General features: G+C 41.4%; 2 protein-coding genes across 11 annotated transcripts; one reads left to right on the top strand and one right to left on the bottom strand.

Annotated features, from left to right (window-relative positions):
* The first annotated feature begins 16,161 nt into the window (after positions 1–16,161).
* cnih1 (cornichon family member 1) lies at positions 16,162–42,481 on the top strand. Its single transcript, XM_078562633.1, has 5 exons — positions 16,162–16,320; positions 16,927–16,995; positions 25,082–25,194; positions 37,074–37,217; positions 41,505–42,481. The coding sequence occupies exons 1-5, from the start codon at positions 16,240–16,242 to the stop codon at positions 41,530–41,532; spliced, it is 435 nt and encodes a 144-aa protein (XP_078418759.1). The 5' UTR covers positions 16,162–16,239; the 3' UTR covers positions 41,533–42,481.
* Positions 42,482–42,628: 147 nt separating this feature from the next.
* Positions 42,629–80,812, bottom strand: cdkn3 (cyclin dependent kinase inhibitor 3). 10 transcript variants are annotated; one of them, XM_078562624.1, is made up of 9 exons: positions 80,724–80,812; positions 80,063–80,109; positions 70,816–70,898; positions 59,380–59,435; positions 56,341–56,385; positions 55,654–55,876; positions 48,364–48,395; positions 48,109–48,212; positions 42,629–43,823 (listed from the first exon to the last, which is right to left on the bottom strand). In XM_078562624.1, the coding sequence occupies exons 3-9, from the start codon at positions 70,887–70,889 to the stop codon at positions 43,734–43,736; spliced, it is 624 nt and encodes a 207-aa protein (XP_078418750.1). In that variant the 5' UTR covers positions 70,890–70,898; positions 80,063–80,109; positions 80,724–80,812; the 3' UTR covers positions 42,629–43,733. The 10 variants fall into 10 exon arrangements, with proteins under 10 accessions (XP_078418750.1, XP_078418753.1, XP_078418749.1 ...); XM_078562627.1 differs by having other exon boundaries at positions 80,063–80,106; positions 80,724–80,756; XM_078562623.1 differs by lacking the exon at positions 80,724–80,812 and adding an exon at positions 80,269–80,717.
* Positions 80,813–115,714: the final 34,902 nt, after the last annotated feature.

Below are 115,714 nucleotides of genomic sequence, written 5' to 3'. Positions count from 1 at the left end.
ACAAAACAGGAGATGGAAGTAGATAGTCTTGGTGATGGAGTATGTGTGTTTGGAAGCACATCTCCAGGTCAAATAGGATGACAAAGTTGTGAACAGTCTGGGTCAGTATTAGACTGTGACCAGACAGGGAGGTACACAGACTGTGTTGGGACTGAGGAGAGTGGCTTCAGTCTTCCCAATATTTTGTTGGTGGAAATTTCTACTCACACATCTAGACAGTGGAAGGTTCAATAAGCTGGTGGTGAGATAGAGCTGGATGTTGTCAGTATACACGTGGAAACTGATTGTTTTTAGATGATGTCACTGAAGACATTATGTTGCAGAAATAGGAGTAAGCCAAGGATATATCATTGGGGACTGCAGATAATCCTTAATCTCCATGATCACCCATTTCAGCCCCATGTCTTAGTTCATCTGTTGTGAAACACTCTTCCATGCCTTTGTTACCTCTAGACTTGTCGTCTTGTTGAAATACTCTCTTGACTGGTCTCATGTCTTCCACCCTCCATAAACCTGAACTCACCCAAAACTCTGCTGTCCATACTCAATTCACACCAAGTCCCATTCACTGCTCACTCCTGTGCTTGCTGAGTTACATTGACTCCTGTTTGACAAACCTCAATTTTAAAGTTTTCACCTGTGCTTTTAAAACTTCACCATAGCTTTGCCCCTCAATGTCTCTGTAACCTCCTCTAACCCTACAGCTATCTCCTAGATTTTAATTGCTCTGCCATCGGCTATATGTTCAGCTGCCTGGATCCTAATCTCTGGAATTCCCTCCCTAAAATTCTCAATTATCCTTTTCTCCTTTAAGTTGCTCCAAAAAATCTACCTCTTTGATCATGTTTCTGTGTCACTTTTAATACCTCCTTATGTGGCTTAATATTTGATAACATTTCAGTGAAGTGCCTTGGGATATTTTATTGCATGAAATGCACTATATAATTCAAGGTGTGTATTCATATACAGTATCATTCTTAGATAAAAGTAGTTTGTGACATTCTTTTCGTTGGGCATTAGGGCTGAGACATACAAAGGGCAGAATTTTATGGCCCCGTTTTGGCGGGGGCAGGGCCGTAAAATGCGGCAAGACATTCTAAACCTCATTGGATTCAGCGGGAACGTAAAATCCCACTGCCATAAAATTTCGCCCAAAGAGTCACATATTGCAGCAGTTCAATTATCAAAATGGTTTTTAGGAAGTATAAAATGTGTCATCTGTGGCAAAGAATGGATAGACAAAAAGATTGAACTATTGTTATGACTGAGCAGTTGGTAAAGCTGAGTTATTTTAAAAAATCCCAGAGGGAAAATTTAAACAACTGTCATAACCTATAATTTTAAGTGTTATGTTTGAGATGCAACTCTAAATTCAGGAATCATACTGCCAGTTCTCAAGAGGTTTTATATCAAGCTAAATGAAACATTTTGTTAATTTACACAAGTTAAATATATACACATGGCTACAAATTGCTACAATCATAACTTTTAACAAATTCACAAACTAATCTCCATTAAGGCAACAGCAACCCATAGACTTAACCAAACACCAGGCAAAGCATTTTCACCTTACGAATTCAAAATGAGGTTCTTTTCACTTTGGTTCCTGTGGAGACAGTTGGAGGCTTACAGCTGCTTTTGATATCACATTGCCTCTACTCTACACACACAAAACTGCTGAAGTTATACCTAGCACTGCTCATTGAATGTAAATTCTCATTGTATCACCAGCCTCTTCTAAGAATAAAACCCCTTTCAAAGTGCCAATTTTATTAGCAATATAAACATATTGCTTGGTCTCTTCTCGCTAGGTGCCAGAATTCACCCCACTTCTTGAATACGCTATTCAAAAAATGCAAATGCACTCTACCTCTCTGTTTACATCTCAAAACTAGTACACATCAAAGCACCCAGACTAATTGGTTTTAATCCAATTAAGACACACCCACAGACTAAAGCTCTATTTTGAAAGAAAAATATTTTCCAATAATATTATATACATTAATAGCTTCATGACACTGTTCTTACCCATAATTAATGATCAATTTAAAGGGCGCGGTTGGGGGAGCTGGACTATATATTTTAGGTCCCCTACCAGTCACAACAAAGGCACAGAAAATTTCTATCTGATGATGGTAGATTATACAATGCCACTGGACTCAAGTCCACATAAGCAGACATTGTCGCCAATATACTGTTGTAAGTATTTTGTGTGTTGGTTTTCCAGAGGAGATTCTGTCTGATACATTCTTTGTCCCAGTTAATCACAGAATTATGGGAGCAGTGACTCAAATGAGTAGGAAGAGAGGCTTAATGACATGCTGAAGCAGATGTTGTGGGAACAAGTTGGTGCATGTTTTTGTGCCTCTACAGGGAACTGGTGGGTTTTTGCCTTTTCACTTGCTGCACAGGCATTAAATATGTGATCCTTTAATAATGATCAAAAAGACATATTGGCTAAATACCTTGAGGAGAAGAGTGTAGTGGAGAATGTGCCCCAGAGAGATCCTGAGCACTCTTATCAGTTGTAGGCAGGATTATTTTGGAGGAGGGGCAGAGTTGTTTGGCTATGAGTGTGCGAGACTAAACAAAATTACTTCAAATAGGAATTGCACATTAGGTTCAACTACTAATATTATTACTTCCATTAATCTCACAGTTCAAACAAAGCCAATGAAAAGGCAAAGCTGTTATTTTGGCTGAAGGCTCTACAGGAAATTAGATTTGCAAGAACAATTAATTGGTTTACATTCTAGGGTGGCTAAATTGCACAATTAATGATAGGGTTGATCAGCAGACACTTCTTGGGTGGAAACTTTAATTTTATTTACAATGTACTTATCAGCAATTATATGTGTGCTTTCAACTCCAACTCTAACACTACACTGACTGCTGAGGTAGCCCGTGCTATTCTCCTATTGGTTACTACAGATCATGTGATCATCCTTAAAAAGTATTATTCTTAAAGGTACATTGCACACTAAATAAAACCATAATTACTACATTCCCCCCCTTTAACTCGGCTATACATATTACATTTACAAGTACATATTTTTCAAGACAACATAATATTTACACCGGGTAAGAAATTTACAAGTTCAGTCTTTCAGGTGGTTTCCTGGTACATGTGGAACATTGCAGCTCCACAACTTCAGATTCTTTGTCAGGAACCTCCTTTTTTGGAGTTACCTGACCATCAGGTGCTTCGGTGGGCACTTACAGTTCTTTATCCTCAACTGTTTTAGGAACATCAAACATGTCAGTCCTGGGTTGAGTATCTTTAACAGGAAAGGTAAACCCGATCATGATAACTGGTGGAACTAAATCTTGGTGATTTGTCTCTCTCTCTTCCTTAAATGGTTCACATGTTTACAGATGATCTGGCCTTCCACCTCCATGTGGTGAGATAGAGGTCCAGTCACCACACTTATTTCACCCGGTAACCGTTTTGGTTCTTCCCTGAAGTTTTTCACATATACTGGCTCTCCCACAGCAAATTTCCTCCCGTGACTATGCCAGTTGTGTCTGGTTTGCTGGCTTCCCTGACTCTTTTCCAGCTTCCCCTCTAAATTCGGCATTATTAAGCTCAATCTGGTCCTGAGACGGCATTTCAACAATAACTCCACAGGTGTGGTGCCTGTTGTGTGAGGGATGGTCCTAAAATGAAAAAAAAGCTTGGTTGCCAAGGAATTACCAGTTAGCTTTTTCATGCCTGTCTTGAATGTTTGAACCGCCCTTTCGGCCAGTCCGTTTGAGGAAGGGTGGTATGGTGCAGCTTTCACATGAGTGATACTGTTGAGGCTGATAAACTATTGAAACTCAGCACTTGTAAATGCTGCACTGTTATTAGAAATGACTACTTCTGGTAGTCCGTGAATGGCAAAACTCTGACATAGTTTCTCAATTGTAGCGGCTGATGTTGGTGAGTTCATCCCACATATGTCGAACCATTTTGAATGGGCATTGACAATGAGCAGGAACATTGTTCCCAGGAAAGGTCCAATGCATAACTGCACCCCGGGTTTACCTGGCCACTCCCATGTGTGTAATGGAGCTGTTATGGGCAACTTTTGCAGTTGCTGACATTGCACACAGTGCTTTACTAAACTCTATTTTGCCATCCATCCCAGGCCACCATAGATAGCTGCATCCTATGTCTTGATTCAGAAAATTCCTGGATGGGCACTGTGTAGTTTATTTAAAAGTCCCTTTAGAGGAACCACCACTCATGCTTCCCACAATAAGATACCATCCTGGCTGGTGATTTCATGTCTTCTGTTGAAGTATGGCTTAATCTCATCAGATATGGGCTCCTGTGACCAACCATGTAGCACTTGATCTCATACTTGAGATAGGACTGGGTCCCGACTTGTCCAGTCTCTGATCTGTCAAGCACATACCGAGGAGTCTAAGAAATTTAACAGTAAAACAAGTTCACGTGGAACTGGGACATGCTCATCATTTTCTTCTAAGGCAAACAACTAAGGGCATCGGCGTTTGTGATTTGATTGCCAGGCCTATGTACAAAGGTGTATTCGGATGCTGCCAGAATTAAGGTCCATCGTTGTATTCTTGCTGAGGCTATGGGTGGTATAGCCTTGTCCTCACGAAACAGTCCTAGCAATGGTTTGTGGTCTGAAACGATTGTAAAATGGCGACCATGTACATACTGGTGAAATTTCTTGACGCCAAAGATGATGGCAGGCCTTCTTTTCCTATCTGCCAGTATCCCTTTTCCACTGTGGTGAGTGTTCTTGATACTTAACCTATTGGCCATTCCATGCCATTGTCCATCTGATGAGAGAGCACTGCTCCCACTCTGTAGGGAGATGCATCACATGTCAGCACCAATTCTTTTGTTTGGTCATAATGCACTCATAGATTAATTGGACAAGTGCAACAATTGTTTCACCTTTATGAAAGCTTCTTTTTGGGGCGCATCCCAAGACCAACATTGGCTCTTTTTGAGTAGAGAATGCAGGGGGGGCCAGCACTGTAGACAAATTGGGTAAGAACCATCCATAATTGCTGATCATTCCTCGGAATGATTTGAGCTCTGAGGTGTTCTTTGGCGCAGGTGCCTCACTTATGGCTTTCACTTTCTCCTCAACCAGGTGGAGGACCTATTAGTATTTCTGTATCTTCTTACTATGTGCCTTCTTCTTTCTAGCACAAATTTTAATCTCGGCCTTCTTTTTGACTTCACTGTTGGCCAGACTTCTTTCAGATGCAAGCTCAACTTGTCTGAGCTCATTATCATTTCATTATCTGTCTGCTTCTCAGGAAATACTGTGACTTTTGCTTCTAAAACCTCTTTGGCTTCATTTAGCTGATTCTTCAGCTCTTTGCTAGACAGCTAGCTTCACTGAGCTGGCACTGCCTTGGAGTTTATCTGTACTGCTGTCTCCTGGCTGTATCCAGCTATACACAACTCCCAGGGCTTCTTGTGAACCCTCTCTGATTACCAGGACTTCCCCTGAGCCCTCTTCACATTTTTTCTGTTGTGATTGCATTCTACTGTTTGAGACAGTCTTCATTTCTTCATGTTGCTGAATGGTGACACATTCCTTTCGCATTTGATCTTGAAGGATAATCAACTGTTCTTTCAACTGTTTAATTTATTGTTGCCCTCCCTCTGGGGTCTCCTGTTGCCCTTGGCGGAGTTGCCTTCTCTCTGGGGTCTCTTTTTTCCTTTCACAGAGTTGCCCTTTCTCTGGACTCTCTTGCTCCCTTCGGCAGAGTTGGCCACTCTCTGGGATCTCTTCTAATTTTCTGTCCAGTCATTTTTCTTGTACTTACCACTTTAAATGTATTGCTGCTTTAAGAGCAGTCACTTTTTTGGGGGGGCTGTCTCTACAGCTGTCGGCTTTTCTGTGCTGTGTTTCTCGTCCTTTTCCAGTTTTGGTGGGATCCCTACAATCATGTGCCTTTTCTCTTTTAACTTCTTAAAACTTCGTTACTGTTCAGAAAAAACACAGCGGCGATTTTCTTCTCCCTTTTCTGGACGATTCTGAAGGGTTTTTTAAAATTTAAAACTGCAGCACTGCTTTCTGCTCTGATTGCCCTTTTGTTAATCTTGCAAGTGGTATGCCAGCTTCTCTGACCTACTGAGTCTGTGGGGCTGCCGCCTATTTTACAATATCAGTATAGATTCTCCTTTTTTTTTGTTTTGCTCACCCACCTTGTGGATTCTCACTCAGGGGTCTTGCAATTTTGGTATTATTTTTTAAATGTCGGGAGTGTTCTGGGAGATTTCTCAGCCATTTGGATCAAGGCCTGTTTTTTCTTTAACTTAAAGGGGCAGCATACCTGGTGAGTATATCTTCCTTTCTTTTTAGTTATCTTAAACCTCACAATCGTCAGGTGAGGCACAGTGCCAGATCTGATCCCATCATTGTCCCAGTTTGTTGTAGGGTGGTCAAGTTGCACAATTAATGATAGAGTTGATCAGCAGACACTTCTTGGGTGGAAACTTTAAGTTTATTTACAATATACTCAGCAGCATCTATACGTGTGCTTTCAATTCCAACTCTAACTCTACACTGACTGCTGAGGCAGTCCACACTACTCTCCTATTGGTTACCACAGATCATGTGATCTTCCTTAACAAGTATAATTCTTAAAGGTACATTGCACACTAAATAAAACTATAATTACTACTGTTTATATTAGTCAAAGTGTGGAACTGTCAAGCTCAAGAAGAACATCCCATCCACTCACTGTGTTCCATCAAGCATTCTGAGGCACATTCCTTTGAAAGGAGTGGACTGATTTAAACTGAATATTGGGAAAACTGAAGCCATTGTCTTCTGTTCTCGCTACAAACTCAGTTCCCTAGCCATCAATTCCACCCCTCTGGCTCGTAAATGTCTGAGGGCAGACTGTTCACAACTTTGGTGTCATATTTGACCCCGAGATGAGCTTCAGGCCACACACCTGAGCCATCGCTAAGACCATCTATTTTAACCTCTGTAACATCACCTTACTCTGCTCATCTACCAATGAAGCCCACATCCATGCCATTATTACCTCTAAACTTGACTATTCCAATACACTCCTGGCTGGCCTCCACGTTCTCTCCATAAACTTGAGGCTATGCCTGTATTCTAACTCACATCATGTCCTGTTTATCCGTCACTACTGACTGTAGTAATTATAGTTCTGATAAACGTAGGACTGTGGCTTTAAGAATAATCCTGTATTGTAAGATCACATGATCTGTGTAAACCAATGAGCTAGCAGCGCGGGGAACCTCTAGGAGGAGAATTATTCTTTAGTTATAGATGCAACGTGTAGTTGCTGCTGCTGTCTTGTAAATAAAGCTAAATGTGTCCATTAAGAAAAGTTGCCTGGAAAATCAACTCTATAACAAACTGATGATGAGGATCAATCAGATCTGGTGCTGTACCTCACCCAGCGATTGTGAATATCTAGGATAATTAAAAAGAAAGGAAGATATACTCATCTGAGATGCCCCAGTTTGGCAGAATCGATGCCTTTGAACCAGCTACAGATGACTGGACTCAATACATAGAACGTCTTGCGTTCTTCTTTCAAGCCAATGAGATCATGGGGGAGGAAAAGACGAGAGCAATTCTCCTGAGTATTTGTGGGAACAAAACCTACAGTTTAATTTGAAGCTTGATGGTCCCCAGTGCCCCAGATTCAAAGACTTTCAGTGAATTAGTAGACATCATTAAGGCACATTTTCAACCCAAGCCCTCTGTCACAATGCAGAGGTTCAGGTTCAATTCATGGATTAGAGCCCCGGGAGAGATCATTGCTACCTATGTGACAAAATTAAAACAACTAACGAATATTGTGATTTCGGTGAAACCCTGAATGACATGCTCAGGGATCGTTCAGTGTGTGGCATGAAGGAGGATGCTATTGAGTGATGATTTCTGGCTGAAGTGAATCTTGATTTTAAGAAAGCATTAGAAATAGTGCTTGCAATGGAAAGCACTGTAAGGGATTCAGAAGCAATTCAAGGGGTGCAAAATGGTGCCGTTTTCCTAGTTGGGCAGGAACAGTCAACTGAATTGGCAAAAAGCCAGGACTCCGTTGCGAAGCAGGAAACAACCCCCACTAGCTGAAAGTTGAGAGGAAACAGCTTAGCAGCAAAGTCAAAAACTAATTTTTATTGACATGGAAACAAACATACTCCTAACAATTGGCAATTTAAAAAAGTAGAGTGTTATTTTTGTCACAGAAGTGGTCACCTATTGAAACATTGCAAAGCGAGATTTAAACAGGCTTCCAGTCAACAATCGAAGTCCAATGAAATCTATAGTGTAGAAGAGCCAGAAACAATCAATTCCGACATTTATTCATTATTCAACATGAAAGTTGGGAAAACAGAGCCAATTATTGTCACAGTGCAAGTGGATGGTAAACCATTAAAAATGGAAGTAGACACGGGTGCTTCTTCCACTGTAATAGGAGAACACACTTTCAGATATTTAAATAAAGGTGATCAACAATTACATTTGAAACAAACATCTGCCAAGTTGAAAACGTACACAGGCGAAGAAATCCAGGTAAAAGGTATCACCAGAGTAACTGTCCATTATAGACACCAAATGGTACAACTACTTGTGATGGTATTAGAAGGCAGAGGACCAAGCCTTCTAGGTCAAAATTGGTTGAGGGAAATTAACCTTAATTGGCCAGTGAGATTTCAAAACGAAGCAGGAAGAGTTCCTGAGTTGGAAAAGGAACAAGGCAACGTACTTCAGAAAGAGCCTAGAGAGCCCAAAGGCCGCAACTGGATGAAAAAGGTGTGTGTAGCCATTCAGCAGCCTGAAGAAATAGAGACTGTCTTAAACAATGACATGGAAAAACAGCAGAAGAAACCCAAGGAGACTCTGCTGAATGACAGAATTCAATATGAAGTGAATGAGCTTCGCAAAGAAAAGGAAAACCTGTTGAAAAACCTTCACTCACTACAAGGATCCCTCAGGTCAAAGTTTGTGCCTCTGGAAAATTATGAAGGGAAACAGGAAGAATTTAACGTCACTCTGAGCAAACTGAAGAACTATTTGGCAGAGAAGATGCAACAATGTACGAGGTACCAGGAGGAAGCTAACAGATACAAGAAGGAGACAGAAGAGCTAAAGAATCAGTTGAATGAAGCTAAAGAGGCTTAGAAAGCAAAAGGAATAGAACTTTCCAAGATGTGAATAGATAATGAAGTCATAGGTAGCTCAACTACTAAACTAAGACAAGTTGAGATTGCATCTGTGAAAAGTCAGTGAAGTCAAAAAGAAGGCCAAGTCTAAACTCTGTGGCAGAAAGAAGGAGACAAAAAGGAGAAGATTCCGAAAAGACAATAAAAGGTGGGAATGAAAAAGTTAACAGGTGAATCGTTGGAAACTAAACTTGCTCATTTCCTATTTCACTACAGAATAACCCCCCCACACTACGACGTGAACAACTTATGAAGACAGAAATGGAGAAGAAATGTCTTCTTACAGTATTACATATTAAACATGTACTGGAGAACTTCAAACAGAAGCATGTTCAGAATGACTTCAGAGATGGCGTTAATGGTGCATTTATTATTACTTGGAAGGAAATCAGCCTCCTTAAGGACTTCTGCAAATTTGTTTGCCCTGAAAGGGATGAAAGAATGCCCCTTGAAGATCAAATATAATTAGTGTCAAATCAAATGTTGGACCTGTTAGAAGGAGCTGATAAAATGGTAGCTGGTAGAACCTATAAACACTTGAAGGAGGCAATAAGCAAATTATTGAACTGTGCCTACTTTGATATTATTCCAGTCCCTCACGATGGGTTGCTGGATGATGATGCTGAAGATAAAATCAAAGAAGTGCAAGTCACTTCCAAGGCCTTATCTGGAAAGGATTCTGGATGCTGTAGACAAATATGAAGAAGCAATTCATAATCTGGAATTTGCCAAAGAGATGCAGAAAACCTTTGTTACACTCAACCAAGAGCTGCTAAAAGCACAAAAGAAAACACTATGACAGGAGCAACACCTGAAGAATTACTGAAGAGGTGCCGTCTTCGAACAAGACTAAGCCTGATACTTCCCAATGCAGAGGGGAAGGTGGAGAAAAGTCAAGGGAGCCAAAAAGCGACTCATGATTTGCATAGTCATTGGTGATAATTTACTGTTGGAGAAGCAATATACGTAAAGAAATTGGTGGAGAACGGAAGTGGTTACTTGGTAAAGTAAGCTTTGTGTCCAGACCATTGTCGTACCGTGTGAAAGTGGAGAGCCGGATCACCTGTAAGCATGTGGATCATTTAAGAAAAAGGGAGATACCCCAACAAAATGATGTTCCACCTGTAACCATGGCTGAAGCTGTGGTTCCTATGAAAGTTGCTCAACCAAGGACAGACATGCTCGATGTCTTTGTTGGAGTGGAAGACACTGAAGTGCATGTGCCTAATGAAGTACCTGATGTTAATGCAGTTCCTGAGAATGAGGTTCCTGCCAAAGAATTGGAAGTCATGGAGCTACGATGTTCCAACGGGTCAGGAAACCACCTGAAAGACTGAACTTGTAATTTCATGATCTCTGTAAATATTGTAATGTCATGAGATAAATATCCTTGTAAATACAATATGTACAGAAAAGTTAAAGGGGGAGGAATGTAGTAATTATAGTTCTGATAAACGTAGGACTGTGGCTTTAAGAAATAGTCCTGTGTTGTAAGATCACACAATCTGTGTGTAAACCAATGAGCTAGCAGCATGGGGAGCCTCTAGGAGGAGAGTTCTTTTTTAGTTATTGAGTTTGATGAACACATGTAGTTGCTGCTGCTGTCTTGTAAATAAAGTTAAATGTGTCCACTAAGAAAAGTTGCCTGGAAAATCAACTGTATAACATCGACAATGGCTCCCGGTTAAGCAACACCTCAAATTTTACACTTCTGATCCTTTCTTTCAAATCTCTCGATGCTTCACCTCTCCCTATCTCTATAATCACCCCTAATCCCATAGCTGGCCATGATCCTGCATTCCTTTAACTCTGGCCTTTTGAGCATCTGTTATTTTGTGTCCGAGCTTTCAGCTGCCTGCGTCCTAAGCTCTGGAATTTCATCCCTAAATCTCTCTGCCTCTCTACCTCCCTCTCTCCTCCTTTAAGATGTTCCTTAAAACTAACATCTTTGACCAAGCATTTTGTGATCTCCCCTAAAATCTATTTATTATGTGACAATAAATTTAAAATAAATAAATATTATTCTTTAACTCTTCTGTGAAGCATCTTGGGCACTTAATTACTTGTAAGCTGCTATATAAATACAAGTGGTTGATTTGAAAAAAATCTGAGCCTTTGGAGGGGTCATTTGTTTGATTCAGCTGTTTGAACACTACCCACCCCCCCCAGCCCCCGCCCTGCTCCCCACAACATCCATCACCCTTCTGTACGCATAAGCAGAATGCGGTTAGAAAAATCTGGAACATATGTGGAGCTGCCAGAAATATTGGTACAAGTGCAGTGCCTGGACCCAAGAACACTGAGTTAGTCAGAGTATGTTGGTTTCACTGCTAGTAAAGTGGACCATGCTCCAGGTTCACTGGGAATGTCGGAGGTCCCATCTGCCTTCTCGTGTGGAGGTAAAAGCTCCCATAGCACTATTTCAAAGAAGAACTATCCCCAATGTCCTGGCTAATAGCCATCCCTCAATCAACATCATAAAAAACAGATTACCTGGTCATTATCACATTGCTGTTTGTGGGAGCTTGCTGTGTGCAAATTAGCTGCCGCTCTTCCTACATTACAACAGTGACCACACTTCAAAAGTACTTCATTGGCTGTAAAGCGCTTTGAGACATCCAGTGGTCATTAAAAGTGCTATAAGTGCCAAAAAGTGCAAGTCTTTCTTTCCTTCTTAAATGATTCAAAATGTTCAACAAAAATACACTCCATAAAAAAAAATCCTTCCATGGCTTCCTAGAGAAGTAAGGATAGTATTAGATTGAATGAAAAGGTTTATAATGTTGCAAAGAATTGCAGTGAGCCTATTTGAGAACACCAGGGGCAGAATATTGCTATCAGCGTGCGGGGGCGGGCCAGACACGCTGACGTGTAAAATGATGCGTGATGATGTTGGGCGTGCGTCCCGACGCATCACGTGTCTTTGCGATATTTCGTTCTGCAGGTGTGCGGAGGCAGCTGTGTGCCCACTGACCTGTCAACGGTTTATTCAGGCCATTAAGAAAGTAATTAAAGTTGCTAATAACGCTGCCCACCCAACCTTAAGGTTGGCGGGCAGGCGTAGAGCCCAACCAACCTTTGCATTTTTCAGGAAACCTCATCCATGGGCGGGATGAGGTTTCCTGAAGGTTTTATAAAATAATTAAATGAGTTTTGCAAATTCACAAACATGTCACATGAGGGGTCATGTTTAAATAATTTTTTACTTTATTTATAAAAAAGCTTTATTATCAACTTAATCCCCCGAGGCAGCTCCGTGCCTCAGGGAGATTGCTGCACTCTTTCGAGAACATGCGTGAAAGAGCGCAGGCTCCGACTCTCCCTCCTTCCCCCCGCCTCCACAGGTAGCGCTGAGTGCTACCGCCCGCGTAAAATGGCAGTGCACAGCCGATCGCAGGTGGCGATCGGCTCTGCGCCCGCCTGCACCCGCTCTCCAACAGCCTGCCCACCATAGCAGAAATTCAGCCCGGGGAGTCATAAGAGCTCATTGTGTGGAACTGGAGTCACATATAGGCCAGACTTGTTAGGATATTAGCGAACCATTCAGATTTTTATAGCAGTATTCATGGTCATTTTATGATGTGAGTTATTTTCATTCTTTGTGCAACTCACCATGCATAATTACTTTCCTTGAGAACAGAGGTCGAAAACTCTGTAACAGGTCTTCAGCTTGCTGTCTCTGTTTGGGTGGTTACTAGGGAGCTATAAGAACCTGAGGACTGGGAGAGCAAAGTGAATAACCTCACATTTTCCCACATTATACTCCATCTGTCACCATGTTGCCTGCTCACTTAACCTGTCTATCTCTCTTTGCATCCTCTTTGCATCCTCCTCACAGTTTACATTCCCATCTAGTTTTGTATTGTCTGCAAATTTTGTTACATTACTGTCAGTCTCTTTGGTTAAGTCATTAATAGAGGTTGTAAATAGCTGATATCCCAGCACTGATTCTTGCAATAATCCAGTAGTTACAGCTTGCTAACTTGAAAATTCACCATTTCCCCACTCTCTGCATTCTTATTTTTTATGTCATTAAGTTCTTATAGCTTCCTAGTAATCACCTAAACAGAGACAGCAAGCTACAGAGCTGTTACAGAGTTTTCAACCACTGTTGTCAGGGAAAGTAATTATGCATGGTGAGTTATGCAAAGAATGGAAACAACTCGCATCATAAAATGACCATGAATACTACCATGTTGTTATAAAAACCCAAATGGCTCACTAATATCCTACCCAGTCTGGCCTACATGTGAGTCTAGTTCCACACACTCTGAACTCCTATGATACTTAATGTCCTCACAGGAACTAAGAATGTACAACAAATACTGCTACAGTTGCCCACATCCCAAGAACAAATAATGAAAAATTAGGTAGCACAATGTCTATTCCCATACAGCATGGAGAAACATGTAGACCAAGCATCCAAAAAATAGCTGGATATGTTTTTGCAGGTGGAAGACAACTTGCTGGGGAAAAAATAGCTGGATATGTTTTTGCAGGTGGAAGACAACTTGCTGGGGATAGTGCTGCCTGTCCTGTGCTCTCCTTGTGATTGTTCAATGTCCTAGTGTGGTTGGAAAGGAATTTCCTAAATTCACCTAAGGTTTTTCCCAGGTGTCTGGAGCATGTATGGATGGGGGAGGGAAGTGGACAGGATGAGTTCAATGGTGTGAGCAGATTTGAACAAATGGAATGAGGCTTGGTGGGTCAGGTGGTCTTTTCCATTACTTCTTTGCATTTTCTTATGTTTGTAAGTGCAGGGGGAGGTAGAGTTAGGGGTTATTTTCCTTGAGGCCCAGAGTTTCACATATGATTTTCATTCCAAAGGAAGATTAAATGAACTAGTTTTGGTTCATTGCCATGATCGGATAAATAGCCTCCTTCTGTGCTGTGAACATAAGGATGTGAGAAATAGGAGAAGGCATGGGCCATATTGCCCCGCAGCCTTGCTCCACCATTCATTAAGATCATGGATGAACTTCTACATCAACTCCATATTCCCATCCTATCCCCATATCCTTTGATTCCCTTAGTGCCAAAAATCTACCCATCTCAGTCTTGAATATAAAAACAAAAAACTACTGCGGATGCTGGAAATCCAAAACAAAAACAGAATTACCTGGAAAAACTCAGCAGGTCTGGCAGCATCGGCGGAGAATAAAAGAGTTGACGTTTCGAGTCCTCATGACCCTTCAACAGAACTAAGTAAAAATAGGAGAGGGGTGAAATATAAGCTGATTTAAGGTGGTGGGGGAGGGGGGGGGTGGTTGGGGGGAGAGAAGTTGGGGGGGAGGGTGGTTGTAGGGACAAGCAAGCAGTGATAGGAGCAGATAATCAAAAGATGTCACAGATAAAGGAACAAAGAGGTGTTGAAGGTGGTGATATTATCTAAGAGAATGTGCTAATTAAGAATGGATGGCAGGACACACAAGGTACAGCTCTAGTGGGGGTGGGGTGGAAAGACTGACAGGGCATTACAGGTATAGATTTAAAAATAATGGAAATAGGTGGGAAAAGAAAAATCTATATAAATTATTGGAAAAAACATAAGGTAGGGGGAAGAAACAGAGAGGGGGTGGGGATGGACGAGGGAGTTCAAGATCTAAAGTTGTTGAATTCAATATTCAGCCCGGAAGGCTGTAAAGTGCCTAGTCGGAAGATGAGGTGCTGTTCCTCTTGAATATACTCATTGACTGAGCATTTACAACTCTGGGTAGAGAATTCCAAAGGTCCTCTGTGTGAAGAAATTTCTGCTCAACTCAGTCTGGAATAGCTGACCTCATCCTGAGATTATGACCCCTTGTTCTAGATTCTTCAGCTTTTCCTCTCAGCATTCTACCCTCTCAAGCCCTCTAAGAATTTATATATTTCAATGAGATCACCTCATTATTTTAAACTCCAGAAAATAATTGCCCATTCTATTCAATCTTTCCTTAAGGGGCAATCCTGATCCCAGAAATCAATTTAGTGGACCTTTGTTGTATCCTTTCTATAGCAAGTTTAAACGTCCTTAAGTAAGGAGACCAACACTGTATACAGAACTCCAGGCATGCTCTCATCAAAGCCCTATATAATTGCAACAAGATTTCCTTACTCTTGTACTTTAGTCCTCTTGCTGTAAATGCTAACATGCCATTGCCTTCCTAATTGTTTTCTGTATCTGCAAGTTAACTTTCTGTGATTTGTGTACCAGGATTCCCAAATCCCTCTGCATACCAACATTTACCAGTCTATCACATTTCAAAAAATACTTTCTGGAAACTGACATGATCATTGTATATGGTAGATAATAGTAGATAACTTGGGACATGAAAATTGGTCACTTTAGGATTACTGAAGGATTTTTGGCAATTTGGAATTCTACTTAAGCATCAGATGGCATCTTTAGGAAGGAAGAGAAACATGTTTCATGAGACAACGTAATTAATCTTCTTTCAAACTCTGATGAAAGGTCATTGATCTGAAATGTTAATTTTGTTTCTCTCTCTACACCTGCTGTCAGGCTGAATAGTTGCAGCTTTATCTGTTTTCATTGCTATTAAATCACTCTTGTTATTCCATGATCAAACTATGGAAAATATTCTTTTAAAATTAAACTTGTAAGTTTTTTTGCACATCTTTTTCCCTATTTCTCTTTTTGTTGTGAACCTTTCCCTGACTGGCCTCTGCCAGTTGCTGTGGGTAAATTTAACTTTAAAGTTACCCGCATTAAATAAATAAAAGGTCCACTGGAAACATTTCATGACTGGCAATTTCTTTTGCCTTGTTATCAGGGAAAAGCACCAAGTGACAGTGCAAAAGTGTCATTTTGCGGGCGAGAAGGAGCCTACCAGGCGAGCGTGCAGCCAGCTGGGGAGAAAGGTAGTTAGCGACCTGGAAAGTTAGCTTTTTTGCTCTCTCCACAAATGCTACCTCAGCAGTTGAACAATTGCAGCATTTTCTGTTTTTATTTCAGATTTCCAGCTCATGTATGTGGGTGGGGCTACCGCGTCATGACGTGCTGACATCAGCACGCTGGCTGCCTGGCTGCCTGTCTGCCCTGATCCAAGATGGCGTTTACATTCGCGGCCTTTTGTTACATGTTGGCGCTTCTCCTTACCGCCGCACTCATATTCTTTGCCATTTGGCATGTGAGTATCACATTATTTCCGCTTTTATAACTGACCATATTTTTAAAAAATGGCCCATTCTTTTCCAAACGCGATTCCTTCTGGCTGGGTGTGGGAGGCTGACGGTGGATTTGCCTGTCGGTCCTGCTTGTTTGCGGCTGTTGTCAGGCCCGGGGGCTGGGTGGGGGGGAGAATGAATGTCCCAGAGATTCCCCAAACCAAGGCACCCATTTCCCGCTTTCTCAATGCATTCTCATTCAGACTATCTTGTTTAAAGCGATCCTAGTTTCTGACGCCGCCGCCTTTCTTGGCTGGAGCTGAGTGTATTCAGAGATTTGGCACGATTATTGCCACAGTCAATGTAAATGAGTTTTAATATTCCGATTAATTCCGTACCCTATCCTCGGCTTTGCTAAATGTAAGACTAGTTGTTGCAGCTTTTTGATGTATGCGACGGGAATGTAATTCATAGTTTTGCATTTAAAAGCCTTATCAAAAATAGTGGTGTACAATAAATTACATTAGATTCACCTTTATTTGGTCGAATCGTCTAGATTAACCAACGGTTTGTGAGATTTCAAACGAGGGAAGACGTAATTATGTTAAACCGTTGATACTCTTTTCCAGATTATAGCATTTGATGAATTGAAGACTGACTACAAGAATCCTATAGACCAATGTAATACACTCAATCCTGTAAGTTAATGTGAGGTGATTTTGAATATTTATAAATAGTTTATTTTGCTTTTTATCTAAACGTTCCGTTTTCTCTACCTAGCGAAGTTGTTTTCCTTTGAGTCTATTGATTCACGCTTGCTTCACCTTTGTATTCTGACTGTTATTAATCTACAGTGATCTTGTCAGCTGTCCTACTAACATTCTTTCAATCTGCTTTTGTCATTTTTTTCGGCACAAAGACAGTTGTAAAGGTCAAAAAGATTAAAAGAGTCAAAATGGCATTAAAGGTTCGTACTAATTTCTAGTTAAAATGCCTTTTATTTTAAAACCTTTTTCTTGGGGTCATATGTGAACGTCTTTCAGATCATAATTGACAATACAGAAGTAAAATCAAATTATTTGCAAAAATAATTGTTTTATCGCTAATGAATTTAATCGCTATGGGGATATTGCAATTAAATTTTAACTTGTGTGCTATGCTGACTTGGGCTGATAGTCCCAAATTATTGCTTGTATAATGTAACCTGAATGCATTTTGACATTGATAAATGCAGAAAGGAGTTAAACTTATCAAATTAATTTGTAAGCTGCAAGCTCAACCTTTGTAAATTTTAAGAGTAAAACAAATCCATTGGAATTACTAAAGATGCACAAATGAAAATGCTGAAGATGCTGCTTAACTGAAAGACTATTGTAAATGACCCAGCTCAGCATCATCAAACATAACACATTGAATTATTGTTGGCAATCAATATTCATCTTAATATTGAGATTTTGGTGGGCATTCTTTCATGCAAAGATACATTGAGAAGGCACATTAGTTAATTATGGAACTGCCATGCATATAGTTTTAAATCCTATATGCTAGCAAAATAAATCTTATATGCTAGCAAAATGTCAATCTTTTAATTTGTACTTTATTAGCTAAAACGCTTGTTCACCAGATCATAAGATAATTATGGGTAACAGGGGCCAACTGGCAATCTTCATTTATCCACCCAGAACGACAATCAATTTCCCCTCTCCTCCCCACAACCGTGGCATGCAGTTGTTTCTTACATGAATCACGAGTTTTTGCCTCCCCTACTATATCTGGAGGTTCATTCCCATCCATTCCATCAGCTACATTTGACTCTTACCAGCTTGAACCCATGTCCCCTGGACCTGCTCTTGCTGTTTAATTTGAAATAATTTTCCAGATAAACCACCTCTATGCCATTTAATATCTTGCATATCTCTAGAATATTACCCTGTACCATCTTAGGTATTCAGAATCATGAAGGGTCTGGACAGAGTAGATAGGGAGAAATTTGCCACTCATGAAAGGATCAAGAATGAGAGGGCACAATTTTAAAGTAATTATTAAAAGAAGCAATATTGATATGAGAAAAAACACTTTCATGCAGTAAGTGGTTAGGGTCTGGAATGCTCTGCCTGAGAGTGTGGTGGAGGCAGATTCAATTGAAGCATTCAATAGGGAATTAGACTCTTATTTGAAAAGAAAGAATGTGCAAGGCTGTGGGGAGAATGGAATTAGGTGTGTTGCTCATTCAGTGAGTCTGTGCAGACACAATGGGCCAAATGGCTTCCTCCTGCATTGTACCAATTCTGTGATTCTTTCAAAGTGGAAATGTGCAAGTTTCTGCATTATTCAGACCTCAAACTAGGGATCACTGCCTCCTGTGCATGAATATCTACCATGTGTCTCAATTTCTAGAACTGGGACCTGTACTCCAGGTATGGTGTAAGTAGAGTACTACAGAGTTCAAGCATGACTTCCCCTGATTTGTACCCTTATTATTCCAGCAATATAATTCAGCATTCTGTTGGCTTTGTTGATTGCTGCTCTGCAGTGGTTAGACTTATTAAACTTTGAGTCTACTAAGACACCTCTACCAACCTCATTCTTTTCTATTTTTCATCATCTCTGGAGTATGTCCATTTTTCCTTCCTATGTTCAGCAAAATAACTAGGATTTGCATTTATACTGCTTGTCTGAATAAATTTCTTCTGTCATTATTCTGCCCAATTAGGTATTTGTCAAACACATTTTTAAATTTCTGAGCCCCCTCATCCAAATCCACTGCCCTCTTAGTTTGTTGACATGCAAATTTGACCAGTTTATATTGGGTTTCTGAACCCAAATCATTAACGTAGGTTAGAAGTTGAATTTTTCAATGGAATATTTGTCAGCATTTTATTTTAAATTTGTTGCAATGTCGAGTACTTGTAAGATTTTATATGTTAAATTAAGTGGGGGGAAACAATTAGAATTTTCTGTGACTATGTATCACCTAATGGTGAACACATAAATATCTATTCTGAAATCATTTCACTGTGAACCATTAACTAATAAAGCAAATGGCTGCACTGTTGCACACTGCTGCATATTTTTGAATGGCATCTTACTGCCGTAAGTGTGTCAAACATTTTTTAAAGGATTTTAATTGAGATATGTATCCGGTACAGTTATTTAACATTTCAGGATTGTAGATTTGAATAGTTTTTTTTGTGGAGTACCTCCTACTTGGTTTTTTTTTTCTCCGATACCCTTTTCTTTTAATCAAAGTTAAACCTCAACTTGCATTTCAACTGTTCATCGAGCAAAGAAGGGTATTCAGTTCAACTTGTGGCTATCACTGGATCCAGACTATCCACAAGGAATTGTGCTTGAATAAATGGGAAAGGGATCTTTTGATGAGAGTTTTCTCCCATAAGTAGCTCAGGAGCTAGGATCACCTATGATCTGTTCAAGCCCGATTTTTCTAATTGGAATCCAATGGTGTTTTGTAACCTGTACGATTTGTGAGTTCATACTTCAACATTGCAGTTTGAGAATTTGAATTCCATTTGGAAAAAAAAGTGAATAAAAAGCTGGTGACAGTAAAAGTGACCATGAAGCTGTCAGAATGTCATAAAACCTGTCTGGTTCACTGCTGTCCTTACCTGGTCTGGCCTATATGTGTCTCCCAGTCACACGTTTGTCTTTTAAATATTCTCTGAAGTGCCTAGGCAAACCACTCCGTTGTATTGAACTGCTACCTTGAGGCAACTCGCGATGGACAATAAATTCTGCCTTACCCAGCAAAATCCACAACCTGTAAATGAATTAAATGTTCAGTTTCTGTTACCTTGGCAAAATGTATATCTTGTCATGATGGTATCGTTCTATTTTTCGTCCAATATTTTTTCTTTAATACTTCCCTTCCTAAAGAAAGCGACTCAGACTTTGTTTCATGGTTGAAGTAGTTCATTTCAGTATCTCATCCAAAGCAGTTATTCATGTATGTGTGCATACAATTAACATCAGTGGATTTGACAGTTGAGGTCATTACAGCTGAGCCTGATCCAGACTTCATATGGTTTGTTTTAATGAAATTCCAGGAGGTTTGTATTTGCCGTTTTTCTTTCTCTCTTTGAAGCCTGATATAGTACTTTCGCTTTTACCTTGGCTAAGAAATATAAGCTAAATAGTCCATGGATTGATCCTGGATGAGCTTACTGGTTTGTTTGACAGTGTCGTGCTGTACAGTGCATTCACTCACTGAAGCACTGCTTGCATCTTTCTGCCTTTCTATGTTGAGAGACAGGTGTTTGACATGGATTTGTAATTTTATGCAGTAATTCATTGAGTTGTATTGCAGAGAATTTTGAGCAGGGAAACAGGCCTTTTGGTTTGTGCTGGTGCTTATGCTGCAGACGAGCTTCCTCTCAAAGCTCTTCATTTAACTCTGTCGGCATATCCTTCTATTCCTTTTTCCCACTCACGTACTTACCTAGCTATCCCTTAAATGCTATTCGCGTCAATTACAGCATGTAGCAGTGAATTCCACAGTCTCAGCATTCTGTGTATAGAAGTTTTTTCCTGAATTCTTAGATTTATTAGTGATTATCTTATATTTAGGGCCTCTAGTTTTGGTCTCTGCCACAAATGGAAACATCTTCCCTATGCCTACTCTATCAAACCCATTCATAATTTTAAACATCTCATTCAGGTCACCCCTCAGCCTCCTGTGTCAGCTGGGCTCCGTTGGGAGCAGTCTTGCTTTTGAGTCAGTGGGTTCTGAGTTCAGGTCCCATTGCAGGACTTCACAAAAATCAAGGCTGACATCTGATGCAGTACTGAGGAAGTACTTCACAGTCAGAGGTGCTGTCTTTCAGACAGACTAACCTGAGACCTTTCTGCCCTCGTGAGTGGACCTATTCCATGGCATTATTTTGAAAAGAAGGGGAGTTCTCCCTGGTGGCCTGGCCAATATTTATCCCTCAACCAACATCACAAAAACAGATTATTTTATCATTGTCATATTGCTGTTTGTGGGAGCTTGCTGTGCACAAATTGGCAGCCACATTTTCTACAACAGTGGTTACACCTCAAAGTACATAATTTACTGTAAAGTGCTTTGAGCTGTCTGGTGGTTGTGAAAAGCGCTATATAAATGCAAGATTTTTTCGAGAGAAAAAGACTGTTCAGACTTTCTGGGTAAGTATAACATCACAGTTCTTGTAGATCACACACACAAGGAGGAAAGCTGTTGGGAGTCACTCTACTCCATTAGCTGATACTCAGCAGTAACACTGAAGAACTGGAGAGATGGAGGCGGATGAATTTTCAAAATTGTAAAAAAAAAAATTGTATCCCCAATTTGGCTCAAACTGCTTGCAACCTAGGCTGTGCCACCCCTACTAGTTGAAAGGCAGGCGGGAAAGCAATGAAATTGGCAAACGTTTTAAGATAAACTTATCTAAAGCAAACTTGTATCTAGAAATGGGACTGATAATATGATATGGTTGAACCATTAGATTTCCTGACAAATAGCTCCATTTGATCTTGTAATTCAAATAGGACAAAGAAAGCTATGAGATATGGGTGTTGCTGGCTAAACCAGCCAGTATTGCCCTTCCCTAATTACCCTAAAGATGGTAGTGAGCCACTTGCAACTGATCAAAGCAACAGGGTGTAGCATCTGCATAGATGAGGACCAGTGGGCATTTGTGAAAGTAGCAGTCAGAAAACTGTTGAACTAAATTCATTTCACCAACTTTCTGCAAAATATTTCTTAAAACCATTTACATAAAGGTAAAAATATTGTTTGACCTCTTGAGTGTACTTATGCAAATTGGGTCTGGTAGTATACTGGGCTAGTAATAAACAGATCCTGTCATAGTTAATAGTAAAATTGAATTCAATAAATCTGGCAATTTGTGAGCTATCACCAGAAAAATGACCATGAAATCTTGTAGGTTTAAATACTCAATTGGTTAATCTGTCCTTCATTGAAGAGAAATTGCCATCTCTATCTCCTCTTCCAGACTGCTGGTGACTCCAGTCCCACATTATGTAACAAAGTCTTAATACACTCAGTAATATGGATGGGTAATAAATACCACCTTTACAGTGTCTCCCATATCGTAAAAATAGATGGGAAGAAATTTCATTAATTTATGTTTTTTGTCCGCTATAAGCTTCCACTGTTTAAAATATTAAAGCAATGTTTATCATTGTGCTCTACTTTCCACATGGTGGAACCTATATTATCTGCTAATTTCCATTATTCTGGTTTGGAGATGTCCATAGAACCATGGAAAAGTTACAGCACAGAAGGAGGCCATTTGGCCCATCGTGTCCATGCCAGCCTCAGGGCACCCAGGTGCCCTTTTTAATCCCACCTTCCTGCACCCGGCCCATAGCCCTGCAGTTTATAGCATTTAAGGTCCAAATCCAGGTACTTTTTAAAAGAGTTTAGAGTTTCTGCATCTACCACCAACTTGGACAGCGAATTCCAGACACCCACTACCCTCTGCATAAAAAAGTTCTTCCTCACGTCCCCCCTACACCTTCTGCCACTTATCTTGAATCCATGTCCCCTGGTTCTAGAATTCTCCACCAAGGGAAACAATTTTATCCTGCCCACTCTATCTATTCCCCTCATAATTTTGTACACCTCAATCAAGTCACCTCTCAGCCTATTTTGTTCTAAAGAAAATAACTCCAACCTATCCAATCTCTCCTCATAGCTACACTTTACTAACCCTGGCAATATTCTTGTAAGTCTCCTCTGCACTCTCTCCACAGCTATTACGTCCTTCCTGTAATGTGGTGACCAGAACTGCACACAATACTTCAGTTGTGGCCTCACCAGTATTTTATACAATTCCAAGATTATATCCTTTTATATTCTATACCTCTGCCAGTGAAGGAGAGCATTCCATATGCCTTTTTTACAACCTTGTTTACTTGAACTGCTGCCTTCAGGGACCTGTGTACTTGTACGCCAAGATCTCTCACTTCATCTACCCCTCTTAGTATATTCCCATTTATTGTGTAATCCCTGTAACTGTTTGACCTCCCTCCTGTTATGTCTAATCAAAATTCTACTGTGCTGTGCTTGCCCTCAAACCAAATTTTGAAAAAAGGGGTAGTGTGTCTGGAAGTAACCATTTCATTCTGCAAATTGTAACCTTCATTGGCCTATGCTCAAGACTATCATGAACTCAAAGACTGCTCTGTTAATACGAGTGCAGGGCAATAAATCAGAACATTGTTATATGATATGTATTGTTACGGTGAGGCAGTCTTAATAGTTCCTATTGAAGGTGACTTCATATCAAAAATCTTCCTTAAATTGACAATTACACTCGGGTACTCTAATAAAGGTGACTGAAAAGTGGAATGATTAACACAGGTGCACTAAGAGTGCTATACTGGGTAGAGGCTAAAGCATACTGTTGGGCAGAGTAAAGGGAACTTTGCTTTTTAGCTGGCCAACTGTATCTGACTTAGGAATGATTGATATTGAAATAAGACAAAATTGCAAAATAATTCCACTTGCCAGCATTGACATCCTTCATGTTGATAAGTACAAAATTCACCTCCAAATATTTGAAGGAGAAAAATGTATTCTACGTTTAAAAAAAAACCAAACATTTCTTCACTTTTCTGGACTTTCCTCTTCCATCCTGTTTTTATATTAACTTTTGCTTTTGATCTTTTCAAGTTTTTTTTTAAAAACAGAAGCACTTGACTTTTTGTTCCCGAGCCTAAAAATTCTGCCAATTGAGTCTTGGAAGTCTGAAGATTGACATGATTTCAGGCCAGTCAGCTCTTGACACTTCTTTTCTAGTGTCAGATTTAAAGTGGGACCACTTGAGTTGTTGTTTTTATCACAGTTGTGCCTGGATGAAACCTAGGGCTCTAAGGATTAAAGCTCATTAAGAACTCGCTGCAATATTAAAGACTGCATTCATCTTAAACATTTTAGAAAATAACAACAGAATTTCCAATTGCCATAAACTTGCATGTTGTGTGGCTGCGACATATCTTGCTTTACCCCAAACTGCTGTCCCTGTTTATGCTTTGTAACAGCTATGTAATTTGTATGAGATTTTGTTAGAACGGTTCTGCTCCACGTACTGCTCCCATTGTTCTGACATGCCTGCCTCTCATCAGATGTGCAACTTGGGACAGGGCATGCAAATACTTCAGAATATTTTTGAGTTAATTTTTACATTTTTAGTTGAAAGAAACAGTTCTGTTTACTTCCTTAGATTCAGTGCAGCTCTTTGGTTTGTATCAGATGTGATTCAATTTGTTTTCCCATTTTATAAGTAGTGCTGGGAAGTTACACATTTTACAATGAACTTTTAGAATGGGATAAAGCTCTTCCACTTCCTGTGAGTTTTGAGTATATCAATTTGGTGCTGATTAGCGCTGGATTATGGTTAGTATAACGGACTTGCATCCATTAGGAAGTGGATTAACATTGTTCAAATGTTTACTTGGAACTCTTGGAACCAACAGACAGAGGGAACTTTCATTCCATTGGACTGGCTGGATTTGAACCAGGTCTCCAGAGATAAAAAGCAGTGTTTTCAAATGCTGTGTTATAAAGTCCCACATGTGGAACTTTCGAGAATATGTTCTTTTGTATCCAAAGTGTCGAACCCTGTTGCATATTTATTGTTTTGATGACGCTGAAACATTGGCCCTATGGGATACCTATTAATTTTTAAAAAAATCCAATAGGCGATTTTTCTTTTGCCATGGTATACAGGTAAAAGCAAATCTTGTAAAACATACTCATTTTAAGGTTTTTTTTTTCAGCTGGTACTTCCTGAGTACCTCATCCATGCCTTCTTCTGTGTCATGTTCCTCTGTGCAACAGAGTGGCTTACACTCGGTGTCAATATGCCATTGCTGGGCTACCATATCTGGAGGTAAGTAGCTATTGTCTGACATTTTCTGCTGAATGTATTTTATGTTTTGTCTCGAATAGATAATTGAATTTATTGTGTTAAATATACAGCACACTCTAGTGGTTTATTTGCAGCTTTTTTGTACTTTGTATTCCAGCTCTACATTGTGTGTTTTTGCTGAAGCCTAGCACACAATCTCTCCTCCTTATAAAGCACATTCGCTTGGTAGTACAGAACTTGAACATTGCTGAAAAGAGAGGCATTTTTCTAGAGCGCTTCGCCTTACACTCGTCAGGACAAATGCAAGAATACCAAATTTTAAATAATCACATCACATTATGCTACAGGAGAAAAGGGTGCTGATTGGTTGGCAAATTGACTCTGGCTGAGGTGTTGCCATGGAGAAAGCAATGGAGGACCGTAGCCTCCCCAAGCACCCGGGTAATTTAAACAAGGTGCAAGGTTTGAAAATATTCCTTTTTTTTTGCAAACAGTGGGTCCCTGCATATATTTTGTTAGAACAGTATATCACTTCTAGCAAGCATAAATGAGCCGCATTACAAGCTCAACTATTTATCTTAAATTGGTCACTAATGTAGATATTAACACACTCAGGATTGTTCAACAAATGCTGCCCAATTGCAGAATCACATCTAATAGTCGACATTTTGTTTTGAGCTTGCAAGGTGAGCAAGTAGCTAGGGCCCTATTTACAAGATTTCTGATAAGGCCAATCTTATAGCACAAGGAGCTGTATGAATCCCAACGTGTATAATGACCGGGGAAGGTATGGCTCTACGTGCTGTAAGATTGGCCTTATCAACAATCCTATAAATAGGGCCCTAGCTATTTGTTCACCTTGTAAGATTAACGCAGAAATAGAGCGTATCATACGAACATACGTATTTACGAACATACAAAATAGGAGCAGAAGTAGGCCATTTGGCCCCTCGAGCCTAAGATCATGGCTGATCTGTTTGTATTTCTAATTCCACATTCCCATCTACCCCCGATAATCTTTGATTCCCTTGCCTAACAAGAATCTATCTACCTCTGTCTTAAAGATATTCAATGACCCCACTCCCACCATCTTCCGAGGCTGAGAGTTCCAAAGTTGCACAACTCTCTTGAGAGAATTTTTTTCCTCGTCTCTGAGATAAAAAGGAGACCCTAATTTTAAAACAGTGCCCCTAGTTCTGGACTTGCCCACACGAGGAAGCATCATTTCCGTGCCCACCTTGTCAAGACTGTTCAGGGCCTTCAATCAAGTCACCCCTCACTCTTCTAAACTCCAGTGGAAACAAGCCTAGTCTGCCCAACCTATCCTCATAAGACAACCCACTCAGGACCCAGAGACTTGTCAGCCCACAGCTCCATCAGTTTGCTTAGTACCGCTTCCCTAGTGATTGTAATTTCACCAAGTTCCCCTCTCCCCTCCATCTCTTGATTTATGGCTATTATTGAAATGTTTTTTGTATCCTCTGTAATAAAGACAGAAGCAAAATATTTGTTCATTTCATCTGCCATTTCCTTATGATCTACTATTAGCTCCTCATTCTCCGTCTGTAGAGGACCAACATTCACTTTACTTACTCTTCTCCTTTTTAAATACCTGAAGAAGCTCTTTCTATCCGTTTTTACACTTCTAGCTAGCTTCCTCTCTCACTCTAATTTCTTTCTCCTGATTAGCCTATCATCAGTGATAGGGAAAATGCTAGAGTCTATTATAAAGGATGTGATAACAGGACACTTAGAAAATATCAATGGGATTAGACAAAGTCAGCATGGATTTATGAAAGGGAAATCATGTTTGACAAACCTACTGGCTTTTTTTTTCAGGATGTAACTAACAGAATAGATAAGGGAGAACCAATGGATGTGGTATATTTGGATTTTCAGAAAGCTTTTGATAAAGTTCCACGTAAGAGGTTAGTGTGCAAAATTAAAGCACATGGGATTGAGGGTAATATATTGGAATGGATTGAGAATTGGTTAGCAGACAGGAAACAGAGTAGGAATAAATGGGTCTTTTTTGGATGGCAGGCGGTGATTAGTGGGGTACAACAGGGGTCAGTGCTTGGGCCCCAGCCATTCACAATATATATATCAATGATTTAGATGAGGAAATCAAATGTAATATTTCCAAGTTTGCTGACATCACAAAACGAGGTGGGAATGTGAGTGGTGAGGAGGATTTTAAGAGGCTTCAGGGCGATTTAGACAAGTTGAGTGAGTGGGCAAATACATGGCAGATGCAGTATAACATGGATAAGTGTGAATTTATTCACTTTGGTAGGAAAAACGGAATGGCAGAGTGTTGTTTAAATTGTGAAAGATTGGGAAATGTTGATGTACAAAGGGACCTGGATATCTTTGTACAGCAGTCACTGAAAGCAAGTGTGCAGGTGCAGCAAGCAGTTAAGAAGGCAAAAATGGTATGTTGGCCTTCATTGCGAGACGACTTGAGAATAAGAGTAAGGATGTCTTATTGCAGCTGTACAAAGCCTTGGTGAGACCATACCTGGAGTATTTTGTGGTTTTGGTTTCCTTACTGAAGAAAGGATATACTTGCCATAGAGGGAGCGCAGCAAAGGTTCACCAAACTGATTACTGGGATTGCAGGATTGTCGTTTGAGGAGAGTTTGGGCCGACTAGGCCTGTAATCACTGGAGTTTAGAAGAATGAGAGGGAATCTCATTGAAACGTATAAAATTCTGACAGGGTTGGACAGACTAGATGCAGGGATGATGTTTCCTCTGGCCGGGGTAGGTGGGGGGGGTCTAGAACAAGCGGCCACAATCTCAGGATACTGGGTAGGCCATTGAGATGAGGAGAAACTTCTTCACTCGAGGGTGGTGAACCTGTGGAATTCTGTACCATAGAAGGCTGTGGAGGCCAAGTCATTGAATATATTTATTATTATTATTATTATTATTATTATTATTATTATTATTATTAGTCATGATCATATTGAATGGCTGAGCAGGCTTGAAGGGCCAAATGACCTACTCCTATTTTTCTGTTTCTATTACAAAATATCAAGTCTCATGTAACCTCCCTGGCTGGTTCCTGAACGCGCTGCTCTAAAAAACTATGTCAAACATTCTCTGAACTCTTCATCCAGGCTACCACTGCCAATCTGATTTTTCCAGTTTATATGTAGATTAAAATCATCCATGATTATTGTTGTCTCTTTATCCTAAGCACCCAAAATGTCTTCTTGTACACTTTGTCCTACGTTGTGGTTAGGGGGGTCTATAGACCAGGCCCACTAGTGACTTCCTTCCCCTACTATTCCTCATCTCCACCCAAACCGATTCTACATCCTGATCTCCTGAACCAAGGTGATCTCTAACTATTGCGCCAATGTCATCTTTGATTAACAGTGCTACCCCTCCACCTTTACCTAGCTTCTTGTTCTTCTTGAATGTTATAAAGCTCTCAATATGCAGGGTCCAATCCTTGTCATCCTGCAGTCACATCTCTGAAATGGCTATCAGATCATATTTATTTACTTCAGTGTGCACTATCAATTCATTTACTTATGAATGTGATGCGCATTCAGATACAGAGCCTTTAGTTTTGCCTTTTTGTTATCTTTGTAACATCTAGTCTTGACTGTCGCTACATTCTTAAACTTTTTCCCTCTTTCCCTTCCTGCCGTTCTCTGACCTCATTTCCCATATTACTTTTTTGCTCTCCTGCTTTGACTCTACCTCATGATTTGCAACATCTACCCAAGCTTGACTCCTCACCCCCTCCTTGTTTAGTTTAAAGCCCTCTCTACTTCCCTAGTTAAGCAGCTCGCTGGTTCCAGCACGGTTTTGGTGTAAACAGTCCCAACAGTACAGCCCCCACTTTTCCCAGTACTGATGCCAGTGCCCCACGAACCGGAATGCACTTCTCCCACACCGGTCTTTGAGCCACGCATTCATCTCTCTAATCTTATTTGCTCTATGTCAATTTGCACATGGCTAAGGTAATAATCCAAAGATTATTACCTTTAAATTTCTTTTTCTTGATTTGGTGCCTAGCTTCTCATACTGACTATGCAGAACCTCGTTCCTAGTTCTACCAATGTCATTGGTGCCTACATGGACCACGACAACTGGATCCTCCCGCTCCCATTGCAAGTTCCCCTCCAGCCCTGAGCAGATCCTGAACCCTGGCACTGGGCAGGTAACACAGCCGCCTGGACTGTTGCTCTTTGCTGCTGAGAACAATGTCTAGCCCCTTCACTATACTGTCCCCTACTACCACTATATTCCTGTTTGCTCCCCCCCACTCGAATGGCTTTCTGTACCATGGTACCATGGCCAGCCTGCTCATCCACCTTGCTGATCTCACCTTCGTCCACACAAGTTTTGAGCACCTCAAGCCTGTTTGACAATTGCAAAGTCTGAGGCTCCTCAACTCCTGTCTGCTTGGTCTCTTTACCTGCCTCACTCAGCCACATCCTCCTGTGCCTCACTGCTGTGCAAAACAGATGACCCTATTCTAAGAGGTGTGACCGTCTGCTGAGATGAAGTGCCCAGGTATTTCTCCCTCTCCCTTATGTTGCGCAGTGTCTGCAGTTTGGCTTCCAGATCAGTGATCCTGATCCGGAATTCCTCTAGCTGCTTACACTTTCTGCAGGTGTATTTGTCCTGGATCGCCTTGGCGTTCAAAATTCCCGCATTCCACAACTGCAACATAACACCTGAACTGCCATTGTTATGTATCTTATTTAGTTAATTTAATTACTCTTAATTAATTTAGTATAATTCCTATGTATACTACAATTTTCTGTGCTTGCTAGTACCACCCCAAAATGAAACTAAAGGTTAGATGATTCTTAATTGCACTAGTATGTGTTTTAGGTATTTATTTTAATAATTTTATTTTAACAATTTTATTTTAACTATTTTATTTCATAATCTAGCCTACAGCACAATGGCTGTCCTGATCAGATCATTGTTTGCTGTGTTTCGCACAAACACAAATGGGCCAAAGGCTACCACTTTCAGACCTGAAAAGTGCCTGGCCACCTCAAAATTACCCCGGAAAGGCAAAGTGTTTCAAAAATTTGAGCAACAGGTTAAGGAAGCTATTTTATGCTGCTACTATGCCGTGGCAACATGAGTGGCATTTTCCACTAACAGGATGCTGCTGTCAGTCTAAAAAGATACTTAACTCCTACACAATTGAGCAATGTCTTGTATGAATTTCAGTGCCAGTGCAATGCCAGGTATATAGGCCATACATCCCAATGATTGGCTGATCGAATCAAACAGCATGTTCCTTTGGTTGTTCTTAATAGGCAGAGTACAGACTGTACTCAGCTAGCCAGCGCCTGCAAAGCCCAAAGCAAACATCTGCTGTTAGATGTGACTCTGTGATTGGGCAGCACTTGTTGAACAATCTTGAGTGCGCTAATAGCTACACTAAACAACCAATTTATGATGATCAGTCAAGCTTGTAACATGGCTCATTTACACTTGCTAGAAGCGACATACATCCATATGCAGGGACCCGTTCTCTCTAAACAAAAGGAGAATGTTCAGGCCTTGAACCTTTTTTGATTACATGGGAGCTTGGAGAGCCTATAGTTCCCTGATGCTTTCTCCATGGTAATGTCCTGGCCAATCAGAGTTAGCTTGCCAACCAATCAGCACCCTTTTCTCCTGTAGCATAAATTGTGAGCATTTAAAGTTTGCTATTCTTGAGTTTGTCCTGATGAGTGAAGCTGAAAAGCTTTGGCAACATGTTTCTCTTTTCAGCAATATACAAGCACATTGGAGCACTGAAATTCTGAAAACTTGGATAAGGGATTGAGAGACACCAGAGTGAGTAAAATTTGCTTTATGACGATTTGATAATTTAGCTTATTCTGCTTTTAATACCAAATTACTTGGAATTTGAATTTAATCTTGCAACTATTCCTCCAAATCTATAATTAAAATTGCAGTGAATATGCAAAACCTGGGGGAAGAGTGCATAATAAATTTCATCAGTTGAGATTGTTTCAAATTGAACATTTCCTGATTAGCACACCTGACATACTTAATATTGCCAAAACATTTGATTAGACTGAAAAGTTACAATAGACTTATTGGACTTGATTTTTGATCTGGGCTTGGAACCCTGAAGTCTAAATAATTTGAGTTTTGACCCTGCAAACAATCGTCGAATGTAAATGCCCTAATTGGGCTGGAGATGAACTGGTATCCAACTGCTGGTGTTGAGCGTTACAAGTCGTTGGGAGCTGCCAGCAGAGCATGAAAGGCAAAGACAGGTAGACAGCAGCCATGATGGGGCCTTCTGCAGATGAGACAAGGCAGTACCTTGGAGGGCTAGCAGCCTGACCATGCACAAAAATGACCAAAATGGCCAACTAAACGGTATTGTGCCTGATCTGGGGCAGGATCCACCAGTTTCCCAAAACATTCCAGGATAAAAGTATCCATTAATTTTTTCCCGCATTGAACCCAGCAGCTGTGTACTAACATGCACCAGACTGTTCAGTTTTGGTGATTTAAAAATTTAAAATTGCCTTCTTGCCCTCCCTGGCCCATTAACAAACTCCTCAAGGAGTTAATTGGAAGTGAGCGAATTCCCCCACTCCTCCCCACCCGTTCTCACTTTGAAAATTCCAGTGTGTTCCAGAGGCGTCAGGATACTGAAATGGCATCCAGGAGCATTATTTTCAAAGCGCACCCACTCATGTTCTGGCCCCCACAGGCAATTGAAAATCCTGACCCTTATGTCAATGGTACCTAGAATAGAAATAGAAGCTAACAATTGGAATGATAAATAGGAAATAATATAACCGGCTGACTTCTATTTGAAGCAATAGTGTAATACACTAAATGCATTGAAGAGGACAGCAGATTGTACATGCAGTTCTTAAATTGTACATTTGGACTTAGCGAAATGTTGTAGCCAATTAGTACAAAACACAGTCCAAAACACCAACAAATTGAATGAAAAGTTGATCTAATTTTGTTGATGTTGGTTGAGCAATGGATGTTGACTTGGATATCAGGAAAACTCATGGCTCTTCTGATAGTATAATGGAATCTACAATGTTCATCTAAACTGACAGATCAACTTATGTTTAATATCTCATCTATACAACATCTTTAGCACTAAAGTGCTGGCCTAGATTATGTGCTCATTTAAATATAGGGTTACTGATGCCAATGTCGTGCATAATTGTGCTCATACCGTTTAAATATACAGTATCTGCTGCACTTTACTTGTGCATACCAAAATGTAACAGGTGTATCACAGTTCAAAAGCTTATTGCATTACCTGTACAGTATACTGTTTCAAGAAACATTTAAATGGAGGGCAGATTTTTAAAAAAATATCTGTTCAAAAATACATTCGTGTTTTATGAAATTTTCAATGAAGTATAGAAAAGAGATAGATACCTGGTTATTTCTTGTTGTTTTAGTTGGTCTTGAGATAATCTAGATTTTTTTTGATATCAATCTAGAGAGACTTCTAACAATAATTAGCATTTAAATTCATTGTCGGACCAGACCCTTCCTAAACAGGGGTACCTGATCCATGGCCTTTAAAAATACAGGCCAGATTGGCATCTAAAATTATACCATGCTTCAGACTCTGGACTACCATAAATAAAACCGTGGGTGTTCAGTTAGTATATATTTGGTGAAAATGCCCTACATGTTCTTTGATAATAGCATTTAAAATTGATTTATACTTGATTTCCTTTCTCTGCTCCCTCCCAAAAATAGGCGGGCTCACAATGTATACGTCTTGGATAACTTCTATCATAAATACTATCTTAATTTTAAAATGTTGCTTTATTAAGTGAAATCTAACTATTAAGTATTGAAGAAGTGAAATAGATGGCCCAAAGTAAAGTTTATATTCCTGGCATTTATAGCGAAGCATCAGTGTCAAATTAAAGAAGCACTAAAGTAAGAATCAGATAAGTATTTGGCTGATAACAGTTGATGTCTATTTTGAAATGGGTAAATTAAGACCATCAATACATACAATATGTAGTAATTTGAGCCTCGTATTTTTGAACAGATTTTTTAAAAATCTGTTCTCCATTTAAATGTTTCTTGAAACAGTATACTGTACAGGTAATGCAATAAGCTTTTGAACTGTGATACACCTGTAACATTTTGGTATGCATTTTTAATGACATAACGTTATAGGTCCACTGCATAGCATAACTTTTAGCTATTCAGGACACCAGGAGCATGTAAAAGACAACTCCAGTGAATCTTGCTTCAGTATTATTCCTTTGTTGTTCAAAGAAACTTGCTTGGTTATCCAAATCTGTGATTGGTACAAATGGTGGACTATCAGAAAAGATCAAACATGGGTATACAGCAACATTTGCAAAGAAATGTTCAAAGCCACCGATGCACAACCAGTAAGATTGTTGGGAGGGTAGTGTACACAACCAACTTGACGAACTTTATTTAAAAAATGGCTTGCTGAACTACCTAAAATGACAGGTGACAATCTTTGGGTTTGTGAAATTTGAGCATTGAAGAAGAATAGGCCATTTCTCCCATCAAGGCTGATCCTGCTACAGACCTTCTGCAACCTACTTTATAATAAATTACACCCAATTTATTTAATTTCCCATGGGAAATGACCTGCATAAATATTTATCCCCAAAGACTCGAGCAAATTCCAGAATATCTGCTAATTCCTACACTTGCAATATTCAGCTTTGGCTGGGTGGCTGTTTCTAGTGCAGCAGTGTAGGAATCATTATATTCTGTGGAGTACAATTGTCCTGCTAATTTGAAGTCCTTTTTTCTGATAAGGTTTTAGAATTATCCAATAATTGGAATTGAGCAATGTAAATAACACAGTGGGAATTTAGTGCTTAAAACATGAACTCAAGAATTTGAAGTACAAGGTGTTTATTCTTTTTGTTCTGTACATATCTAAATCTTTTCCTGCCCTCTATAGCATGGTTGGAGGATTCAGGGAGACTAATTATTTGCAGGGGACTGGGTCAAAATTCTGTGCCTATTGCAAGACAAGTAACCTGTTCTTGGTTTTCATATGTATGCTTCTCAGCATCTTGAAAACAGAACCATGACTTACGAACATACCACTTACAAACATGGAGCAGGAGTAGGCCATTCAGCCCCTTGAGCCTGCTCAATCTTTTTAATAAGGTCCTGGCTGATCTGATAGTAACCTGAAATCTGCATCCCACCTACCGCTGATAACCTATCATCCTCTTGCTTACCAAGAATCTATCCACCTCTGCCTTAAAAATATTCAAAGACTCGGCTTCTGCCACCTTTTCAGGAAGAGAGCTCCAAAGACGCACAACCTTCTGAGTGAAAAAATTTTGCCTCATCTCTGTTTTAAATGGGCGTCCCCTTATTTTTAAACAGTGACCCCTAGTTCTAGATTCTGCCACAAGATGAAACAGCCTCTCCACATCCACCCTGTCAAGACCCCTCAAGAGTTCGTAAGTTTCAATAATGTCTCTTACTCTTCTAAACTCCAGTGGATACAAGCCAAGTCTGTCCAACCTTTCCTCATAAGACAACCCACCCATTCCAGGCATTAATCTGGTAAACCTTCTCTGAACTGCTTCCAATACTTCTCCCTTTTTAAAATTATGCTTACATATAAGAATATACAAGGAAGTCCCTTAGAGTTGAGAAGAGTGAGAGATAATCTCTTTGAAACATACAAAGTTTTTAAGGGGCTTGACAGGGTAGATACTGGGAGGATGTTTCTCCCAGCTGGGGAGTTTAGAACTAGGATTCAAAGTCTCAATAAGGAGTTTGCCATTTGGGACTGAGATGATGAGAAATTTCTTCATTTAGACGGTTGTGAATCTTTGGAATTTTGTAGCCTAGAGGGCTCCAGATGCTCAGTTGTTGAGTATATTCAAGACACAGATCAATAGACTTTTGGATACTAAGCAAATCCACAGATATGGGGATAGTGCAGGATGGTGGAGTTGAGGTAGATCTTATTGAATGACAGCAAGCTCGAAGGGCTGAATGGCCTACTTCTCTTATTTCTTATGTTCTAAAAAATGTGACAAAGCTTGACTTTGTGATGATAATTTAAGATAATATAATATATATGAAACCAAAGACCAGGAAATCATCTTTGGTCTTCTGAACTCTCTCATATTTGATGAATCATGATTCATCAAAGTTGGCAATATTTTAATGTAAGAAAGGCCCCAAAGCATTTTACAGATAGCTGCCTTTGAAGGTGGAACAAAGGAACATAGTTGAGCCATTCGGCCTCCAAGCCTATCCCACCATTTAATTAGATCGCGGCTAATCTGTCACAATTCCGTTTACCTTTACTTGCGAATGAAATTTTTTTCTGTCAATCTCAGTTCTAAATTTCAATTGACTTATGAGTCCACAGTCTATTGCAGGAAAAAGCCCACTTTTCCATTACCCATTGTGTGGAAAAAGTGCTTTCTAATTCCATTTCTGAATGGTCTAGCTCTAATTTCAAATGTGCCCACTTGATTCTCCCATTTAAAGAAACAGGTTATTTGTAGCTACTGTATTGAAAATGTTATCATTTTAAACATTTCCATAAGATCATCCGTCCACTTCTGAATTCAAGGTAATACAACCCTGGATTGCTTCATTTCTCCTAATATTCTAGTGATTAATGTATAGCCAGTGTAAGGCTAGGTTCTGTGAATTTCTTCCCATGAACTGATGAAGATGAATAAGTGTCCTGGTCTGAAAACAAAATGCTGGTCAGGCAGCATTTGTGGAGAGAGAAACTGAATTAATGTTTCAGGAAGGTGACCTTGCATCGAACTGGGAAATGTTAGAAATATTAGCAAGTGAAAGGGAGGAAGGTGGGAAAAACAACAAAAGGGAAGGTCTGTGATAGGGTAGAAGGCATGCAAGATTAAATTACAAACCAGTTGGTGGTGCAAGACCAAAAGCAATAGTAATAGGACAAGGAAAGAAACAAAAGGTGTCCAGAGGAGGTGTGAATGACAGAATGCTGAACAGTTGCAGTCCAAAACGAAAAACCAGAGAAAAACGAGAGTAAAATAAAAACTTGCAAAGAAAAGGAGAACAAAATGGAGACAGAGGTTATGGTCTTAAATTGTTGAACCTGTTGTTGAGTCTGGGGATCTTGCAGCCCAAATTCTTTTGTCATTTAATCTCTTGTATCTTTCACCCTATCACAGACCTTACCTTTTTGCTCTTTTTCTCACACCCCCACCCCATGCCACCCCTTTCACTTGCTTTAGGCCTGATAACGTTTCTAACTTTTTCCCAGTTCTGATTAAAGATCATGGACCTGAAATGTCAGCTGTACTTTCCTCTGAGATGCTGCCCTACCTGCTGAGCATTTCCTACATTTTCAGTTTTTTTCATATTTACAGCATCTATGGTATTTTGCTTTTGTGTAAGAGTTATGATCTATTTGTTTATTCCAGGCTATAATTAAGGCCAAATATAGTAATACTCTTGAGATCAGCCTGATTGTTTCATGAAAACATGTAATCTGAGGCACTGTCTGTAAAAGGGTACTATTATGTGTTTGATAAACGGTGTTCTGAAAAAGTAAATTTCCATTATTGTCTGAATAGTTTTGCATTGCCAAAGCCAAATTACATCCAAAGCATTTACTTTTTCCAATTTTATTGGATTTACCTATCAAGGTGCTTTAAGTTGGTGCAATGACATATCATAAATTTGATATGTAGTTCACAAAACTACTTTTTATGGGTCTCGATGTTCCTTATTTTATACCAAGCCATTGTTTTATAAATGGTCTGGAAACGGTCTGTGCTCCATTCTTAGCTTATTCATATGTTGATCACTGCATTTCATAGAGAAATTGTGACTCTTATATCAATTGATAGTGTATCCCTTTTTAATCAAAATAAAATCTTTTTGCAGGTACATGACTAGACCAATAATGAGCGTTCCAGGTCTCTATGATCCAACCACTATTATGAATGCTGATATACTAGCATACTGTCAGAAGGAAGGGTGGTGCAAACTAGCATTTTACCTGTTGTCGTTTTTTTACTATCTATATGGGTAAGTTGATATAAAAATGAATTATGTTTTTAGAAATGTTTTCTCAATTTTACCAGTGAGATTTGTGTGCTCTAAGTTTATAATGACTTATGTGATTTTGAAGTATAAAACTTAGGTATTAGGTTTCTTGTTCTCAGGCAAGAAAATAATTTTCTCTTGAGAAACAGGTGAAAAAGTAAAACTGTCGCTGCAGATTAAAGACTAAGAGATGATGGGATAAAATGAGAAATGAAGGTTGGGTAATGCCTGTGGAAGGAGGAAGAGAAAATGCAGGAAGTTAATGGAGTTTCTTCGTTTTAAGATCCCAGGAAATGATGAGCTGTGGTAGGAGACTGTGCAGTTTTTAAAAAATTCATTTAAGGGATGTGGGCTTTGCTGGCTAGGCCAGCATTTATTGTCTATCTCTAATTGCCCTTGAGAAGGTGGTGGTGAGCTGCCTTCTTGAACCGCTGCAGTCCATGTGTAGCTACACCCACAGTGCTGTTAGGGAGGGAGTTCCAGTACTTTGACCCAGTGACAGTGAAAGAACGGCGATACATTTCCAAGTCAGGATGGTAAGTGGCTTGGAGGGGAACTTTCCATATATCTGCTGCCCTTGTCCTTCTAGATGGTAGTGGTCATGGGTTTGGAAGGTGCTGTCTAAGGAGCCTTGGTGAGTTTCTGCAGTGCATCTTGTAGATGGTATACACGGCTGCTCCTGTGCGTCGGTGTTGGAGAGAGTAAATGTTTGTGAATGGGGTGCCAATCAAGTGGGCTGCTTTGTCTGGATGGTGTTGGGCTTATTGAGTGTTGTTGGAGCTGCACTCATCCAGGCAAGTGGAGAGTATTCCATCACGAGAGAAAAAGTACTAGGAAAACTAATGGGACTAAGGGCTGACAAGTCCCCTGGTCCTAATGGTCTGCATCCTAGTGTCTTTAAAAGAAGTGACTGTAGAGGTAGTGGATGCATTGGTTGTAATCTTCCAAAATTCCCTAGATTGTGGAAAGGTTTCAGCAGATTGGAAAACCACAAATGTAATACCTCTGTTCAAGAGACAAGGGAGACAGAAAGCAAGAAACTATGAGTCAGTCAGCCTAACATTTGTCATTGGGAAAATGTTAGAATCCATTGTAAAGGAAATAGTAGCAGGACATTTAGGAAATTATAATTCAATCAGGAATGGTTTTATGAAAGGGAAATCATGTTTGACAGATTTATGAACGTTCTTTGAGGTTGTAATAAGCAGGGTGGACAAAGGGGAACAAGTAGATGCAGTGTATTTGGGATTCCAAAAGGCATTCGATAAGGTGCCATAAAAGGTTATTACATGAGATAAGAGCTCAAGATTTTGGGGTGATATATAAGCATGGATAGAGAATTAGCTAATTAACAGGAATCAGAGAGTCGGGATAAATGGATTATTTTCAGTTGGCAAACTGTAACTGGAGTGCAACAGGGATTAGTGCTGGGGCCTTGACTATTTACAATCTATTTTAATGACTTGGATGAAGGGACTGAGTATATTGTAGCCAAATTTGCTTACGACACAAAGATAGGTAGGAAAACGAGTTGGAAGGAGGATACAGAGTCTGCAAAGGGACATGGATAGGTTAAGTGAGTGGGCAAAAATTTGGCAGATGGGGTATAACGTGGGAAATGGCAGGAAGATTGGAAAAGCAAAATCTTATTCAAATGGAGAGATGCTGCAGTACAGAGAAATCTGGGTGTCCTTGTACAGTGTCCTCGATTAACGTTGCCTCACCTAACGTTATTAATAAAATAGTGTCAGTATATCCGTTTAATGTTGCCAGTTTCACTTTAAGCCCAACGCAAACTGAAGGAACAGCACCTCATCTTCCGACTAGGTACTTTACAGCCTTCCGGGCTGAATATTGACTTCAACAACTTTAGATCTTAAACTCCCTCCCCCATCCCCACCCCCATTTCCGTTTCTTCCCCCTCCCTTTTGTTTTTCCAATAATTTATATAGATTTTTCTTTTCCCACCTATTTCCATTATTTTTAAATCTATAACTATAATACCCTGTCAGTCTTTCCATCCCACCCCCACTAGAGCTGTACCTTGAGTGTCCTGCCATCCATTTTTAATTAGCACATTCTCTTAGATAATGTCACCACCTTTAACACCTCTCTGTTCCTTTGTCTGTAACATCTTTTGATTATCTGCTCCTATCACTGCTTGCTTGTCCCTACAACCACCTCCCCCCCCCCCCCCCCCCCCCCACCTTAAATTTCACCCCTCTCCTAACTTCGCTCAGTTCTGCTGAAGGGTCCTGAGGACTCGAAATGTCAACTCTTTTCTCCGCCGATGCTGCCAGACCTGTTGAGTTTTTCCAGGTAATTCTGTTTTTGTTTCACTTTAACATCGTTTGCCCCAAACTTCCTCTCTGCATCCAGCCTGCTGACAAAACTTTCCCCCCAGCGTTTTGGCTCTTGTCATCAGTGCCTCTTCCCCCTGCTCCTGGGCCTTGCCCACCGCCCTGGGGCTCTGTTCTTCTCTTGGCTGCTTGCTCCGTTGCCGCCTCCACTTCTGCCTTCGCTGGTGCTGAGCAGCTACTGAAATCTTGGGATCCATCTAGTGAGAAAAGTTGGTCAGTGCAGGAAGTTCTGGGACTTCAGCTGATAACAGCACTGACCATCCTCTGCTGCTAGATGGAGCCTGGTCACTATAAAAGCACTCAGTACAGGTATCTGTGTGGCTAGTGCTTTTTTTAATATTGGGTACTGTACTGTATTTCTTTTATATTTAGTGATGTAAGTTATCTAAGCTAGGAATGTACAGTGCTGCACATATAAGGTACAGTATTTCAACTTGTACATCCTTTTTTTCTGGGTGAGAAATGTCAGAAGGAACCTAACTTTGGCATTGGCTCTTATGAGAACCTATGAGTGAGTTAGTCATTTCACTTACTCGTGATTTTCAGGAACACAACCACAACTTTAATTGAGGACTTACTGTACATGAATCTCAAAGTTAGTGTGCAGGTACAGCAAGTAATTAGGAAGGCAAATGGAATATTGGCCTTTATGGCAAGAGGGATGGAGTGCAAAAGTAGGGAAGCCTTGTTACAATGGACAGGCATTGGTGAGACCATACCTAGAGTGCTGTGTACAGTTTTGGTCTCCTTTATTTAAGGGATATACTTTCATTGGAGGCAATTCAGAGAAAGTTCACTAGATTGAGTCTGGGGACGAAGAGGTTGTCCTATGAGGAAAGGTTGAGCTGGTTGGCCTATATTCATTGGAGTTTAGAAGAATGAGAGGTGGCTTGACAGGGTCGATGCTGAGAGGATATTTCCCTTCGTGAAATTTAGAACTGGGGGAACAATTTCAAAATAAGGGATCGCCAATTTAAGACAGAAATGAGGGGGAATTTCTTCGTGGAGAGTTGTTAATCTTTGGAATTCAATGAATGTATTCAAGGTTGAGTTAGATTTTTGATCTTCATGGGAGTCGAAGGTTATGGGGATAGGCAGGTAGGAAAGTGGAGTTAAGGCCACAATCAGATTAGTCTTGATCTTATTGAATGGCAGAGCAGGCTCTAGGGTCCAAATAGCTTACTCATTTTTTATGTTCTTATCCGGGTGAGTGGTAAGTATTCATCACATTCCTGACTTGAACCTTTTAGATGGTAGAGAGATTTTGAAGGGCAGTTTCCCTGAAGAACAGAGTTGGTGCTGAGCCCCAGGGTACTACAGAGTTGATGGAAATAGATGCACTGTCAAGTGTAGCACATAGCAATGTCGGTTAATTTAGATATCCTTGAACATGACCTGTGGAAGATTCATTTAGTTGCTTGTTTAGAAGTGCATAATTCCAGGCTCATTTACGGCTTTAAAAATGTGATAAATTCCTCAAAAGAAGGTACAAGAGTAGAGTTGCAGAAGTAAATAACAGACTTAAATATCATCATTAGAACCTGAAGAAGATAAGACTATATAAATAATCTGGGTTTGGGTACAACTCAGGATGATAAACCAGGTTCTATACATTAAACAATAAATTTATAAGGACTGTAGGTCTGTAGATGGAAGGATTAGAGGGTTACCTTATGATGAATAGAGGTAAATACCTAAGAGGAGGGAAGAATAGACCAGGAATAAATGACTAAAGAGACAGCTTGAGGACAATAGGAGGGATACCATTTGTCGTGGAGCACAGAAAACGGAGGTTACTAAATTACCCACAGCAGTTGATTTGGTTTGTTAATTTTGAAATCAAATCTTTGTTTTATTTCATTTTGACAGGTTTAGCGTATTGGATCTTTTTAACAATTTTGTTTTGCAGAATGATCTATGTGCTGGTGAGTTCTTAAAATAACAGTTGAGAGATCCAGTGAAGTCGTTTACTCCATGCAAGAAACAAAAGGATAGTGGTGGTTTTTGAACAAATTGGGCTCATCCACAGAACTTGTAGTTCACCAGATATGACTTGCTTATATGCATACAAATAAAATGCTTTCCCTCAATTTTCATGGACATTTTGCCTCCAGAGTTTATAGTTTTCTGCCTGTAGAAGAAATGATTTTTGCAAATTGCGTTGACCCAAAACTCAGAAGAATTACGTTTGTATTTTATGTATGAAAATCACTAATTACCAATTATGTTTTAAACATAACATTGAAATTGCACTCCTATTTGATGCTATTTACAAATAACTTGCAGGTATATTATGTAAAACAAATTATGTTACTAGGCTCAAATGCGTTGTGTCCAGTTTTAAAAAAACTAAAGGATGAATCCAGATTCTTTGGCCCCCTGAACATCAATTTGTTTGTTTAGCAAATTTAGTTTTTTTTTCACATTGTGTAAAGAGAATTTGTTTTAAAACAGCTTGTTGTACTCTTGAGAGAAATGATGGATATAATCTGTGCTAGTCATCCTTTACAGAATATGCAAATTAAAGTTCTTTTACACAAATGGATCCCTTTCCCATGCGAAGTCACATTTATTTTAAGTAAAACTTTGTTTTTGTTGGGAAACATTTGTTGGGAAACATTTAGCTCTGGTAATGGTGCCAAAGTAATCCATGTTGATTTGACCTACACATTTATATGGTTCTACTATACTTTTACTACACAACAAATTATAGCATTTGTTCTGATTATGTTTAAGGTTCAAACAACAAACTCCATTTTTGGAATAGTTAATTTGGTTTGTAATAATATTGTTCACTAGATGTGGTGTGTTACAGCTGTATGTTTATTTTTCTGTACAAATTCCAGCAAATAAAAGGCTTGAATATAAATTAACAAATGTTAAAAATTGTGTGCTGAAGAATGCAACATTTATGTTTAGGTGAACCATGGGCAATGGTACTGGCACATAAAGGCTTAGTTAATATACAAGGAACTTTGTGTTGTGTTTATAATATCACAAATATCCCTGTTAGCAAATAGAGACTGACACTAAGAATGGACAATATAGCATTTTAATGCAAAGGTACAACTGTAAATGAAAAAAAAACTGATTAAAGACTGTTTACCAACCAGTTTCTGTATGCCATAGTACTGTATATTCTGTAAGGATAGGGTTTAATATTAATGGACTCCAGTTTTATACTTTTAAGACAGGCCTATTCAAAACATTCAATAACAACTCAATTGTACATTTTTGTACTCCATGTTCCTGAGGTTGCCCTGTTTTCTCACTGGTGAACCTTACGGCGAAGTTGAAGTTTTATGCAATCAAATAATCTTGTAAGTGTGACAGATCAGTCTTAGTATACTGGTATACTTTATATTTCTGAATTATATCAAATATGGTTCCTTACCTCTGAAGTGACACCCAATTCAAAATAGCAAGGAAGAACCTCTTGTACATTTAAGCATAACCATTTCTCAGCACTTTAGTTGTCTAAATAGGTCATCAAAAAAAGTATGATAACATAGGTTTGGATATAATATTCTAGTAATTGATTTTTTTGGGAAAAGACTCATACTTGGAGAAATGCTGAAAGAGATATGATTTTTATTGTTGTATTCTAAAGCTGTGTCAAGTGATTTTTATTCCACTGGCTAAGTTTAGCCTGGGTTACAAATGTTGCCTATATGTTGACATAACTGATTGCTCTTGATATTATGTTCTGATTAATCATCACCTAAAACACATGATTTAATCATTTATTCCTGTCTTGTTTGTGGGATCCTGCTGTGCAAACCAGCTGCTGTGTTTCCTACATTAAAACACTGACTGTAGTTCAGTATACTTTGGGACATTCTGAAAGATGCCCTAGTGTTTCAATACAAAACTACACCAATGAACAAAAGACCTAAACTAACAAGTTAAAATGGTCTAATACAAAAGCAAAATTCTGCAGATGCTGGAAAATTGAAATAAATCAGAAAATGCAGGAAACACCCAGTAGATCTGGCACACCCATTGGGAGTGAAACAGTTAATGTTTCAGGTTGCTGACATTTTGTCAGAACCCTTCTGTTGAGATTGGACAATTGTAAAATTTATATATACAATCAATTTACAAAATTACAATATACAGCCTGAAATTTCTGCAATTTTTATCTTGACACTGATCGGGCTGCAACATCATCTTTTGTTGCCAGGTATGTTGCCACATTATCCCGAAAATCATGCAAGTAGTTGTATTGCTGTAAGACAAAGAAAATAATTACAAAACTGTTGTTCATGTTCCAGTTTTCCTAAATACATTATTTCCTGAATTAATGAACTAGATTGTCATATGCTTCTCTCTCTCTCTCTCCAACAAGCCCTGATTTAAATCCACATATGCTCTTGCCAGGATCAGACTCTGCTGTGAGGCTATTACAGATGATTAGCCTACCAAAACCAACAAACAAAAAAAATGGCCACTTTGTCAAGGTACTGAAGGGCAACAGTGAAACCATACCCCAACATTTGTGGTGCTTTATTTTTATTATTTGCTCATGTGATATGAGGATCACAGGTACAACCAGCATTTATTGTCAATTCCTAATTGCACTTAAGTTGGTGGTGAGGCACCTACTTGAACCACTGCAGCTCATGTAGTGTAGGTACATCTGTGGTGCATTTGGGAAGGGAGTTCCTGGATTTTGACCCAGTGAAGGAATGGCAATTATAGTTCCAAGTCAGGAAAGCACGCAACTTGGGAGGGGAATATGCATCTGCTGCCCATGTTCTTTTAGGTGGTAGAGGTCATGTGTTGTGGCCCTTTTTCCTCACTGCATTGACATAAGAATCTTAGATGGAAGCTGTTTCTGTAACTCTGGCATCTTTAAAAGGCTGCTGAGATTTGTGTGTTTTTGGAACCCCTCTGCATTGCACTTCTGATTCGCCATCTCTTCATTTACTACGCTGTGGAGGAGTTTCCTGGACGTATCCTATTACTGCAGTTGGGGTAAGTTACACCTGTTTGTATTCAGTGCAGCGGTTCTCAGAAGCAGTTGCTTAAGGCAGAATAGATGAGTTTCTACCAGAGAACTTATAACTCCTTTAATGTCAGGTACTCAATAGGGATGGAATTCCCTATGGGTATGATTTCTTGTGCTTCTATGTGCCATCTGTCAGGGCTATAGGAAGTGATTGGCTTCTCATGCTGCACTGAAGGGTCATGGGATAGAGTTGGCTCTTGGCGGGAGGGTGTTCCTGGGCATCCTGGTCATGCCTGCTACACTGCATTGGCATGGCATAGCATATGCTGCTGCATTAGTAGAGTGGTCAATAACCAGGGGCATAGATCTAAGGTAAGAGGTAGAAGACTAAGAGGGGAGCTGAGGACATATTTTTTCACCCAGAGGGTGGTGGGAATCAGAAACTCTTGTAATATTTAAGAAGTAATTAGATATTCGCTTGCGTTGCCGTAGCCTCCAGGGCTATGCTGAGGAATGGCTGTGATGCAGTTGTGACTTCTTTAAAGCATCGTATGTCATAACCTTTCTCTGACACATGAATTGCAAGAGAATAATGCTTACCCAATCTTGGGTGGCTAGGTCATCCTTTTCATGTGTCACCTGCTGCAGTGATAGGTCTTGTAGACTCAGATGTTTACAGCACAGAAGGAGGCCATTTGGCCCATTGTGTCTATGCCAGTCAACAAAGATTTGACTACACTAATCCCATTTTCCAGCACTTGGCCCATAGCCCTGGAGGCTACAGCAACGCAAGTGAATATCTAAATACTTCTTTAATATTACGAGAGTTTCTGACTCAACCACCCTTTCAGGCAGTGAATTCTAGACTCCCACCACCCTTTGGGTGAAAAGATGTGTCCTCAACTCCCCTCTTAGTCTTCTACCTCTTACTTTAAATCTATGCCCCCTGGTTATTGACCCCTCTGCTAATGGAAAAAGTGCCTTCCTATCCACCCTATCTATCAGGTCCTTTGCTGGTCCTCTCAACCTTTGCTGCTCCAAGGAAAACAACCCCAGCCTGTCCAATCTTCATAGCTCAGACCCTCCAGCCCAGGCAGCATCCTGGTAAATCTCCTCTGCACCCTCCAGTACAATTACATCCTTCCCATAATGTGACCAGAACTGCACCCACTACTCCAGTTGTGGCCTAACCAGCATTTTATACAGTTCCAGCATAACCTCCCTGCTCTTGCTTTTATTAGCTATGGCATAGAATACAAGTATCCCATATGCCGCCTTAATCACCTTTATCTACCTGTCCTGTTACCTTCAGGGATATGTTCACCAAGGTCCCTCTGATTTTCAGTACTTTCCAGGGTCCTGCCATTCATAGTGTAATCCCTTGCCTTGTTAGCCCTCAATGTGCATTAACTCACATTTTTCTGGGTTGAATTCCATTTGCCACTGCTCTGTCCACCTGACCAGTCCGTTGATATCCTCCTACAGTGTACGGCTATCCTCCTCACTATTTACCACCCTACCAATTTCTGTGTCATCCACGAACTTCTTGATCATACCTCCTACATTTAAGTCCAAATCACACCACACACAGCAAGGGCCCCAGCACTAACACCACTAGACACACTTCCAGTCACAGGAACATCCCTTTACCATCACCCTCTGCTTCCTGCCCCTCAACCAATTTTGGATCCAACGTGCTACTTTGCCTTGGGCCCCATGGGCTCTTACTTTCTTGACCAGTCTGCCATGGGGGAACCTTATCAAAAGCCTTGCTAAAGTCCGTGTAGACCACACCAAATGCATTACCCTCATCAACACTCCTGGTTACCTCAAAATATTTGATCAAATTTGTCAAACATGACCTTCCCTTGACAAACCCATGCTGACTATCCCTGATTAATCCATGTCTCTCCAAGTGCAGATATAATCTGTCCCTCAGAATTCTTTCTAGTAACTTCCCCACAAGCCAGGTTGAACAGACTGGCCTGTAATTTCTGGTCTATCCCTTTTTTAATAATGGGACAATGTTAGCAGTCCCCTGGCACTTCACCTGTGGCCAGAAAAGATTTGAAAATTACTGCCAGGGCCCAGGTCTGCAGTAAGGGAGGGTAGAAGGCTAGAATAGATGAGCATTACCCCTTCAGGATTGAGACAGAAATAGATGGATAGTTGTAGAATACTGATGCTTCATAGGGATGTCACGATAACATTGCAGGCATATGCCAGTTATCTGCTGCCAGCAAGATGCTACCAACCTTACTAACCCTATCAAGAGCTATATGCCTTCCCAGTGTTCTCAAAGGGGGTGAAGATCCACGCCACAACCTTTTACAGAGGCCTACTTTTTGTGGGCATTATGTGCCAATTCCTCCAAAGAGGGAGAGAGCAGCCGGCATTTAAAGAGCTGTGGTGTGGGAGAGGTGGAGTAATAGATGTGGGGTTGTGCGAGTGGAAGGAGGGGATTTGGGGTTGTGCAAGGCAGTTATGTATAGCCAGGATAGGGATTGGAAAATACCATTAAGCAAAGAGCACTGTGAAGGGTTTGTTGAAGACAAATTGCTCTAAGATGACAGTATGCTGGTGCTCAGATTAGGCAAGGAAGAAAAGGGAGGTATGTGCAGTATACTGCCATGCCTGCCCTGCTGAGAATGTAGAGCTTCTTGCAGCAGTGGTGTGAGGGAATTGGCAGTCATTTACAGCGCCACCTTCCTTCAGGGAGCAGGCATCATAATTCTGAAAAACTTTATGGCACTCAAATGCAGGAGATTTCTTGTCCTGACTTCAATGTCTCTCAGGAAGCTTTGGAGACTTGAATGAGTGATGCATGATCTTCTCGGACTTCAGTACTATATACCCTGCTGCTCTCTGGGCGTAGAATACACTTGATTATTCATAGTGCCATAATAAATACCAGCAAGATATGCACTGCTGCTCTCTAGGCATAGAACACACTTGATTATTCATAGTGTCATAATAAATACCAGCAAGATGTGCACTAAAGTCATTTCAGAGAAATTAAAAGATCCAATTTGGGATTTTTACCCTGCCGGCAGCTCCCCTGAAAAGGTGATAGAAGAACTGAGGGGGGAGAAAAAAAATGAGGAAGACCAGAGTAGGCAGGGTAAGAATTGTGGACTTGCATTAGCCCTCAGCAATACTGTAGAACTCTTGCCTTCTTGTAGAGCTGCGATGAGCAAGTTTAAAATAAGCCTGGCTTTTTGATTAAACTGCAGCAATTACCAAAACCTGAGAGAAGCAGGCTCAATGCTAATTTTTTCTAAGATCCTTAAACAGGTATTAGGCCCTTCATTAGCAAATGCAAGGTATCTAATATCTGTTTAAGACAACAGCCTGAAACACCTGAAAATAGTCTGAGGCTAATCTGGTGTCAGATGAATTTTAGCCATTGTTGGGGTGGAGGGCATTTTAGCTGTTTCCTGTGTGGAAAATGGTAGTGAGGACCAATTTCTACTCCCATCATTTTAGGAAAGGAGGGCTGAAAAGTGGTCTAAAAGAAAATAAAGCACAAATGAACAGTTTCTGAGACATAGTTCAACTCTACCTTCACAGTTTGTATTGCTGCAGCTCCTCTTAGTTCACGAAGGTGGCCAATTGCTTCTTCTGGCAGCATAGTATCAGACAGCTGAAGTAGAAGACATGCTGCAACTAGGAGACACAATTTAGGAAGGAAATACATTCAAACTTTTACTAATCTGATTAAATGACACTTCAGAGCTGAAGAAGCATTCTTCAATTTTTCCTTACTTTGGGTAATACAAAAAGTAGAAGAACTGAGGAAATAAAATTCTGCACTTACTTAGACATGAACGCCCAAGGCCTCCATAACATCTGCAAAGGTAATTAGAAAGTGCTTCAAGAAAATGGGTCAGATTCTGATTTAAAAGTTATTTATGCACTGTATCAATATCAAAGATTATTCTTGGCATAAAGCATGCTAATCAGTTTGTCAGGATTAAGCAACTATCAAGAACATGCCTACAGCTCTAATTCTTGGGTACATGGATGATCCCAACTCTAATATTGGGAATTGAGTTATTAGGACTGCAGATTCATGCTCAACTTTCTCCTTAATATTACCTGACTTTGGGGTGAGATTCTGCCCCCTGTGGGTGGAAAATAGGATGGTTAAATTCTGATTTATGCAGGAAGTTCCTGTCCAAAAGAGTCAGAATATATTTTGAGATGGTGATTCATATCACATTTTATATCATCCCCATATAAAAACAGGCATCTGTTTTTGTTGGGCAGTAAGGGAAAGGTAGGAATAAATGCAATTGACCCAGCTGCCTAATATGGAAGGATTCACAGAAAAGTTTTTTTCACAGAACCAGAAGCGTTAACTCTTCTCTCTCCACAGATGCTGACTGACCTGCTGAGCATTTCCAACATTTTTCTGTTTGAATTTCAGATTGCAGCACCATTATATTTTGCTTTTGTTTTCTTATTTCACAGATGATTTGTTGTTTCTTGCTGCTTTTTAAAAATTCATTCATGGGATGTGGGAATTGCTGGTTGGGCCAGCATTTATTTCTCATCTCCAACTGCCCTTGAGAAGGTGGTAGTGAGCTGCCTTCTCGAACCACTGCAGTCCATGTAGTGTAGGAACAACCAGAGTGCTGTTAGGGAGGGAATTCCAGGATTTTGACCCAGCGACAGTGAGGGAATGACGATACATTTCCAAGTCAGGATTATGAGTGGCTTGGACGGGAACTTCCATCTATCTGCTGCCCTTTTCCTTCTAGATGGTAGTGGTTGTGGTTTTGGAAGGTGCTGTCCAAGGAGGCTTGGTGAGTTCCTGCAATGCATCTTGTAGATGGTACACACTGCTGCTGCTGTGCGTTGGTGGTGGAAGGAGTGAATATTTGTGGATGGGGTGCCAATCAAGTGGGCTGCTTCGTCCTGGGTGGTGTCAAGCTTCTTGAGTGTTGTGGGAGCTTCAATCAACCAGGCAAGTGGGGAGTATTCCATCACACTCCTGACTTGTGCCTTGTAGATGCTGGATAGGCTTTGGGGAGTAAAGAGGCAAGTTACTTGCTGCAGGATTCCTAGCCTCTGACCTGGTCTTGTAGCCACAGTATTTATATGACTAATCCAGTTCAGTTTCTGGTCAATGGTAATCCCCAGGATATTGATAGTGGGGGATTCAGAGATGGCAATGCCATTGAATGTCAAGGGTTAGATTCTCTCTTGTTGTAGATGGTCATTGCCTGACACTTGGGTGGCATGAATATTAGTTGCCACTTCTCAGACCATGCCTGGATATTGTCCAGGCCTTGCTACATTTGAACATGGACTGTTTCAGTATCTGAGGAGTCACAAATGGCACTGAACATTGTGCAATTGTTAGCGAACATCCCCACTTCTGACCTTATGATGAAAGGAAGGTCATTGATGAAGCAGCTGAAGATGGTTGGGCCTAGGACACTAGCCTGAGGAACTCCTGCAGTGATGTCCTGAAACTGAGGCGATTGACCTCCAACAACCACAACCATCTTTTGTGCTAGGTATGACTCCAACCAGGAGTTTTCCCCCCCGATTCCCATTGACTGCTGTTTTGCTAGGGCATCTTGATGCCACACATGGTCAAATGCTGTCTTGCTGTCAAGGGTAATCACTCTCACTTCACCTCGGGAGTTCAGCTCTTTTGTCCATGTTTGAACCAAAACTATAATCAGGTCAGGAGCCCAAACTGAGTGTCAGTAAGCAGGTTATTGCTAAACAAGTGCCACAAGATAGCACTGTTGATGACCCCTTCCATCACTTTACTGATAATGGAGAGTAGATTGATGGGGTGGCAATTGGCCAGGTTTGACTTGTCCTGCTTTGTGTGTATAGGACATACCTGGGCAATTTTCCACATAGCTGGGTAGATGCCAGTGTTGTAGCTGTACTGCAACAGCTTGGCTAGGAGCGCAGCAAGTTCTGGAGCATAAGTCTTCAGTACTATTGTTGGAACATTGTTAGGGCCCATAGCCTTTTCAGTATCCAGTGCCTTCAGCCGTTTAATATCAAATGGAATGAATTGCATTGGCTGAAGACTGGCATCTGTGATGCTGGGGACCTCTGAAGGAGGCTGAGATGGATCATCCACTTGGCACTTCTGGCTGAAGATTCAGCCTTATCTTTTGCACTGATGTGCTAGCGTCCCCCAACATTGAAGATGGGAATATTTGTGGAGCCGGCTCCTCCAGTGAGTTTATAAATTGTCCACCACTATTCACAACTGGATGTGGTAGGACTGTAGAGCTTAGATCTGATCCGTTGGTTTCTGGAATCACTTAGCTCTGTCTATCACTTGCTGCTTATGCTGTTTTGTATGCAAGTAGTCCTGTGTTGTAGATTCACCAGGTTGACACCTCGATTTTAGATATGCCTGGTGCTGCTCCTGGCATGTCCCCCTGCACTTTTCATTGATTTAGAGTTGTTCCCTGGCTTGGTGGTAATGGTAGATTGAGGGATATGCAAAGCCATGAGGGTACAGATTGTGGTTGAGTACAATTCTGCTGCTGCTGATGGCCCACAGCACCTCTTGATTGCCCTGTTTTGAGCTGCTAGGTCTCTTTGAAATCTATCCCATTTAGCACGGTGGTAGTGCCACACAACACGATGGAGGATGTCCTCAATGTGAAGACGGGACTTCGTCTCCACAAGGACTGTGTGGTGGTCACTCCTACTGATACTGTGATGGACAGATGTATCTGTGGCAGGCAGGTTGGTGAGGACGAGGTCAAGTCTGTTTTTCCCTTTTGTTGGTTCCGTCACCACCTGCTGGAGACCCAATCTAGCAGCTATGTCTTTTAGGACTCAGCCAGCTTGGTCTATCGAGATGCAACCGAGTCACTCTTGGTGATGGACATTGAAGTCCCCCAGCCAGAGTACATTCTGTACCCTTGCCACACTCAGTGCTTCCTTCAAGTGGTGTTCAACATGGAGGAGGAGTACTGATTCATCAGCTGAGCACTACTAAGTGCTTCACCATTAATCCTCGTGCCCTCTGTCATGGGCCTCAAAGGTTTCATCCCACATCATTTAAGTGGTCTCAATGGGTTTTCCATTTGGAACGTTCTTGCTTCAAGAGAATGAACAGCAGCAGCAAGGAGGACAGACGGGTTAACCAGCATGGCACCAATGCAGCGACACTGACTCCAAACTATATAGACCGCACCGCTCCTATTTCCAGCTGTCTCAGAAGCAGTACATTGCACAGAAATATTCATCAAAAGGTAACAAAAACATTCACTATAATGATTTCTTAACTAGTGCAAACAGAGACCCCATGTAACTTATTTGTTCCTAATCTAGTTCTCCTACAAGAAACATTCTTCAATATTAAAGGCTAGCGAGTGGCATGGGCACTTCTCTCAAATGAGCATATGCATCCAGTTTATGAGAAGTGGAGGTACATTGTCCTTTTCAATGAGGTGTCCTTGAAGACTAGCTGTCACCCTTGTTGCAGGAAATAGGAGTTGACAGTGGTTTTGAGCAAAGATGTTGAAGGAGTGCAGATATTTCAGATATGCGGATACTTGTACATAAGTGACACCCAGATGCTGACAGAGAAAGAGTATGATTGTTTCTTTACTCACCTTCTTACCCATCAGTGGTAATGGATGTGAACTGGCAACAGAACATTGACATACCTTGGACACACTTGGGAGTTAACTGAACCTTGAACCATTGCCGTACTGTGACATAGCTTTTGAGACAGTGAACGTTGCAATGACTAACTGATAAACAAATACCTAAAAAAAGAGACTGGTCTACATTTCAGGTCCAATTACTTAGCCCCATCCAGACTTTATCTACTCAGACAGAGATAGGACCTTCTTCGGTCAGAGGCACTTCCACTCCTCTCTGAATATGTACATCCTGCAGCAGACCACCATCACCATCCCTGGGTATGTCCTGTCCCACCAGCAGGACAGACCCAGCAGAGGTGGAGGCACAGTGGGAAACAGTTGGGAGGGAGTTCTCCTGGGAGTCCCAAACATTGACTCCGGACCCCATGAAGTCTCATGGCATCAGGTCAAACATGAGCAAGGAAACCTCCTTCTGATTACCATGTGCTGCCCTCCCTCAGCTGGTGAATCAGTCTTCCTCCAGTGAACACCACTTGGAGGAAGCACTGAGGGTGGCAAGGATGCAGAATGTACTCTGGGTGGGAGACTTCAGTGTCCATCACCAAGAGCGGCTTGGTAGCACCACTACTGACCAAGCTGGCCGAGTCCTCACCTACCTGCCTGCCGCAGATGCATCTGACCATGACAGTGTTGGTAGGAATGATCACCGCATAGTCACTGTGGAGGCAAAGTCCTACGTTCACATTGAGGATACTCTCCATCGTGTTATGTGGCACTACCACTGTGCTAATTGGGATAGATTTTGAACATATCTACCAACTCAAGACTGGGCATCCATGAGGTGCTGTGGGCCATCAGTAGCGGCAGAATTGTATACAACCAAAATCTGTAACCTCATGACCTGGCATATCCCCCACTCTACCATTACCATCAAGCCAGGGGATCAACCCTGGTTCAAGAGGAGTGCAGGAGGGCATGCCAGGAGCAGCACCAGGCATATCTAAAAATAAGGTGTCAACTTTGTGAAGCTATAACACAAGACTACTTGCGTACCAAACAGCATAAGCAGCAAGTTATAGACAGAGCTACGCGATCCCACAACCAACGGATCAGATCTAAGCTCTGCAGTCCTGCCACATCCAGTTGTGAATGGTGGTGGACAATTAAACAACTCACTGGAGGAGGAGGCTCCACAAATATCCCCATCCTCAATGATGGAGGAGCCCAGCACATCAGTGCAAAAGATTAGGCTGAAACATTTGCTACAATCTTTAGCCAGAAGTGCCGAGTGGATGATCCATTTTGGCCTAATCCGGAGCTCCCCAGCATCACAGATACCAGTCTTCAGCCAATTTGATTCACTCCAGATGATAACAAGAAATGGCTGAAGGCTATGGGTCCTGACAGTATTCCAGCAATAGTACTGAAGACTTGTGCTCCAGAACTTGCTGCGCCCCTAGCCAAGCTGTTCCAGTACAACTATAACACTGGCATCTACCCAGCTATGTGGAAAATTGCCCAGGTATGTCCTGTACACAAAAAGGACAAATCTAACCCAGCCAATCACTGCCCCATCAGTCTACTCTCCATCATCAGTAAAGTAATGGAAGGGGTCATCAACAGTGCTATCAAGTGGCACTTGCTTAGCAATAACCTGTTCACTAACACCCAGTTTGGGTTCTGCCAGGGCCACTCAGACCCTGACCTCATTACAACCCTGGTTCAAACATAGACAAAAAAGCTGAACTCCTGAGGTGAGGCGAGAGTGATTGCCCTCGACATCAAGGCTGCATTTGACCGAGTGTGGCATCAAGGAGCCCTAGCAAAACGGCAGTCAATGGGAATCAGGGGGAAAACTCTCCACTGGTTGGAGCCTTACTTAGCACAAATGAAGATGGCTGTGGTTACTGGAGGTCAGTCATCTCAGCTCCAGGACATCACTGCAACAGTTCCTCAGGATAGTGTCCTCAGCCCAACCATCTTCAGCTGCTTCATCAATGACCTTCCCTCCATCATAAGGTTAGAAGTGGGGATGTTTGCTGATGATTGCACAATGTTCAGCAGCATTCGTGTCTCCTCAGACACTGAAGCAGTCCATGTCCAAATGCAACAAGACCTGGACAATATCCAGGCTTGGGCTGACAAGCAGCAAGTAACATTCACGCCACACAAATGTCAGGCAATGACCATCTCCAACAGGAGAGAATCCAACCATCGCCCTTTCATGTTCAATGGCATTACCATCACTGAATCCCCCACTATCAACATCCTGGGGTTACCATTGACCAGGTACGGAACTGGGCTAGCCATATAAATACTGTGGCTGCAAGAGCAGGTCAGAGGCTAGGAATCGTGCGACGAGTAATCCACTTCCTGACTCCCGAACGCCTGTCCACCATCTACAAGGCACAAGTCAGGAATGTGATGGAATACTCCCCACTTGCCTGGACGAGTGCAGCTTCCACAGCACAAGGAGCTCGATACCATCCAGGACAAAGCAGCCCGCTTGATTGGCACCACATCCAGAAACATTCACTCCCTCCACCACTGTCGCACAGTAGCAGCAGTGTGTACCATCTAAAAGAAGCATTGCAGGAATTCACCTAGGCTTCTTCGACAGCACCTTCCAAACCCATGGCCACTACCATCTCGAAGGACAAGGGCAGCAGATACATGGGAACACACCATCTCCATTTTTGCCTCCAAGTCACTCACCATCCTGACTTGGAAATATCTCCACATTCCTTCACTGTCACTGGGTCAAAATCCTGGCACTCCCTCTCTAACAGCACTGTGGGTGTACCTGCACAACATGGACTGTAGCGGTTCAAGAAGGAAGCTCACCACCACCTTCTCAAGAGCAATAAATGCTGGCCCAGCCAGCAAAGCCCACATCCCGTGAATGAAAAATGTGTAATTCTCCCTTCCATCCAAAACTAGTGCCAGTTTCATCAAACAAGTGGTCATTCAAATTCTGCAGCAGTGTGCCATTTTTCACCTCCAGGCAGACAAACTCCCAATCAGAGGCATAACACCACAGGAGCTCCCCAGAATAGTCTAGGCTGACACTGGAAACTTTGGGGTTAGTGATTGTGCAGTTGTGGATGCAAGTCCTTTCTCACTTCAACATTAATGCAAGGGTAAAACAACAATTTATACTGTAGAGGCAATGCCTCTACAATCAGAGTCCACTTGCCAAGCAATCAGCACTCTCTTCACATACAGTGTAAATTGTTGTTTTCCCCTTTTGTTGGTATTCTTGCAAAGTGTCTTGAAGGAGGCAAGACAAAAAGCTTCAACATGTCTCTTTTTTTTCAGCAATACTCAAGCTCTGTACTACCAAACCACTATACAATATTAGTATCAGAAAGAAAAATCTGGCTCAAGCACTTACTGTACTTATTTTTTTTTTACTGAGACACACAGTTACATGCATTTGCAATTGATTTGCCATAGAAGACTATGTTTTATACAAGTTCACAATTAACAGCTGTAATGTCACCTACTGGATAAGGATCGTTTTCTCATTTTCCAAGCAGATTCTCAACTCTTCCAGAATTTTCCAACAGCTAGCAATATCTGGAACACTTCCATCAGGAAAAGGGTAATGATACACCCCGAATCCCTGTTGCTGGTATGATTCAAGCAAGCCTGGAACCCTGTATTTCACCATCTCTCCTTTGGTACAGAACACAAATATATCTTGTATGTTGTGGCTCTTGAGTTCTTCTGTCAATAATTGAAGAAGATGGATACTATAAATTATATGCCCTACTAACTCTATATAAGCTATACATTATTGCAAGACCTATTGCTTCATCTAAAATATAAATAGCAATATAAACCGATGAAAGAATGCTGCAGTCTGGTGGAGCTCTATTGTGTTGATGTGCATTGTATCTGCTACTCCCCACAAAGGCAAGTTTCTTATTTCAGCACCCATTGTTGGCTGAAAAAACAAAATCAAATAGGAGTTATTCTCCTTCACCATCAAACACTAGGTTACAAGCAGCATTAGAAGTTGCAAGCAAATCTGCACCGAGACAGAAAAAAAGTCCCTGGATAAAATATGAAGAAAATGGTGAAGTATAGCTCCAAATGCAAAAAAGTCAGGATAATAGTATTATTATCCAAAACGATACCTTCCTTGAACCCACAGACACATGACATAGGTATATATAAATATGCATTACCTAAATCTTTTTGAAGATTTCTTCTTACATCTTTAAATTTACAACCTGTTTAAATAAAGTGGCATTTAATAATTTGTGTGAATTTAAGATTATTTAAGTGGAAGCAATATTATAACATAGGACAAACCAATGACTGTGCATAATTATTTTCCTTCAAGCAAGTTAGACCAAAGAAAAAGCCATGAAATTAGTTAAGGCCTGTCCTAAAGAAAATAACGACAATGTCATTCTTGAAACACTCTTACTTGATTACTAATAATTCCATCTACTATAATGTAGCATTATATTTTCACATTGAAAACTTGTTAAACTGTTATATTTCTTCCAACAGCCAATGCAACTAGCTTATTGCCTCTTCTGTTGCATGCTGCACTTTGTAACCATGAGGCTGAAAACCTTTTCTTGACCACAACCGAAACAGTGAGTTTCCTGTTAAATTATTGGATTGTGTAGCTGGACTGAAGCTTTGGGAGACTGCCAGGCAAGATGTTGCGTGAGTGCGCGATGACTTCAGGGCACTCGCCCGACATTATCTCGCGCTATGTTGCGGCTGGATGGGTCAGGCTCGTGCCCGCCTGCGGGATGTAAAGTCCTGGCCATGGAGTAAATGATTTACTCTATTAAATTAAATATTTTCCTGGGACTTTTATGCTGTTCCACTGTTACTCTCACCAGTTAGAAGGTAATTATAATATCATATCCATTAAATTCAATGTTCATTATTTTCCTGCATTTTAGGCCAGATTTCATGCTGCCTCCACTTAGATGTAAAAAGAATGGTGCTGGTGCCCTGATTTATTGCTCCATATGAAAAATGGACAGCCAAAATCAATTTACATTTCCTACTATTATTTATCATTTAATCAGAGGTGTTTTGCTCTAATGTTGCGATTGTGACTATCCTGTGAAGAGGCAAGGCGTTTAGACTTGGAGACATGGCCGTAGCATGTGTGTTAACAGTGGATAGACTGTGAGTCTCCAGTGTCCCAGAAAAGTGTTGAGAATGTCAGATTGTAAACAACTGTGCTTTAAACTGTCCACTTAGTTCCATAATAGAAGAGAGTTGGAGTCTAAAGAATAGATAATCAGCATTTCTACCTGGATACAAGGCCCATGTACTTCACATTGCCATGGTGATGGGCCTTGAAATGGAAAAGGCACAGAGGAAGCCATTGTGATATCAGGTTACAGGCTTTCCTAAAATATCACTGAATATCATAGACAGGTTAGTTTGCCAGGGTGTGAGAGAGAGAGAGAGAGAGAGAGAACCTGGAGGCTGAAAGTCTCCATGGTTCACTATACAGGAATGTGGGTGGGAGCTTAGACTCTGATTGGAAGGCCAAATTCATGAACAATTAAAAAGAGGCTGAAAAATTTGCTTAGCTTTAGCTAGAAGGAAAAGTCTCCAGGAAAATTTGCATTGTGAAAGACAGTTTTGGAGTTAAACATATCCAGACTGGAAAAGGAAAAGATTGGAACTAAGCCCTCAGGAGCTAAGAATAATTTTGGACTGGTCTCAGGAGAATTGATTATCTACTTAAAGGATAGTGTAACATATACCTGATAGTGGGTTTTTTCAGTTGTGATAAGAGTTCTGTTCTATAGTTTAAAGTACAAGTCGCCTACAATAATAGTGTTTAGTCAGTGGTGTTTTTAGTCTGTTTGTTACAGTAAACATCTAAAAATGTGAAATCTTGTCGTGTCATCTTTTCAACTATTTATTAACCGGAAGTTTGAATTTCTTTTTAAAAGTTATCGGTCTCTACTGGGATTGCAACACCTGGGAACATTTCACCTACCTCAAAATACAAAAAGGCGGCAGCTTTTAACTCCTTTGATTATTTAGTGGATCATTTTGTTTAATGTTTCTGTCATGGGCACCTGAATATTTTAGTAGGACCTCAAGTGTTTAATATGGAGCACAATTGTAGATTAAGCACAACTTCTTAAATAAACTTTGGACAGAAAGAATTTACATTTATAATGTCTTTTACAACCTCAGGACACTTCCCAGCCATGGATACTTGTAAAATGTAACTATTGTAATGCAGCAGCTAATTTGCCTACACCAAAATCCCACAAATGGATCATGACAAGATAATCTGCTTTACAGATATTGGTTGAAGGATAAATATTGGCTAGGATACCAGGGAGAACTTCAACAAATACTGCCATGGATTCTTTTATGCCTTACTGAGAGAACAGTTTAGGCCTTGGTTTAAGATATCATTTGAAATTTGGCATGTCTGGCAGTGCTTTGGAATGTCAACCTGGATTATGTGCTCAGGTCTCTGGAGTGGCACTTGAACCCACAACCTTCTGACTCGGAAGAAGCCTTCCACATTCCTGTAGTTCCAGATGACAAACATGTTGCCATTTCAGCTTAGACTGGTGCCGAGTGCCTGTTCGCTGCTATGCTTGTTACGGCATATCTTAATTGGAAAAGCAGCAAAACATGGGGCAAGTTAACAAAAGTGAGATTAGCATTCTAGACGGTGAGATTTAGATTGTATGTTGCCAGAAAATCTGGGAAAATATCTCACAATTCAATTAAAGAAAGACTACATTACTGAGCTGCTTCATTTGAAATACGTCTATTTGACAAACTGATGCAGCCTCTTCTACTAAATTGCCACAGGCTGTTTAGACAAATCCTTCAAAACACCCAGTGGAACACACCTTCTCTGGCATAGCGTTTCTCACTTTCTTTCCTTCTACAGAAAAAGAAAGTCATACGTAGATTCTTAGCTAACTCTCCACACAGCCCAATGTTAAGATGTTTACTAATGCCATCTGAATATCCAGCACTACTTGCAGCCACTAGCGGTGAAACTGGGTGGTAAATGTTGTTGATGAATTTATTTAATGAATATGATAGTAAAGGAGCTCCTCTTAAGAATTTTTCCCATGTAGAAGAGAAATTCTAGGAGATTATGGATGTTTCATCGCAAACTGAAATACGGGAACATTACTACAAACTCATTAATACTTGGGAGTTAAATTTCCATAATTTCATGGGGAGAAACAAAAATAGCTTACCTGGCAATGCACAGATTCCAAGGGACTGGTGGCAGTTCGCCACAGATAAAGCCAACCTATTAAATATATAGCAAAATATTTCTACCTATATTTTAGCAAGTTAATTATGCCCAAACTAAACAAGCACGTCTAAAATCAAGCATGCATGTTAATATTCAGAATAAGATAATGGATCATTGCAATCAGTGTAATGAAGTTTGGATCGGCCTTCGATATTAATTTTGGGTTATTGTTGCCATTTCTTTCCCATAAGTGGGCCTCACTATTAGAAGTTACTCTCATTACTCAATATCTAAACGCACAATAGCATAACTCAGGGATCGCTACTATGCCATTATACAAACTGGATATCACCTTCACTTGCGCCCCACATATGTTCCTCTAAATTTTCTGAAAAGGTGGACTGATTAACATGTTAGCGGGATGAAGCCAGGTATGAATCATTAATTCTACAATCTATAGATGAACAGATGTACTAACAATTTTAGTAATTACATCTTAACTTCAGTCCCTCATAAACAATAAAAATACACTATGTTGATTCTTTTAGCGGACTACAAAATATTCATTTTCTTGGACAGTCTATTTTTTTGCCCAAAATTGGCTATTTAAACAGAAGTTGGCTTTCTTCTTGAAGGGAATTTGCTTCCTCTGTGTCTCACCTTTTATGCAAATAGCTCTGAATTTTGTTCCCCAATTCCAGAGGAACACTATGTGGCTCATTTTCTGTTCCCCTTTGTTCTCCAAGGATTGGTTAGTAGAGCTGCTAATTGAATTGGTTACTGCCCACAAGGGTGGAGGGCTGACCAGACCACCTCATGCTCTATAGGTCTGACTTCAGTTCTCTCCAACCCTGCATAAATGTCTACTAGAAACAACTGAAATAAGATATTGAATCCTCTATTGTCTCAGGTTGTGTAACAGTGTCAATGGCTATTCATTACATCTTGGGTAAGTTTGTAAACATACTGATGATCCCTTCTTTTTTTCCAGGAACTCCAGTTAGTATATCCAAAATCTTTTTCTTTTGTGAAATGGTTGAAAATGCACAAACCACCACCCCCCCCACCCCACAACCCCCCCATCCCCTGCCTCAAACAATCACAGCACAGGGTCGTCAACAGGTTTGATGGAGAGGCTGAGCTGGGTTATCAACAAACAAAAAAGGCTTTCTAAGTTAATATTGTGTAATGCAGAGGCCAGAGAGACTTGGAAAATTCATATGGACATAAGTAAGCATGGCGACTCTTGAGAGTTCCTCTGTTCCTTATATTAGAGGATGGTGGCATAGTGGTAATGTTACTGGACTAGTAATCCAGAGGTCCAGGCTACTGCTTTGGGGACACTTGTTCAAATCCTACCATCTGGAATTGAAAACTAGTCTTGGTAACGGTGACCAAATTATCAGATTGCTGTAAAAGCCCATTTGGTTCACTAATGCCCTTTAGGGAAGGAAATCTGCCAGCCTTACCCGGTCTGGCCTACATGTGACTCCAGACACACAACAACATGGTGACTCTTAACTGCCCTCTGGGATGGGAAGCCACTGTTACCAAAGATCTACAGAAAAGTTGAAAAGGAATAAAACCAGTTGGACCACCCAGCATCGACCTCAGCTCTGGAATGACAATGGCACACCATATCCAGTCAACCTGGCAAAGTCCACCTTTCTAACATTTGGAGTCTTGTGCCAAATTTGGGAGAACTGTCTTATAGATTAATCAAGCAACAGCATGACATGGTCATACTCATCAGATCATCCCTTACAGCCAATGTCCCAGACTTCTCCATCACTAGAGGTGGCGGTACAGTGGTATACAGTTGGGAATGGATGGCCCTGGAAGTCCACAACATTGGCTCTGGATCCCACGAAGTCTCATGGCACCAAGTCGAACACAGGCAAGGAAATCTGCCAATTGCCACCTACCGCCCTCCCTCAGCTGATGAATCAGTATTCCATGTTGAACACCACTTGGAAAATGCACTGAGGGTAGAAATAGTATAGAATGTATTCAGGGTGAGGGACTTCAATGTCCATCACCAAGAGTGGCTTGGTAGTATCACTATTGATTGAGCTGGCCCAGTCCTGAAGGAGACATTTGCCAGACTGCGCCTGAGGCAGGTGGTGAGAAAATCAACAAGTGGGGAAAACCTACTTGACCTCGTCCTCACCAATCTGCCTGTCACAGATGCATCTGTTCCATGACAGTATTGGTAGGAGTGATCATTCTTGTCTTTGTGGAAACAAATTCCCATCTTCACATTGAGGATACAACACGATGGAGTATATAGCACTACCACCGTGCTAAATGGGATAGATTGAGAAAAGATCCATGAGGCGCTGAGGGCAGTCAGCAGTAGAATTGTACTGAAACATGATCTGTAACCTCATGGCCTAGCAGATTTCTCACTCTGCTCATTACCATCAAGTTAGGGGGTTCAACCCTGGTTCAAAGAAGAGTGCTGGAGAACATGCCAGGAGCAGCAGCAGGCATACCTAAAAATGAAGTGCCAAACTGGTGAAGCTACAACACAGGACAACTTGCATGCCAAACAGTGGATGCAGCAAGTGATAGACAGAGCTAAGTGATCTCACAACCAACAGATCAGATCTAAGCTCTGCAGTCCTGCCACATCCAGTTGTGAATGGTGGTGGACAATTAAACAACTAAACAGGAGGAGGAGGTTCCACAAAAATCCCCATCCTCAATCATGGGGCTCCATCGTCTGTTTCCCTTCCTTATGGCCATTTCTTGCGTGCGTAGGGTCAGCTGCTGTGTGTTCTAACATTGCTGTTGAGCCAGATTGTAGCCCTGCATGGCTTTCCACAGTGCGGGCAAGGATGGGTTGCCTAATTTTGTTGGCACTTCCTGATCTTTATAATTTGCTTTTTGTCCTTAGCTGTCTGTATTCTTTGCAGATCAAAGGAAACAACACCACTATATAAGATCACTCTCCAGTTAGTTCTTTCTTGTTCATTTTTCTCCCTATCCGTGGTGGACATTCCACATTTCCTGAGGATTGCCTTTGGGAAGTCCTTAAACCTTAACCTTGGCCTACCTTGCAGGCAGCGTGCAAGTTTGTGAATACATGACTGCATAATGGATTCTGTCAGTTTATGTTCATTCCATCTGAGCTGGGCTCAGAGGATGAATGCATCAATTCCAGACTTTTCTGCTCTTAGAAGTACCTCAGTGTTGGGTACTTCACCCTCCCATCTGATGCCCATGATGCTTTGAACGCACGTGGAAATGCATGTGGAGCCTATCCAACTGCTTAATATGTCTCGAGTAGGTTGTCCATGTCTCACAGGCATATAGGAGGGTAGGAATTACCACAGCTTTGTACACGGCAAGTTTTGTTGTAAGTTTGATACCTCATTTCCTCCACAGTCTGTTGCGTAAACGGGCAAATGCAGAGCTTGCTCTGGCAATTCTGTTTGCCACCTCACTGTCAATGCAGGCATTTCTGGTGATTGTGCTTCCAAGATATGTAAAGTTATCCACAACCTTCAGGATTGTGTCATTGATAGTTATAGTAGGTGGGGTATAGTCAGAGTTGTGGTGGTGGTTGGTGGAGTATCTGTCTTCCTTAAGCTGAAGGCCAACTCATATTTGCCAGCCGCTTTGGAAAAACAGTCCATGATCCTTTGAGGGCCATGCACAGTGTGGCACGAGGGCACAGTCATAAGTAAACAGCAATTCTCCTATCATCATTTCAGATACTTTAGTTGGATTTCAGTCATCTCAAATTAAAGGGATTGCCATCTGTTCTGAATTGGATGAATATTCCATCAATATTTTAATCAAATTCCCCAGAAAGCACGGCAGCAAAGAATATACTGAAGAGTACAGGGGCCAGGACACATCCCTGCTTCACACCACTAGTTATGTCAAAGAGGTCGGTGTATTCATCACAGTCAGTGATTCTGGCTGTCATTCAATCATGAAACTGCTGTATCAGATTTACAACTCTATCAGGATGTCCAAGTTTGGCTAAGACTTTCCACAAGGCCTCTCTATTACTGTGTCAAAGACCTTTATCAGGTCAACAACAACACAACAGAATCTCACCTGTTGTTCACAGCGTTTCCCTTGTATTTGCCAAAGGGTGAAGATCAAAGCCTCAGTCTTTTCTGAATGCACTTTGACTTTCTGGCAGTACATGTTTTGCCACGTGGCCGACTAGTCTATTGAGTAGGTCTTTGCTAGAATCTTACAAGCAGTGAGACTCCTCACACTGTCACAGACAGATTTTTGTTTTCCTTTGTACATGTGAACAATCATGGCATCCTTGAACTCCTGAGTAATGGTTTGTGGATCCCACATTCTGCAGTACAATTGTGTTGAGTTTGATGGCTAGCTGGGGTCCCCCAGTTTTATAAATTTCTCCTGGAATCCTGCCTGAGCCTGAAGCATTCCTTGAGTGCTGGGATCTGATGGCTTTATCAACCTCCAGAACAGAAAGTTTGATATCAAGTTTTCACATTTCAGCCAGTCTGGAAGTTTGTCTATGGCAGCCCCATTTATAGTGGATGGGCAGTTAAGCACACTCCAAAATTGCTCAGCCCAGCACACTTGGATAACTGTTCTATCCATCAGGAGAGATTCCATCCGCACTCGGTGAATAGCTGCATGAGTGAGGACCATACATAGTCTTCAGGGCTTTATAGAAATTCTTCATGACGTGCTGATCAGGATAGACTTGAAGCCCTCAGCTTGTGTGGCCTACCATAATTAATGCCCATCTCCATGGAGCTTATCATTTCTAAATAAAAATTCAATAATTAAAAATACTTTTTGGCTCCTTTTGGGGCTGGGGTTGATGGGAACAGTCTCCGATTTGGCAACTCTGCAATAGCAAGACGCTGGGAGAGGGTGGAGTTCAACTCCATGAAAATATTACTTGGGTAAAAAATCGACCTCCTACTTTTTGGCTAAAAAATTTAGTCTTAGAAAATTGACCTTTACACGAATTTGTACGGAACTAAAGGAGTGCATTTCAGGATATAATGGGAGGTGTGTGAGGGAGGCGGTAAGGTTTGCACACAAGAAACACCTGCGTTAGTGAATGGATTGCACTTGGCTAGCCCCACTCGGTCTTGCACATTGTTCCCAGTCACTTGACAAATCAGTATGACTGGAGATGTGGTTAACTGCAGTGGATGATCTGCAGCACCTCGAACGTCTGTGCCGATGAACGTTACAGCTGTTCACACAGCTGTGCTGCGATGCTTTCAGTACCGGTGAGGGAATACCATTTCCTCTGCTACATTCGTCAAGGCAGCTTTTTTGTGCACTTGTAAAAGGATGAATGGATAGGCATTCTCCCTTACATGTGGACACCAGCCCACATGCTACCTTCACCTGGTTTTGGCTTGAATACTGACACAGTTACACAGAATACTTGCTACATGGAGCCACAGGTGAGAGCAGGATGAGAGTTGCAGACCAGGTGTAATTATCCATCCAGCTATGAAATAAGAAACAAAAACAAAAATACCTGGAAAAACTCAGCAGGTCTGGCAGCATCTGCGGAGAGGAGCACAGTTAACGTTTCGAGTCCGAATGACCCTTCAACAGAACTAAGTAAAAATAGAAGAGAGATGAAATATAAGCTGGTTTAAGGGGGGGCGGGGGGTGGTGGTGAGACAAGAAGAGCTGGATAAAGGGCCAGTGATAGGTGGAGATAACCAAAAGATGTCACAGACAAAAGGACAAAGAGGTGTTGAAGGTGGTGATATTATCTAAAGGAATGTGCTAATTAAGGGTAGAAAGCAGGACGAGCAAGGTACAAATAGCCCTAGTGGGAGTGGGGTGGGGGGAAGGGATCGAAATAGGCTAAAAGGTAGAGATAAAACAATGGATGGAAATACACTTAAAAATAATGGAAGTAGGTGGGAAAAGAAAAATCTATATAAATTATTGTAAAAAACAAAAAGGGGGAAAATCAGAAAGGGGGTGGGGATGGAGGAGAGAGTTCATGATCTAAAATTGTTGAACTCAATATTCAGTCCGGAAGGTTGTAAAGTGCCTTGTCGGAAGATGAGGTGCTGTTCCTCCAGTTTGCATTGAGCTTCACTGGAACAATGCAGCAGGCCAAGGATGGACATGTGGGCATGAGAGCAGGGTGGAGCGTTGAAATGGCAAGCGACAGGGAGGTCTGGGTAATACTTGCGGACAGACCGTAGGTGTTCTGCAAAGCGGTCACCCAGTCTGCGTTTGTTCTCTCCAATGTAGAGGAAACCGCATTGGGAGCAACGAATGCAGTAGACTAAGTTGAGGGAAGTGCAAGTGAAATGCTGCTTCACTTGAAAGGAGTGTTTGGGCCCTTGGACGGTGAGGAGAGGGGAAGTAAAGGGGCAGGTGTTGCACCTTCTACGGTTGCATGGGAAGGTGCCGTGGGAGGGGGTTGAGGTGTAGGGGGTGATGGAGGAGGGGACTAGGGTGTCCCGGAGGGAATGATCCCTGCGGAACGCCGCCAGGGGGGGTGAAGGGAAGATGTGTTTGGTGGTGGCAACATGCTAGAGTTGGCGGAAATGGTGGAGGATGATCCTTTGAATGCGGAGGCTGGTGGGGTGATAAGTGAGGACACGGGGGACCCTATCATGTTTCTGGGAGGGAGAAGGAGGTGTGAGGGAGGATGCGTGGGAGATGGGCCGGACACGGTTGAGGGCCCTGTCAACCATCGTGGGTGGAAAACCTCGGTTAAGGAAGAAGGAGGACATGTCAGAGGAACTGTTTTTGAAGGTAGCATCATCAGAACAGATGCGACGGAAGCGAAGGAATTGAGAGAATGGGATGGAGTCCTTACAGGAAGCGGGGTGTGAGGAGCTGTAGTCGAGGTAGCTGTGGGAGTCGGTAGGCTTGTAATGGATATTGGTGGACAGTCTATCACCAGAAATTGAGACAGAGAGGTCAAGGAAGGGAAGGGAAGTGTCAGAGATGGACCATGTGAAAATGATGGAGGGGTGGAAATTGGAAGCAAAATTAATAAATTTTTCCAGGTCCAGACGAGAGCATGAAGCAGCACCGAAGTATTAATCGATGTACCGGAGAAAGAGTTGTGGGAGGGGGCCGGAGTAGGACTGGAACAAGGAATGTTCCACACACCCCTTAAAGAGACAGGCACAGCTGGGGCCCAAGCGGGTACCCATAGCCACACCTTTTATTTGGAGGAAGTGAGAGGAGTTTAAGGAGAAATTGTTCAGTGTGAGAACAAGTTCAGCCAGACGGAGGAGAGTAATATATGTGACTGACTCCTGCAAAAGGAATTATCTTCGACACACACCCCCCAACACATCAGTGCAAAAGACAAAGCTGAAGCATTCAAAACCATCTTCAGCCAAAAGTGCCGGCTGGATATTCCACATCTGCCACTTCCTGAGGTCCTGAACATCATGGATGCCAGTCTTCAGCCAACTTGATTCACCGCAAGTGAAATCAAGAAATGGCTGAAGGCACTGGATACTGGAACAACATCCTGGCCGTAGTATCAAAGGCTTGTGCTCCAGAACTAGCCATGCCCCTAGCCAAGCTGTTCCAGTACAGCTACAACACTGGCATCTACTTGACAACGTAGAAAATTGCCCAGGTATATCCAGTCCACAAAAGGCAGGACATATTCAACCCGGCCAATTACCATCCAGTCAGTTTACTCTCAATCATCAGCAAAGTGACGGAAGGTGTCATCAACAGTGCTATCAAGTGGCACTTACACAACAATAACCTGCTCACTGATGATCAGTTTTGGTCCTGGCAGGACCATTCGGCTCCTCACCTTATTACAACCTTGGTCCAAGCATGGACAAAAGAATGCAATTCCAGAAGTGAGTGTAACTACCCTTGATATAAGTATTTGACTGAGTGTTGCATCAACTGGCAAAACTTAAGTCAATGGGAATCAGTGGGAAAACTCTCCACTGGATGGAGTCATACCTAGCACAAAGGAAGATGGTTGTAGTTGGAGGTCATTCAATGGTCCCACGACATCGCTGCAGGAATTTCTCAGGGTAGTGTCCTAGGCCCAACCATCTTCAGCTGCTTCAATGATTTTCTGTCCATCATAAGGTCAGAAGTGGGGATGTTGCAGGTTCAGTGCCATTTGTGACTCCTCAGAAATGGAAGGAATCTCTACCCATAAGCAGCAAGACCTGGACAACATTTTGGCTTGGGCTGATAAGTGGCAAGTAACATTCGCAATACACAAGTGCCAGGTAATGACCATCTCCAAAAAGAGAAAGAAAAGACTTGCATTTATATAGCGTTTTATTGACCACCGGATGTCTTAAAGTGCTTTACAGCCAATGAAGTACTTTTTAAAGTGTATCCACTGTTATAATGTAGGATATGGGGCAGTTAATTTGTGCTCAGCAAATTCCCACAAACTACAATGTGATAAGGACCAGATAAACTGTTTTTTGTGGCGTTGGTTGAGGAATAAGTATTGTCTAGGGTAACTCCCCTGCTCTTCTTTGAAATAGTGCCATGGGATCTTTTACACAGACAAGCTGGCAGATGGGGGCTTGGTTTAACGTCTCTTCTGAAATATGGCACCTCCGACTGTGCAGCAAACCTTTGGTACTGCACTGGAGTGTCAGCCTTGCTGTGCTCAAACCCTGGAGTAAGGCTTGAATCTGGAACCTTGTGATTCCGAAGTGAATGTGCTAAGAGAGAATCTAATCATCACTGATCATGAACATCAACTGCACATCACCATCCTGGGGGTTACCATTGACCAGAAACTGAATTGGACCAACCATATAAATACTTTGGCTACAAGAGCAGGTCAGAGGCTGGGAATTCTGCAGCGAGTAACTCACCTCCTCACCTCCCAAAGCCTGTCCAACATTTACGAGGCACATGTCAGGAGTGTGATGGGTGCAGCTCCAACAACACAAGAAACTCAAAAACATCCAGGGCAAAGCAGACTGCTTATTTGGCACCCCATCCACCACCTTACACATTCACTCCCTTCACCAATGCAAAGTGACAGTAGTGTATACCATATGCAAGATGCACTGCAGCAAACCTCCTTTGACAGCACCAACCAAACCCACAACATCTACCACCTAGAAAAAAAAAGGTCAACAGATACATGGGAACACCACCACCTGCAAGTTCCCCTCCAGGTTACACACCATCCTGACTTGGAACTATGCTGTATTCCTTCACTGTTGCTGGGTCAAAATCCTGGAATCCTTTCTTAACAGTACAGTGAGTGTACCTACATCAGATGGACTGCAGCAGTTCAAGAAGGCAGCTCACCACTACTTTCTAAATGACAATTAGGGAAGGGCAACAAATTCCGGCCTTACCAGCAACTCTCACATCCCATGAACAAATAAAAAAAACATTCCTTGGAAGTATACAAAAGAAATAAGTGTGATAGAAAAGGATGACATAATTTGAACAAAAGAAATGGTGGCTGCATCATTTTTATCACATGTTAAACTCCTATTCACGCTTTAATTGCCAGAAGACTTGATAGCTCCAATACTCTGTTGCTAGCCATCCACAGATGCAACTTGTCCAAAATGTAGCTGTTTGCATCCTGTTCCACATTGTCCTGTTTCCCCATTACCCCTTGATTCCTGTAACTGCTTGCATCTAATTAAAATTCTTGTCTTCAAATTACACAATCCTCCCTATCTCTACCGCCTCCTCCAACTTTGCAAGAAACCTTTCAAGATAAAGCAGCAAGTAAATTAACTTGGCAAGAATTAAATTAAGATGCCAATTAGGAATCAGTAAGGGCTTAACAAGGCACAATTTCTAAACAGTTGTCCACCCTAATCAGTGAGCCGAGTTGGTCATGCAAAGTCCAGGGAAGGATGCCAGGTTGGCAATACTGTCCTTGAATCCTCCTCCGCAATGGGCATTTGCAAGTAATCCCAGTGGAAGAAAACTCTCACACTGAAAACGGTGCAGGCAGGATCCATGGCAGTAAAGGTAGGTTACATAACCTGCACAGCATGTTGCTGCAAGTATGAAATCCGACTAGTTTTGAGTTTATTTCTCGGGAGAGCTGGTCGTGTAATGCAATTAAAATTCTCAAACAAGAAACCAGCAGCAAAATAAAGGAAATACAATCGATTTCATATAAATATATATAATAAGGTGCAAATAAGGTGCAACGTAAGAGAGCTATCATGAAGATTGAGGTGCATTTTAATGCAACTTGTCTACAGGGACGACTAAGGGACAGAAAGTAAAAAGTAGGGTTTACGAGTTGTTTTTCAGTTGGTGGGAGGTGAGTGGTAGTGTGCCCCAGGGAACTGTGCGACAGCCTCTTTTGTTTTCCATTAATATAAATGATTTGGATATAGGCGCAAGAGGGACGTGAGTGTTTTTTGATGATACTAAATTGTGAAGAAGAATGTAAGAGATTGCAGAAAGTATTGGGCTGAGCGATGGAAGATGCATTAGATTTTTGGAAAAAAAAGCTTAAGGCAAGTGTAATACATGAAGTAAATGAAAAATAGTGAAGAACGGAGGAACAATGGCATCCATGGGTACAGGTAAATAGATCTTGAAAGTTGCAAGGGCGGGTAGAAAGAGCGTGAAAAGGCAAATGAATTCTGAATTTTATATTTAGGAGTATTGGATGTAAAAGGAAAGTGATACTGAATGTGTACAAGATATTGGTTAGACCAAAGTTGCATTCTATCTTAGCATCTCATTTTAGCAAGAGTTTTAGAGCCATTGAAGGATAGTGAAGATTCATAAGATTTAAGAAGAAAAGCTTAAAATGGGATTTTTTCCACTCGAACATTAAATGCTTCAAGGAGACTTGCAAAATTATGAAAAGTTTCAATAGCGAAAAATTGCTGCCATGGTTTGGCAAATCAGTAACAAGGGCACAGACTCGGGTTATTAGAACATGGTATGTTTCCTGATAAGTGGCTACTGAGGTAGAGACAATATCATTAAGGAGGAACTGTATTAGTATTTGGAAAGGGAAAAAGGATACAGGAAATTGCCACTGAAGTGAGGTTGGAAAATGCAGCTGAGCACTGGCTTAGTTACCAAAGTTCACCTCTCAATGTGTCTTCAACATTTACTGAGTGCAGCTCAATGGAGGAAAGTTTACTTCTATGTTGTGTGCTCCTTACTTTTGTAGTGGTGAGAGAGTTGAGCAAGTGGGTGGAATTATTAAAAGATGAATCAAACTTATGTGTTTGAAAGAAATTTGCTGGATTTTTGGAATGTGAATTTGTTTCCTTAACATTGGGAGGTTAAGAGTACAAGTGGTGTCAAGCGAGATTAAGAGTATTACAGCCGTTACACATTTCACCAAAACAGAACGCTATTGCAATCTTCTCCAACGTTAGTTACATCCCAGCTGACTAAGGCAAGTGGTGCCTCACATTAACGCGTGTATAGAAAACAACCATAGTGGCAAAATGTAAGCAACAAATCTACTGCAGATACTTACCAAGATACCTGTAATGGCAATTGGTGCTCTTCTTCAGATTCCTCATCCGAAGAGTCAAATTCACTTGTTCTCATTGCGCCAGTCTAAAAAAAAAGATAACTTTCTAGAAGTCATTTGCAGTGCAATTTCATTAGGTTTATCTTAATAAAGAAAAAATAATTGTCTAAGATATGAAAGTATTTCTAATTCATGCTCACAATGACTGACGCATCGCCTCAATTAGAATAGGAACCTCTGCAACAGTATAATCTGGCCTGTTTTAAATGCTGAATGTTGTAACAAAATAATTTGTTTCCCCTGCAGGTATTTATTTACTAATATAGATGAACACTCTGTATTAATAAAAGTTAAATGTTTTGTGGCAAGAAAACTGTTGCTGAAAATTAAACCCTTAATTCAACTTAGTTGAACATTAATCTTCTGCTTTTTTTTAATTCATTCATGGGATGTTGGCTTCTCTGGCTGGGCCAGCATTTATTGCCCATCCCTAGTTGCCCTTGAGGTGGTGGTGAGCTGTCTTCATGAACTGCTGTAGTCCATGTGTTGTGCATACACCCACAGTGCTATTAAGAAGGGAGTTCCAGGATTTAGACCCAGCGACAGTGAAAGAATGGCGATATATTTCCAAGTCAGGATGGTGAGTGGCTTGGAGGGGAACTTCCAGGTGATGGTGTTCCCATGTGTCTGCTGCCCGTATCCTTCTAGATGGTAGCGGTCGTGGATTTGGAAGGTGCTGTCAAAGGAGCCTTGGTAAATTCCTGCAGTGCATCTTGTAGATAGTATGCACTGCTGCTCCTGTGTGTCGGTGGTGGAGGAAGTGGATGTGATGCCAATCATGTGGACTGCTTTGTCCTGGATGGTGTCAAGCTTCTCGAGTGTTGTGGGAGCTGTGTTCATCCAGGCAAGTGGGGAGTATTCCGTCACTCTCCTGAATTGCGCCTTGTAGGTGGTGGAAAGGCTTTGGGGAGTCAGGAGTTGAGTTACTCGTCACAATATTCCTAGCCTCTGACCTGCTGTTGTAGTCACAGTATTTATGTGGATAGTCCAGTTCAGTTTCTGGTCAATGGTAACCCCCCTCAGGATGTTGATAGTGGGGGAATTCCGTGATGGTAATGCCAGGTGTACATCAAGGGGCGATGGTTGGATTCTCTCTTGCTGGAGGTGGTCATTGCCTGGCACTTGTGTGGCACGAAAGTTACTTGTTGCTTGTCAGCCCAAGCCTGGATATTGTCCAGGTCTTGTTGCATTTGGACATGGACTGCTTCAGTATCTGAGGAGTCACGAATGGTGCTGAACATTGTGCAATCCTCAGTGAACATCCTCACTTCTGACCTTATGATGGAAGGAAGGTCATTGATGAAGCAGCTGAAGATGGTTGGGCCTAGGACACTACCCTGAGGAAATCCTGCAGTGATGTCCTGGAGCTGAGATGACTAACCTCCAATCACAACCACCTTCTTTTGTGCTAGGTAAGGCTCCAACCAGTGGAGAGCTTTCCCCCTGATTCCCATTGACTCCAGTTTTGCCAGGGCTCCTTGACGCCACACTCGGTCAAATGCGGCCCTGATGTCAAGGGTAGTCACTCTCACCTCACCTCGGGCGTTCAGCTCTTTTGTCCATGTTTGAACCAAAACTGTAATGAGCTAAGGAGCTGAGTGGCCCTGGTGGAACCCAAACTGGGTGTCAATGCGCAGGTTATTGCTAAGCAAGTGCTACTTGATAGCACCGTTGATGAACTCTTCCATCACTTTACTGATGGAGAGTAGACTGATAGGGCAGCAATTGGCTGGGTTAGATTTGTCCTAGGAACATACCTGGGCAATTTTCCACATAGCTGGGTAGATGCCAGTGTTGTAGCTGTACTGGACCAGCTTAGCTAGGGGCGCCACAAGTTTTGGAGCACAAGTCTTCAGTACTATTGCCGGAATATTGTCAGGGCCCATAGCCTTTGCAGTATCCAGTGCCTTCAGCCGCTTCTTGATATCATGTGGAGTGAATCGAATTGGCTGAAGACTGGCATTTGTGATGCTGGGGACCTCCGGAGGAGGCCGAGATGGATCATCTACTCAGCATTTCTGGCTGAAGATTGCAGCAAATGCCTTATCTTTTGCAGTGATGTGCTAGGCTCCCCCATCATTGAGGATGGGGACATTTGTGGAACCTCCTCCTCCAGTGAGTTGTTTAATTGTCCACCAGCATTTACGCCTGGACGTGGCCGGACTGCAGAGCTTAGATCTGATCCGTTGGTCATGGGATCGCTTAGCTCTGTCTATCACATGCTGCTTAAGCTGTTTGGCATGTAAGTAGTCTAGTGTTATAGCTTCACCAGGTTGACACCTAATTTTTAGGTATGACTGGTGCTGCTTCTGGCATGCTCTCCTGCACTCTTCATTGAACCAGGGTTGATACCCTGGCTTGACGGTAATGGTAGAGTGGGGGATATGCCGGGCCATGAGGTTACAAATTGTGTTCAAGTACAATTCTGCTGTTGCTGATGGCCCACAGCGCCTCATGGGTGCCCAGTCTTGAGTTGCTAGATCTGTTTGCAATCTATCCCATTTAGCACATTGGTAGTGCCACACAACATGGAGGGTATCCTCAATGTGAAGGAGGGATTTCGTCTCCACAAGGACTGTGTGGTAGTCACTCCTACCGATACGGTCATGGACAGAGGCATCTGCAGCAGACAGGGTGGTGAGGATGAGGTCAAGTATGTTTTTCCTTCTTGTTGGTTCCCTCACCACCTGCCACAGACCCAGTCTTGCAGCTATGTCCTTTAGGACTTGGCCAGTAATGGTGATACCAAGCCACTCTTGGTGATGCACATTGAAGTCCCCCATCCAGAGTGGCACCCTTGCCACCCTTAGTGCTTCCTCCAAGTGGTGTTCAACATGGAAGAGCACTGATTCACCAGCTGAGGGAGGGTGGTATGTGGTAATCAGCAGGAGGTTTGACCTAATGCCATGAGACTTCATGGGGTCTGGAGTCGATGTTGAGGACTCCCAGGGCAACTCCCAACTGCCTCCCGACTGAATACCACTGTGCCGCCACCTCTGCTGGGTATATCTTGGGTCAGGGGATGGTGAAGGTGCTGACTGGGACATAGTCATCCTCATGGAATCATATCTGACAGACAATGTCAGGCTGTTGCTTGACTAGTCTATGAGACAGCTCTCTCAATTCTGGCACTAGCCCCCAGATGTTAGTAAGGAGGACTTTGCAGGGTCGACAGGGCTGCGATTGCCGTTGTCATTTCCGGTGCCTAGGTCAATGCCGGGTGGTCCGTCCGGTTTCAGGTCCCTAGAGCATTACCCTGGGTCTCTGGATTACTTGTCTAGCGACAATACCACTACGCCATCGCCTCTCCTAACTCAAATACGTTTTCTGTGATGGCACATGTTCTGGTAAGCGTGCTATTTTGTATTTACAAGTATGTGCAAATGTAAAATTATAACCTTGGTCAGATTCAGCTATTTTGTGTAAAATGATGGACTACTAAAGCAATCTCCACATGTCAGAGAAGGGGACTAATTGGCTTATTGTGCCAGTGCTAATGCCGACTCTCTTAGCAAATGACTCAATTTTAATTTAATTTATATTCTCTTTGCCTTTTCCCCCTTAACACAACAACAAATAGCAACAATAATATACATTTAAACATAAAAAAAAGTCACAAGATGCTTGAAAACGAAGAAAAGGAGCAGGCACAAAGCCTTTGCAGAAGTAGTAGTTACAAAACGGAAACAGGCCATTTGGTCCAACTCATCCATGCCAGCATTTAACCTCCGTGCAAACAAATAATTTTAATCAAATTTGCCCATCTTGTTCCCTTCATATCCTTTCTCTTCCAATCTAATCATGAATGTAAACATTTCAAAGTTTCACAACTTTGTGCAAGTATCTCCTGCCCTCTTTTCTAAATCTCTTACATTTAATCTTATATCTATGCCCTTGTTCTTGACCTCTTAACTGCTGGAAAAATCTGCTACTATCCTATCCTGTCCTATTCTGGTGGGATTTGATGAAGAATGCCATGCTACCGCTCCTGTTTAGATTGGCTTCTTGATACAACATGTAATTTGGTTGGGGAAGGCTTGCTTGAGCAGAAGTCACTGTCTAGAAGCCAGTTTTCTATCTTTTTTGAACCAAATAAATTTACAGCATAGAAGGTAGGTATTCATCCTACCATGCCTGTGCTGGATTTATGCTAGTACAATCTAAAAATAAATCCTCCAATTGTACTTAGAGGCAGGTTCAATCGAGGCAATCAAAAGGAAAGACTTATTTGAAAAGGAACAACGTGCAGGGTCATAGGGAGAAGACGCAAGAATGGCACTACGCAAATTGCTAATTTGGACAGCCAGTACAGACACGATGGGCTGAATGGTCTCCTTCTGCGCTGTAACAATTCTGTGATTCTGCATATGCTTGAAATACTTTCCCTCAAAAGATGCAATGGCTCTGTCGCAATCACTCCCTATGGCCATTCCCTGCTCTAATAATCCAGTGTCTGTAAATTTCTCCTAAATGCTCTATAACAATTTTAAATTTACTATCCTTCATTGCCAACACCAAACCAGAGGAAATAATCTTCCTTTATGCACTCTTATCAGAACCTTTCAAAATTTCAAAAAAAACTTCTATTAAATCTTCTCTTAGCCTTCTCTGCCCTGGTGGAAATAGTCCCAGTGTCTCAAGTCTAATCATGTAACTTTATTTACATAACTCTGGCATCGTCTGCTAAATCTACCCTTCAATGTCCTTTCTATAATGGAGCATGCAAAAGTGTGCATATTACTCTGACTGTGGCCTAACTAATGTTTTGTATAAATTTACTCTTGCATTGTGTCCCTATTTACATCAAGTTACATTAAATCCATAGAAAAGAAACAGGCCATTAGGCCCAACTGTTCTATGCCAGCATTTATGCTCCACATGAGCCTCCTCCCACTCCGACTCTATCAGTACAGCCTTCCATGCTTTTCTTCCTGTGCTCATCTAGCTTTGCCTTAAGTACATCTATGCTATTTGTCTCAACCAGCCCTTGTGGTAGCCCCTTCCTCATTTCACCATTATTTAGAAAAAGACATTGCTCCTGAATTTTCTATTGGATTTATTAGTGACCAATTTATAATTTATGGCTCCTAGTTTTTCAATACCGGACAAATGGAAACACCTTCACCATGTCCACCCTATCAAAACACTTAATCGATTTAAAGAGCTTTATCACAGCACTGCTCAGACTCTATTTCCTAGAGAAAAAAGCCACAGCCTATTCAATCTTTCCTGATAGGTAGAATCATTCAGTTCTGGTATTATCCTTGCAAATCATTTTTGCACCTTTAACCATGCTTCTGTATCTTTTTTATAACATGAATACCAGAACTGTGCACAGTACTCCAAATGTGTTCTAACCAAGGTTCTTGAGTCTAGCATAACCTCCCTGCTTTTCAATTCTATTCCTCCAGAAATAAACCACAGCGCTTGGCTTGGTTTTTAAGAAAAACACTTTATTAACCTACATTATTACTTTTATTACACTATTTGTGTACCCTCTTCTATCTCATTTAGACTTATTATCCAAGCAATATGAGACCTTCTTTTGCTTCCTACCAAAATACACTATTTATAAAACTCAGAACATTGTTGACTTGTTTGAAGGCATTAACTACTTGCTCTTAAAAGAGATTATGTATTTGAATGTCTGTTCGTCTACAACTATCTTTCCATTGAGTGTACACTCGCATTCCTTATATTTTTTCATAAAGTGGGTCACCTCCCTCACACTGGTGCACACTAAATTGGATATGCCACCTGTTTGCTCATTTAATCATTCTGCTTATGTTTCTCTGAGGTCTTTTACAGTCCTCCTTAGTTTATTAAACCTACTCCTTTAGGGTTGTCAGTAAATTTCAAGATTATGTTGCTTACAACCAAGTCCAAATCAGCTGTACGTACACAACATGAACACTGTGGACCCTTACACCATTTCCAACCCTTCTCCAATTTAAGCAACTAATGACAGGGAAACTTCTGTTTCCCATCTATCAACCAACTTTCTCTCCATTTCCTATTCTATCATACAAATGATTTTTTTCTAACAAGATCATCTTATTGAGTGGGTTCTGAAAATCCAGAGAAACTATTTCACTAAATTCCTGAACAAAGATGCTACACTCACTACTCTCCAGCTCAATGACAATTATCATATTTAATAAGGCATGAAGAATTTTGGACAGAGCTGCTACTATCTCCTCTCAGATATGTATCAGCCACTGATAAATATAGCCAAGGACCAGTGATTTTATCCTTTGGGTTCTGTCAAGTGTTTTAGAATCGATTTATTTTCGAAAGGTTTCTCTAAGAATTGCTCTATTTCCACCTCCACTACACCTAAGCATTATGTGCAATTTAATGTGGATAAGTGTGAGGTGCCACTATTAGGTGCATGAACAAAGTATTGAAGTATACACTAATTGGAAAGATGAACAGAAGCCCAAAAGTTCAAATTCCCACATGATTTGTAAAAGAACTATGCAAAATATTTAATACTGCTGCCAAACCTTCATCCATAGCAATTACATTCTCTCATTCATTCTTGAGCGATATCCCTTCTCTTTAAATGTTATTTTACTTTTGGCATGTTTATGAAACAATAGCTTTTTTTCTTAACTTTCCATTGACTCAGCATTAATAATTATTTCTGGAAAAGCACCATACAATTTTTAAAAATTTGATCTTGGGATATGTGGGCGATGTTGGTAAGTTGGTATTTATTGGCTACTCTTCGTTGCCCCAAGGATCATCCACATGGAGTAGGCTGGAGGTATCAGTAGGCCAGATCTGACAGGGGTGGTAGATCTTATCCAGAGAGAAATAAATGAATTTTTTTGGATTTTTATGAAAAAAATCAGATCCACAAGGCAATATAGATGTATATTCCTGCTTTGGATTCTGGAGAGCTTTCATCCTTTAACAGATTTCGGGGTCCCTTTGTCCTTGCAGACCTATCGCCTCCATTGGCCAGAGCTCTGCCTTAGGAATGTAAGGAGTGTTTGCGCAATTCTTTGGAATTTGATTTCTTCAGTCACAGGGGGCATTAGCACCTCTTTAGAGATAATGAGGTCCCTACTGTTTTCTGAAGGCTAGACATTCCTTTTGTGTGAGTCGTAGCTAGTCAGGCGTTAGCCAAGCGTAAAGCCTTTGTCCATTTTTAAAAATAATAATTTAATAAAGTAGCCAGGATGCTTATATAATAAACATATATTATATCACACACACACATTCAGTGGTAGCACTTTCATCTCAGAGGCAGAAGATACTTAGTTTAAGCTCCATTCATGGAATTGAGCACAGAATCTAGGCTGACATTTTAGTGTAACATGACATTAGTGCAGGTGCTGTCTTCAGGGAACATGTAAAACAGAGGCCCAGTCTACTTGTACAGGTAGATGTAAAATATCTCATTGTATTATTCTGAGAAGACCACAGATTCAGCCTGCTGTCTTGGCCAAAAACAGACTGGTCATTAATCTCATTTCCTGTTTGTGGAATCTTGAGGTGTGCTAAATTATGCCACATTTGCCTGCATAACAATAACAACTATACTTCAAAAGTAATTCATTGGTTACATGGTTCTTTGGAATGTCTTGAGCACATGAAGGCTGCTATACACGTGCACATTCTGTCTTTCTGTTTAAAAATAATCCAATCAAAATTAAGTTGGCTACATAATCAGATAAATAGACTTTACACACCTGTAACCTAATATGTTCTCTTATAGGCAATATGCCAATCATCTTAGAGCCTCAATGCCACATCAGTCACCCTAGCCAATTTGTAAGCCAAGTTGAGTAATTATAGCTTCCAATCATCCTTACAGTTAAAATAGTTTTACTTATAGCTTACATCTGTAGTGTATAAAATTGGCTAACATGCTTCATAACAACTATATTACTTTAAAAGGTGCTAGATAAATACAAATGTCGCAAGGACATTTCAGATGAGCTTTAGAAGCACAATTTGCCACTGAGCCACATAAGGCAGATTCAGGGCAGATGGTCAAAAGTTTCAGCAAAGAAGTGGATTTTCTGGATCGTCATTAGCGAAAGAATTCCAGAACTTTGGGCCTTGGTAGCTGAAGGACCAGCCACCAATGGTGGAGCTATTAAAATCCTGGACGCTCAAGAGGCCAGAATTTGATGAGCACAGATATCTTGGGGGGTTGCGGGACCGGAAGAGATTACTGAGACAGGGAAGGGCGAGGGTATGCAGGGATTTGAAAACAAGGAAGAGAATTTTAAAATCGAGGCGCTGCTTGACCAGGAGCCAATGTAGGTCAGCGAGCACAGGGCTGATAGGTGAATGGGACTTGGTCTATGAAGTGTTGGTCACACATACACCTGATCAACTAAAATGCAAAGGTACCTATGCTGTTTCACTCAGATACAGACAGGGGGAAAAAACTATCCAAACTAGCAACCAAAACGAACAAAACCAATCAAATCACTATTTTTCATGCAATTACAAATCAGTGGCAAAACAAACAAATCAAACTGAAGCAACTTTTTCAAAACCGTTTTTGACTACCATTCTTCCCCTCATTCAAGTATAGAGTTAATTTAACACAAGGAGTCTGAAAAATAACCCTCCTGAGCTTAACCAACATAAACGCAAGAAATGTCCCATCCCAACCACAGGCTACGCCTTTCTTTGGAATTTAATTTCTGCTTCAATCCCAAGAAAGGTCACCTGCGCCTAGCATGTTGAAGAGTTTCATGTCCTGTTGACAACTTCTGTGTGAGAGAAATGCAACATGGGAGCTATAGGTTTTGTCCTGCCTCTGTGGAATGATAGTACCCACACTAACCATACAAAAGAGTTACAAAAAATGAATTAAACCCTATTATTTCCTTCTGATCTTTTTCTGGCTTTGAGACAACCTGAAACACTTGTTGAGAAAACAGTGTGAAGAGCCATACCAGTCTAGAGAAACTTTCAAGAATATTTATCCTTAATTGACCATGTTACTAGTTTAGCCTACTTTCCTACAGGGTGTAGCTGAACAGGTCTTAAACAATCAGACCAAGTTAACAGCTAAATATGACAATCCTGTTCCAGATCCCACATTATATTTGAGCAACTTCACAGGACATCAGCTAATCTACAAATTGAAAACATAAACCCAAGCCCTTTAAAGATGCATGAAAAATATTTGTAGAAAAATAGCTTAAATAGTACAACTCACGTTTTGAAAGAGACAAGTTGAGAAGATTAGTAGAACTGATGGCACTGCTGTATAAAATTGGAATGCATTAACAGTTGGATTTCATAGACGGAATAATGCAAAGCAAAAATCCTACTTCCCTTTTTTGGTTGCTATTTTTTACCCCACCATTTGAAAACCTGTCCCACGATATATAACACGATCCAATGTACATGGCCTACACTCACCAGGTTCACCATGCCGTGCCAGCTCTTGGCACCTGTCAGCCTGTTGCTCTATTCTAAAGCACAAACCAGGAGTGGAGTGCCTCCCCCTCTTTCTCCACTCGCGCTCTCTCTTTTTGCTGTCGCTTCACTTTTGCTATCTCTCAATATTCTGCTGTCTCCTTATTCCTATCTCTACCTCTTGCAGTCTGTCTCCTGCTGCAGCACCACACTTTCATTACCCCCCCCCCTACTCTCACTTCTCCTGTCTTCCTTCCCTTGCTCTCTCACTATCTCCCTGTCTCGCTTTATATAGGATCTTATATATCCTATGCCCCACTCTTGCTATCTAGCTGCCCTACTCTCTCTTGCTGTGCTCCATCTAATCCGAGATGCCCGTCCCCTCTCTGTATCTGTCCTCTCTCTAACTGTAACTCCTGTATTGGCCGTTCTTCTACATTTATTTTTCTCTCACTTACCCCGTGCACGAATACGTTTATTTTCAATTTTTTAAAAAAACAATCTGTTTTCCATTGCCAGCCCTGATTGGTTAATTCTGCACTTCGCTGGGCGGAGACTGACAGCGCCCTTTCTCATTGGTTGCTAGGTAGATCTTGCAACACACATTCAACATACTAGTTCTGATTGGTTCATTCTTGTAGCCTTTCCCTTTGTGATTGGTTTATTCGGCATTTCCGGGACGCGGACCCACGAAGTTTGGGAACAGTGAAGATGTTGGCAACTAATTTGTCTCAGTTGGCCTTTGGTGGATTAAATTATGTGCAAATGATCATGTCATGTGTAAGATATATGAAAATAGCATTTGCCAACGTAAAAATATCAAAATATCTCTTAACATATGTAAACGTGTACAAATATAAATATTACAACAATTATGAGTGGGAAATGTAGCCTGGAGACTATCTTATTTTTATTTTAAGATATCATTTTAAAAGGAAATGGTTAGGATTATGAAAAGAATTTGGGGAAAAGATAAAGAAATTAAATTAGGATGAGGTATTCCATTTGAAGAACCACCAGCACTGGCACTGAAGCAATGAGCTGTATGGTATCCTGGACATTAAATTCTGCTTTTCTCTTATGGTCGGAAATATATTACCTGAAAAGGTGGTGGAAGCAAATTCAATCTTAACTTTCAAAAGGGAATTGAATATTTACTTGGAAAGATTCATAGGGCTATGGAGAAGGAGCAAGGGAGTGGGACTAAGTGGAAAGGTCTTTAAATGGGCCACACAATATCCTTCTGTGCCGTAGGATTCTATGTAAAGTTCATACCTAATATTATTTAGTACATATTTAACAGAAAAACACAGATTGTGAACAGCTCATATACCTTTATATTGCAATACTTTTTAGCTATTCTTGCTGGACCTCCTGCTTTGGTGATGTTACATCCTGTGCACCTCTGGTTTTCAACAAGGTCAGTGTCCTGAAATCACATAACTGTTGAGTGGTACTCCATAAACCTCTGAATGATATATCCAAAGTGTAATAAGTTCTGGCTAGACATCAATTGATAACAAAGGCAACTTGGGCTTTTATAGCAACTTTAACAGGTAAATAGCCAGATGTTTACAGGGGGTGGAAACGAGCATTGAGCAAAATTTGGAAGAGGTTAGGGAAAGTGACCAAATAAGTAAGTTTTAAAAAGGCTTTTGAAGGTGGCAAGAGATGTGCCTGGAAGAAGGTTCGGTTAAAAAATTCAAATTGATATCTAAGGAGTCTGCCATCGATGGTCATTGAAGACAAGGTGATAGCGAAGAAAACTAAATATGGGATAGGAAGTAGTCAGAGGGGTTCTTGATGAGTTGGATGTTTGTTTATGGTGGCACTTAGGATGCTGAGTAGAAGTTGAACCTAGAGCTGATGCAGGCCTGGAATAGCAATTCTGATGTGCATGAGGTAGAGGCAGAAGAAGATCGATCATGCACTTAACATCTCTAGCAACTTTTTATTCTAATTTTACTGACAAATTTTACAATGAATAATCTGGAAAAAGTAAGGATATGATTAAACAGTAGTAAACTGGTACTGTAATTGATTTTCCAAAACTCTGTAATCATTTCTAATTTATAAATAAAGCCAGAAATTAAGACTGATACCTTTTTTATTCTCTTATGGGAAGTGGGCACCACTGGCAAGGCCAATATTTGTTGCCCATCCCTAAATGTGCTTGAAAATGTCGTTCAATGTTCTTGAACCACTGCAAGTCATGTGGTGTAGGTACACCCACAGTGCGATTGGAAGGGTGTTCCAGGATTTTGATCTAGCAACAATGAAGGAATGGCGATATTATTCCAAGTTGGGATGGTGTGTGGCTTGGAGAGGAACTTTCAGTAGGTGGTGTACCCGTGCGCCTGCTTACCTTGCCCTTCTAGATGGTAGTAGTGGTGTGTTTGGGAGGTGCTATCAAAGAAGCCTTGGTGAGTTTGTGAAGCATTTGAAAAGAATAGAAAAAGGTCAAGCACTGCAGTCTAGAAACAAGGGGCAAAATTTTTGGATCGGTGAGTGGGGGCAGGGCCCGCTCTCCAACGCGTAAAATGATGCGCAATGGTGTCCCGACGTCATCGTGATATTTTGTTCGGCGGGTGCGCGCCAGAGTTGGCTGCACGCCCGCCGAAATGCCAACAGCCAATAAAGGCCATTAAGAAATTAATTAAAGCAGTTAAGAATGCTGCCTGTTGGTGGGCAGGCGAAGAGCCCAGGCTCTTAAAAATTGAATAAAATTAAAAAAAAAAATTAATTGACATGTCCCAGATAATGTGACACTGTCACATGAGGGGACATGTTTTAAAATGTTTAAATTTCTTTATTTACATGTTTAAAACTTAAACTAATCTCCCAGAGGCAGCTCTGTGCCTCAGGAAGATTTCTGCGCTCTTTCGCGCGTGTGCGTGAAAGAGCGCAGGCCCCGACTCAGGGAATCCTCCCCCGCCTGCACATGGAGTGCTCAGCGCTTCTGGGCGTGCGTCACGCTGGGTGGGCCTTAATTGGCCTGTCCACGTAAAATGGTGGTGCGGACCCGAACGGGGGTGCCGATCGGGTTTGCGCCCACCCCCGAACAACCCCCTTGACGGAGGGAAATTCTCCCCAAGGTCACTAAAGGGGAACTTAATTGAGATAGAGATATGTCTATTTGGTATATTAAACATTTTCATCTCTCCTCGCATCCTATCAACTTTTTTCATTATAAATTGCCATGTCCACATTTATAATAAAAACTGCCAATGTAATTTGTCATGCTGTTATGAAAATGTCAAATTTCATGATTCATATGTTTTAGGAATACAACTTTTAGGTTGGGGATTGAAATGTTAAATGTAAGATAAATGGGCAAAAAAAAACATGAGTTTGTGAGGTTGATAAACAATGTAATTAGTTATTAGGGATGGGTAACAAATGCTGGTCTAGCCAATGATGCCCACATCCCATGAAAGAAATAAAAAAAATACCATTCAAAGGATGGTTCATGCGTACTTATCAGGTCAGAATTAGAAGAGTAAGGGCCATAAAATGGCAGGTGGGCCTGTTTAGCAGGGGACCCGAAGACAGTAAGCCTGAGGAGAATTACTCTGTCTTCATTAGAGATGTGAATTATTCATGTAATTTTCCAGGTTAAAGAAAGGTTGAAATGCAACTGGTAAACAAGGGAAGTTCTTAAATTACCCATATACTTTTCAGATCAAAGGACAGGTTTGGAAATTGTGGATGATGGGTTTGAATCTCTTTTTGGGACATCCCAGGTGTGCCATATTCCTGTGGGATTAGTTTGCAGGGGGCAGTCTTTTGTTTTGGGTTTACCTGTGTTGTGTGTTTTTCTTACAGAAGCAGCAGTCAGCTTGAAGACTGTGAGAAGGCAGTAGTACATCTGCAGTGGTAGCCAGAACAAAGGGCATGGAGGCCATTAGGAATGGTGGGTGTTCCTGATTTAGAGTCACTAAACAGAAGTTGCAAGTGGGGCCCACGCTTGGAATGAAAAGTTGGAATTCATGAGGAATTAAAATCGTCAGATCTGCCTAGTAAAACTAGTGGAATTGATCAGCATTGGAATCCTCACAGGGATAGAAGCTCTGGAAATCTAAGTGCCAGACTGGGAAACTGAGGAGAATTGAAGTGAATTCCTAAGAGCTGTGGCACGCCCTGGTTTGGCCCCAGGAGAAATGAAAGAACCCACAGGTACCTGGAAAGTATAGGGGAACTCTTGGATGGAATTAAAAACAGAATGTGAAGTTGTCTGTTGAGATTTTTGGGTTTAAAATTAGTGTTAAATTAGTAGTACTTGCTTTATTTAATTCTTGTATAGTTAAAATTTTGTCTAAAAGCATGAACTCTTGTGGGTCTAATTCGTATGGTCTGTGTTTCATTTCCAGCAACCAGATTTCTTATTACCATATCTTTATTGGTCTTTCATAATATTTATATTTATTAATATTTATATTTCAATATTTATAATAGGGCAGCCCCATGCAAACATATTACCATTTTACAGTGAAAAATGAAAGGGATGACTTGTTGCACTGTAGTTCTGAGATCTCTGGCCACTAGATGGTGCAGTGGCACAAGGCTGTAGTTATAGGCATCCTGGCCTGACTCTTCCAGTCAGCAGCAATGCTGTGTGCATTTCTTTTGGTTTCTTTCGATCCCGACTTAAAGGAAATGCACAGTGCAGTGTTCCTCGGGGAATTCCATTGGAGCAGAGTAGGGCTGAGGGAGGAGAGGACATGTCCCCATTTTATGGCATTAGCTGCCATATTCTGGTAAATATTTAAAGGTCCAGCCTTTTAATTAATGTTAGTGAATGGATGAGTGGACGAATGGGTGAGTAAGTGTATGGGTACATGAGTGAGATGGGTAGATGGGTGAGTCGGGAGGTGGATAGTTTGTGAGGTGCGTGAGTGGGGTCATGTTGGGTTGGGAGGTATTTGGCTGGTAGGGGGTAGTTGGGTTGGGTCAGATGAAGGGGAAAGGTTGGGGGTTAGTTGGGTCAGTTTCGGGAGTAGTCAGATGGTTGGGGGATAGCCAGGTGGTTGTGGGGGAGTGGTCAGAAATGACAGTGGAGGGTGTGATTTGGGGGGTTGGTTGTGGAATTACCCAGGTGTTAGATCACGTTTTAAACTGTCTAACATTTCCTGGGTAACTATCCAGGTAGGAGACGTGGATCTGTCCAAAATCTGTGACTCTAGCTCAGAGTTGGAGACATTTGCGCAGAGTCCTGGGCAGTAGGGAATCAGCCTATCAGAAGTTCAAACTTTGCAGGCAATTCCCACATAGGTATGCACGTCGGGACTTCCGCAGGCTCCTGTTGCGCATCTTCCGTTGTACATCTGGTCTCTGAAGATCTGAAGACTGGAGAATTTGGGCCTCTGTTGCTGGCATGGAAGTAAGTCATTGTCGATCTTGAGGGACTGCCTAGGAAGAAGGCATACCACCTAGATTATGGCATGTAACCCCAAACCCCTGTGGCCTCTAGCTTACTGCCTCATGACTGCCTGTGAACCTTGACCTCAACCTGTTGTAGAGTGTTGGTTACAGTTCGGTAGGTTTGAAGAAGTCTTTGTAGTCATACGTAGGTTATTGACTCTTAGAACTGTTTACAAATATACAGTAAAGGGTACAAGGCAGGAGCTGTCTCCACACTTGCTGGTACACACGGCTCTGTCCAACACTCGACTGACCCTGGGTGTGGGTCATGTGCTCTCATATCACTCTCTGGGTAGTAGGGTAGTATTGTACTCAGTCCCACATTAACCCAACATGTGCCTGACCCTTATACTACACAACCCTCACTTTCCACTTCACCCCCTCCCCCAAAATAATTGACCAGCAGGCAATTTTTAAAGAAAAGAAATGTTTACAGGTACTTATATCATGATTTAAATACCTGCTTGAAGCTCAACTCTTAAAGTCTTAGTTTTTTTCTAATTTACCTTTACAATCAGCAATTTTATTGAATGTCCTTACAATGTTTTGAAAAGTAAACTACTGGTGAAAGTCAGTCACTGGTCCTGGGATCAGGAAACAGCAGTAGCAAAGGCTAGAAAGGGTATGAATTCACGTGCACCTGCTGCTGCATCGATTTATTGATTTGCTGTGACCCTGGTGATTTATTGGTATGCCCATTGCTCCATGAATTTATTAGATCACAGGTGCCTGCTCTTCCTTTCATTTATTGATTTGTTGATATGCATACTTCTCAATTGCAATCCTATTTGTGATAATTCAAAGTTGTTTTTCTATATTTTAAGAGTTGAATTGTCCTGTAATTTGAATTAAGCAATTCAAATAACAGAGTCGAAGTTGAGTCACTCACAGAACCAATATACTGAATTTTCAGAGAGGAAAGTGTTAATTGTAATTCAACTATGAAGCTCTATACAAACAAAACATTCTCATAAATGGCGTGCCCAGAACATTCCTTACCATGGACAGAACATAACCCTTTAAGATGATAGACAAGGAGATGGCTCATTAAAGCTTGTCTGGATGTTTGAAGCTTTTTTATTAGGAAAGACCTGAAGCCAAGAAGTAACTGAGTGACCTGAACTGTCTCGGTGCTGATGCTTCATTGATTTGGAGGCCATCAAAGGTATTAATAAGGCTATGTAAGGTGTTTGACACTAGAAGGGCGGAACTATTCTAGTTTGTCTGTAACTCAGATCAGTCAACAGAATAGTGAGGTTTCTTTGGAAATTATGCATATATAAGTTGGTATTTTTTACACTAACGTTCTTAGTGGTGCCTTTTCTAGTGTATGAAGAAAGGTGTCTCTGTGGAATCAGGAAATGCATCTTCGAAGAGAAAGAGAAAGTTTCAGAAGTTAAGTTTGAATGGGTATACCAGTCAGATGTGGGTGTATATATTAATGTGGCAGTTAGGAGTATCATGTCCCTGAGATCAAGGGAGCTGAGATTTAAACCAGCTGTCCTGATACACCTACCAATGTGGAAGGCCAATTTGCTCAGGAACAAAGGATCCTGGAAGTGTGGATAGTTCTCCTATAGATGGAGATTATCACAATAATGTCTCAGAAAGCTCACACCAATCTCTCAGAGGAAGGCAAGGCAACCAGTTCCTCCATGCAAGCTCATAGGAACGAGGTTGTATAATTTGTGGAAAAATTGCTAACCTCAAGAATATTGACGTTAAACTATTCAGTAGATTGGTTATCTAATCCTTTAACTTGTCTGCTGTATAAGGAACTTAATCCTAAATTATTCTCATCAATTTATATCAATTTCAGACATTGGTTACAAGCTTGCATTTATATAGCACCTTTAATGTAGTAAAACAACAGCAATTTATATTTATATAGTGTCTTTAATGTAATAAAACATCTCAAGGCACTTTACAGGAGCATTATAAAGCAGAATTAGACATCCAGCCATAAAGGCAATGTTAGGGAATAAGGCCAAAAGCTTGCTCAAAGAGCTAAGTTTTCAGGAACAGCTTAAAAAAAGAGAGATAAAGAGGCGGAGAGGTTTGGTGGGGTGATTTCCAGTGCTTAAGACCTCAGCAGCTCAAGGTACAGCCTGTTATGATGGAATAATTAAAACCTGGGATGTTGAACAGGCCAGAATTAGATGAGGGTAGTTATTTTGGAAGGTTGTGCGGCTAAAGGATATTACAGAGATAGGAAGTTGTGAGGCCATTGAGGGATGTCAGAACAAGGATGAGAATTTTATAATCTAACCATTGTTCTATTCCGGAAAGCCAGGTAATGAAAGATGGAACTGGAGCCTATGTTTACACACATTTATAAGCTTTATTTACAGAGTTACACATTAAAGACACGGGCAGCAGAGTTTAGAATGATCTCAAATTTACTGAAGTAGGGCGTGGAAGGTCAGCCAGGAGTGCATTGGAATAGTCAGGTCTAAAGGCAACAAGGGCATAGGTGAGGATTTTAGCAGCAGATGAGCTAAGATGGAGTGAAGTTGGACAATGTTAGGGAAGTGGAACTGAGTGGTCTTAAAGATGGTGTGGATATATGGTTGGAAGATCATCTCAGTCAAACATGGCTTTAAGGTTGCGAACAGTCTGGATTAATCTCAGATACTTGTCAGGGAAAAGGATGGAGTCAGTAGCAGGTGAACATCCCAAGGCACTTCACAGGAAAGCTATCAAACAAAATTTGACAATGAATCACAAAAAAAAATCAAGTCTCCCTGGTTTGGATTCCTGAGTGTATCAGTCCTGGCTTTGGAACAGAGATTCCTGAAGTGATGTTTGGAAGTGATTTAACAGCTGGCAGGAGTAATCCAGAGGTGTCCTGGCAAAATATCCTGCTCTAGGTTTGGAGTTGTACGAGAATGCATGCTTAACTTTGAGGTTTAGATGTGCTCCCTGCAACCAGTTGTTTAATTTTCTTGGAGATATTGGGACTGCGACCAAAAGCTTGTACAAAGTGGTAGCGTTTAGGGAGCATCTTAAAGAAGAGAGAGGTAGAGGTGTTTAGGAAGGGTTTTGCAGAGCTTGGGGTTTAGGCAGCTAAAGGCATATCTGCCAATGGTAGAGTGATGAAAATCAGAGATGTGCAAAAGGCTAGAATTGGAGAAGTGCAGGTATCTTGGAAGGTTATAAAGCTGGAGGAGATTGCAGAAATAAGGAAGGACAAGGCTATGGAAGGATTTGAAAACAAGGATGAGAATTTTAAAATTGAGGCATTGCTAGACCGGGAGCCATTGTAGGTCAGTGATCACATGAGTGATGGATGAACAGAACTTTGTGCAAGTTACAATACAAGCAGTCGGGTTTTGGATGAACTCAAGTTTGTGGAGGGTGTAAGATGGGATGGTGTCTAGGATGGCATTGGAAAAATCAGATCTAGAGATAACAAAGACATGGATGAGGATTTCAGCTGCTGATGGACTGAGGTGGGGGAGAGATGGGTAATGTTATGGAGGTGGAAACAGGCAGGTTTAGTGATAGAAAGGATATAGGAATGAACGTTCAGCTCTGGGTCAAATAGCAAGTCAATGTTGCGAATGGTCTGGTTTAACCTTCCTTGCCAGGGAGATGGATGGAGTTACAAATTTATAAATAGCAAGCAGTAACATCTGAATTCCTGTAACATAACTGAGCTGTCTTTGTAACCTCTTATTATTTTCATTAATTATCCTAATCTACTAGTTATTTGCATACTCAATGTTTAAGTTTAACTGCTGCTAAGTATGATTCTAAGGTTAAATAAACAATTGTTATTTCAGAACTTTGTCTGAATTCTCCTTTGATAACTGGTTGAAAGGGCTACAGTAATTCATTCTTGACAACTTGTGTAAATGTTGATGGGTAGTTGCATGTGTAAATGCTAAAATAATCTGCACTGGTTAACGTACAACAGTTTGGCGAGCCACATGGCCAAATTTCACTCCTAGGTATAAATTGGTGGTAAATCCACATGGCTCCTTGACAAAATTTTAAAGTGAAGAGTTAAAAATTCATTTGGTGCACCTGGTAAATATTTTTGTGAAGGAATAAATCCCAGTTCTTACACTTTGCACAAATTTAACTTCCCACATCACCTGTTAACTAGTATGAACATATAAAAGTTGTTTGGTCACATTCCAGCTAATTTGCCTCTAGGAATGGATAAACTAGCATAATGAAATGTGCAGCTCTCAGACTGGGTTAGTAGTTTAAGTGAACCCACATTTAACCCCCGAAGGCACACGAAGAAAAGACAAGCTCAAAAATACACATGGAGAAAATATTACATTTTGTCACACACATTGGGTGCCTTCTTACGCTTTATGGACATTTCAATTCACACTGACAAATGCAAAACCTTCAATTATATTTCACGGATAGTTCAATAATATTTGCTGCAGAAACTTGGGCCCTTTGGTTTGTAAATTCCTCCTGTGCGTGGGATAGGTTGCTGTTCTCAGTTTTGAAGCATGGCAGTGGAACAATCGATTCCTGGAAAAAAGTAAAAGAAAAACCACTGTTAGTATAACTCGTGTTTAATGAGTAATGTTGATGATGCAGCATTGATGACAGCCCATAAAAGGAACAATAGACAATTGGGAACCTAAATCAGAAGCAAAATTATTTTGGAGAATGACACAAAGGCAGAGAGATTGCTAACAAGGTCAATATTATTAAGGTATATGTGGATTATCACAAAAGGTAGCATTCTGTCAGGATCCCAATGAGGTAGGACTACCCGACAGATCCATATACAAAGTAAATGGCTCAACCTTGCATACCATGAAATGTTGCCTGCGTACCTGTTTATTTATTGCTTGCTACACTTATCCTTAGCTCTTTCATTGAACTTCATTCATACCTTTACTGAAAAACTCATATCACGATACAACATACAAAAATCTAATTGCTACATTCATATCCTCAAATGGCTTCAGACATCATATTATGCAACACACACATGTTGACTTACTGATACTTGGAATGGGCTATACTTTGGCAGCCATCAGTAACATTAGCCATACATGTCACATTATTGGAAAAGAAGGAGAATTTTCTGGCCAGGGTGATCGATGTATTAGTCACTTGTTTAAAGCATGTGTAAGCAAGACATCAGTTGATAATGCAGTGCCACTGAGTATGAACCATGGACCTAGCCAAGGCTGTGCTGTCCCTTAGTTGCAAATTGTAAATCTCTGCAACTGGCCCACTGCTAAGCCAGAGAAAACTGAGGACATTGCCCTTGGTCATTAGCAGGTAAGAAAGGCTGGATATACATTTATCTTCTTACATCCTCAGGACATTACAAAGCGCTTTGCAATCAATGATTTGCTTCTGAAGTACAGTCAATGTTATTATGCAGACAAACATGGTAGCACAGCACAACACAGCGAGGTTTGCCAAACAGTAAATGAATGACGAGATAAATCTCTTTTTGGTGTTATTGGTCAAGGGTGCGATATTGGCTAGGGCACTGGGAAGAAGTCCCTGCTCATGGAACCTTTTTTGGCCGCTCAAACAGATGGGACCTTGGTTTAATATTTTGTCTGAGAAATGGCACATTCGACAAAACAATGGAATGTCAGCCTGAAGTACCCTCACAAGTATACAGTGGCTTGGTCTTCTGACTCAGAGGCAAGAATGCCACCAAGGAAGTCAAGCCAATGAATAGGTGTGCCAAGTTTGCAAATATGGAACAGGAGTTTGGCAAGGAATTGCCTAGCAATACCATACTACTCCATTGAGCAGGATCATTCTAACTGAAGATCTTGAGGCTTTTTTTTTGAAGCAGAGTGATCGATTGGCATTCAAAAACTGCTACCCCTGTCAGCATATAAGACTAGAAAGCGAAATATGTCTTCATCACGTAGATATATTTTGCAATCGGGGCCAAAGGAGACAAAACTGAATTATTGTAGGTGATGTCAAGCTGCTTGCTCCACTTCTGCTTCTGACAAGAGCTCAGGGGAAGGTGGAGTACAATCGGCGCAAACCTGTTGGATCCTGTACCCTGATTTGTTGGGACTTAAGGATCCGGGTTGCATGCTTGTTTCAAGATGACCAAGTTGGTACTAAAGACAGAGAAGATCAGTAGATTGTTGTTAGAAGAAACACATACTGTTTATTTTCAAAATGAGCTCAGCAGCTACACTTCTGTGCTACAACTCAAAACTATGTCTTAACGCTTCAGACTCTAACTCAAGCCTACTGACTACAGAGGTAGCCCATGCTACTCTGCTATTGGATACCAAGATCATGTGTTTACAACATTTGTCTTAAAGGTATATTACACATCAGATTACTACATTCCTCTCCCTTTACTTAGAAATATATTTTACAATTTTTCTCAAAATATCACATTTTTCATACAGTTAAATGAGTTACAAAGTCATTCTTTCTGGGGGTTTCCTTCTGCGTGTCGAATGTCTCAGCTCTACAGCTTCTGATGTTTTATCCCAAACCTCCTTCACTGGAGTCTGAGCATCAGGCTCTTTGGTAGGTACCTGCAAATCTGTTTCCTCGACTCTTTCTGGATATTTTGTTTCTCCTTTTCTTCTTTGATCCACATGTATGACTCGATCTTCCACTTTCACGTGGTAGGAAAGAGGTCCAGTTATTGCGCTTATTTCACCAAACAGCCATGTTGGTCCTTCTCTAAAATTCTTCACAAAGAACATCCTGTCGCAACTGTGCCAGTCATGTCCAGTTTTTTGACTTGCCTGACTTCTTTCCACCTTCCCCCCCAAGTTTGGCATAATTAGGCTCAATCTCAATTGGAGATGGCGCTACATCAATAATTCCGCAGGTGTGACACCTGTTGTTGTATGAGGGTTGGACCTATAACAGAAAAGAAAATGTGCTAGTTTATTCGCTAAAGAATCTCCAGACAATTTCTTCATACCAGAATTGAACGCCTGAACCGCGCTCTCAGCCAGTCCATTTGAAGAAGGGTGGTATGGTGAAGTTTTTACATGAGTAATACCGTTGGGGCTGATAAATCGGTGAATCTAATAAATTTGAAACTTATAAATACCGTTCCATTGTCTGGTATGACCACTTCTGGTAGTCTGTTGATTGCAAAACTTTGCTGTAGTTTGTCAGTTGTAGCAGAAGATGTCAGTGACTTCACTTCATATATTACATCCATTTTGAGTGAGCATTGACTATAAGTAGAAACATTGTTCCCATAAAAGGTCCTACATAGTCAATGTGTAATCGCACCCTTGGTTTTCCTGGCCACTTTCACGGTGTAATGGAGCTGTTGAAGGTAATTTTTGCACTTGCTGACACTGCATACAGCTTCTTACTAAGTTTTCTATTTCTCCATCATTCCACAAATAGCTGCGTGCTATTGCCTTCATTCGGGAAATTCCTGGATGTGCACTGTGAAGTTCAAACAACAATGGCTTTCGTCCTTTTGGAAGAACAATCACTCGTGCTCCCCACAATAAGATACCTTCCTGGCTGGTTATTTTGTATCTTCTCTGGAAATACGGTTTCATTTCGTCAGATTCCTGTTCTTGTGACCAACCATGAAGAACTTGTTCTCGTACTTTGGATAAGACTGGGTCTCAACTTGTCCAATCTTTGATCTGTCTAGCACATATCGGTGCTAAATCCAGGAAGTTCAATAATAAAATGAATTCTTGAGGAATTGGAACAACCTCATCGTTTACTTGCATGGGCAAATGACTAAGTGCATCAGCGTTTGCAATTTGACTTCTGGGTCTCTGAATGAAAGTATACTCATGTGCTGCCAAGATCATTTTAAATGGGCATTGTACATTTTGACCCGAAGAAAGAATTGGTGTTGAAATATGATGCATCTCCCTATGGAGTGGAATCAGTGCTCTCCCATCGAATGGACGATGGATCAGAGTGGCCTATAGGATATGTATCAAGAACACTCTATATGATCAATGCCCATCTTTGTACTCTTGCTGAGGCTATAGGTGGTGTAGCCTTGTCTTTGTTGAAAAATCCCAGCAAAGGCTTCTGGTCCGATATGATAGTAAAATGATGAACATGTACATACTGGTGAAATTTCTTAACACCAAAGATGATTGACAGGCCTCTTTCTATCTGTGAGTACCCCTTTTCTGCTGTATTGAGTGTTCTCGATACATATCCTATAGGCCGCTCTGATCCATCGTCCATTCGATGAGAGAGCACTGTTCCCACTCCATAGAGAGATGTGTCTCATGTCAACACCAACTCTTTCTTCGGGTCAAAATGTACTAGAAGGGGAGATGATTGCAACAATTGTTTCGTTTTTGTGAAAGCTTCTTCCTGTGATGTTTGCCAAGTTCATTGTTGGTTTTTCTTGAGCAAGTAATACAGTGGTGCCAGTTCTGTTGATAAACTAGGCAAGGAACATCCATAGTAATTGATAATTTCCAAGAATGGTTTGAATTCGGATGCATCCTTTGGTGCTGGTGCCTCTCTAACGGCTTTCACTTTTTCCTCAACTGGGTGTAGGCCTTGCGAATCTACCTTGTGACCTAAGTAGGTTACCCTTTTCACTTGGAATGTGCACTTTTTTTTCAAATGCACACCCACCTGTGTAAAACATTTTAAAACTTCTTCTAAGTTTACCAAATGTTCCTTTTCAGTGAGTCCTGTCACCTGAACATGGGGCAGTCCCTGTAGTAAACTTTCAATGGTTCTTTGGAATGTAGCACAAGATGAAGATACACCCAAAAGATAAATGGGTGTATTGGTACAGCCCTTTGTGTGTTTTAATGGTGACAAATGTCCAGGAGGCCTTCTCTAATTCCCATTGTTGATAAGCATGACTCATATCAGGCTTCATGTAGGCAGTTTCATCTACCAGTTTAGCATACAAGTCTTCAATTTTGGTGTGAGGTGTCTGTCCAACTTAGCCACTTTATTGACTGTTAGTTTGTAGTCTCCACAAATCCGAATGCTTTGGTCAGGTTTAGAACAGGTACTAAGAACAATTGGTGCTGCCCATTCTGAAAATTGCATTTGTTGTATCACTCCCAGTTTTTCTAATCTGTCTAGTTCAGCATCTACCTTTTCCCAAATTGCATAAGGTACTGGTCTTGCCTTCATGAATCTGGGTGTTACCCCTGGATCTACATGAATTTTTGCTTGTAGCTCCTCAATCTTCCCAAGTTTGTCCTTGAAGACTGAGGCATATTTTTGTAGTAGCTCTGATAGCCCATTAGTTCTCAGTTGGAAGATTTCAGCTTATTCCAATTTAATTTCTTTCAGCCAGTTTCGTCAAAGGAGACTAGGTCCCTCGCCTGCTACCACCATCAAGGGTAATTTCACTGTTTGACCGTTGCAGTGTACTGTGACTTTACTTATGCCCTTGACTTGCATGTCTTCTCCCGTGTAAGTTTTCAATTTAGCATCTGTTTCTTCCAAATTTAGTTTACGTTCCCCATGATTCAGGTATTCAAAAGTATGCTCACCTACCACTGTAGTGGATGCTCCTGTATCCACCTCCATTCTGATTGGCCTCTCATTCACTCTCATGGTTACATAGGTTCTGTTCTTCCTAACTTTAAATTATACAACAAATAAATATCTGAATCTATTACTTCAGGTTTTTCAATGTTGTAGATCTCATTGAGTTTTTGCTTTTGTTTGAAAGTCTGCCTGATTCTATCTTTATGATGTCTCATGAGGTGTCCATTTTGATGACAGTAAAAGCATTTGATTTTTTTAAACTGAGGTAGACTCGGGACCTGCCTCCTTGCCCTCTCGCTGAGAGTGGAAAGCAATGGCAAACCACAGCTGAAAGAAACAGCTCAGGATTAAGCATCAACAGACAAGGAGCCAAGAACCTGCCTTTAGGCATCATACACATGAATGAATGAATGTTCAAAATACAGAACTTAATCTGTAACAGCAAGAATAAAAGTCGCTGGTCACATTAACCGATCACATGTCATTTGAAAAATGGTGTTTTTTTTGGGGAATTCATTTAACCATAGGATGCATCATCAGAAGACTATAACTTTTTTACATATTTATTGACAAAGACAGTCTCTCCTTGCAGTTTTTTGGTTTTGTTAAGTGATTTTCTGTTGGTTATCCAACCACACACATATTTCTTCGGTCACCTTTGATTGATTGTCTGGGCAAAGGTCCATTACATATTTTTCTGCAATAGCTTGGCAGCTTAGACAACCATTTGTGAGCATGCAGCGGTGTGTTCAACCAGTGGCAATAAAAGCCCTTATGGGTCACTTGTACTGGCATAAATTGATAACTCTTGTTCCTGTTGAGAACTTAGGATCAACTGAAACAGGTACTCGCAAAATACTGCGGATGCTGGAAATCTGAAACAAAAACAAAAAATGCTGGAAAAACTACTCTTTAGCTCTGAAGAAGGGTCTTACGGACTTGAAACGTTAACTCTGTTTCTTTCTCCACAGGTGCTGCTAGACCTGCTGACTTTTTCCAGCACTTTCTGTTTTTGAAACAGGTACTACCTTGGCTGAGGATAGATTAATGTTAAGCTTGTATCACCTTTTGATCACACTCCCTGGATCATTTTAGTCAAGGTAGACCATCTAATTTCCGAACTTTTTCATTCTAAAGTCCGCCACATACGATAAACACTTGATTCCGTTTTAGAAACTAATAAGTGGATTACTGGAACAGCTGTAGGTAAAGTAAAACTGCCGACGAATAATCATTTTAGGAAGAAGTTCAGGCAGTTCTGTTTAGTAAACATATGCCAGCTGCTCTGAGCAATAAATCTGCCCAGGTTCTATACTATCACCTTAAAGACCAAACCACAAAGACAATGTATATTTCCTAGAGCACTTTTCACTCTCGAGATTAGTGTGTAGATTATATTTATACTATTCACAATCCTTACAATACAAAATTTTGCTGGATTTTATGAAACTCCTTGGTCCTGTAAACATGATTATCAGAGTACTCTTGCCACCCACAAGATAGATTTGTTCTTGATTGGGCTCATGAAGGTGAGTAAAATAATGGAACTGTTTTCTAGTGTGGATGGATTTCAGATACTGATTTGGCGAGAAATTTTGGACATCGCTATTCCATTATATATTCATGAAGGCCATTAATTCTCCTAGTTGAAAGAAATAGGAACAGGAGTATGCCATTTAGCCCCTTAAGCCTGTGAGATATAATTTGTGACTTAACTTCATGTTAACTCCAATGCCTTTTCCCCATATCCCATATACCTTTGGTTATCAAACATTTGTCAACCTCAGGTTTAAAATGAATAATTGATCTAGCATCAATCGCCATTTGCAGAAGCGAATTCCTAACTTCTTGCACCCTTTGTGTAGAAATTTTTCTTAATTTCAGTCCTCTGGTTCTAATTTTTAGTCTATGTCCCCTAAGTCCTAGACTCCCCAACCAGTTAAATATTACCTCTCTATCTACCTGATCAGTCCCCCTTAATATTTTGAAAATTTAATACAAATCACTCTTTAATCTTATAAATTGCAGGTAATACAGTTCTGCATTGTGTAATCTTCTCTTGTAATTTCACTCTTTGAGGCCAGATATCATTCCACTAAATCTACACTGCACACTCTTTGAGGCCAAATATCCTTTCTAAGCTGCACTGCCCAGGACTATACTCCAGGTGTGGTCTAACCAGCATTTTGTAACTACCCCCTTGTATTCTGGTCCTCCAGATATAAAGACCAGCAATCCATGAGCCATTTTGATTATTTTCTGTATCTGTTCATGACATTTTAATGATCTTTGCACTCATCTAAATGCTTAAATAGTAATGCTTGTTAGAAATTGTTTTGCATCTCTTTGCCTCTGTATGGCACACATTCAGAGTTGGAGAGAAGATTTTGCAATGGAGTTTACAATTGCAATTAAGAGCAAAATACTCATAGAATTAGTCATTTGGCAGTATAGAACTTGAGTATTGCCAAAAAAAGAAATTATTTGTCTAGCACTCATTAGGACATTTTGCAAGAATACCAATGTAGGGGAAAGCAACAAAATTATACTGTATGAGAAGAGAGTGCTGATTGGTTGGGAAGTGGACTCTGATTGGTAAAGGCATTGCCATGGAGAATGTATCAGTTGATGGTGACTGACTGTTAACTGCTAAGCACTGAATGAATTTTAAGCCTTGACTCTGATTGTCCTGAGGAATGAACCAGCGAATGGCTGTCATTTATTTTGTTTAACTGAAACAGTTGATTGTTAAAATAAAGACCAAGACAGTGATCTTGTATGAGGAATGCTCTCTCTTCAATGTACTGTGGAACCCAATTTCACAAATAACTCTCTTTTAAAGTTAAGCCATCACCAATAACCACAATAACTTGCATTTATCTAGCACCTTTAACTTGATAAAACATCCCAAGGTACTGCACAGATTTTTTTTTCTTTCTTTTGCAGGATGTAGTCATTGCTGGCAAGGCCAGCAGTTGTTGCCCATCTATAATTGTTCTTGAGAAGATGGTGGTAAGCTACCTTCCTGAACCACTGCAGTTCATGTGGTGTTGGTACACCCACAGTGCTGTTAGGAAGGGGGTTCCACGATTTTGACTCAGTGACAGTGAAGGAACAGCGATAAAATTTCAAGTCAGGATGGTATGTGGCTTGGAGGGGAATATGAAGGTTGTGGTGTTCCCATGACCTGCTGCCCTTGTCCTTTTAGGTAGTAGAGGTTGCAGGTTTGAAAGAGGTTGTTGAAAGTGTCTTGGTGAATTGCTGCAGTACATCTTGTAAGATGGTACACACTGCTGCCACTGTGAGTAGGGGGTAGAGGGAGTGAATGTTTAAGGTGGTAGATGGGATGCCAATCAAGCGGATGATTTGTCCTGGATGGTGTCAAGTTTCTTGAGTGTTGTTGGAGCCGCACTCATCTAGACAACTGGAGAGTGTTCCATCACGCTCCTGGTTTGTGTCTTATAGATCGTGGACAGGCTTTGGGAAGTCAGGAGATGAGTTATCCACTGCAGAATTCCCAGCCTCGGACATGCTCTTGTAGCCATAGTATTTATATGGCTGGTCCAGTTAAGTTTCTGGTCAATGGTAACCCCCAGGATGTTGATAGTTGGGGATTCAGCAATGGCAATACCATTAGAGATTAGATTCTCTCTCATTGGAGATTGGCGCTTGTGTGGTATGAATGTTACTTGTCACTTATCAGCCCAAGCTTGGATATTCTCCAGGTTTTGCTGCATAATGGCTTGGATTACTTCAGTACCTGAAGAGTCGCGAATGGTGCTGAACATTATGCAATCAATAAATATCCTCACTTCTGATCTTATGAAGGAGGGAAAGTAATTGATGAAGCAGCTGAAGATGTTGGGCCTAAGACACTACCCTGAGAAATTCCTGCAGCGATGTCCTGAGACTGAGATGATTGACCTCCAACAACCACAACCATCATCCTTTGTGCTAGTGTTATGATCCCAGCTGATGGTATTATTGGACAAATCAGATCCCAGGGTGGAACCCGGCTTGATAGATTCTAACTTTTATTTTTTGTTTAGAAACGTGGGGCGGGATGTTCTGCACCTGTACACCACTGGGATCTTCCGGTTCCGCCGCAAATGAACGGACTTCTGGCTGGGGCGCCGCCTCGCCCGTGGCGTGTCCCGCCCACGAAGGGGCCAGAAAATACTGGCCGTGGAGGGTGGCTACTGAACAGAGTCACAGGAGTCAGCTGATGAACTTCTAACAAAAGAATCAAACATTTATTAAACAAGAAAAGATGGACAATATTACAATACTCCTTCACCCCACACAGATATATACATATTTGTAAGGGTAACACAAGTTACGAAAGCTATCTTATAGTCTAATGTTTACAGTAAGTACACAGTCCATGTAAACCAGTAGGTGACCTGTGGTCAGACACACCACACATTGAAACAAAGTGATAGAAGCCACCCCAACCAGATGCTATGGATCCCTCATCAACTCCCCCCAGATGATTGTCACACCATGAGCCAATCGGTCTCACTGAGCTCTGTCTTTCACATGGGGGTTTCCAATCTCCACTCTCTAAGAACTTGCTTTGGAATCTTGACACTGTCACTTGGTCATTTCCACAGGGATCCACCTCCAGATTATCAGCCTCTTCTTCTGATGTTCCTTTCCCCGGGATCACTATGTGCATTCAAGCTTTGCCTTCCATGCACTCTATCTCAGATATTCAGCTGTATGCACAGACACCACTGCTTCGCATGCTCATGGTAAGGTGTCAGCAACCTTTGGCTGCCTCCTCAGATCTTCTAGCTTCTCACAAGCCCACTTTGCCTTGATTCTGTTCCCCATAGCATCCTCTCTTTAATTCAGAACCTTTTACTCTGCCCCTTACTTAGCTGTCGTCTTGGGATCTTTTCCTGTCCTTACTCACTGGTTTTGGGACTTTCTGCTTTTCTTTTGAGACTTGCTTCCTGCAGCTCCATCTCCTGTGTCCAGCTTCTCCTGGCACTAGGTACGACTCCAACCAGTGGAGGGCTTTCCTCCTGATTCCCATTGACTTCAGTTTTGCTAGGGCTCCTTAATGCCAAAGGCAGTTACTCTCAGCTCCCCTCTGGAGTTCAGCTCTTTTGTCCATGTTTGAACCAAGGCTGTAATGAGGTTAGGAGCTGAGAGGCCCTGGTGGAATCCAAACTGAGCATCAGTGAGCAGGATATTGCTGTGTAAGTGCCGCTTGATAGCACTGCTGATGACACCTTCCATCACTTTGCTGATGATTGAGAGTAGACAGATGGGGCAGTAATTGGTCAGGTTAGATTTGTCTTGCTTTTTGTGGACAGGATATACCTGGGCAATTTTTCACATTGTTGGGTAGATGCCAGAGCTGTAGCTGTACTGGAACAGCTTGGCTATGGGCACGCCTAGTCCTGGAGCACAAATCTTCAGTACTATTGCTGGAATGTTGTCAGGGCCCGTAGCCTTTGCAGTATCCAGTGCCTTCAGCTGTTTCTTGATATCATGTGGAGTGAATCAAATTGGATGAAGACTGACATCTGTGATGCTAGGGACCTCAAGAGGAGACCGAGATGGATTATCCACTTGGCACTTCTGGCTGAAGATGGCTGTCAGCAATTTAAACTTGTCTTTTGCACTTATATGCTGGGCTCTCCCATCATTGACGATGGAGATATTTGCGAAGCTTCCCCTTCCGCTTAATTTAATTGTTCACCACTATTCTGGATGTGGCAGGACTACAGAGCTTAGATCTGATCCATTGGTGGATCACTTAGCTCTGTCTATCGCATGCTGCTTCCAAGTTATAACACCAAGCTTCATAAGGAGATATTTGGGCAGAAAACCAAAAACTTGGTCAAAGAGGTAGGTTTTGAGGAGTGCCTTAAAGCAGGAAAAGAAGTAGAGAGGCCAAGAGATGTAGTCGGAATTACAGAGCTTTGGGCTGAAGTCATGGCCACCAATTGTGGAGCAATTAAAATCAGGGATGCTCAAGTGGCCAGAAAGAAAGGAATGCAGTTATTGTGTAGGGCTGGAGGAGATTACAGAAATAGGGAGAAGCTAGGCATGGAAAGATCTGAAAACACGGGTGAGAATTTTAAAATCAAGGCATTGCTTAACCAGGGACCAGTGTATGTCAGCGAGCAGATCGGTGATGTGTCAATGAGTTTTGGTGCGAGAAAGGACATGGGCAGCTGAATTTTGGATGAACTTTAGAGGCTAAAATTTGGAGGCTGGTCAGGTGTACATAGGAATAGTTAAGCCTAGAGGTAAGAAAGGCATGGATGAGGGTTGCTGCTGCAGGTGAGCTGAGGCAGAGGTGGAGTCGCACAATTTTATGGAGGTTGAAATAGGCGGTCTTAGTGATGTGAGGGTATGTGGTTAGAAACTTAGCCCGGGGTCAAAAATGACATTGAGATGTGAACAGTTGAGTTTAGAGTCAGACTCTTGCCAGGGAGAGGGATAAGTGGCAGAGCTAGGGAGTGGAATTTATGGCGGGGGCTAAAGACAATGGCTTCAGTCTTCCCAATATTTAATTGGTGGAAATTTCTTCTCATCCAGTACTGGATGTTGGGCAAGCAGTCTGATGATTTGGTAACAGTGGAAGGATTGAGAGGTGATGATGAGGTACAACTGGATGTCATCAGTGTACATGTGGAAATTGAAATCAGCAAAAATGAGTAAAGCTCAGTTTTGAGGATAACTGTGATAATGGGGTTCTAGGAGTGCTCATAGTACTCAGTTGCATCTAGTAACAAAGTAGTCTTTATGCATTTGTAGTTAGTACTGCATCATTAACCTGATCTCCTAGAAGACCTAACATTTTCCAATGACTTAAGGGACGCCCCATATCTACCTGATATGAAAATAATCAGTCTCCTAAACCTGACTTGTTTGAAAGCTTGGCTAAGTGCTTCTGTGGAGCAAATCATTTCCCAACATTGGAAGCAATCTTTGCTGGTTCTTAGTGAAAATCCAAGAAGAATCTGGTTGAATTTTGTATAATGCTTTTAGGGAACAATATCCAAGGTACTTCCTGAATCCACAAGCAGTAAAAATGGCTTTTGAAAGCTTCACAGATTGGAGATGGGCCAAACGAGAATATTCTGCAACTTTTAAAAGCAAAACCGGTTGTGATAAGCACCACAGAATAAATGAAACTTGACAACGACGAATCTCTTAATTTCAAAACTAACAATACATGAACAATAGCCAAGAATTTGACTGTCAATGAAGACAAGAACTGGTGAGCCAGCTTAGGAGTTGTTTCTATAGGTGTGGGTCAGGGACTTGATGTTCTGACATTACCAGTGTTTGAATAACTTAATGGATACCACCCTCATCATTTTCACTGTTGATCATAATTAATTATGTGCTAGATGAAGGAGGGTGGATTAAGAAAGTTAATGATTCACAGACTGGGTTACTACACAGAAGGAGGCCACTCAGCCTGTCGTGCCTGTGCTGGCTCTCTGAAAGAACAATTCACCTGGTGCTATTACCCTGTCTTCTACCTGTAACCCTGCACATTCTTCCCTTTTAGATAATAATCCAGTTCCCTCTTGAATGCCTCGATTGAACCTGCTTCCATCACACTCTCAGGCAGCACATTCCTAAATCCTAACCACTCACTGCATTAAAAGGTTTTGCTTCTTTTGCCAATAAACTTAACTCTGTGCCTTCTGGTTCTTGATCCTTCCACCAATGGGAACGTTTCTCCCTATCTACTGTCTCCAGACCCCTCATGATTTTGAATAATATACCTCTATCAAATCTCCTCTCATCCTTCTCTTCTCCAAGGAAAACAGTCCCAACTTTTACAATTTATCTACGTGCTTGAAGCTCCTTATCCCAGAACCATTCTTGTGACTCTTTTCTGCAATCTCTCTAATGCCTTTGCATCCTTCCTAAAGTATGGCGCCAGAACTGGACGCAATACTCTAATTGATGCTGAACCAGTGTTTTATACAAGTTTAATGTAACTTCCATGCGTTTGTACTTTATTCCCCTATCAATAAAGTCTAAGATTCCATACGCTTTATTAACTGCTCTCTCAACCTGTCCTGTTCAATACTCTGAAAATTTTGAAATTGTGCCCTGTACACCAAGGTCTAGATCATTTATATATATCAGGAAGAGCAGGGTTCCTAACAGCGACTCCTGGAGAACTCCACTACAAACCTTCCTCCAGTCCGCAAAGCATCCATTAACTGCTGCACTCTGTTTCCTGTCAATCAGCCATTTTTTTATCCATGTCACTGCTGTCCTTTTTATTCTGCGAGTTAAAACTTTGCTCATATGTGTCTTTGCAGCTCTTTATCAAAAGCCTTTTGAAAGTCATGTACATAACATCAACATCATTGCCCTCATCAACTCTCTTTGTTACCTGATCTAAAAAATCCAGCAAGTTAGTTCAACATGATTTACCCTTAACAAATCTGTGCTGGCTTTCCTTATTTAACTTGCATTGGCCCAATTCTCCAGTCTTCTGACTCCAACTTTGAGTCTAAAGAAGACAGGAAAATTATGGCCAGTGCCTCTGAAATTTCCACTCTTACTTCCCTCAGTATCCTTGGATGCATTTATCCAGTTCTGGTGCCTTATCAACTTTAAGTAAAGACAGCCTATCCAATACCTCTTCCTTATCAATTTTAAATCCTTCAAGTGGTTGAATTACCACCTTTCACCATCTTCTTTCTTGGTAAAGATAGATGCAAAGTATCCATTCAATACCTCAGCCATGCCCCCCTTCCTCCAAGTGTAAATTTCCTTTTTGGTCTTATCTTTCTCAGAGTATAATGATATATGAGAAGTTCACACAATTATGTTTAAAAAAACCAAGACACAAGCTGTTGCTACTTAAGTATTCAACACTACTGAAGCTATCCATCTTTGGATGAGATGTTGAAATGAGGCCCTGTCTGATTTTGAGGTGAATGTAAATAATCCCAAAGAGCTATTCGCAGAAGAGCAGAGGAGGTATCCCCAGCATCCTGGCCAATATTTATCCCTCAATCAACATCTAGTCATTAGCACATTGTTGTTTGTGGGAGTTTTCTGCGCACAAATTGGCCGCCATTTTCCCAGTAAAACAGTGGCTATATTTCAAAAGTACTTCATTGGCTGTGAAGCACTTTGGTTGTTAAAAGTGATAACTGCAAGTCTGTCTGATCATTTTAGCCTGAAACAATTTAACTTAGTTTATTCTTTCATGGGATGTGAGCATTGCTGGTGATGTCAACATTTGTTGCCCATATCTAATTGCCCTTGAACTTGAGTGGCTTGCTTGGCCATTTCAGAGGGCAATTAAGAGTCAACCACATTACTGTGGGTTTGGAGTTACATTTAAGCCAGGCTGGATAAGAATGGCAGATTTCCTTCCCTAAAGGACACTAGTGAACCAGATGGATTTTCATGACAATTGATGATATAGTCATCATCAGTGAGACTAGCTTTCAATTCCAAGTTTTATTAATTGAATCTAAATTCCACCAGCTGCCGTGGTGGGATTTGAACCCGGTCCCCAGGACATTAGCTTGGCCTCTGGATCACTAGTTCTGTGACTTTATCACTAAACTGCAGTCTCCCCCTAATCTGTTTATATTTGCTGGTGATGTTTCCTCATGACACTAAACAGACTATCTTTCAGAGAAAAAGCACAAAAATGCATTTGTGAAGTAATTGTATTGTTTTAAATAGTACTTAAAAGAGAATGGCCCAGAACTTCTGATCTCCAGATAGTCATACCCTGGAGGAACCCCCTGAGATGCGCTAGTGGATCACCTAGAAGTCTCGATGCACTGACTTTGCAGGAATTGCCCGGGATGTTTGGATTTATGATGGGCAATTCCCCTGTGCCTGGGACCCTCCAAAAGTCTTCAGCTCTGAGTTAAAGTCAGAGACGTTGGACGGTTTTGACCTACTTACCTGGATAATTACCCTGGAAAAGTAAGAAGGATTAAAACCAGTTCTAACAACTGAGTAACTATACTTTTGATCCCCCGACACCCCATTGGACCTCCTGAATATCCTCCCTTCGAACTGACTACAACCCCCGAACCCCCTGACTATCCTGACCCGACTACTCCCCACAATCCCCCGACTACTCCCCAGCTCAAATACCCATCCGATTGCCCCCCAAGACCACCTGACTACACCTCCAACCTGACTACCCCGCTGATCCCCTGACTACTCCCCAGACTTGGCCAATCCTCCGACCACCTGACTACACCCCCTCGACCTGACTAACTCCCTCACCATCCTATTACCACCCTACTGTTTACCCCACCACTCAATTATTCCCCGAACCTGACTACCCCATGGATGCCTTCCCAGGACCCCCTCGATCCATCCTACCTTTTCACCCACTCACCCACCATCCTACCCCCTCATCCAACTGCTACCCTACCCCTCACCGCTCACCTGCCACCCTACCTCCTCACCCAACCACCTGTCACCCTATTCCCTCATCCACCCACCTGCCACAATACCCCCTCACTCACTTATCTGCCAGCCTACTCCCTCACCCACTTAACTTACACACTAACCTTCTCTCCGTAGCTTCTCAAAGTGGCTTTGGGACCTTTAAACTTAGCAAAATATGGCAGCTAGTGCTATAAAATGCTTGGCTTCTATGCTGATTCTCCGTGTAGCTCCCTGCGAGGATTACTGTACTGCGTGAGTTTGGAAGGATCCTCCATTGGAGGACGAGCCTGAAAAATCATTGGAAGGTGAATAGGTAACTTTTTGTCTGATCTGGGTCAGAAATAGGGATTCAGACCCAGATCAAAAGTTCTGAGCCAATATGTTGACATGGTGAGGTTGTTGTTACAATTAGGCACATATTAAGAATCATATGCTTTGGGCAGATGGGGGTTGCTGGGGACAAGGTAATTTGGCACAGCTGAGTGAGAGAGACTTCAAGTGTCCTGCCTGCACAAGCAAATCTTATAGGATTGGCTCATGTGCTTTTATGGACCACTGAAATGATAGAGAATCCCTGACAGGTTGTAACTGCATTCCAAGCTAACCCATTCATCCCCTTCCATGGTGTACTGGGGGTGGGAATGCCTGTTTAATGTAGATTTCCAAGTAAAGCTCAGGAGCATTTGGTTGTTCCAGAGCCCCAGGCAGAGTTTGTACATTACCTGTTTCGACTGGCATGCGTCTCGCAAGTTTTTCAGCCGCATGTTTGTTGTGGGGAACATTGCAGTGGGTGTAGGTAGGTGGAAAGAGGAGGAGTGAAACTTCTTGTGGTTAACAGCAACTGCTGCAGCTGCACTAAAATATGACATGCCCAGGAGGCCATTCTTCTTGCACTTTCAAAATCCCAACTATCTACCCTTTAGTTTTCCATTCACCCACAACAATACAATAGCTACTGATCTGCTCAATAGCACCCTCACCTCCTCTTTTAATACCATTAAAAACCATTGCTCTCTCACCTTGGTTGCTCCCCTTGGGACAGCCCTCATCCCATTCCCTTAGGTCCAAGGGATGCAGATTTGAATGAATTGGAAGGTAGCTGACTTAGCCATTCATCAGCAGATTTGGCTGGACCATCATGGAATGCAAAAACTAACCCCGGTTCCTTTTCTCTTTGCTGCAGTTATCTTAAACCCCTCTCTACTTTCCTGTCCACTCTCACCTCCACAACAATTGTGAGGATTTCTTTGTCGCTTTGTTTGATACCATAAATTTGACTGCTTCTGCCATTTTCCTACCCCACCAGGTTCCCTGCTGCCCTAGCCTTGAAATGACACATTTCTCTATTTTCTCCACATTTCTCTATTTTCTCTCCCAGCCCCCGTCAAGCCTCAGGACAAAGCAGCCTGCTTGATCTGCACCCTGTCCACCACAGACATCTACACTACTGGTGCATAGTGGCAGCACTTTGTGCCATCTAGAAAAATGGACTGCAGCATCTTGCCAAGGCTCCTTTGACAGCGCCTTCCAAATCCACAACCTCTGCCATCTAGAAGAACAAGGGCAGCTTTCAAATTCCCTTCCACGTTACACACTATCTTGACTTGGTAATATGTTATTGTTCCTTCATTGTCACTGGGTCAAAATCTTGGAACTTCCTCCCTAACAGCGATATGAGTGAACCTACACCACATGAACTGCAGCAATTCAAGAAGACGGCTCATCACCACCTTCTCAAGAGTAATTAGAGTTGGGCAATAAATGTTGGCCTTGCTAGCGACAGACACTTCCCATGAATGAATAAAAATAAAAGCCCTCTCTGAGCTCCTCTTGTTGATGAGACTCACCTCCTGCTTTCTTAAGCCTTTCCTCAATAAGCCGCTGACCACCTAGCTTCCCTTCTTGGTTCCCATGTTAGCTGGCATTGTTAAATGGTTCTGTCTCCTCAGATGCTGCCTTCTTCTTCAAATCTGCCATCATTGCCAACATACCTTCTAATTTTATTTTGGAACAAGGGGTGATTTTTTAAAAATATGCAGCATTTTTAACTTTTCTTGCATGGCAGCGTGTGCATGGTAAGTTAAAGGAGATGACTGGTGTTCGCCTGCATGGGAACTTACGGATTGCCTTGAGGCTGTGCAGCTTAGAGAGAACATTGGTAATCACTCCTCTCAAAAAAATCAATTCTAGACTACTCCATCCTTGCAAACTACCGTCCCATCTCCAATCTCCCAATCCTCAAGTCCTTAAATTTGTTTTGTGGAACACCTGTTCAACTCGGCAAGAATGACCCTGAGCTTCTGATTGCTTGGCATTTTAATTCTCCTCCCCATTCCCATTCTTAACTCTCTGTCCCCGGCCAACCTACACTGTTCCAATTAATCTCAACGTAAGTGCGAGGAACAGTACCTCATTTTTGAATAAGCATTAATCTTCCAGACTCAACACTGAGTTCACCAATTTCAGATTCTAACCTCTGCCGTCATTAGTTTTCTTTGTTTTGGGACAGCAGCTGTTGATTCTGCTTTTATTATTTGCACATTCACTAGACCCCTCTTTTGTTGCTTGCCCAATTACCAGTTCATTTTTCCTTGCACCATCAAGCCTTTTGTCATTTATTGTACTCTCTCCTGTTTCCCACCCTATCACAGAACTTCCTTTTATTCATTTCTTCTGTCCCCACTTTCCCTGCTTCTATACTTGCTTTAAACTTCTAACAGATGTAGCACTTCCCAGTTGAAGGAAGGTTATTGTTCTGAAACATTACCTCTGTTACTCTCTCCATTGAGGCTGCCAGACCTCCATCATTTTCTATTTTTATGTCAGATTTCCAGAATCCACAGCATTTTAATTTTGACCTTAAATGTGTTGTCACCTCTTAAATCCATGCCCATCCTTCTTGGCACACAATGTTTGAATCATTCCAAACAAGTTTCCACAAGTCAAAGTGACAAATGTGATTGTGACCATGGTAAAGTATTCCTCTGCACCCTTCTTGACTGCAACATCCTCTTCCAATGCCTCTCCTCCTTTATCCAGCACTCACCTGGTTCCATTTTTACCTATTCATCATCCACCCTCCCTAAGTTTGAGGTCATCTAAGATTCTGCTGCCCATGTCCTAACTCACACCATGTCCCAACTCACACCATGTCCCATTTACCTATCACCCCTGTCCTCTCTCATCCAAAACTGGCTCCCAGTTAAGCAACACCTTGATTTTAATTTCTCATGCTTGTTTTCAATCCATGACCTGGTCCCTGCCTATCCCTGTGATCTCCTCCAGCCTTACAATTCAATGAGGTATCTACTCTCCTCCAATTCTAGCCTCTTGTGCATCTGCAATTTTAATTGTTGATAGCTGTGTCTTCAACTGCCCAAAGCCTAATCTCTGGAGTTCCTTCCCAAAGCCTGTCCACCTTTCCACCTCTTTTCTCCTTCTTGATGATGTTCCTATATCCTACCTCTTTGACAGAGCTTTTGTTCATCTGCCTGTGTATTGCCTGGTTTGACGTCAAATTTTCTTTGCTAATACTCCTGTGAAGCGCCTTGGGGAATTTTACTACTGTATGTCTTAGACGTGACATAGATACAAGTTTCTGTTGTTGTTGGTGATGTTGGATCGATCCATGAATTGTAACTGCCTCACTTCTCCTGATGTGTTCTGGATGGCTATCACTGAATGCCACTACGACAAAACAACCAGGATACATCTGCTATACCTTTCTGCCTACCGCAAGCATTCCCAGGGAATGGTGGAATTAAAGCTTAGCAGAGAAGGAAGCCATTTGGAAATGGTAGTTAGTAGATTGGCTGGAACACTCAACAAGTACATTGCCTCACTGTCTCAAGATTCAAAGGCTACTAGGGATGGTGTCAACCTTGAAATGGTTAAAAATGAGATGAAAGATATTACAGTAGATGGAAGGAAAGTGTAGGAAAAACTAGTTCAGCTAAAGGAAGAGAAAGTACTGAGGCCTGATAGGATACATCCAAGGATCCGAAGGGAATGGGGGAAGGAAGAGTGGAGACCTGTGAAAGTTTGTTTCAGGATTCAGTTGAGTGCACATGTGTTTTGTGCTCAAGAACTAGAGCTTAGCCAACATAATACGCAGAGCTAACCTGGGTAATTATGGGATCATTTCAATTTAACATCTGTGGTAAGGAAATGTATGCAATCTTTAATTAAAAATGAAATTACTAAACACCTAGGTAAAAAAAAAATATAAGCAGCTAACGTAAATTGCAGAAGGCAGGATTATGATTGAGAGTTCTTTGAGAAGGTGGCACAGTAGCTGGGGGAGTTGTAGTGGATGTTGTGTACAAGGCCTTTCTTCAAAGGCCCTTGACCATACAGGAGACCATTGAAGATGATTAAGTGGTACAGAATTAGGAGATGAGTAGCAAATTGGATCTAAAACTGGTAGAAGCAGACCAGCTTAAGAATCCTTGGCAGGCTGGACACCTAGAACATTTGGGGTCACCGTGCAGCCGTGTGATCACCACCTCCACCACCCCGATCCATCCAAACACAAATAGGTGGTGAAATGCATGAGCAAATAGGCTCATGGAATGTTTCACATTGTATTAATAGTAAAGCAAATCACATCATAATATAGGCTTAAACGAAGCAGTTTCTCTGCATTTTGCTAAGATCTGCTTGGGGTCTCCATATTGCGCTGGGGTCTCTGGGCACAAGCTCCATAGTCCCATGCAATAAACCAGTATTGGTTTAAAGAGAAGAAATGGAGAGTAGGACCACGAGATTCAGTAAATTGCAAAAACAGCTGCGGGGATTACAATGTGTGATTAATCCACACCCCTTCTGGTGCAGGCAGTGTGCAAACTTTGTGCTTCCTACTCATTTAAATGTTTATAATTTGCAGCCAGTGCTGAGCATGCTGTTGAGGGACTGCATGCCTGAGCAGGAGGTGCAAAATTGTGAGAGGTTAGCACAAATTCAAGATAAGCTGTGATACTCAAAGCCAGACTACACCTCTTAAAGAGGAAGTGGATTTTTACTGGAGCAGGTGCTGGAAGTTACTCTAGCTGTGACGTTCCCTTGAGAAAGTGACAAGGTTGGCATAGCATGACTTAGAGCAGGCTCAATGGTCCTTCACCACAGCACTGAAGGCCTTAGTGCAGGAGGTGCACACAATTAGAGAAACCCTGTGTCCATAGGGGACCAAGAGTGCCTCCAGGCAGACACTGTGAAGGTAGTGGGCACAGATACTTGTCCCCGTCAACATCAGCAGTCTAGCCCCGAGGACCTGGATGCAGTGCCACAAGACGTCCAGTGATCTCACATGAGCAGTCAAGGTAAGTGAATGCATGTTCAAATGCACCATCCTCACAACTAAACCACTAGCTTCACACACTACTCAGTTCACCATCCTTCCACCCTGCCACTTTCATTTACTTACCTACAATCTCTATCAATTATGATTCATACTTAATGTTCATAAATTAATCTCACCCTCACACATTTGGCACTGCTGCCAAATGCCAACATTTCACCATTTGCACACACTACCAGCTATTCCACCATGACAGGCACATCTGCTGAACAGATTGCACCACACTCACAGACTCAATTCCCTCTCTCTTGCTGGACAAGGTGGCATGCAACTAGAGGCAGCAGCACCTAAAAGGCAGGGGGAAGGGTTGTGTTCACTGATATTGGAGTTGAATGAACTGATCATGGTGATGGTTGCCTCCCCACTTCCTCCTCCTCAGCTGCTCATATAAGCCTGGTGCCAAGGGTTGTGCCCTCATGATGACAGGATGCAATAGACAATGGCTAATTGTGATTCATCCTCTGGAATCTACTACTGGGCTCATTGAGAATAGTCCATACAGTGGAAGCATTACCTGAGCACCCCAATATCTGCTTGATGACATTTTATCTGGCACAATAGCTGTCGTTATATGAATGCTGCACACATATGTGCAACAGAGTCATGAGCCAGGTAGTCGGTGATAGCCCTTGTCGCCATTAACCACCCTCAGTTTCTTGTGGCAGTTCAAATGCTGATGGCACAGTGGACTAGCGCGGAATCATAACTGCTGCCAGGATACCGGACATTGACCTGCAAGATGCTATGAATATGGTCAAACACCAGCTGGACATTGAGGGATTGGAACCCTTTGTAAGATCATAAGAAATAGTTGCAGGAGTAGGCCATTCGATCAGTCAAGCTGCTCCACCATTCAATAAGATCTTGGTTGATCTGATTGTGGCCTTAACTCCAATTTCCTGCCTGTTCACTATAACGCTTGACCTCTTTGCCAATCACAAATCTACTTAACTCAGCCTTGAATATATCCAATGACCCAGCCTCCACAACTCTCTGTAGAAGAGAATGCCAAACACGAATGATCCTCCGAGAGAAGAAATTCCTCCTTACCTCTGTCTTAAATGGGAGACTCCTTATCCTTAAACTCTGCGCCCTAGTTGTAGATTGCCCTACAAGAGGAATCATCCTTTCAGCATCTACCCTGTCAAACCCCCTCAGAATCTTATATGTTTCAATAAGATCACCTCTCATTTTCTTAAACTCCATTGGGTATAGGCCCAATCCTGCTCAGCGTTTCTTCAGAGGCCAAGCCCTTCATCCCAGGAATCAGCCTAGTGAACCTTCTCTGAACTGCTTCCAATGCAGTTTAGGAGACCAAAACTGTACGCTAGTGTGCTCTCACCAATACCCTGGACAGTTGTAGCAACACTTCCCTACTTTTATATTCATTTCATTTGCCTTCCTAATTACTTGCTGTACCTACATGCCAACTTTTTGTGATTCACATACAAGGATACCCAGATCCCCCTATACTGCAGCATTTTGCACTCTCACTCCATTTAAATAATATTCTGCTTTTCTATTCTTCCTGCCAAATTGGACAATCTCACATTTCCTCACATTACGCTCTACCTGCCAAATTTTTTTCCACTCACTTAACCTACCTATATCTCTTTGCATACTCTTTGTAACCTCCTCACAACTTGCTTTCCTACCTATCTCTGCAAATCTGGCTATAATATGGTCAGTCCCTTCATTCAAGCCTGATCCCTGTGGCACTCCATTAGTTACAGCTTGCCATCCTGAAAATGACTCATTTATACCAACTCTTTGCTTCCTATCAGTTAGCCGATCCTCTATCCAAGCTGACATATCAATCCCAACACCTTAAGCTCTTATCCTTTTATGTGGTACTTTATCAAATGCCTTTTGGAAATCCAAATACACTACATCTACAGGTTCCCCTTTATCCATCCTGTTTGTTACATCCTCAAAGAACTCTAATAAATTTGTCAAAAATCATTTTCCTTTCACAAAACCATGTTGACTCTGTCAGTTAGATTTTTAAAATGCCCTGTTACTACCTCATTAATAATGGATTCTTGCATTTTCCAATGACAGGTGTTAGGGTAACTGGCCTATAGTTTCCTTCTTTCAGTCTCCCTCCTTTCTTGAACCAAGATACTTTCCAATCTGCTGGAACCTTTCCAGAATTGAGGGAATTTTGGAAGATTACAACCAATGCATTCACTATCTCTGCAGCCACTTCTTTTAAGGCCCTAGGATGTAAGCCATCAGGTCCAGATGACTTGTCGGCCTTTAGTCCCATTAGTTTTCCGAATACTTTTTCTCAAGTGATAGTGATTGTTTTAAGTTTCTCCCTCCCCTTTTCCCCCTGCTTTTCTACTATTCTGGGAATGATTTTAATGTCTTTAACTGTGAAGACAGTTACAAAATACTTGTTCAAAGCCTCTACCGTTTCCTTGCTTCCCATTATTAATTCCCCAGTCTCAAGCTCTCGGAGACCAATGCTCACTTTAATTATTCTTTTCCTTTTTCTATGCTTGTAGAAGGTTTTACAGTCCGTTTTTATATTCCTTGCTAGTTTTCTCTCATTCTCAATTTCTCACTATTATTTTTTTAGTCATCCTTTGCTGGTTTCCAAAACTTTCCCAGTCCTCTGCTCTACCATTAATCTTTGCAGCATTGTAGGGCTTTTCTTTCAATTTGATACCATCCTTAACTTCCCTAGTTAGGCATAGATGGTGCATCCTTCTCCCAGAACCTTTCTTTCTCAATGGAATATATTTTGTTAAAAGTTATGAAAGGTCTCCACTACTTTCTACTGTATTACCTTTTAACCTATTTCCCAGTCCGCTTTAGCCAACTCTTTCTTCGTACCTTTGTCTTTATTTAAGTTTGGAGACAGAAGTTTGACACCCAGCTTTTTCACCCTCAAACTGAGTATGAATTTCCATTATGTTATAGTCACTCTTACCCAGAGGATCCTTTACTATGAGGTAATTTATTAATCCAGTCTCATTGTACATTGTGATTGCAGTATATCTCTAAATTTACATGCGGTGCCCACAAAGTGACATGTATGTGGTCACTGACACGCTGCACCATGGCGGAGCCTGTTATCTTGGTGAAGTCCATTACTCACTCCTCCTGTTTCTCTATAGAAAGGGAGAATACAACATGATTCCCTCTCTTTTCATGCACAGCCTCAGTGACCTCTCTTACATAGCAGTGCACAATGAACAGTTGTCTGCTGCAGCTTGGAAGGAGCTGCTGCCCTTGTTCTTCTGAGGCAGGTGGAAGATTTCATTAAGCAAGTCTTTAGTGAAATGGAAACAGTGCACACACTGTTCCTCACTGAGATTGAGATAGAAGAAATGTTGCCTGAAGACCCTGAGTTGAAACGACCTCCTCTCCTCCTCCTTTCTCTTTGAGCAACTTGTCCTTCTCTGTGTCATCTCTGCTCATTAGCTATGTCACGCTGCAGGTCAAGGGAGTGTAAGCTGCTGCACCTATGACTGGGAGCAAGTGATGTGAGCAGAACTATTGAAGTGAGAACTCACATCCTTCACCACCTACCACACCGCTCCCTGTTGATTTCACCCAATTTTAGTAATGATATAAACACTTCTATTAATTCAGCAACAACCAGCAGAAATGAATCAACAGCTAACCTGAAAGTGGGTGATGATCCTTTTGAACAATGCTAATGGCAGGGTCCTTTCTGCTGCTAAATGTATGTTCAACTGTGCGAGGTTGAGAGAGTGCCAGCTGGGGTGTTAAGCACCAAAATCACAGCGCTGGCATCAAATCAGTATTACATGCTGACTGACAAAGTGCTGCGCTGCTGGTTTCCTGCACCTTTGCTAATGACCTCCCCAAAATGGCATTCAGCAAGGTCAACACCAGAAGCGTTGACATGCTGTGCAGATGCCATTTTGGGCCCAAAACAGCCAACGTGGCACTGAAAATATTGGTGCTATGCAATTGAATTTTACTGCCTAAAAGTTAAGAGTAATGTCTCAAAGTGGTTGGAAGTGGGTAGCAGTGTCCTACAGCTTGTACTCGGGAACCCCTCCAGTTCAATCTGTAATTTCAGCTGGGTAACAGTCAGTAACAGTAAGAGGCTCAAAAGCTGACCAAGGTAGTGCTGCAGGCTGTGCTCAGAAGGGGCTAGAGAGTGGCCTGGATTGGTAGGAGACGCTTTAAAGGCAGAGCAAGCAGTGAGCTGGGAAGGGACCAGGAAATGTCGAGTGTTTTCAGCAATGCTGTTGCAGGCCCACTCCATTGTCCAGTGACCAGGAATGTGCTGTGGAGGCACCAAAGTACATAGGGAGGAACAGGTTTCAGTCTAGTGAGCAGCTGAGGATGGGTCAGACAGCAGTAACAAATGGGCAAGGGAGGTGCAAAGTTACTGAGGTTGCCTGACAGCTGAAAGGTGGCTGCAGGTCAGGGAGCAATTGAGAATGAACAGGGGAGATTGATGGTGATGGAGTAGACTCTATTGCACCATCACTGGTAGTCCATTTGGCTTAAGGTAAACAAATGCAACGCCCCAACCATGGAGTGGGGCCTGAAACGGCATTGCTGAAAACACTCAACATCTTCTGGTGGTATAGGTCGAGGATTAGAGGCCATTGATCAGATTAACATCAGAAATTCTATCAGAGAATTACCACTGGTATCACAGGGGATACTAATAGGTAAAGAATCACATTTAACTATAGATATTTTAACATGAGACTGTCCACAGGGATGTTTACATAGGAATTTTCAATGGGACATACAGCTGACCAATTATAAAGTACCCTGCTGAACCTGGAAACCATTGTGTTAGAAGTGAGT

The sequence above is a fragment of the Cetorhinus maximus genome, chromosome 18 (genome assembly GCF_964194155.1).
Source record: "Cetorhinus maximus chromosome 18, sCetMax3.hap1.1, whole genome shotgun sequence".
In the NCBI taxonomy this organism is placed as follows: domain Eukaryota; kingdom Metazoa; phylum Chordata; class Chondrichthyes; order Lamniformes; family Cetorhinidae; genus Cetorhinus; species Cetorhinus maximus.
This window is presented reverse-complemented; position numbering and strand designations above follow the sequence as displayed.

Coding starts and splice junctions, on each gene's coding strand:
- cdkn3 (XM_078562622.1), bottom strand. Junction 56,386..59,379: donor TGGAATCTGTGCATTGCCAG/GTAAGCTATTTT, acceptor TTATTTAAACAG/GTTGTAAATTTAAAGATGTA. Junction 43,824..48,108: donor CAGCAATACAAACTGTGAAG/GTAGAGTTGAAC, acceptor TTTGTCTTACAG/CAATACAACTACTTGCATGA.
- cnih1 (XM_078562633.1), top strand. CDS start 16,240: ATGGCGTTTACATTCGCGGCCTTTTGTTACATGTTGGCGCTTCTCCTT. Junction 16,996..25,081: donor AATGTAATACACTCAATCCT/GTAAGTTAATGT, acceptor TTTTTTTTTCAG/CTGGTACTTCCTGAGTACCT. Junction 37,218..41,504: donor TTTTTTTACTATCTATATGG/GTAAGTTGATAT, acceptor TTTGTTTTGCAG/AATGATCTATGTGCTGGTGA.